This window comes from Dryobates pubescens, chromosome Z (genome assembly GCF_014839835.1).
Source record: "Dryobates pubescens isolate bDryPub1 chromosome Z, bDryPub1.pri, whole genome shotgun sequence".
Taxonomy (NCBI): domain Eukaryota; kingdom Metazoa; phylum Chordata; class Aves; order Piciformes; family Picidae; genus Dryobates; species Dryobates pubescens.
Genome location: NC_071657.1, coordinates 133,464,702 through 133,608,880, shown reverse-complemented (window position 1 = coordinate 133,608,880; position 144,179 = coordinate 133,464,702). Strand labels below are relative to the sequence as shown.

The window sequence follows — 144,179 nt, the reverse complement described above, 5'->3', positions numbered from 1 at the left end:
AAGAAGGCCAATGGCATCACAAATAGTGTGGCCAGCAGGAGCAGGGAGGTCATTCTGCCCCTGTACTCAGCACTGGTTAGGCCACAACTTGAGTACTGTGTTCAGATCTGCATCCCTCAATTTAAGAAGGACATTGAGACTCTTGAATTGCCCCAGAGAAGGCAATGAGGCTGGGGAGAGGTCTAGAGCACAGCCCTGTGAGGAGAGGCTGAGGAAGCTGGGGTTGCTTAGCCTAGAGAAGAGGAGGCTCAGGGGAGATCTTATTGTTCTCTACAACTACCTGAAGGGAGGTTGTACCCAGGTGGGGGTTGGTCTCTTCTCCCAGGCAACCAACACCAGAACAAGAGGACACAGTCTCAAGCTGCACCAGGGGAGGTTGAAGCTGGATGTTAGGAAGAAGTTCTTCACAGAAAGAAAGATTGGCCTTTGGAATGTGCTGCCCAGGGAGGTGGTGGAGTCACCATCACTGGAAGTGTTTAGGAAGAGACTGGATGGGGCACTTAGTGCCTTGGTTTAGTTGATTAGATTGTGTTGGGTGATAGGTTGGACTTGATGATCTCAGAGGTCTCTTCCAACCTATTCTATTCTATTCCATTCTATTCTATTCTATTCTATTCTAAGCCTCCTCTTCTCCAGGCTAAGCAACCCCAGCTCCCTCAGCCTCTCCTCACAGGGCTGTGCTCCAAACCCCACCCCAGCTTTGTTGCCCTTCTCTGGACACCTTCCAGCAACTCAACATCTTTCGTAAACTGAAGGGCCCAGAACTGGACACAGGACTCAAGGTGTGGCCTGACCAGTGCTGAGTCCAGGGGCAGAATGACCTCCATGCTCCTGCTGGCCACAATATTCCTGATCCAGGCCATAATGCCATTGGCCTTCTTTGCCACCTGGGCACACTGCTGGCTCACGTTCACCCTATTATCAACCAGTACCCCCAGGCTGACAGCTTTATAAACTCAGTTGACTTAAATCAGCACAGCCTTACTGAACTCCAAACAACAAAGCTGATTTATATGAACCTAGGTGCCTGCCTAGAAGAATTTTTAACTGTGTTCACATAACTTCACTCCTTCCCATCTCCAGTTTTTGACTGCCTGTACATGTTAGGTGCACAACAGCTTTGCAGCCCCCCTGCCCCTCCAAATAAAAGTTTACTGAGAGTACCACAGGAAGGTTTATTACCTTGGAGCTTACATTTGAAAATGCTAACCACAGGCTACCCAAACAAAATCAGGGGGAACTCCATCAATTTAGTGCAGTAAAAACATCTGATAAGCACTGACCTTCTAATATATATATAGTTAATTTTGTTTTGGCCATTCAGAGGTCTCTTTGGTTTCTCTTTCTATTTCTTCCATGAAATACACATTCTCTGAGGATTTCACAGAAGAGAGTTCTGTTCCATTCCAGAGGCTGACTCTCTTTTTTCTTCTCCCCCTTTCTAGTGTGGTTTTTATTTTGCTGTAATTCAAACTACAAAGCCCGAAGTGCTAAACTTTATGAGGTCTATAACAGGTCCTTGGCCTGAAAAGTAATAAGGAATAAAAATAATTAATAATCATCCAATGCCCAGCACTTATGCCGTGCCTTTCATCTGAGGAAGTCAAACCACTTTATAAACAGCAATGAATTAATAGAGGAATGTTGTGCCACAGGCAAAAAAAGAGAGAGAGAGAGAGAGAAACAAGAAACCATCTCTCTCTCGCCTGCCGTCTCCTGAACTCCACAAAGCAATAATTCTCTGACTGAAAATTATACCTCTTTTTAGTGCTTGTTTCTTAGCTCTTCTGGAAACTTGGATTGTGCCATTCCTCCACACAAAGTCTCTCAGTATGCAAGGGGCCACGTGGCAGGACCAGTTCAAGCGAATGCCAGGCCTCTGTTTTCCTGGTTTGCCCGCTGTGATGCTGAATACCAGGGGAGGAGACACCAAGCACTGATGCATGGGTTTGTGTGGCAGTTTTAGGCTGTGCCTTTAAAATTTTGCTACAGATTTCAAGCAGAAAAAAGTTGGAAAATGTGAATAAATCACCACTGGTTGTGAAAGAGAAAATAGAGGCAATTCTAAACAATTTCGTTGGAGAGATATCTACCATGGGACTGCTTGCACCAAAATATTCTGGTGGTGTCCCTTCCCTTCCCTTCCCTTCCCTTCCCTTCCCTTCCCTTCCCTTCCCTTCCCTTCCCTTCCCTTCCCTTCCCTTCCCTTCCCTTCCCTTCCCTTCCCTTCCCTTCCCTTCCCTTCCCTTCCCTTCCCTTCCCTTCCCTTCCCTTCCCTTCCCTTCCCTTCCCTTCCCTTCCCTTCCCTTCCCTTCCCTTCCCTTCCCTTCCCTTCCCTTCCCTTCCCTTCCCTTCCCTTCCCTTCCCTTCCCTTCCCTTCCCTTCCCTTCCCGGGGTAAACCACAGAATCAATAAGTTTGGAAAAGACCTCAAACATCATCAAGTCCAACCTGTCACCCAAGACCTCATGACTACTAAACCATGGCTTCAATGGCCACATCCAATCCCTTTTTGAACACCTCCAGGGATGGTGACTCCACCACCTCCCTGGGCAGCACATTCCAATGGCTAACAACTCTCTCTGTGAAGAACTTTCCCCTCACCTCAAGGCCAGACTTCTGTCTGTACAGATTGAGACTGTGTCCTCTTGTTCTGGTGCTGGTTGCCTGGGAGAAGAGACCAACCCCCACCTGGCTACAACCTCCCTTCAGGGAGTTGTAGACAGCAATAAGGTCTTCCCTGAGCCTCCTCTTCTCCAGGCTAAACGCTCGCAGCTTCCGCAGCCTCGCCTTATAGGGCTAACTGAGGACAGACTGAGGGAGTTGGGGCTGTTCAGTCTGGAGAAGAGAAGGCTCCAAGGTGACCTAATTGTCACCTTCCAGTATCTGAAGGGGGCCTACAAGAAGGCTGGGGAGGGACTTCTCAAGATCTCAGGTAGTGATAGGACTAGGCAGAATGGAATGAAGCTGGAGGTGGGGAGATTCAGGCTGGATGTGAGGAGGAAGTTCTTCACAGTAAGAGTGGTGAAGCCCTGGAATGGGTTGTACAGGGAGGTGGTTGAGGCCCCATCCCTGGAGGTGTATAAGCCCAGGCTGGATGAGGCTCTGGCCAGCCTGATCTAGTGTGGGGTGTCCCTGCCCATGGCAGGGGGTTTGGAACTAGATGATCCTTGTGGTCCCTTCCAATCCTGACTGAGTCTATGATTCTATGACTCTATTCTAAAAGAAAAGGATCACAGAATGCTAGGGGCTGGAAGGAACCTCTGGAGATCATTGAGTCCACCCCCTCTGTCAGAGCAGGACCATAAAAGCTGCAACACTCTCACTGGATTCATTACTTTTAAAGCTACCTTGGCTCTTGCAGAAGAAAGTGATGCTGAGCATCACCCACGTCACTTATCAAAGTCCAGGAATGCAGAATACAGAATTCCTATTCAATCTAAACCACAGTTACTGGGAGGTGGTTTTTCAGTGATAATACTATGCCATTTCTTCTGAACTGCCCTCAGGTCATTCTGTTTAAGGCTTAATAATATTTGAAGCAGAATTTAATGATTTTATCAGTGTTATAGGCAGTGAGATCGAGTGCATCAGCAGCAGGTTTGCAGATGACACCAAGTGAGTGGTGCAGTCAAGATGCCAGAGGGATAGAATGTTAGCCAGAAGGGCCCAGACAAGCTGGAGAGGTGAACACAGTGAACCTCGTGAGGTTCAACACCTGAAGGCTTAGGCCCCAACCTATGGAGGCAGGCCAGGACCACGTGGCAGGCCCAAACACATGGTCAGCAGCTTGGTGCCATGGTTTAGTTGATTAGATGGTGTTGGGTGATATGTTGGACTTGATGATCTCTAAGGTCTTTTCCAACCTGGTTGATTCTATTCTATTCTATTCTATTCTATTCTATTCTATTCTATTCTATTCTATTCTATTCTATTCTATTCTATGGCAGGGAGATGAAGGGAAAGACAGAATCACAGAATCACACAGAATCACAGAATGTTAGAGGCTGGAAGGGACCTTGAAAGATCATCCAGTCTGTCCCCCATGCCAGAGCAGGATCACCTAGAGCAGTTCCAGTATCTCCGGAGAGGGAGGCTCCACAACCCCAGTGGGCAGCATTCCTCCCCCTTTTACAGAGGCTAGGCAGGAAATCAGGAGGGAATAGTATAACCCAGAGACCCCTCCCCTGGAGGATCAGGTTTCCCATTCACCTAGGGGTCAGTTTCCCACCCACCTAGGGGGTTCAGGTTTCCACCTGCCCACCTGGTAGCTCTGAAACCACAACAAGTGATTTTAGGGAAGAGGGAGAAAACTTTGTGTAACCATTTGAAGTCCTCTCCTTGCACAGGACCGTTTATAGAGCATGAAACGTAACTTGGAGAAATCACTCAAGGACACCATGACTTGGTTAGGAAGGTTTGTACTTTAGCTATCATGGAAAAGCTGGCATTTGTACACTTGATTCCCTGCAAGTACAGAACACAACTTTGTGAGTTCATGAAATGCCTAAGAGGAACTTAGTGTCAATCCAGCAACAGCACCCACCACGTGAATAGGGTTAAGCACCTGAATAATCCCAGTGAAGGCAGCAGGATCAAGTGAAACCCTGAGTGTGCTGTCATGCTTCAGTTGTTTGCTGAGTAAGACCCTTCAAGAAGATTTGGAGAGATGGTAAAATGTCTTTTTATCTATAGCCAGTTAGAGATCCTGGCTGCCAGGGTGATGTTAAAGCTGTCTTCCTGTGACAGTTTGAGGCAGATCCTCCCTTGCCTCCCACCGGGGCAGAAAAATGAGACTCAGACAAACAGATTGCGGAAGTGATGGAAAGTTTGGATGGGAGAGCAGTGAGTGTTGTACAGAGAGCTACAAGCACAGTGACAAAAGAGATCCCAAAGCATACAGAGTCCCTTATAGCATACCCAGAAGCCTCCCAGAATTTCCCTTCTCCCTACCTGAGGGTACACCCAAAACCCCCAGGGCTCTTTCTTCCCCCCCCTCCACTGTTAGGCTAATCTCAGCTGGCCAGATCTGAGATTGCCCTTCCCCCTTCTACTCTTGGCATTGGCCTTGAGATAACTCCCCTGCCATTACCAGATGGGGAGCATCTGCCATGGGAGCAGCAAGGGAAGAAAGGGGAAGTGTGAGACCTTGCAGATGGATTTATAGGGAGCAGGACATTATGGGTATGAAATACACAGCTTCCTGTGTCCACCCACTGGGCTGGACACCCGGGGCACCAGAAGTGCACCCAGAATGGCAGGAGCAGGAGGCACAAACTGCCACACTTTCAAAGACAGATATCTTGTACTTGGGGGCTCTCAGGGTTTACCACTCTCTCTCTCTCTCTCCTTGAGTCCTGTGTCCAGTTCTGGGTCCCTCAGTTTAGGAAAGATGTTCAGGTGCTGGAGCATGTCCAGAGAAGGGCAACAAAGCTGGGGAGGGCTCTGGAGCACAGCCCTGTGAGGAGAGGCTGAGGGAGCTGGGGTTGCTTAGCTTGGAGAAGAGGAGGCTCAGGGGAGACCTTCTTGCTGTCTACAACTCCCTGAAGGGAGGTTGTAGATAGCTGGGGGTTGGTCTCTTCTCTCAGGCAACCAGCAGCTGAACAAGAGGACACAGTCTCAAGCTGCACCAGGGGAGGTTTAGGCTGGATGTTAGGAAGAAGTTCTTCACAGAAAGAGAGATTGGCCATTAGAATGTGCTGCCCAGGGAGGTGGTGGAGTCACCATCAGTGGAGGTGTTTAGGAAGAGCCTGGATGGGGTGCTTGGTGCCATGGTTGAGTTGATTAGATGGTGTTGGATAATAGGTTGGACTTCTATCCTAAAAAGAAACTTACACATGACACAAGAACCCCAAACCAAGCCAAGCCAAAACAGATTTGGATTTCAAGCTAAACCATGCCCCTTTGTAACATGCTTAACATGTTATTGGAAGTCACTGGAAAATAAAATGATTTTAATATATCTGGTGTTATAAACTCTTTCCCAGGCTCTTGGAATGCCACCTCCATTAACATTTATTCCTTCAGTTTATGGAAGCCACATAAAAACCCACTATGCCAAACAGAGCAGATATGTCCATTTGACACATGCCAAGCCACAGTGATTTATCTTTCCTCATTCATGTAATCCTCAGGAGTCTGAGGGAATTACTTTAAGGAGTGAAGTTAAGCCCTGGGTGTTTGGATGGGAGAGGTAAGATACCATTCCTTAGAGCAGTCCTTGCAAATCTCCTTTCAGTCTTTTTTCTCTTGAAGTATTCCAGCTGTGCAGGGTTGAGATGTAGCCACAGTTAGGTTCCTTTGTTGGTTGCTGGAAACTCAGTACACAGGAAGGTGGTAGTGCCCAGGGAGGTGGTAGAAGCCTCATCCCTGGAAGTTTTTAAGACCAGGCTGGATGTGGCTCTGAGCAACCTGATATAGCGTGAGGTGTCCGTGCCCATGGCAGGGGGATTGGAACTGGATGATCCTTGAGGTCCTTTCCAAGGCATTGCATTCAGAGTGTGTCTGATGTTTATATCTGACTTGGATTATGCAGCCCAGTGCTGTATTTGCTCCTGACCATCAGCAGGAGATGCAACACCAGCAAGTGACCCAATCTGTCAATAGGAGTCCATGATGGAGTCACCGTCCCATGAGGTGCTCAAAAAGGGATTGGACATGTCACTTGAAGCCATGCTTTAGTTGTCATGAGGTATTAGGTATTAGGTAACAGGTTGGACTTGATGATCTCTGAGGTCTTTTCCAACCTTATTGATTCTATGATTCTATGATTTGGTTCTGATACAAGGTACAAGTCTATGAGATCAGTTCACACTCTTCAATAGCTTTGAAAACAGTTTGTTCCTTGAAAGGCACATGGTCAAGCCAGAACTCAGACAACATCACACACCACAAAATTAAAAGCAGGAAAAGATAAATTAGGCCTAAAACCCCCAAAATGCCTTAGCAAAGGTGTCTGGTTTATGCTTAGAATGGCAGTTTTCAAAGTGATTTTACTGTTTGGAAGCATGTAAAATCTCTTCTTTAAAATGCAATTCATGGGGAGTAACCCAAAGCATCTCCAGTGCAGTAGCATAGAATGGAATGGAATGGAATGGAATGGAATGGAATGGAATGGAATAGAATAGAATAGAATAGAATAGAATAGAATAGAATAGAATAGAATAGAATAGAATAGAATAGAATTAACCAGGTTGGAAGAGACCTTTGAGATCATCGAGTTCAACCTATCAGCCAACACCATCTAATCAACTAAACCATGGCACCAAGCACCCCATCCAGTCTCTTCCTAAACACCCCTAGTGACGGTGACTCCACCACTTCCCTGGGCAGCACATTCCAATGGCAAATCTCTCTCTCTAAGAAGAATTTCTTCCTAACATCCAGCCTAAACTTCCCCTGGCACAGCTTGAGACTGTGTCACCTTGTTCTGGTGCTGGTTGGCTGGGAGAAGAGACCAACCCCCACCTGTCTACAACCTCCCTTCAGGTAGTTGTAGACAGCTTGAAGGTCTCCCCTGAGCCTCCTCTTCTCCAGGCTAAGCAACCCCAGCTCCCTCAGCCTCTCTTCATAGGGCTTGTATTCTCAGCCTCTCCCCCCACCCCCAGGGCTAATTGTGTCTTTACAGCTGTTGAGGAACTTTTATTGTTGTGTAGTAGGTGGGAAGGTTAATGGAAAAATCAAGTCCTGATACGTGCCCAGAGGGTGCAAGAGCGATGCTGGCCAAGAAGTTCCTCCAGCTGCAGACAAGCAATCCAAGCCAGCAGGGATTCCTCTCTGTGGCTGAGTGTCAGGATTGTAGCCTTCCACAGGTAGCACCTCCCACAAGGCACCAGCTCCTTGCTACAGCAGTTCCATTATAGCTTTGCAGCATTTCCAGAGCATTTAATTGCTTTCCTGTGCCCTGTTTCTGTTCTGATGTTTGTTTAACCGTTTCTGTTTCTCTCTCTAATGGGGATTTCGGTTTCAAAATGGGCTGGAAGCCAGAGATGCAAATGGAAGGCACAACATATTGCTTCCTGCAAGGTGACATGGTGTAGGGGGAGGAGGAGAACACAGAAGGAGAAGGGAGGAGGACAACACAGAAGGAGAGAGGAGGAGGGGTAACGTGTGGGGGAAAAAAATGTGTCCTTAGGAATCAGGCTAATTGAACACATGAACAGAAAGAAGATAGATGATCCTCCTGGGCAATTAACACACTAAGCAATATTAATAAAGAGAGTCTCTTAGAGGAGACCTTCAACAGAGGTAAAATAGCTCAGATGGAGGAGCTGAAAAGAAGGGCTGTGGAGAGCGATGTGGGAGGGAAGTGAGATGCACAGAGCAGCCATTAAATCAAAAGTGCCTGTATTTGCAGCATTAGAGCTAAGTAAAGGGAAAGGGGATGTTTGACAGACAGAGTGGCCCTTCTGAGCACTAAATGGATGCAGCCCAGGAGGGTTTAGCCTTCCTAGAGATGAGCAGTGGCCAACACTCTGGGCCAAGATGCAATGATAATGGTAAGTTCAGCTAGGATTGTGTCCTTTAACTAAGCTGCTCTTCTGCACCATACATGCCTGCCTGCAGCCTGCTGGCTGATGCACAAATGACCTGATTGTGGCTTTGCAGTATCTGAAAGGGGCTACAAGAAAGCTGGGGAGGGACTTTTTAGGGTGTCAGGGAGTGATAGGGCTAGGAGGAATGGAACAAAATTAGAAATGGGTAGATTGAGATTGGATGTTAGGAAGAAGTTCTTCCCCATGAGGGTGGAGAGACACTGGCACAGGTTGCCCAGGGAGGTGGTAGAAGCCTCATCCCTGGAGGATTTTATGGCCAAATTGGATGTGGCTCTGAGCAACCTGATGTAGTGTGAGGTGTCCCTGCCCATGGCACGGGGTTTGGAACTGGCTGATCCTTGAGCTCCCTTCCAAATCTGACAGTTCTATGATTCTATACTAAAAACTAAATAAATACATGAAAAAGGTCAGAGACTGACAGCTATCTTGTGGGCCAGTTTTTGTCTGGGGGTTGTTGGGTGGTTGTTTTTCTGGTAAGGTTGTTTTGTTTTGCTTTATTTTGGTTTGGTTTGGTTTGGTTTGCTTTGGTTTGCTTTGGTTTGCTTTGCTTTGTTTTGATTTGGTTTGGTTTGGTTTGGTTTGGTTTGGTTTGGTTTGGTTTGGTTTGGTTTGGTTTGGTTTGGTCTGTCTTGTTTTCCTTTGCTTTGGTTTGGTTTGGTTAGGTTTGGTTTGGTTTGGTTTGGTTTGGTTTGGTTTGGTTTGGTCTGTCTTGTTTTGGTTTGTTTTGCTTTGCTTTGTTTTGTTTTGTTTTGGTTTGGTTTGGTTTGGTTTGGTCTGTCTTGTTTTGGTTTGTTTTGCTTTGCTTTGTTTTGCTTTGTTTTGTTTTGTTTTGGTCTGTCTTGTTTTGGTTTGTTTTGCTTTGGTTTGTTTTGTTTTGTTTAACTCTGAATTCCCTTGCCATAGGAAAGTGAATAGAAAGGCACTTTCCAGGGTAATTGAGACCCTTCTGCAGTCTCAGTAACAAAGTCAAGGAAGCTTACCTTCAAAACCAGCTTGGATTGTTGCCTCACTTCCCCTTTGCTCCTGCTGAGCAGCTGTTGCAAGAACCTGTGTCCTTGAAAACTTAGAACTGCTTATCAAGTTTCCAGCTTAGATGTATTCCTGTCTAGGTTATCCTCATTTGTTCTTGTGCCAATGTTTTCCTTCAGTTTAATCACACTTCTTCCTCCCTGGTGTTTACTTAATTGCTTTTATCTGCTTGATTTAAGAGCATGTTACGAAGTAGTTTTAACTAGCTTTTAGTTTGTTTCCAACTTGACTGTACAATGCCTCAAGGGGTTTGGCAGGGGCTTTCTGTTGTCATAATTCTGATTGTTCTTAATGCCACGAGCCATTCCTCTATCTGGAAGGGTTCTGAGGTAATTAGTAACAGCACTGTCATGGTGTCTCTGCTTGGACCAGGCTGCTAAGCCAAGAGTATTCTGTTAACCAAACTCCAGTATGGTTTCCAGCTGTGAAAACACAGAATACAGAATAAACCAGGTTGGAAAAGGCCTTTGAGATCATCGAGTCCAACCTATCACCCAGCACCATCTAATCAACTAAACCATGGCACTAAGGGCCTCATCCAGCCTCTTTTTCAACACTTCCAGTGGTGGTGACTCCACCACCTCCCTGGGCAGCACATTCCAATGGCCAATGCAGAATGCAGACTCACTGAGGTCTACAGGGTGCCACCAAAATCATGCCAAGGCATATTTTTTTTGCAACTTAGAGCAACTAAACTGTTTTTTGTTCCGAGGAATAAGTAGACACTGTTCAGATGGCTAGGGGTATACAATCATAGAATCAGCCTGGTTGGAAGAAACCTCAGGGATCATCAAGTCCAACCTAATACCTAACACCTCAGGACAACTAAACCATGACTCAAAGTGCCACATCCAATCCCTTTTTGAAAACCTCCAGGGATGGTGACTCCACCACCTTCCTGGGCAGCATATTCCATTCCATTCCATTCCATTCCATTCCATTCCATTCCATTCCATTCTATTCATATTCTATTTCTATTCTATTCTACTCCATTGCATTCCATTGCATTGCATTGCATTGCATTCTATTCTATTCTATTCTATTCTATTCTATTCTATTCTATTCTATTCTATTCTATTCTATTCTATTCTATTCTATTCTATTCTATTCTATTCCTATTCTATTTCTATTCTATTCTACTCCATTGCATTCCATTGCATTCCATTCCATTGCATTCCATTCCATTCCAATGGCAAATTACTCTTTATGTGAAGAACTTACCATAGCTCAATATGTACAAGGACCCCCTGCTCTTTACCCTCTCCCATATATTATCATTCCTTTACCATGCAGGTTTTGTACCAGAAAATACTGCCCCTCCTTCTCACCAGTGTTTTCAGATGCAATTCCTACAGCCAGACAGTGATAATTATGTCTTTTATAGTGTGGGTGGCTAAACCAATAGCAGTTCAGTGAAAGTGTTTCACATGTAGAAAGCACCACACCAGTGACATGCCTGTAAGACTGGTATTTTGCATTGAATGTTCCCCACACAGTAAGTCCCTGGTTGCCTTTTGCTTTGCTGCAGCTTAACTGAGCTTGGCTAGAAAGCAAGAGCAAGTGAGAGATCACAGGCGCACAGGAAGTTAAGGGTTGGAAGGGACCTCTGGAGATCTTCAAATCCAATCCCCCTGCCAGAGCAGGACCATAGAATCTAGCATAGGTTGCACAGGAACACATCCAGACAGGGCTGGAAGGTCTTCAGAGAAGGAGACTCCACAACCCCTTTGGGGAACCTCTTCCAGGGCTCTGTCACCCTCACAGTCAAGAAGTTCTTCCTCATGTTGAGGTGGAACCTCCTGTGCTGTAGTTTCCATCCATTGTCCCTTGTCCTATCATGGAGCACAAGTGAGCAGAGGCTGTCCCTTCCTTCCTGACCCCCAGCCCTCATCTGTTTATAGATGTTGATTAGATTCCCTCTCAGTCTTCTCTCCAGAGTGAGCAGCCTCAGGGCGCTCAGCTTCTCCTCATCAGGCATTGCTCCAGTCCCTTCATCACCCTTGTAGACCCCTGTTGGATACCCTCAAGTAGATCCCTGTCCCTCTTGAACTGGGGAGCCCAGAACTGGATGCAATATTCCATGTGTGGTCTCACCAGGGGAGAGTAGATGGGGAGGAGAACCTCCCTGGATCTGCTGGACACACTCTTCTTAATGCATCCCAGGATACCATTGGCCTTCTTGGCTACCAGGGCACATTACTCTCCCATGGATCACTTGTTATCCACCAGGACTCCCAGGTCCTTGTCCACAGGGCTGCTCTCTAGCAGATCACCTCCTAACCTGTACTGGTGCAGTTTATTATTCCTCCCCAGGTGCAGGACTCTGCCCTTATCCCATCTATTAGCTTCCCATGTATCCATTTTGCTACTTCCAAGCCAGCAAATAGCATATGTATTTCATTAATTAAATGAACAGAAGCTTAATGATAAAGCAGAAGAAATTACCAGAGAATGATTTTTATGGGGCACCTGAGATCACCTCACATGGTGACAGGAATTAGTGGTGGGAGTTAATGTTGTGTACTTGCAGGCTTCCCACGACTCCTGGGTAGAGAGGGAACAGGACTGAGGTTGTGCCAGCAACAGAAGAAGCTCAGCTGGCAATGGCTTGCAAGCATCTCCTTGAGTCCAGGATGTTATGACAAGTGAAATATGGAGGCTTGGGTAAAAAGTCCAGCATGTTCTGACAGCAGCTTGTCCCACTGTTTGGATATAACATGAACAATTGAGTCATGAGGACCAAAGCTCCACAGTGCATTTTCGTGCCCATTTTTGGCTATATCTTGAATTACCAAAACTACAATGGCCTTCTTACAAAGGAAGCCCTTGCCTTTTGACCAGTATGCTTTCACAGCCCTGGAAGGGAGCCAATGTGTCAGCTTGAGTACCCTCTCAAAGTGCGAGGGACTGTGATGGTTCCAAGCCACGATGTCAGCTCAAGCCTGTCAGGAATGTGTGCAAACAAAGAATCACAGAATCACCAAGGTTGGAAGAGACCTCAAAGATCATCAAGTCCAACCTGTCACCACAGACCTCATGACTAAACCATGGCACCAAGTGCCACATCCAATCTCCTCTTGAGCACCTCCAGGGACGGTGACTCCACCACCTCCCTGGGCAGCACATTCCAATTGCTAACAACTCTCTCTGGGAAGAACTTTCTCCTCACCTCGAGCCTAAACCTCCCCTGGCACAGCTTGAGACTGTGTTCCCTTGTTCTGGTGCTGGTTGCATGGGAGAAGAGACCAACCCCTTCCTGGCCACAACCACCTTTCAGGTAGTTGTAGAGAGCAATAAGGTCTCCCCTGAGCCTCCTCTTCTCTAGGCTAAACAACCCCAGCTCCCTCAGCCTCTCCTCACAGGGCTGTGCTCAAGGCCTCTCCCCAGCCTTGTTGCCCTTCTCTGGACACGTTCAGGTGTCTCAATGTCCTTCTCAAACTAAGGGGCCCAGAACTGGACACAGGACTCAAGGTGTGGCCTAACCAGTGCAGTGTACAGGGGCACAATGACCTGATGCAGGGGACCTATTCCTGATGCAGGCCAGGATGCCATTGGCCTTCTTGGCCACCTGGGTACACTGCAGGCTCATGTTCAGCCGGCTGTCAATCATTACCCCCAGGTCCCTTTCTGCCTGGCCGCTCTCCAGCCACTCTGACCCCAGCCTGTAGCACTGCATGGGGTTGCTGTGGCCAAAGCGCAGCACCCGGCACTTGGACTTGTTAAATGTTACCTTGTTGGACTCTGACCATCTGTCCTCCCTGGGCTGGCCCTCAACTCCTTCCCCTGCCTAGGAGTCTCAGCTCTAATCATTCTTTCCTGTATTCCATTGCTCAGCCTCATGGAGAAAAAAATAATGCCATAGAAACATCCTCTACCCTCCTTGAAGACATTAATGTGAAGGAAAAACTCTCATGGCTGGAGGGTGACCAAGAAGGCAGCGAGCTCAGAATCACACAGGGTAACAAAATGTTACGTCTTAGAGGGGACCTCAAAAGTTCATCCAGCCCAACCCCCCTGCCAGGGCAGGATCACCTAGAGTAGGACACGCAGGAACACATCCACTTGGGTTTGGAATGACTGCACAGAGAGAGACTCCACAGCTTCTCTGGGCAGCCTGCTCCAGGGTTCTGGCACACTTACAGGGAAAAAGTTTTCCCTTCTGTTCCCATGGCACTTCCTCTGTCCCAGCTTGCCCCCATTGCCCCTTGTCCTATCATTGGACATCCCTGAGCAGAGCCTGACTCTGGCCTCCTAACACTGCCCTGCACATCTTTATCAACAGGAATGAGGTCACCCCTCAGGCTCCTCTGCTCCAAGCTAAAGAGCCCCAGCTCCCTCGGCCTGTCCTCCGCAGGGAGATGTTCCACTGCCTTCAGCAGCTTTGTGGCTCTGCTCTGGACTCTTTCAAGCAGTTTCCCCAGGTCCTTCTTGAACCAAGGAGGCCAAAAGTGCCATGAGCTAGTTGATTGCATAGGGTTGGTTGATGGGTTGGACTTGATGATCTTGAAATCTCTTCCAACCTGGTTGATTCTGTGAACACTGGACACATCCTGTGTGGGGAAATTCAATGTCACTTCTTTTGTTTTCATAACCTGGATGCTGCTAGATGTAAGCAGACTCTGCTTGCAAATGCAGCTGAATTTTTAAGTGTCTAAGGACCCATCCCTGCTGAGGCATTCACAACGATGGATGTTGACTTGCTGGAACGAGTCCAGAGAAGAGCAACAAAGTTGGTGAGGGGTTTGGAACACTAGCCCTACGAGGAGAGGCTGAGGGAGCTGGGGTTGCTTAGCCTGGAGAAGAGGAGACTCAGGGGTGACCTTATTACTCTCTACAACTACCTGAAGGGAGGTTGTAGACAGACAGATGTTAGTCTCTTCTCCCAGGCAGCCAGTACCAGAACAAGAGGACACAGTCTCAGGCTGCACCAGGGGAGGTTCAGGCTGGATGTTAGGAAAAAGTTCTATACAGAGAGAGTGATTGCACATTGGGATGGGCTGCCTGGGGAGGTGGTGGAGTCGCCATCACTGGAGGTGTTCAGGAGAAGACTTGATGGGATGCTTGGTGCCATGGGTTAGTTGTTTAGGTGGTGTTGGATTGGTTGATGGGTTGGACGCGATGATCTTGAAGGTCTCTTCCAACCTGGTTTATTCTATGTATATTCTATGCTCTGATGGAAAGCAGCAGAAGTTTGGTCTGGCCACAACTTGTTGCAGAAAGACTTTCTGAGACAAGATGTCTCTGTCCACAGCAGCAGCTCCAGGCTTGTGGCTTGTGTTTCTTCCATTGCTACACCCGGTATTGAGAAATCCAGCTAACCATCATGCACTTGTGCTTTAATATAAGCAAAAGGACAGTCTAATTTAAGGCCTAAATGACTGAAAACCAAGCTCTTAGAAGAATGCAATTAGATATATTTAAGGGCAATGAGGCTGATGAGGTCTGGAGCATAAGCCCTATGAGGAGAGGCTGAGGGAGCTGGGGTTGTTTAGCCTGGAGAAGAGGAGGCTCAGGGGAGACCTTCTTGCTCTCTACAACTACCTGAAGGGAGGTTGTAGACAAGTGGGGGTTGGTCTCTTCTCCCAGGCAAGCAGCATCAGAACAAGAGGACACAGTCTCAAGCTGTGCCAGGGGAGGTTTAGGCTGGATGTTAGGATGAAGTTACTCATAGAAAGAGAGATTGGCCATTGGAATGTGCTGCCAAAGAGAGAGCTCTTTGCAAGTACACAGCAAGGAGATGTTGGACTTACTCTGTAAAAGGCTGTGTGTGTTTTCATTGTATTCTTATTAGAGCCTTAAAGATGGCCACCAGGAAAATGCTTTTTTCACCCTAAAATTATGCATTATCAATAAATGATGTGGATAATTCAGGCTGCCATGACCATTCCTCACTTTTATGGTTGGAGAAGAACCATTGATCACTTCTCTTAATCTTGGCTTGCCTGGCATTATTTTTTTCCCCTTTTTGCAGGGTTTGTTGAAAAATCTAGTGGCATAATTCTACTGGTCCAAGTTCCCCTTTATCCCAGAGTGAAGATTCACTTTACTCTGCTCTGGTGAGATCTCACCTGGAGTACTGCATCCTTGCATATCTCCAGGGATGGAGCCTCAACTGCCTCCCTGGGAAACCTATTGCAGTGTTCCACCACCCTCATGCTAAAGAACTTGTTCCTAACATCCAATCTAAATCTGCTCTTCTCTCATTTCAAACCACTACCTCTCGTCCTGTCACTGCAGGGCTTTGCAAACAGTCCCTCTGCAGCCTTCTTGGAGCCCCCTTCAGGTGCTGTAAGGCCACTATTAGGTTTCCTCGGAGCCTTCTCTTCTCCAGGCTGAACAGTGCCAGCTCCCTCAGCCTGCCCTCCTAGCAGAGCTGTTCCAGCCTCTTAATATCTGTTTGGTTTTGGCTACACTGGGACCTGATCCCTTAAGATGCTGAGTCCTGTTATCCAAATGAAGGAATTAAGGACTTTAACTGTGTTTTTACACATGCCACTTTTCCACTGCCACAAACCAGCTGCTTAAATTTGGCTTGTTGCTGATTTTCAGCCGCAAAGGACTTCTACACAGCCAGAGCGGCAGTTGAATGAGGTGACCTCCACTGAGGACTGGGCCTGTGGTTTGTTTATTAGAAACTGATACAGGGCTGAAAAGCTGGAGTGGAGATTATACAAACCACTCACCAGCTTCAGCTCCATCTCTTGTGCCAACAACAACAGTGTAACACACGGGCTGGAATCAAAAGTGCTCATGAATGCTGGGGATGAAGGGAGGCAGCAGTCAATGAGCAGGACTCCTGCCAGCTCCCAGCCAGCATGGGTATTCTATTCCTTCTTAATTCACTCAGGATCCACATTACACTTGTCTCTGCTACTGACTGCAATTCAAGGTGTTGTTGCAAACCAACAGGAATGTTTTTGAGAGCTTTGGCGCTGTCCTTACTGACAGCGGAAATCATCCACTTGGTCCTCCACTCCGCTCTGGTGAGACCCCACCTGGAGTACTACGTCCAGTTCTGGAGCCCTTGTTACAGGAAGGATCTGGAGGTGCTGGAGCATGTCCAGAGAAGGGCCACAAGGGTGATCAGAGTGCTGGAGCTCCTCTCCTATGAGGACAGCCTGAGGGAGTTGGGGTTGTTCAGTCTGGAGAAGAGAATGGTCTGGGGTGACCTTTGTGTGGCCTTCCAGTATCTGAAGGGGGCTACAAGAAAGCTGGGGAGGGACTTTTTGGGTGTAAGGGAGAGATAGGACTGGGGGGGTGGAACAAAATAGAAATCAGTAGATTGAAATTGGATGTCAGGAAGAAGTTCTTCCCCATGAGGGTGGTGAGACACTGGCACAGGTTGCCCAGGGAGGTGGTGGAAGCCCCATCCCTGGGTGTTTTTAAGGCCAGGCTGGATGTGGCTCTGAGCAACCTGCTGTAGTGTGAGGTGTCCCTGCCCATGGCAGGGGGTTGGAACTGGATGATCCTTGAGGTCCCTTCCAACCCTAACAATTCTATGATTCTATGATTCTATATCTCCTTCCTTTGTTCATCTCCATGACTTTTCCCATCTCCTCCCACATCCTAGTTTAGTTTTGTCACTGAGGAACATGCTGCAGCTCACTCAGCCATGTCTCTTAAAATCTTGTCTGCTTTCATTTCCTTACCTATATTGATGAATGAATTTGAGACACAGTTGGTGTTGGGGGAAGATTCACGAATACAGCAAGTATAGATAATACAGATAGATACAGTTGGACACATCTCAAGCTGCACCAGGGGAGGTTTAGGCTGGATGATAGGAAGAACTTCCCAGAAAGGAAGGTTGGCCATTGGAATGTGCTGCCAGGGGAGGTGGTGGAGTCACCATCACAGGAGGTGTTTAGGAAGAGACTGGATGGAGTGCTTGGTGCCATGGTTTAGTTGATTAGATGGTGTTGGGTGATAGGTTGGACTCGATGATCTCAAAGGTCTTTTCCAACCTGGTTAATTCTATTCTATTCTATTCTATTCTATTCTATTCTATTCTATTCTATTCTATTCTATTCTATTCTATTCTATTCTATTCCATTCCATTCCATTCCATTCCATTCCATTCCATTCTATTCCTATTCCATTCTATTCCTATTCCATTCTATTCCATTCTATTCTATTCTATTCTATTCTATTCTATTCTATTCTATTCTATTCCATTCCATTCCATTCCATTCCATTCCATTCTATTCCTATTCTATTCCATTCCATTCCATTCCATTCCATTCCATTCCATTCCATTCCATTCCATTCTGTAGCTGCCTTTAATATTATATATATGTAATATATATATCAGCCTTAATACTGACAAAGATTAGCTGCCTGTAAGTACTGCCCTGAGAGCTGAATGGTTTAAAAGACACAAATGCTTGTCGAGTATCCATAATACCATGGGTACCATGTACCATCTTCATCACTGAGAGCTGTGCTAAAACTGGAAATGAGCATTTGAAAACCACTGGGTAATTTATATGCTATCCTGCTCCCCACTAAAAGAAGACAGAGCTCATTACACTAACAATGAAGAGGAGTTCAGAGGTCAGCATGTTGGAAAAGCAAAGGCGTTAAAAGCCGGATTTTCACCTGCCATAAATCAATAGCGCCCTAGGGCTGAGTCAACAGAGCTGCTTTAATTCCATGCTCTTCCCACAAAGTAATTAGCTGCTTCTTCCCAGTTGTGTTTAGGGAGGGGAAAGGGTAGACAGTTTTAAGGTTAGAAAGTGCAAACAAACAAAAAGAAGTGTGAATTTGGATGCTAGAAATTCCACTAGCTGCACTGAAGTGAAAGAAACAGCTGCTTACACCTTGTGCTGCTCTCACACATCTTAGCACCTTTCTAAGACATCTTCTATTGTCTCCAAGCACTCACTTGAGGTTTTATCTTTTTTGGTTTAATTAGATAAGGAATAAAAATCAACTCAACCCTACCTTTACAATGATGAAAGGAAAGGCTTAAATGGAATGGAATGGAATGGAATGGAATGGAATGGAATGGAATGGAATGGAATGGAATGGAATGGAATGGAATGGAAAGGAGTAGAATAGAATAGAATAGAATAGAATAGAATAGAATAGAATAGAATAGACCAGGTTGGAAGAGACCTTCAAGATCATCGAGTCCAACCCATCATCCAACACCATCTAATCAACTAAACCATGGCACCAAGCACCCCATCAAGTCTCCTTCTAAACACCCCCAGTGATGGTGACTCCATCACTGCCCTGGGCAGCACATCCCAATGGCCAACCGCTCTTTCTATGAAGAATTTCTTCCTAACATCCAGCCTAAACCTCCCCTGGTGCAGCTTGAGACTGTGTCCTCTTGTTCTGGTGCTGGTTGGCTGGGAGAAGGGACCAACCCCCACCTGGCTACAACCTCCCTTCAGGTAGTTGCAGAGAGCAAGAAGATCTCCCCTGAGCCTCCTCTTCTCCAGGCTAAGCAACCCCAGCTCCCTCAGCCTCTCCTCACAGGGCTGTGCTCCAAACCCCTCCCCACCTTTGTTACCCTTCTCTGGACACATTGCAATGTCTCAATACCCTTCTTAAATTGAAGTGGCCAGAACTGGACACAGGACTCAAGGTGTGGCCTAACCAGTGCTGAGTACAGGGCAGAATGACCTCCCTGCTGCTGCTGGCCACACTGTTCCTGATCCAGACCATTGGCCTTCTTGGCCACCTGGGCACACTGCTGACTCATGTTCAGCCTACTATCAACCAGTACCCCTAGGTCCCTTTCTGCCTGGCTGTTCTCCAGCCACTCTGACCCCAGCCTGTAGCTCTGCATGGGGTTGTTGTGGCCAATGTGCAGAACCCGGCACTTGGATGTGTTCAATCTCATGCCCTTGGAGTCTGCCCATCTGTCCAGGCTGTCGAGGTCCCTCTGCAGAGCTCTCTCACCCTCTAACAGATCAACTCCTGCCCCCAGCTCGGTGCCATCTGCAAATTTACTGATGACTGACTCAATCCCCTTGTCCAGATCATCAGTAAAGATATTGAACAGGATGGGGCCCAGCACTGATCCTTGGAGGACACCACTGCTGACTGGCCACCAGCTGGATGTGGCACCATTCACCACCACTCTCTGGGCTCAGCCCTCCAGCCAGTTCCTAACCCAGCACAGGGTGCTGCTGTCCAAGTTTCTGAGCTGCCTAAAACCTGACCGTTTTACCTCTCTTCTGGTCACAAAGCAGTTAGAGGATAAGCGTAGATACAATGATCACTAAGCTGACAGGCTTTGGTAATGATAACTAGCGGAAAAGAAGGCCTTTTCCTTCATGTCTTTCATCCAACAACCCAGACTAAGAGCAAGGACCATTTCTCAGCAGAACAGGCACCTCCCAGCAAGAGATCACAGTGTTTATCCACGGCCCTGAGGGCTGAAGTGTACTTTTCCACTCTTGTTATGTTAACCCCTCATAGCGAACGTTACTCTAGCCTGCCTTGAGTACGACATTGCCAGGCACAGGGGAGTTAAAAAACAAGACAAATATTATTTTGCCTTTTCACATCAAAACAACAAAGACAACCCATTTGTGCATATTTTCAGGAGCTGTGATGTAAGCACTAAATATTTTCTGGCTGTGCTGTCTCATTCTTGTGCTTCCACAGCACAGGGGGTCCAGTACGCAATCAGTTTGCAAAGACGTGGGCATTAACATTTGAGTGTTAGACACTGGGTGCCCAGGAGCAGAATTGCCACTTCCATTCTGCTCTCTTACAAGGAAGCAAGGTCAGGAAAAAATCATTGTGTAAGTCAGCAAATTGCAGGCTCACAGGATGTTAGGGGTTGGAAAGGACCTCAGGAGAAGAGAGCAATGAGGTATCCCCTGAGAGCAAGAAGGTCTCCCCTGAGCCTCCTCTTCTCCAGGCTAAACAACCCCAGCTCCCTCAGCCTCTCCTCACAGGGCTGTGCTCGAGGCCTCTCCCCAGCCTTGTTGCCCTTCTCTGGACACCTTCAAGTGTCTCAATAGCCTTCTTAAACTGAGGGGCCCAGAACTGGACACAGTACTCAAGGTGTGGCCTAACCAGTGCTGAGTCCAGGGGCACAATGACGTCCCTGCTCCTGCTGGCCACATTATGCTTAATGCAGGCCAGGATACCATTGGCTTTCTTGGCCACCTGGGCACCCTGCTGGCTCATGTTTAGGTGGCCGTCAATCAGCACCCCCAGGTCCTTCTGCACAGCACTCTGAGCTATGTTGTAGACAGCAATAAGGTCTCCTCTGAGCCTCCTCTTCTCCAGGCTCAGCAACCCCAAGAACGATGTTTTCCTCATAGAGCTAGAATCTGGCTACATTTTTTGAGTATAAAGGATGACTGTTCAGTTGTAGCTTTTAATAACTGGCCTGAGTAGGTTGTAGTGTGAAATAGTTGCAAAAGTGTTTGTGCCTCAGGCCACTGTGGAAGAAGCAAAGTCATGTCTTATCACCTTCCCCTGCCTGTTAACGTGATTTTGTAGACTCAGTGTGCACAAAGTGTTATCTTTGTTTCAGTACTATTTACTTCTCCAACAAGCAAATCCATTCATTTGTTTGCCTCCCACTTCCTACACAATATCTCTGCACTTCACTCTTTTTCTCCACAGGAAGCCAGAATCGGTCTCATGAAAGGGTAGGTGACATGTTAAGTGCTTGGCCAGGACCACACCATGTGTGTTATGCACACAATCCTACACAGAGAGTCACAGAACCAGAGAACCATAGAAACTGTTTCCTTTGGAAGTGACCTCTAAGGTCATCAAGTCAACTGTCAACCTAACACCACCCTGGCCATCAAACCACGTCCTGAAGTGCCATTTCACCATGCTTTGTTGACTCCACCACCACCCTGGGCAGCCTATTGCAATGCCTGGCCACTCTTTCAGTAAGGACCTTTTCTGTAATGTGAAATCTAAACCTCCTCTGGTGCAATCTGAGGCCACTTCAGACAGCAGGGAGGTCTCCTCTCAGTCCCCTCTCAGTGTCCTCAGTCCCTTCTCAGTTCCCTCTCTATCCCCTCTCAGTCTCCTCTCAACTCTCCTCTCAGTCCCCTCTCAGATTCCTCTCAGTTCCCTCTCAGTCTCCTCTCAGTCTCCTCTTCTCCAGACCAAAGTTCCCTCAGCCACTCCTCGTGAGACTTGTCCTCCAGACCCTTCACCATCTTTGCTGCTCTTCTCTGGACACACTCCAGCACCTCAACACCTTTCTTGTGGCAAGGAGCCCAAAAGTGAACCCAGTACTTAAGGTGTTGTCTCACTTCCCTACTCCTGCTGGCCACACTCTTCCTGATACAGGCCAGGATGCTCTTGGCCTTCTTGGCCACCTGAGCACACTGCTGGCTCATGTTCAGATATCTGTCAACCAGCACTCCCAGGTCCTTTTCTGATGAGCAGCTTTCCTGCTCTGGAAAGTATATGCAGAGCACAAGGAGGTGACATTGTCTATACATAGGAGTCAGTGGTAACAGCCTGCACACTGATGGCATGTACCATACAGGCACCCTAAAAAGACAGGCCATTCCATCCCACCAGGCATCTGGGCAGCGAGGAACTCTCTGTTGGCATGCAGTAATACAACTTCTTAACCAATTCACACATAAATGCAAAGCCCAGCCTTTGAACAGATCTTTTTTCCTGTTCCCTCCCTCCCCCACCCCCCACCCCATAAATCTCTGCATCCCTCACAACAACACACGAGACTGTGATCCAAACATGAATTGCTAACCAAGCAAGCTCCACCACAGTAGGAGGCATTTTAACAGCAGAAGGCATTTATGTGTGAGCAGGGACATGACTGCTCCCTTTTAACAAGTAACCCAGGGATAATTCCATAGAAGTTTTGCAAGTTCTTCACTTTATTAAGCTCTTTCAGAAGATTATCTCAGGGAAAAAAACACAGTGAAGCATGGAAATTGCCTGAAAGAACTTGAGATGTGTCTACCAGAGAAGTGACATGTGGCTTTTCTCACACTGTAGAGTGAGGAACGTTGCATGGTTATTCTTTTTGCCCTTCCAAGGGAAGCAATTACAACTTGCTGCAGGCATCACATCACAGGATGAAAGGCTGTGTGTGAAGGTGGTGGTTAGAAGGGTATTGCATAATAGGAAATGTGCTCATTCCAGCTGGGCATTTGAAGGAGGATTTTCTGAAATGGAATTGGTTCAGGCAGAACCCAGAGCTGTTACTTTCCTAGACACACAACAGCATCCGTTCCCTTTCCTGATCCATTTCAGCGAAGAGAAGTCTTGCCCAGAAGAAAGGAGAAGGATGCAGAAAGTTAAGGCAAGACACAGGGACATTAGGAAGATATGATGAAGAAAGTGAGCTGAGGAGGCTCAGGGGAGACCTTCTTGCTCTCTACAACTACCTGAAGGGAGGTTGTAGCCAGGTGGGGGTTGGTCTGTTCTCCCAGGCAACCAGCACCAGAACAAGAGGACACAGTCTCAAGCTGCACCAGGGGAGGTTTGGGCTGGATGTTAGGAAGAAATTCTTTACAGAAAGAGATTGCCCATTGGAATGTGCTGCCCAGGGAGGTGGTGGAGTCACCATCACTGGAGGTGTTTAGGGAGAGACTGGATGGGGTGCTTGGTGCCATGGTTTAGTTGGTTAGATGCTGTTGGGTGATAGGTTGGACTCGATAATCTCTGAGGTATTTTCCAACCTGGTCAATTCAATTCAATTCAATTCATTTCTATTCTATCCTATTCAGTTCTGTTCTGTTCTGTTCTGTTCTAATCCCTGAGGGTGTGGAGTTTGATATAGACACATTTAAACGTGGTTATTTGTTTAACATTCTGGGCCTAGCACAGTACAGGCATGTTTCCATCAAGAAATCAGGAATTCTGTAGTTGATAAGAACCAAAAATCAGCTGCATTCTGACTGCAGCATTGGCTAGTGACTTGCTGCAAGAAGCTTCTCTAATTTCACAGAATCACAGAACTATCAGGGTTAGATGGGACCTCATTTACATGAGGCATGCTGTGTGCACTAATCTCTCTAATCACAGAATCAGGGAATCACAGAATTGTTAGGGTTGGAAGGGACCTCAAGGATCATCTAGTTCCAGCCCCACTGCCATGGGCAGGGACACCTCACACTAGAGCAGGTTGCTCACAGCCACATCCAGCCTGGCCTTAAAAACCTCCAGGGATGAGGCTTCCACCACCTCCCTGGGCAACCTGTGCCAGTGTCTCATCACCCTCATGGGGAAGAACTTCTTCCTAACATCCATTTGAAATCTCCCCTCCTCCAGCTTGGATCCATTCCTCCTAGTCTTACCACTGCCTGACACCCTAAAAAGTCCCTTCCCAACTTTCTTGTAGGCCCCCTTCAGATACTGGAAGGCCACAAGAAGGTCATTTGTGCCATCAGCCATCAGCCTGCAGGCAGGCATGTATGGTACAGAAGCACAAGCATGTGTTTTTAAAGAGAATGTCCATGCAATATACATGCAACAGTTGTAAAGCTCCATAAATGTTCCTCTTGTTGCTTGTGTGGCCCAGCTGCCATGACTCATGCGTTAGACTTTGACAGTCATGGACAATCTCGTGACCATGCCCAACTTGCTATAGTAAACACTCTCTATTGTCCTCTACTTAACATGTGATTTCTTCATTTTTCTTCCTTGCAGGGCATTGACCTCACTTGCTGTTTTGGTCCTCATGGTGCTCAGCTGCAGAGCTGGAATGAGACAAGTGTCAGACACCAAATGTGGAGATGAGCAGAGTCCAGGGGCATAAGATTTAACAAGTCTAAGTGCTGGGTTCTACACATTGACCACAACTACCCCATGAAGTGCTACAAGCTGGAGACAGTGGCTGGAGAGCAGCCAGGCAGAAAAGAACCTGGGGGTGATGGGTGATAGGAGGCTGAACATGAGCAAGCAGGGTGCCCAGGTGGCCAAGAAGGCCAATGGCATCCTGGCCTGCATCAGGAACAGTGTGGCCAGCAGGAGCAGGGACGTCATTGTGCCCTGTACTCAGCACTGGTTAGACCACACCTTGAGTCCTGTGTCCAGTTCTGGGATCCTCAATTCAAGAAAGATGTTGACAACAAAGCTGGGGAGGGGTCTGGAGCACAGCCCTGTGAGGAGAGGCTGAGGGAGCTGGGGTTGCTTAGCCTGCAGAAGAGGAGGCTCAGGGGAGACCTTCTTGCTCTCTACAATTATCTGAAGGGAGGTTGTAGCCAGGTGGGGATTAGTCTCTTCTCCTAGGCAACCAGCAGCAGAACAAGAGGACACAGTCTCAAGCCGTGCCAGGGGAGGTTTAGGCTGGATGTTATGAAGAAATTCTTCTTAGATGGTGTTGGGTGATAGGTTGGACTTGATTATCTCATGGTTAATTCTGTGCTTCTGTGCAGTGCAGTGCTAGACATTGCACCATATGTGTGGGGTTTAGCTGAGGCTGTATTTGCACATGAGTATTAACCCTGGTAATTGATAAAACCTGTCTATCCATACATCTTGTTCATTCCCATGTGCAGTGGTATCCTTCATCAGCCATCTTCATGCTGTATGCAGACCACTAGCATATACTTGCCTGAGTTCTAAGATGCTTCATGACTCCAGGCTCTGTGCTTGCACCCCTCCTAGAGCATGTCCTAGGAGGCAATCTGTGGCTCTACTAGAAGCTGCCTTTGCAAGCTTGCTTTCCACACAGATATTCAATCTGAGCTTGAGAGCAGGCTCTGTACTTGAGTGTTTCCACTTAAGCCCATGCCACATGCTCAACAGGGACCCTTCCAGCAATGCACCTTTAGGAATTCACAACGGGCTGATGCTTCTGTTGTGCATGGAAGGCTATTTAAATCACTGCTTACTTGGAATGGAATGGAATGGAATGGAATGGAATGGAATGGAATGGAATGGAATGGAATGGAATGGAATGGAATGCAGTAGAATAGAATAGAATAGAATAGAATAGAATAGAATAGAATAGAATAGAATAGAATAGAATAGAATAGAATAGAATAGAATAGAATAGAATAGAATAGAATAGAATAGAATAGAATTAACCAGGTTGGAAAAGACCTTTGAGATCATCGAGTCCAACCTATTGCCCAACACCTTCTGATCAACTAAACCAAGGCACCAAATGCCTCATCCAGACTCTTCTTAAACACTTCCAGGGATGGTGGCTCCACCACCTCCCTGGGCAGCACATTCCAATGGCCAATCTCTCTTTCTATGAAGAACTTCTTCCTAACATCCAGCTTGAGACTGTGTCCTCTTGTTCTGGTGCTGGTTGCCTGGGAGAAGAGACCAACCCCCACCTGGCTACAACCTCCCTTCAGGTAGTTGTAGAGAGCAAAAGGTCTCCCCTGAGCCTCCTCTTCTCCAGGCTAAGCAACCCCAGCTCCCTCAGCCCATGAGCATATGCCATAAGTTTGGGAAACAGCCTATTTTTTCAAACCAGATAGACCAGGACTGACAGAGAGCATAGTTTAGCCCAGAATTGTTGCAAGCCCCTTGCCTGTACATCTGCATTAGCTCAAACAGGACCTTCAGTTTGAGGCTGCCTGAAAGCTGATCCACGCCACGCTGGCTGCCCTGCCCCTCCTCCAGCAGATGTGATTTCACACTAAGCCTCTAGAGAATTAAAGTGTACAGGCTCAGCCAAATGGGCATCAGCATCCATTAGATAAAAAAACAACAACAAAAAAGTTTGAATAAAAATGGTTTGAATGGAATCAGAAGTGCCTTGTGAGGTCAGAGCATATAAATACTAACCAGCATCCAAGCTTATGCTGAGAAATGTCTCCCTGACTTCACAAACCCATTTTATCCTCTGAAACACATCTTGTACTCTGAACCAAGACTTTTTTTTTCCTTTCTGTCCTAGCAAACCTAATATCAGAATAAAAAGAAGGATCTTAACTAAATTAATTCAGGGACAGCGTCACTGCCCAGTTTCATTCCTGCTGATTGACACCCCAGTTGAATGGACAACAGTCAGCTCCTCCTGTAAGGAAGCCTCTTAGTGACCCAAACCAAGGCACACAAGATAATCTAAACCAAATTTACTGTGGGCTGCCAGTGGGGAGTTGTCTTCAAAAGCCAGGTCAGAGCACTAAGTATGTGATGCTCCAGAGAATATTTGGTTTTAAAGATGATGTAAGCCATGCAGTCACGGCAGAGAAGGGCTGAGAGAGAGACAAGATAGATCTTCCCTTGCCCCAGCATAGGATCAGCCACAGCCTTGTGGGTCCTGACAGGTTCATTTACCCAGTTTTGGTGGACTAGATGGATCTTCCCTTGCCCCAGCATAGGATCAGTCACAGCCTTGTGGGTCCTGACAGGTTTCTTTACCCTGTTTGCATGGACTAGACAGATCTTCCCTTGCCCCAGCACAGGATCAATCACAGCCTTGGGGGCCTGACAGGTTTCTTTACCCTGTTGATAAGGACATTCAGTGAGGCAGATATCAGATGTTAGAGCTTGAGCTCTTCACTTTTCTGCCTGTCTACCTCGCACCTGTCTGGCTGCAGCTTATCTGTTCTTCTCCCAACCATTCAGGATGTGAGCTGCTCTTTCCTATACAGAAATTTTGTTCATGGCTTGAAGTATTCAGTCATAACATCTCCCAGGTTCTCTCTTCTTTGGGAAATATTCTTTTCTTCATCTGTTATGTTTAAACAATACCACACAGCTATTATTCCTTCTGTCCTTTTCCATGTCTTCTCTGACTTAAAGAAGTCCAGTTGGTCAGAAGTGGATCCTACATTCCAGATGACATCTTACCAGAGTACTTTCTGTACCTTACAGGCTAGGCACCTCTTATATGTGCCAGTATGGAAGTTAAATTCCTTGCAAATGGACAGTGCTCTGACTCCAAGTGTCTTCTGGGCAGTGACTGGCTTGAGAGCAGCCCTGAAGAAAAGGACCTGGGGGTGCTGGTGGATGAGAAGCTCAACATGAGCCAGTAGTGTGCACTTGCAGGCCAGAAAGCCAATCCCATCCTGGGATGCATCAAGAGAAGCAGAGCCAGGAGGTGATTCTCCCTCTACTCTGCTGAGACCCCACCTGGAGTACTCTGTCCAGTTCTGGAGCCACTATTACAAGAAAGGTCTGGAGGTGCTGGAACATGACCAGATAAGGGCCATGAGGATGGTCAGAGGGCTGGAGCTCCTCTCCTATGGAGACAGGCTGAGAGAGCTGGGGGTCTTCAGTCTGGAGAAGAGAAGGCTCTGAGGAGACCTCATTGTGGCCTTCCAGTATCTGAAGGGGGCTACAAGAAAGCTGGGGAGGGACTTTTTAGGATGTCAAGCAATAGGGTGGACTCCATGACACAAGTCATAGGTTGGACTCCATGATCTCAAAGGTCTCTTCCAACCTGGTTAATTCTGTTCCATTCTATTCTATTCTATTCTATTCTATTCTATTCTATTCTATTCTATTCTATTCCATTCCATTCCATTCCATTCCATTCCATTCCATTCCATTCCATTCCATTCCATGGTAGGGATAGGACTGGGAGAAATGGAACAAAATAAAAATGGGTAGATTCAGATTGGATGTTAGGAAGAAGTTCTTCCCCATGAGGGTGGTGAGACCCTGGAACAGGTTGCCCAGGGAGGTGGTGGAAGCCTCATCCCTGGAGGATTTTAAGGCCAGGCTGGATGTGGCTGTGAGCAACCTGCTCTAGTGTGAAGTGTCCCTGCCCATGGCAGGGAGGTTGGAACTGGATGATCCTTGAGGTCCTTTCCAACCATAGCAATTCTATAATTGTATGATTCTTCCTTATCTAGGCTCATTAAAAACTGAAGGCACCTCTCCCCAGGTTCCAGCATAAGTACTGATGTCAAACTTCCTCCTGTAGTTTAAATACAACTCTTTTATTTGCCTTGATATTTATGTGAGTAAGAAAAGACTTTTGGGGGTATTTTTGTGTTGTTTTCACAGGCAGCTTCTGAGTTCTCTACAACCATCATTGGAGGTGTTCAGGAGGAGACTTGATGGGGTGCTTGGTGCCATGGGTTAGTTGTTTCGGTGGGTTGGATTGGTTGAGGGGTTGGACACGATAATCTTGAAGGTCTCTTCCAACCTGGTCTATTCTATTCTATTCTATTCTATTCTATTCTATTCTATTCTATTCTATTCTATTCTATTCTATTCTATATGAAACTCCTTGGCTAAATCAAAAGAGTGATGGCTAAAAATAATCCTAGTCTTAGAATGAAGATTGGGTATTCTTTGCTTTCCTGAAGTGTTGCCTGTCATCCACCAACCTCTCTGTGCTGCAACAGTCACCAATAGTTTGTGCAATTAAAAGTGTCTCTGGCAAAATGTAGATAGCATCAGAAAAAAAGAGGCAAACATTACCTAAGCCCCAAATATGTGCTAAAAGGAGAAGTGATGCAACACATCAGGAGAGGAGAGAGGCTTGTAATGATCCACAACTCTATTGCCAAAGCAAAACCATACACTGGCAAGTCCCCTCTTACTTAATATTACTTAATATATTACTTAATATATTGCTTTATTTAGATGCAGGAGTACAGGTCTATTAAAGAAAAGAAAAAAAGAAAAGGAAGGGGGGGAAAAAAAGAGAAACCTTAAAATGAAAAATCATTGTGAAACACTTAAAAGCCTTGGCTGGGTGCTGCTGTATTGTGTGTTCCATATTTCACACCAGCAAATGGCAGGAGTTAGAATTAGCAGGTACCAAAAAGTCTGTTGCTTATTGGTTTTATTAGTACTACATTTGTAATCTCATTTAATCTCATGTGGCTGATTCTGTCAGGGAAAAAAATGACTCTGCAAAGTGTATTGTGTCCAGTTCTGGGCCCCTCAATTTAAGAAGGACATTGAGACACTGGAATGTCCAGAGAAGGGCAATGAGGCTGGGGAGAGTCCTCAAGCACTGCCCTGTGAGGAGAGACTGAGGGAGCTGGGGTTGTTTAGTCTGGAGAAGAGGAGGCTCAGAGGAGACCTTCTTGCTGTCTACAACTACCTGAAGGGAGGTTGTAGCCAGGTGGGGGTTAGTCTCTTCTCCCAGGCAACCAGCACCAGAACAAGAGGACACAGTCTCAAACTGCACCAGGGGAGGTTTAGGCTGGATGTTAGGAAGAAGCTCTCCATAGAAAGAGAGATTGGCCATTGGCATGTGCTGCCCAGGGAGGTGGTGGAGTCACCGTCACTGGTGATGCTTAGGAAGAGACTGGATGAGGCACTTGGTGCCATGGTTTAGTTGATTAGATGGTGTTTGGATGATAGGTTGGACTTGATGATCTCTGAGGTCTTTTCCAACCTGGTTAATTCTATTCTAGTCTAGTCTATTCTATTCTAGTCTAGTCTAATCTAGTCTAGTCTATTCTCCCACATAACTAACAACAGCATGAGAGGAAACAGCTTCAAGGTGCTCCAGGGGCGATTCAGCTTGGATAGCAGGAAAAATTCCTTTGCTGAAAGAGTGGTTAGGGATTGGACTAAGCTGCTCAGGGAAGTGGTAGAGTCATCATCCCTGGAGGTGTTAAAAAACCATGTAGACATGGCACTTCAGCACATGCTTTAGCAGGCATGGTGGTGGTGGGTTGATGGTTGGACTTAATGATCTTGGAGGTCTTTTCCAACCCTAACAACTCTGTGATTCTATTCTCTGATGGCTCAAGTTCAGGGTGTATGAAAGTGCATGGAATGGCAACATCAATGAAGGTTCAGCAGCTGAAATGGTGCCATTGGTGTTCTTAAACTGATATTTAAAGGAATAATTTCTAAATCATGGCCAGAAGATTGAATGAGACAATTCTGCCACTTTACTCTGCTCTGGTGAGACCTCACCTGGAGAACTGCATCCAGGTCTAGAGTCCTCAACACAGGAAGGACATGGACCTGATGGAGCAGGTCGAGAGGAGGGCCACGAAAATGGTCAGGGGACTGGAGCACCTCTGCTATGAGGACAGGCTGAGGGAGCTGGGGGTGTTCAGTCTGGAGAAGGCTCCAGGAAGACCTAATAGCAACCTTGCAATACCTGAAGGGGGCTACAAGAAGGATGGAGAGAGACTGTTTGCAAAGGCCTGCAGTGATAGGATGGGGGGCAATGGCTTCAAACTGGAGAAGAGTACATTTAGATTGGATGTTAGCAGCAGGTTCTTTACCATGAGGGTAGTGGAACACTGGAACAGGTTGCACAAAGAGGTGATTGGGGCCTGTCACTAGAGATATTCAAAGTGAAGCTTGACAGGGCTCTGGTCAACCTGATCTAGTTGAGGATGCCCCTGCTGACTGCAGAGGGGGTTGGACTGGATGACCTTAGAAGGTCCCTTCCAAAGCAGACCATTCTATGATGCCATGATTCTACAATTCTATGATTCTATTCTTTCCTGCACCTTTAGAGAAAACCATGCCTGGAGTAATTTTTACTTTAAACAAAACACAACACATGCCAAGGGGGCAAAAAAAAACCCCAAAAGAAACCAAACCTCTTCTCTAGAGATGACAGACCCTGTATAAAATTCTGGGAACTCAAACAAAAGTGATTCTGTTGTCTGAAAGGCAATCAGCCTCCTATATTGAACATCTTAATAAGACAAAACGTTCAGAGCTAATCTGCTTCCACTTCTTCTTCTTCTTTGCCTTTCCTTCAAAACTGCTATCTCATAAATGGAAGACTTCATGGCTGGACCATAACCTGATCTAGTTAAAGATGCCCAGGGAGGTGGTGGAGTCACCATCCCTGGAGGTGTTCAAGAGGGGGATTGGATGTGGCACTTGGTGCCATGGTTTAGTAGTCATGAGGTGTTGGGTGACAGGTTGGACTTGATGATCTTTGAGGTCTCTTCCAACCTTGGTGATTCTGTGATATTTCCATTGCAGGTAAGTTCTGCTGGTCAAAACAGGTCAAAGCCACTATGGGAACAGCACAAAGTTGATTGATCACATGTGGCAGCCCTACAGCCATTCCTCCTTTCCCTCTCTGTTCGGGACTTCAACCACAAAGTGGTGCTGTTGCAAAAGCTAACGGGGAGCACAAGCTCCCTGCTTTGCTTAAATGCCTCAAGGCATGCATTAAGCCCCATAAAAATGTCCTCAATTTCCATACTTCCATGCAGATCTTCTCCATAAATATTCAGGGTGGGTTTTTCCTTAACATCAAAAGAAGTTACAGTGGTAACTGTTAATATGGAGAGAGAGAGAGAAAATGCACATCTTCAAAGTGTATCAAAACGGTGCACAGTTTGAAGTCTGATCAAGTGCCTAATTAATCAGATCAATGCCTAGTAATTATTCCAATTAAATTAAGACAAAATAATGAGGACTTCTACAGCGCTCTGGGAATAATATTTCAGGTTCCTCAAGGCAGAACAGAGGCTTGTTCAAAGTGAGAGGCTTGTAGAGCCACGTCAGGACCTCAGATCCAGCGACACGGATAATAAGGTGACCGTTTGGCAGCTTTATTGTTTCTCATTTAAAACATAATAATCCAGAAACATCTTTTAAGTGTTAAAAAATATATATATAAATCCACTTGTGCTCAGGGTTAGCATTCAAAAAAACCACACCTCCCAAACCAGCCCCCCCAAAATAATAGAGGAAGAGGGGGAAAAAAAGGCCAAGAAAGAAAAGCGGCTTGAGAACGACAGAACTGTCTTGGGGTGAGGGGGGAAGGATTGAGAAACTGCAAGGACCAAACCTGCCTCCATTTTCTATAGCTGTGAAAAAAAAAAAACCAACCCCACACCACCACCCTGACTACAATGCTTTTTGCAGTGCACACATATTTGGCAAGATTAAGGTGTCACATCTCAGATTTCAAGGCGTCTGATTGCCCACAGACCCAGACGCAAGGCTTAGGGCAAACCCCTCGACTTGTGCGAACTGCCCGGCTCTGGGAGGTTTGCCTCCCGTCAGAAGCAGGCAAGCCCTCTGCCTAGGACATTTACTTGTAGCCTACTTTTTTTCTTCCCCCCCTACACTTCTTCTTCTTCTTTTTTTTTTTTTTTTCCTTTCTTTCCTTTTCTTTTCTTTTTTTTTTTTTTTTTCCCTGGGTTAACAACAAATGTGAAATTCCCGGGTTAGGGCTGCCTTCAAGATGCTTAACCCTTTGCCTGCCTCTGCAGGAACATTCAGTGAACTACAGAATTGTCAGGGTTGGAAAAGACCTCGAAGATCCTCCAGTTCCAAGCCCCCCTGCCATGGGCAGGGACACCTCACACACACAGAATCACAGGATTGATCAGCAACATCTATTCCTAGCCCTGTTTATCTACTTCAGGAGATTCGAAGCTGTGTGACATTGTGAGCATTTCTCGGGTCTGACTAGAGCGCTGGGGCTTGGGGGAGACTCAGAGGATTTCATTCAGATTCTTTCTTCTTAGTTGTAAAAGATCTCAAAAGGCTGGAAACAGCACTCAGCCAAATGGGGGAGATAAAAAAGGCTCTAGATTTATCCAAGGTTTGAGCAGGTTTTTTGATTGGCAGAGCAGCAAGTTTTAGTAAGGCATTCTTAGGAGGCAATGATGGAAGACAACTCCTCCGTTGGAGAAGTTAGAGGGAGTACAAAGCTCAGGCAGAATTTGTGAGACAGATAGAATTTGTAGAGTTCAGAGTTCCCTAAATAGAATTATTTTATGGTGGAATAAAAAAGAAGAAGGAAAAAAATCAGCTAAAGAGCCACCACAACAAACAACACCAACCCTGTTTCGATCCGGAGTGGGAAATGCTGTGCCAACAATCTAGGCAGAGTAAAATGTCACGGAGTTGAGGGCACAAGGTTTTCATCCTTAAACAGGGAGGGGGAAAGAAGGGGGTGGGGGTGGGGGAAATAAATAACAAAAGGGGGGGAAAAGAAAACCACCACCTTCGTGAGCTAGCAAAGGAAGTATTCTTTAAGGAACAATCTGGTGACTCTTAAGGTCTGGAGTGCTGTATCCTGTGTCACCCGACCAGCGCTCCCGTGGTTCCGACCTGCTCGATTATGCGTGAATCAAGCAGAAAAGAAAGATGACTTAAGCATGTAAATTTAGAGGGAGACTTGGAGGCATGCAGCTAAATTTATCAGCCCTCTCTGTGAGCCATCCCTCTAAATAAAAAAAGTTTGGAAACCAGTCGCTGCTGGTCGCTGATGAACTTTCCATGTTTTTGGCGCTCGCCATCCCCCTCCACTTTAATGGACTAATCTGCAAATCAAAACAGGAGGAATAAGCTGGACACGAACCCATCCTGAGGTCTGTTCTGATTTCTCTCAGCACTCCTTGGTGGGTTGTTTTTTGGTTATAGAGGGTGATTTGGTTGGCACAAATGTTCAACGAAACAAGCAGAAAAAAAAATGGTCTAAGGTTTGGAAGTAATTAGGGAGAAAGAAGAGGAAAAAGCTATTCAAAAAGAGGAGCCAGAGGGAGAGAGCAGAGGTTGAAGGCTTCCTGGTTCTCTGCCTCTATTTCACCTGTTTTACATGTCCTGAAGACGGGTAAGCATAGCAGCACAATGCTGGGGGCTTGACCGCAGGGTGTGCGTGTACATGTGTGTGAGCATGCATGTGGGAGACAGAGGGAGTAGGAGGGAAAGGGGAGGGGGGGGTTGGGGGGTTGGGGAGGGGGTAGTGGATGAACCATTAGAGTGCACACACAGAGGCATGCCTGCAAGAAAGGACTTTTGCCTTCTGAGAACTGCAGCCCCGAAGAGATGGCTAGGATTTAACAAAAGAATTCTCTGAAACGTTCCCTGGTGCTAAGACTCTTCTGAAGGATATGAAAAGATTTTGCCAGGAAGAGGAATAAATCCCTCAATAGAATTAAAAGGAGGGGGGGGGGGGGGGGTGGAAGAAGAAGAAGAAAATAGGCACATGGTGGTTTGTTTGGGGGTGTTTAGTTTGGGGTTGTATTTTTTTAGAGCACACAGCTGGGGGTAGGGGGGGTAGGGGGGGGAATGTAACTTTTATGACAGCTTTTGTCATTTAAAAAAGAAACAAACCACCAAAAAAAACCCCCAAAACCCAACCCAAACCAACCACCCCCAAAAATTTCTTCATTCTTGGAAATTCCCCAACCAGGCAAGGTTATTCTAAATGGTAGGTAGGGGAAAGGAGAGCGTGGCAATAAAGGGGTTAATCCGCAGAGCACAGAGCCATCTGGCTGAGCTGGTTTGTTATAATCGAGCAGATTATGTTCACGGGACTCAGAGTTTAAGGCTCCTCTCCCATAGAGCAACTCTGCACAGCCCAAGCAGACCAACTTTGGGACTTTGAATGACCAGATTTATATCCACCTTTCTCTTCATGTCGACTTTTCTGGAAACATTCACACGGATGCCATGGTTACTCCTACCACGGTAAGGGAAATTCGACGTTTTCTAATAGGGTCCTAAGAGGGCGGGGAGGGAAGGGGGGGGTGGGGGGGGAGAGGGGTCCTTTAAAGAAGTATAATGGGGAGTGGATGGGGTGTGTGTTTGGGGGGTGGGGAGGGTGGGGGGGTTGTCGGTATTGTAAGCAGTAGATCTGTCCCAAATGTTGCCTTTCCCGTTGTGCCTCCTCCTTCCCCCACTCCTACTTGCCCTCTAGATTCAGTCCTGAGGTTGCTCTCTCCTCTTGCTCCGCGTGCTGCTGTTCAGGTTCCCTGGCAGGAAAACAACCCGGGAGAAATACGAGGTGGTAAAGGAACTGGATTTGAGGGGCAAACAATCAATAATAAATCAAAGGAAACCCTCGGGTTTGTTTTGAGAGGGGAAACCAGCCACTTCAGGTATAACAAAAGGGGTTGCAAATCTTGAGGGAGGATTGCAAGAAGCAGCCTCAGCACACGTAGCATTCTTGCCCTCAGGGGAAGTTAGAGCCCATGACAAGCAAAGTCAAAATTCCCAATTCCTGGACCTTGCCTGTCTCAGGTAACTAACTTCATTGAAGCTTTCTTTTCTTTTCTCCTCTTCTTCTATTTTGTGTGTGCGTGTGTGTACACCAGACACTGGAAACCCTGCTCCTGACCTTTGAATCAATCCCTATTCTCCTCAAATCCAAACACTAAATTCTCTGGAAGGAACTGGAGATCAAAGGTTTTCCTTGCACATCTGTGTCTAGGTGAAAAAGATACACTCTCTGTGTGCTGGGGACGGCAGGAGAACTATTCTCACACTGCAGCTCCCAATGTTTGCCTTCTAGGAACGCAGCACACCACTAATCAACGCGGGCTCGCATATAAGAGAGCAAAATAGAAAGCTGTTTCTCATCTAAACAGCTGAAATGCAGCTTAAAGCGCCAGTTACTGGCGAGTCCTTATGGAGACACGAAACTGCTACTAGCCAAGAGGGGGAAAAGTCCTTGAATGGTTCAGATAGTTCCTCTGATCAGTTCTTAATCCTTCATTAAAATAAACGGGAAAGCTCTGCCTTGGTCCTATCTCTTGAACTATAAATATGCAGGATCTGGAGAGATGGATATTTTGGATTGAATGGGGCTGCTATGCGCGCATTCTCTGGTTCCCATCTTGCAAAACCAGTTATTTAGAGATGACTCTGTGAGTATGAGGGGGGGTTTGCTTCCCCCTGCCTCTCCCCTTTCCCCCCCCCCCTTTTAAACAGACAGGGATGTGTGCCCCGTGGTCCAGTCAATTCTTATGAGCTACAGCCTTTCAGAGAGCACTCCTTGCTCTCAGGCTCCTGTGATTTGTTGCATGAGAAGTGCAAATGGTATGCAAAGTTTGCCTTTACGTTGTGCCTTCAGGAAAATACTCAGACAAATAGGAGAGACATTCTCAGGCACAGAAATACCTGAGCTGTGCAAGCCTGCAAGTGGTGGAGGGGTGGTGCAAGAAACATCCATTAGTAAGGTATAAGAGGAAGGGAAGAATAAAAAACAACAGCAACAACAAGAAAAGGAAAACAAAACACCTCAATTTGTGGCAAGGCAGACAAAAGCAGTAAAGAATGGGAGAGTTCAGTGTGGTTCCAAGCTGCTGGCAGGAAAAAGCCTGGTCTGAGACACACATGCAAATCCCAGGAGCTCTGTGTGTGAGCATGACAGGGGGAGGAAAACTGGACAGCATTGCAGGTGGTGTCCCCAAAAGGAGGGGAGGAGAGGGTGTATGAGCAGAGCCAGGAGGGGAGTGCTTTGTGTGGAAGGGTGTCATGTGGTGAGTTATGCAATACATGTAGGTTTAGGACTATTATTAATAGTAGTAGTATTACTATTATTACTATTAGGGTTGGACTAGATGACCTTTGGAGGTCCCTTCAAACTGTTCTATGATTCTGTTTTCTCTTCCAGGAAAGTAGAACTAGGTGGTATATAGGAAGAGACAAGGAATTGGGAGGCAAAGTGTTACATATCAGAGTTAGAATTAGAATTAGAATTAGAATTGGAATTAGAATTAGAATTAACCAGGTTGGAAGAGACCTTTGAGATCATCAAGTCCAACCTATCATCCAACACCATCTAATCAAAATTAAACTCCTATGTGTTAAAGTGTCTTGTGTTGGGGTAAGAAGGGCAGGTGAGCAGAGCAAAGGTGGTCAGCTTAAAAGAGAGAACTGCTCCAGGTCAGTTGGGAAAAGGAGGATCTTTGTGGGTGGGAAAAAAGTTTAGAAGCTCAAAAGGGGAAGCTACATTTGAGAGGCATGGCAAAAGGTGCAGGGTGGAGGCCGGGTGAGGATATGAAAGGGACATACGAGGATGCTCGGATCTGCAAGGGGGAGGTTGGGTATGGAGTGGGAGTGCAGGGAGAAAGGTGAAAGCACAGGGCACAAAGGATGTTTGGAGGAGGAAGGAAAATGTGAACTATTGTCTATTTGGAGAAAGGTATGGAAAATAATCACCTACATGGTGTTTGTGGGGGGTGTCTACAGGAGACACCTTCAATTCTGTCAGGAAATAGATACAAAGATGTATGTGAGAGGAAGGTGTCAGAGTATGAAAGGGAAGGCTTGCATGATGATGGAAACACATGCCAAGATGAGGAATGCAGAGGAAAAAGTGAGCTGGAGCTAGGGTGTGGTGATGGAGATAGGGTGTAGGTACCCATTAAGGTTTGTGAGGGGGTAATAGTTGCTTAAGGAAGTCCCAAAAGAGGTTGGAAACCTGCTGGATTTTGCTGCCTGGTAGCAAATGAGAGAGAGAGAGAACCGGGGAAAAGCTGTGTGGAGGTGCTGTGAGAAAATGCAAGAGAGTGGAAATCATGAGGGAAGGGTGAACTGTCAGAGGGATATAAAGATGTGGCAGTTCTTGAAAAGCATGAGAATGGGGGGAAACTGAGGAAGGTAGGAGGCATAAGGGTGACATGAAGAGCTCGGTTTTCTGAAAAGATGCCTGGGCAAAAGGGGGCTTAGAGAGGGCAGAGAGCAAGAGAGCACAGGGTGAAAAGAAATCTGTAGTTGTATTTCTTCATAGGCAAGCAGAGGAAGCAGAGCAAAAGTGCAGGAGTGGCTTGGTGAGCAGGAGCAGACGATGCCTCCTTCCTGGGGAGTTGGGATAACATAAGGGAAGAACAGGTAATATATTATAGTGGAAACAATGGAGGAAAACAATGGCAAGTAAGGAATAATGTGAGGAGTGAGTGTGGGAGGGGAAGAATACATACATAAACAGAAAGGACTGGTTTTCTGGTAAGAGAAATGTTACAAATGTGCTTCTAGCTCTGTGGTAGGTACTAGCTAAGTGTGTGGTAGGTGCTAGCTAAGTGAAGGAGCAAGGGGGAATGGAACAAATGTGCTAGCAGAGAAACAACTAAAGATATAAAGGGTGGGAGGAGAAGGAATGGGAGGGATAACTACCTGGAGGGCTGTATAAGCCATGTGGCTGTGCTAAGGTCAAATATAAAGTGTGAAGTGTGTGGGGAGGCGAGCGAAGTTAAGAGCTGTAGGGCATGAAGTGGAAGTGAATGGGGATGACAGTTCGTGTTACCGGGGTGAGAAACTTAACGTGGGTTGACACACAATGGTGTGTAAGCAAGAAAGGTACCTGCCAGTGTGTGCCTGCCTGTAAGGGCTGTGAAAGGGAAGGGGAAGCATAGCCAGCAGGTCAAGGGAGGTGATTCTCCCCCTCTACTCCACTCATGTGAGACCCCACTTGGAGTACTGTGTCCAGTTCTGGAGCCCCTGTTGCAAGGATGTGCTGGAACATGTCCAGAGAAGGGCCACGAGGATGATCAGAGGGCTGGAGCTCCTCTCCTATGGAGACAGGCTGAGAGAGCTGGGGCTGTTCAGTCTGGAGAAGAGAAGGCTCCAAGGAGACCTTATTGTGGCCTTCCAGTATCTGAAGGGGGCTACAGGAAAGCTGGGGAGGGACTTTTTAGGGTGTCAGGTAGGGACAGGACTAGGGGAGATGGAGCAAAACTGGAAATGGGTAGATTTAGATTGGATGTTAGGAAGAAGTTCTTCCCCATGAGGGTGGTGAGAGACTGGCACAGGTTGCCCAGGGAGGTGGTGGGAGCCTCATCCCTGGAGGTTTTTGCAGCCAGGCTGGATGTGGCTGTGAGCAACCTTACGTAGTGTGAGGTGTCCCTGCCATTGGCAGGGGGTTGGAACTGCCTGATCCTTGAGATTCCTTCCAACCCTAACAATTCTATGATTCTATGAGAAAGAGATTTGTGCACACAATATGCTTTAAGTAAATGAGGGAAATACAGGTAAGTATTGCAGACCAGGGTGTGGGGCCTGAGAGAAGAAAAACAGCTTATGGGGGAGGGATGAGTGATGAGGAGTGAGAAAAAGTTTATGACGGCTTAAGCCAGCTGTAGTTATCTGCCTTTTAGTTTGAGGGAGGCTTTCTAAGCATGCAAGGGGTTGTGCATGCATGAATAGAAGCCTGAAAGCAGGTTGGGAGTTAAGTGGAAGGGAAGGGCAAGTAGGAGGCACAGGTAAATGCACATAGCTGCGTGGCTCTGTGAGGTGCTGGCGTTGTGTGCGGATCAGGGAGAAATGGCTTCAGCGTTGCGCAGAGTGAGGCGTGTGATGAGAACGATCCAGCTGGTCTATGGTGAGAAGCTGAAATCCTTGAGGGGCATGCAAGAGTCCTGGGTTGCTGTAAGGGCCATATGTCTGCGTGGGAGCTCCAAACACCCCCCAGGAACGCTGGGCTGATGTGTGAGATGGCTAGGGGAGGCCGGCCGGAGGCTCACGTGTCCACCTCAATTGTGGCACAACTCTCCATGTCGAAATGAGTTATGTAAGGCAGGCAGCAGAGGTGAGTTTCGTGAGTGCTAAGAGGCAATGTTTACATTGAGAAGGAGGGGAGGGAAAGATGACTAACTGAGAAAATGGCTTGCTGCGTGGGTAGCTGTAGGGCCAAGCGTGCGCTGGATGTGCTTGCCTCCTGCGTGATGTGCACAGCAGGCAGACTTCCCTTTAGTGGTTCTTTTGCAGGCTTTCCCTAAAGAGGTACTGGATAATCCTGAGACCATCCCAGGATGTCTAGCTAAAATATTTACACCAGCTGTATTTGGGCAAATGGCATTCTACCTTAGTGTCATGCCTTAAAGCTTCAGTGTGCTAGGCTAGCCACAAAGCAGCAGAGCACCACAGAAATGATGAATGGGGTGGAACATCTTCCTTACGGGGAGAGACTGAGGGAGCTGAGGCTCTGTAGCTTGGAGAGGAGGAGGCCAAGGGGTGACCTGAAGAGGAGACTCAGGGGTGACCTTACTCATGTTTATAAAGATGTAAAGGCTGAGTGCCAAGAGGATGGAGTCAGGCCCTTCTTGGTGATGCCCAGTGACAGGACAAGGGGCAATGGGTGGAAGTGGAGTCATAGGAACTTCCACAGAAACAGGAAAAAAATTTCTTGCTGTGAGAGTGACAGAACACTGGATAGGCTGCCCCGGGGGGTTGTTGAGATTCTCTCTCTGGAGACATTCAAAACCCACCTGGATGTGTTCCTGTGTGATCTGGCATAGGTCATCCTGCTCTGGCAGGGGGGTTGGACTGGATGATCTTTTGAGGTCCCTTCCAGCCCTTAACACTCTGTCATTCTGCAGTTTTTCTAGGATCTCTTGGCAGGGCTGCTTAGGTAGTTAACAGGGCTGTTGGAAGAACAACCATTAGGTTGAAATACACATAAGGAGTACAGATGTCAATCAAACAAAACAAGAAAATACTAGCTTTCTTCATGGCTTGAAGCAGAAGTGTGCAGCTGGCTGAAGGCTGAAAACGTAGGATAGATCTTGGGTGTAAGAGGGAAACATTAAGAGCAGCTTTCACAGTATCACAGTATCACAGTAACTAAGGTTGGAAGAGACCCCAAGGATCATCAAGTCCAACCTGTTCAAAGCAATCACATACATTGAGAGCACCTCTTCTTCAAATCTCTTCCACAAGCATTTTCAAGTTGTCCAGCTTGCCTTAGGCCTTGGTGTCTTAAGCACTGTCCTGCACTGCATAGTGCTTATTTCCATCCAGAGCTGATCAGAAGACTGAGAGTAATCCAGGGAAACTTGCACTGGGGGGAAGACAGTCTGACCACACTAAATCACAGAAGTTAGAGGTTGGAAGGGACCCCCAGAGATCATTGAGTCCAAAAAGCACCCTGCCAAAAGCAGGATCACATAGGTTAGTCTGCACAGGAACGCATCCAGGTGGGTTTGGAAAGTGACCAGAGAAGGACACTCTACAACCTCTCTGGGCAGCCAGTTGCAGTGCTACATCACCCTGAACTGGTAGGCTTGAAGGCTGAAGCTTCTGGGCCCAGACCTTACATAGCATCAGTCACGTGAAATTCATGGTTCCCTTTCTGGTGTATTCCAGGGATCAAATCCTTCAAAAAATGTAAAAAAAGGAGAAAAAAAGAAGGAGTCTCTAAACCATTTATCTAAGAGGCTTGAGCAGCCATAGGCTGTTTTGGGAACCTGCTGTCTTGTTTGTGACCTGTGCGGCATCCCGTTCGAGCTCTCCAGGTGGATAATGTTTCCTGACGGTGCTTGGAGCTGGCTGTAGTCTATGGAAAGCCCCTTTCTTGTCTGGTGGAGGTGAACCGTGGTAGGCTGTGGGCAGTGAGGACAGTGAAGCTGTTGTCCATGAGGGGGAGACGCATGACTGCAGCCGGCGGTCCCGGTCCCTGGGCTGAAACCACAGCCCACAGCCTGCTCTACCCACTGCCCACCCGCGCTGCCCACCGCAATGCCCAAGCCTCTGAGTGCTCCACATCCTCCCTGCCTAACCACTGAGGAAATAAAAAGGAAACTGTGGTATCACCCTGCCACCCGGCTAGGAAAAGAGAGAGGGCAAAATCGGTGCTTGACGACTGCGGGAATGGGATCAAAGCGTGAGTGCCCAGTCTGTGCTTGAGTGCAAAGAGCGTGGGGTATTTGTGCCTGCCTCGGTTCCTCCACAGTCGTGACACAGCCAGAGAAATGTGTTTGCAAGGGCTGGAACATCTGGGTGTCCCTGCTTGCTGGTGAGGCACCATGTGTGATCGTCTCCTGGTGGTGACTGGGAGTGGGTAGTGGAAAGAAGCGGCATGTGGGCAGAGATGACAGAGGTGGCTGGCAGCTGTTTCTCTGTGGGAAGCAGCCACCCCTGTCCTTACATCTGTCGCTGGGGGTGCGGGGAGAAGTTGCTTTCCTGAGTGGACAGATGGGATGTGCGTGTGAAGAGAGCAGTGGTAAGGGTGGATACGGAGTAGATTCAAGGCTGTGAAATGAATGCTGGAAGGAATATAGAAAGCTACACCCCAGCTTGTATGCCCTGAAGGGGGCTTGCCCATAGAAAGCCTCAAGGAAGATTATACTTCCCACAGAAGCATCCAGTTCAGTTACAACTCTCCTTTCTCTCCTTGATATGGTACAAGTGCTGCAGAAGCAAGGAAAGTGACTGTTTCCTTCAGGGCAGCAAGCATTTGGAAAGTTCAGAACAAGACCACATTCTCATCCCTCCTTTATCTTTCTCTGCCTCTCTCTTCTCTTCTCTCCTCTCCACCTCCTCACACATCTGCAAAAGGGCCTTCCCCGAACTTTCCCAATATAATTTAAGTCTGTGTTTGAATTTTCCCCATGTGGAAATATGCAAATAAATAGATAAATCAGTGTGCTGGTGTCACAGTGTCACAGTATCACACGGTATCACAGTACATTAGAGGTTGGAATGGACCTCCAAAGATCATCCAGTCCAACCCCCCTGCCAAAGCAGGATCACCCAGGGTAGTCCACACAGGAATGCATCCAGGTGGGTTTGGAAAGTCTGCAGAGAAGGAGACTCCACAGCCTCTCTGGGCAGCCTGTTCCAGTGCTCTGTCACCCTCACCGGAAAGAAGTTTCTCCTCATGTTGAGCTGAAACCTTCTGTGTTCAAGCTTGAACCTGTTGTTCCTTGTCTTATTACTGTACACCACTGAAAAGAGCTTGGCCCCCTCCACTGGACACCCACCCCTCAGATATTGATAGATATCAATCAGATCCCCTCTCAGTCATCTCTTCTCCAGACTCAACAGCCCCAGGGCTCTCAGTCTCTCTTCACAGGGGAGATGCTCAAGTCCCCTAATCATCCTCGTGGCTCTCTGTTGGACTCTCTCCAGCAGGTCTCTGTCTCTCTTGAACTGAGGAGCCCAAAACTGGACAGAGTATTGCAGGTGTGGTCTCAGCAGGGCAGAGTAGTGGGGGAGAAGAACTTCCCTAGCCCTGCTGGTGTGCAGGAGAAGGTAGTGTATCTGTCTAGGCTGAAACAAATTTCATTGGTAGTCATCTTCAGCAAAAGAGAGTAAGTGCTGGTGCTGGTTGCATTTCAGTGCAGCTGGAAAGGACAGCAGGTAATCCCATGTTACCAGCAGGCAGTGCCAGAAAACCACCATGGCTCATTGCCACTCTGAATCACTGCTGCCTAGCTATGGCAGAAAATATACAGAGTCCATAGAACTGGCTCCCCAGGGAGGTTGTGGAGCCTCCTTCTCTGGAGACATTCAAGACCCATCTGGGTGTGTTCCTGTGAGACCTGTGCTAGATTCCATGGTCCTGATCTGTCAGGGGGGTTGGACTCTATGATCTTTGGAGGTCCCTTTCAACCCCTAATATCCTGTGAGCCTGTGGACAAGCTCCTTTTGGGTTATGTGTTAGAGACCTTGACCAGAGGTAAAACACAAAATGCCTGAGGGTAAGATTTGCAGCACACCTCCAACATGTTCTGTGCTTCACTTACATGAGTTACACATTATGTTACACAGCAAGAAATGTTCTTCTTCTCAATTGCTCTTTCCTACCTTTCAGCAATTAGTTCCTTTATTTGGGGTTGGGGGTTAGAATCACAGAATTGTCAGGGTTGGAAGGGACCTCCAGGATCAGCCAGGTCCAACCCCCCTGCCGTGGGCAGGGACACCTCACACTACATCAGGTTGCTCACAGCCACATCCAGCCTGGCCTTCAAAACCTCCAGGGATGAGGCTGCCACCACCTCCCTGGGCAACCTGTGCCAGTGTCTCACCACCCTCATGGGGAAGAACATCCAATCTGAATCTATCCATTTCTATTTTTGTTCTATTCCCCCTAGTCCTGTCCCTACCTGACACCCTAAAGAGTCCCTCCCCAGCTTTCTTGTAGCCCCCTTCAGCTACTGGAAGGCCACAATAAGGTCTCCTCAGAGCCTTTGACATGTTGTAGCTTACATTAGCTGAGCTAGCACATAAGGAAGTTAATATGTTAATAGAGTTAACTCAGAAATATATATAAATACATATATCTATCTCAAATAAAGAAAAAAACATATATAACAGAAAGTTACCCACATTTATCAGAAGTCTAAATTGGTACATCAGAGGTAACTGCCTCGACTGGAGGATTACAGAAGGAGAAAGGACAATATATTCTGTGTGGAAGTTTAAAAGCTCCTGTCCACTCAGCAGTGAATTCAGGTTGTGAGTGAAATTTCAGTCCAACAGCTGCTTCTGAATAGCTCTGTGATTAGGCAAGTTCCAAGATAGCATCCTCTCCTGTGGCTTCTGCCTCAGTCAGGAGGTGCACAAGCACAGCCCCGGGACAAAAGCAGCTTTTGTCCCCTCGAGAGATGGGATTTGCGCAGTTTTTGGTTTCTGTTCCGAGCCAAGATCAGATGTTAGGGGCTTTTAGCTATCAAATAGAGCTGTCATAAATCTGATGGGGGCATTTAACCCGTTTTCCCAGGGTGCTGGATGTGAGATAAGTCTCTTGTACCGCTGGCTGCTGAGATCTGTGCTGAGCTTGGGTTCCGCAATACTGAATGATAACGAATAAAACCGATCCCTGAGGGGAATAAAACAGACAGTGTGCAGCCAGATGAGGGAAAATAAACATACAAATAATTGCTCCTTAGATGCAGAGACAGTGGAAATATTGAGGCAGTGCTTTGGAAGAATGTGGGAACACGTGTGGTAGTTTTACACCGATCCAAGGAAAATTTCCACAGGTTGAGCAGGAAGTGGTAGAATGTAAATAAATTACTATTGGGTGTAAAGGGAAGATTTATCATAAGGTCTAAATAATCCCTTTGGTCTGATAGCTGACATAAAGGCAGTTCTATAAAGGACAGAACAAGAGGACACAGTCTCAAGCTATGCCAGGGGAGGTTTAGGCTGGATGTTAGGAAGAAGTTCTTCCCAGAAAGAGAAATTGGCCATTGGAATGTGCTGCCCAGGGAGGTGGTGGAGTCACCATCACTGGAGGTGTTTAGGAAGAGACTGCATGGGGCACTTGGTGCCATGGTTTAGTTGATTAGATGGTGTTGGGTGATAGGTTGGACTCGATCTCAAAGGTCTTTTCCAACCTGGTTAATTCTATTCTATTCTATTCTATTCTATTCTATTCTATTCTATTCTATTCTATTCCATTCTATTCCATTCCATTCCATTCCATTCCATTCCATTCCATTCCATTCCATTCCATTCCATTCCATTCCATTCCACTCTAATCAGTATGCACAAAACCAAACTGCCAGGTAGCAATGAAAATAAAGTCCACTGACACCATCTTAGAAAAACAAAAAAAAGAAGAGAAACTTTACCATGCTCTGGATGAGGAAACTAAACAGTGGTCATTAAGAAGGCCATGCAGTTTCATGTGCTGGGAGTTTTTCCCAGTTTTGGACATTTCAAAGCTAGAAAAGCTTTATTCAGTTCATGGTTCTCAGCTCCTGTGCTAAGTACAACACTATTCTCTCCTCTCATTACTCAAAACGACTTCCCCACAATCTTCTGGACACAGTCTCAAGCTGCACCAGGGGAGGTTTAGGCTGGATGTTAGGAAGAAGTTCTTCCCAGAAAGAGAGATTGGCCATTGGAATGTGCTGCCCAGGGAGGTGGTGGTCACCATCCCTGGAGGTGTTTAGGAAGAGACTGGATGGGGTGCTTGGTGCCATGGTTTAGTTGATTATGTAGTGAATGATAGGTTGGACTCGATGATCTGAAAGGTCTCTTCCAACCTGGTTAATTCTATTCTATTCTATTCTATTCTATTCTATTCTATTCTATTCTATTCTATTCTATTCTATTCTATTCTATTCTATTCCATCCCATCCCATCCCATCCCATCCTATCCTATCCTATCCTATCCTATCCTATCCTATCCTATCCTATCCTATCCTATCCTATCCTATCCTATCCTATCCTTTCATCTGACCAAACTTCCAAATGAATGATGCAGATAACTTCATGACATACAAATAAAAGCCCCAAAATGTTGCTGACAGGATAGGTTTTCTTTGCTATTTATTGATACTCCCATGTTTTCCCACTTAGATCCCCCAACATCCTGAGCAACTTTCCTACCTTGCTGTTTGCCAAATGCAGCCCTCAGAGATCTGCTGTGAGCTATCCTTTGGTTATTCCCAGTTCTGTGTTTTACAGAGTGCATATGATTTATTTTTCTTTTTCATATCTTCTTAAGGCTTTTTCTTCTATTTTTTATTATGACTTCATTAAGTTTTCTGACTTCTCTGAGCTTCATCCACACCTTGGGGTCTCTAGAAAGCCCAGCAATAAAGGTGCTGTTGTAAACCTAGAAGACCTCTTTTCTCTCTCTGTCTGCCTCCTGTAGTTACACTGATTTTTTTTTGTGCTCTCTAATTGTCTCTTCTCTTTCTCTCTTCCACTATAAAAGAACTTCCTCCCTGACATCTAATCTGGGTATTTTGAACTGATTTTTCCTAGACCTATTAACCTTAGGCTTTCCCACTCCAATTCTTTCCCTTTCTTCACTTTTTTTTAGCCACTCTGTGTCTTTGTCTATAACAATTTCTTTTCTACCCTTTTCATCCTTTCTGTCTATTTGCAGCCCAGTCCTTCTCTATTGTTCTATGTTTTCCACAGTTTTAGCCCTTAATGCTTTCAGACAGCTCAAATGACACAACTGAAAGGAGTGTGAGGTCACTGGACACTACCCCCAGTCTTGGTAGTAATTATTTTACCAGCACTCTGGTTTATGGGCTGTATCTAGTGTTCATGGCAGGTTTGTTTTGTAGAGTGGGCAGAATCATAGCATCATAGAATTGTTAAGGTTGGAAGGGACCTCAAGGATTGTCTAGTTCCAACCCCCTGCCATGGGCAGGGACACCTCATACTAGAGCAGATTGCTCACAGCCACATCCAGCCTGGCCTTCAAAGCCTCCAGGGATGAGGCTTCCACCACCTCCCTGGGCAACCCGTGCCAGTGTCTCACCACCCTCATGCTGAAGAACTTCTTCCTAACATCCAATCTGAATCTACCCATTTCTAGTTTTGTTCCATTCCCCCTAGCCCTATCACTACCTGACCAAAAAGTCCCTCCCCAGCTTTCTTGTAGGCCCCTTCAGCGCTGGAAGGCCACATTAAGGTCTCCTTGGAGAAATCTATAAACCAAATGTCCATATGAACCGTGATGCTGCATGCAGACATGGGTGAGAATTGTAGACAAGGGGTCTGTATGTGACTGCTCTGCAGGAACACTGCCTCTTAAATCTTTGCCTTCCTCTTTCTGGCCTTCCTAGGATTGCACTTGCCCTCCCTTTGGAATAGAACATAATAGCATAGACTAGCATAGAATTGAATGGAATGGAATGGAGTGGAGTGGAGTGGAGTGGAGTGGAGTGGAGTGGAGTGGAGTGGAGTAGAGTAGAGTAGAGTAGAGTAGAGTAGAGTAGAATAGAATAGAACAGAATTAACCAGGTTGGAAAATGCCTTTGAGATCATTGAATCCACCTATCACCCAACACCACCTAATCAGCTAAACCATGGCACCAAGTGCCTCATCTAGTCTCCTCCCTGGGCAGCCCAAGTCATGTAAGACTGTCTATCATTGTATTTTGTTGTACTGAACAACTCATTACCCTTCCTGGAATTTTTCTACAAACTTGTGCTCCTTTTCCTGTCAGGGAGTCAGGCCTGTTGTAGTCTTTGCTATACTGAATAACTCCTTCTCTACTCCAGCCCTAAAAGTGTCTGTTCACACCATCACAGTGCTCCCACCCCATCCTTCCTGGGGACCCCCCACACTTGCCCTTTACTATCACAGTATCACACAGTATCACCAAGGTTAGAAGAGACCTCAAAGATCATCGAGTCCAACCTGTCACCACAGACCTCACGACTAGACCATGGCACCAAGTGCCACGTCCAGTCCCCTCTTGAACACCTCCAGAGACGGTGACTCCACCACCTCCCTGGGCAGCACATTCCAATGACGAATTATCACAGATTTGTTTTGCAACACAGGGAAAATAGCTGCCTTAGGCTGGAAGAAGTGAGATCTCTCAAGATATTGGACAAAATAAACTTATTAAAAGAAAAACATTTTAATTTGATGAGCAATGTGTCTTATTTAGGGCCACAAAGATGATCCAGGGACAGGAACCCTCTGCTATGAGGGAGCTGGGGTGGTTCAGCCTAGAGAAGACCCTCTGGGAACCTTAGAGCTGCCTTCCAGTACCTGAAGGGATCCTACAGGAAGGCTGCAGAGGGACTTTTCATCAGGGTGTCTAGGATTGAACAAGGGAAATGGTTTGAAGTTGAGGGAGAGTAGGTTTAGACTGGATCTTAAGAAGAAGTTCTTCAGTATAAGGGTGGTGAGACTCTGGAATAGGATGCTCAGGGAGGTTGTGGCTTCCTCCTCCTTGGGGGTGTTTAAGGCCAGTTTGGATGAGGCCTTCAGTTGAGAGTCTAGTCGAGAGGTGTCCCTGCCCATAGCAAGGAGATTAGAATAGATGATCTCTAAGGTCCCTTCCATCATAAGCCATTCTATGATTCTATGACTAAAACATCTCCTGCTCATAGGTACTAGCTTGTAACTTCTTCAGACATATAGGAAGTTGAAAGCAGCTGTAGTTAAAAAGTCCTTGATGTTAGTGAGGGCCATTCAATTTTATAACCTGCTGACCCCAAGGCTCAAAAAGCAGGATTTTCACACTGAGAGGTGGCCCTTCAGACACTGATGGGAGTTTTAGCGTCGATAATAATAGAAGCCAAATTAATCTGATGCTGTGAGGACATGAAAGTCCTACACATTGGAACCTGAAAAAGACCACATATTTTTGGCCTTGTAAACAGGGAGAGGAATGCTTTATAAGCCCATGTGTACAACAAGAGTCACACATTCTGCTTGGGCACTTCCTTCTGCCAAACATATCCCTCAGTTCTTTGGTGTAACACTTACACATGAATTACCAAATAGGTTTTAGAATCATAGCATCATAGCATCATGGCATCATAGCATCATGGCATCATAGAATCATGGCATCATAGAATCATAGCATCATGGCATCATAGACTCATAGAATCATAGAATCATAGAATCATAGCATCATGGCATCATAGAGTTATAGAATGGTCCAGGCCAGAAGAGACCTCTAAAGGTCATTCAGCCTGACCTCCCTGCAGTCAGCAGGGACATCCCCAACTAGATCAGGTTGCCCAGGGCCTCGTTGAGCCTCACCTTGAATATCTCCAGGGAAGGAGCCTCAACCACCTCCCTGAGCAACCTGTTCCAGTGTTCTAGGTAACTGGATAATATGATGTGCTGGAAAAAAGCACCTTAGTGTGCCTTTGTAAGGAAAACATAAGATGAGATGAGACATCAGAATGGAATGGAATGGAATGGAATGGAATAGAATAGAATAGAATAGAATAGAATAGAATAGAATAGAATAGAATAGAATAGAATAGAATAGAATAGACCAGGTTGGAAAAGAGCTTTGAGATCCTCAAGTCCAACCTATCACCCAACACCATCTAATCAACTAAACCATGGCACCAAGGGCCCCATCCATTCTCTTCTTCAACACTTCTAGTGATGGTGACTCCACCACCTCCCTGGGCAGCACATTCCAATGGCAAATCTTTCTTTCTGGGAAGAATTTCTTCCTAACATCCAGCCTAAACCTCCCCCGGTGTAGCTTGAAACTGTGTCCTCTTGTTCTGGTGCTGGCTGCCTGGGAGAAGAAACCAACCCTCACCTGGCTACAACCTCACTTCAGGTAGTTGTAGACAGCAAGAAGGTCTCCCCTGAGCCTCCTCTTCTCCAGGCTAAGCAACCCCAGCTCCCTCAGCCTCTCCTCACAGGGCTGTGCTCCAACCTCCTCCCCAGCTTTGTTGCCCTTCTCTGGACATGTTCCAGCAACTGAACATCTTTCCCAAACTGAGGGGCCCAGAACCACCCTCCATAGTGAAGAACAACTTCATGATATCCAATCTAAATCAGCTCTTCTCTAGTGTGAAGCCATTGCCCCTTGTCCTGTCATTACAGGCCCTTTGGAGTGCCAATTCTTGACACCATATCCTGGCTCTGCTTTCTTTGTTAACCTAGGTGCAACCTGAGCTTCAGCTCTGGAGAGGCTGCATCCTGGTGATATAGAGTGGCTGCTTCTCTTACCAGGCATGGTTTGCAATAGAACATTTGATGTAATAAAACTCTTTCTAAAACATGTGGCAAACATCTCACCACATTGCAATAACATTAGAAAGTTTTTCCTCTGGGATTGTCTTTGTATATATGCAAGGGGAAAAAAACCAAGTCTGAATCAATTTCTTAGCACAAAAGCTGTTTGGGAAGTTAAATTTGGGCAGAGGCTTCATTCTCTTGCATCCCCCACTTGCATTTCCTAGATTCAAAGTACATTTGGGCTTCATTTTCTTGCACCCCCCACTTGCATCTCCTAGATTCAAAGTATATTTGAGCAGAGGCTTCAATCTCTTGCATCCCCCACTTGCATCTCCTAGATTCAAAGTACATTTGAGCAGAGGCTTCATTCTCTTGCATCCCCCACTTGCATTTCCTAGATTCAAAGTACATTTGAGCAGAGGCTTCATTCTCTTGCACCCCCCACTTGCATTTCCTAGATTCAAAGTACATTTGGGCTTCATTTTCTTGCACCCCCCACTTGCATCTCCTAGATTCAAAGTATATTTGAGCAGAGGCTTCAATCTCTTGCATCCCCCACTTGCATCTCCTAGATTCAAAGTACATTTGAGCAGAGGCTTCATTCTCTTGCATCCCCCACTTGCATTTCCTAGATTCAAAGTACATTTGAGCAGAGGCTTCATTCTCTTGCACCCCCCACTTGCATTTCCTAGATTCAAAGTACATTTGGGCTTCATTTTCTTGCACCCCCCACTTGCATTTCCTAGATTCAAAGTATATTTGAGCAGAGGCTTCATTTTCTTGCACCCCCCACTTGCATTTCCTAGATTCAAAGTACATTTGGGCTTCATTTTCTTGCACCCCCCACTTGCATTTCCTAGATTCAAAGTATATTTGAGCAGAGGCTTCATTCTCTTGCATCCCCCACTTGCATCTCCTAGATTCAAAGTACATTTGAGCAGAGGCTTCATTCTCTTGCATCCCCCACTTGCATTTCCTAGATTCAAAGTACATTTGAGCAGAGGCTTCAATCTCTTGCATCCCCCACTTGCATTTCCTAGATTCAAAGTACATTTGGGCTTCATTTTCTTGCACCTCCCACTTGCATTTCCTAGATTCAAAGTATATTTGAGCAGAGGCTTCATTCTCTTGCATCCCCCACTTGCATCTCCTAGATTCAAAGTACATTTGAGCAGAGGCTTCATTCTCTTGCATCCCCCACTTGCATCTCCTAGATTCAAAGTATATTTGAGCAGAGGCTTCATTCTCTTGCATCCCCCACTTGCATCTCCTAGATTCAAAGTATATTTGAGCAGAGGCTTCATTCTCTTGCATCCCCCACTTGCATCTCCTAGATTCAAAGTACATCTGAGCAGAGGCTTCATTTTCTTGCACCTCCCACTTGCATTTCCTAGATTCAAATTGCCTTTGTAAGCTTGGAACACTCAAGAGCAACGCTTGGCCTTTGTCTTGGAAGAATAACAACTGCAGGCTCTGTGAGAAGCAAAACAGTCTAAATATTATGAAAAGATGAATTTTTGGGGGGTTATTTTGCTCTGATTTGGTTATGGTTTCAGTTGTTGCAGTGTTGTTTTTTTTTGTTTTCAACTAAACAAAGCAAAAACAAACAAAAGCTTTGTGGAATGAAACCTTGCCCTGGGAAATTAAAGCTGCTTTCCACATCTGCTAGGCTAGGGAGTGGTCTCCCTTGGAAGAGTTTGCATTTGGGGGGAAAACAGATTTGTTTTTCTAGTGCAGTGAAATATTCTGGGGTTTCCTCATTTCTTCTGTTCTCTCTTCTAGGAAATCTTCCCATTTATTTTTCTTCTTTTATTTTCTTCTCCTCATAGTCTTTTGGTTTTGTTTTGGAGGGTGGTTTCTTTTTTTTTTTTGTTATTTCTTTTTAATTTCCCCATAGTTTCCTCATTTGCCTTATTTACCTGATAAATAAATAAATAAACAAAAAGCTGGGGACTTGTCAGGGTTTGCTGTCTTTTGAGCCACCATTAAGCAAATCTGATTGGTTTAGTTGCTTTTTGGTGAGTTCATTTGTCTGGAATGGAATGGAATGGTCTAGGATAGGATAGGATAGGATAGGATAGAATGGAATGGAATGGAATAGACCAGAGCAGGTTGGAAGAGACCTTCAATATAATCACTCCAACCTATCACCCAACACCACCTAATCAACTAAACCATGGCACCAAGCACCCCATCCAGTCTCTTCCTAAACACCTTCAGTGATGGTGACTCCACCACCTCCTTGGGCAGCACATTCCAATGGTGAACCCCTCTTTCTATAAATAACTTCTTCCTAACATCCAGCCTAAACCTCCCCTGGCACAGCTTGAGACTGTGTCCTCTTGTTCTGGTGCTGGTTGCCTGGGAGAAGAGACCAACCCCCAGCTGGCTACAACCTCCCTTCAGGTAGCTGTAGAGAGCAATAAGGTCTCCCCTGAGACTCCTCTTCTGCAGGCTAAGCAACCCCAGCTCCCTCAGCCTCTCCTCACAGGGCTGTGTTCCAAACCCCTCCCCAGCCTTTTTGCCCTTCTACTCTTATTCTAAACTTAATCTTCTCTGCTGCAGATTGTGCCTTTACAGGCAGTTCTGATGACAGGTTTGACAGCAGCACCTCCACTGACCTCAATGCATTCATATCTGATTTAAAGAATCCCAGAATTGTCAGAGTTGGAAGGGAAATCAAGGATCATCCAGTTGCAATACCCCTGTCAGAGGAAGGGACACTTTCCACTAGATCAGGTTGACCAGAGTCAGATTCAACCTGGCCTTTAAAACTTCCTGGGATGGGGCTGCTATTACCTCTTTGGCATTCTGTTCCAGTGTCTCACCACCCTCATGGGGAAGAACTACTTCCTAACATACAACCTGAATCTACCCATTTGTAATTTTGTGCCATTCCCCCCAGTCCTATCACTCCCTGACACCCTCAAAAGTCCCTCCCCAGCTTTTTTGTAGCCCCCTTCAGATACTGGAAGGCCACAATTAGGTCTCCTCAGAGCCTTCTCTTCTTCAGACTGAACAGCCCCAACTCTCTCAGTCTGTCCTCACAGGAGAGGAGCTCCAGCCCTCTGATCATCCTCATGGCCTTCCTCTGGACACATTCCAGCACCTCCAGATCTTTCTTGTAATAGGGGCTCCTGAACTGGACACAGTACTCCAGGTGAGGGTCTCGCAAGTGCAGTATAGATTGGGAGAATCACCTCTCTCGACCTGCTAGCCACAGAAGTACGAGTCTCCATCTGAGAAAACATGGAAATCAACCTGATTACAGGCCAAATCCTAACCTCAGCTGCACCCAGGAATCATACTATAATTAGTGAGACTGTAACCAAGCCTTAAATTGGAGTCTTGGTGTTTGTTGGGTTTTTTTTTAGACCATCAATGCATATCCAAAGCATTTTATTATGCTGAAACACAGAAATCAGGGAGAGTAAGAGAATAGCCCTATATTAGATCCTTGGTTGGGGAAATGGTAGAAAACCTTTCTTTGCAGGATTTTGGCAGCTCCTCAGACACAAACCATTCCCCTGTTTGTTCTACTAAACCTCAACAATTCTTCACAGAGGGTGATTGCCCATTGGAATGTGCTGCCTGGGGAGGTGGTGGAGTCACCATCATTGGAGGTGTTTAGGAGGAGACTTGATAGGGTGCTTGTTGCCATGGGTTAGTTGATTAGGTGGTGTTGGATGATGGGTTGGACATGATGATCTTGAAGGTCTCTTCCAACCTGGTTTATTCTATCCGATTCTAACAAAGTTCCCTTGGCCACCAAAGTTTTAAAGCCTGCCAGGCTTTTCCCTTGTTCACAACCCTGTCCCCTTGTTCATACATCTGTTGGCTGCTAGAGGCAAGAGCTCTGCATGTACCAGGTACTTCACATCTGCAGGAACAAAGCCAGCCAAGTCCGTTGGCCTGGAGCAACCCAGGGCATGGTACTGCCCCCTCACAGGGGACTCTGAAAGCTGCTGGGCTTGTGGGGTCAAGTGAAATTCGTCAGAACAGAAGAATTAAACCCAACCAAATCAAGCTCCTGGTACAGTCTAATATCTCCTAATATGGTCTGTGGCCCTGAGAACCCAGCAAGAGAGACCTCATACCCTTCAGAGCTTGACCATGTCTAATTTTACATTCATCAAGTGGCCAGGCTTCCATCATTCCACTTAAACCCTTCTTACCATCCAACTCGAGTGCCAGCCATTATTTGAGCTTTGAGTATTTTTCCACATAAAAGTCCTTAGGAGCAGCAGAGTCCTGGGATGGCAGTGGGACAGCTAGCAGGAGATGTTTATAGAGCAGAGATTTGGGTTGCCTTTTGTTTTTTTTCCCCTTTAGCTAACTTCTAGAGGGATTTTTTTATTGTCTCTAATGTTTTATGATGGTATTCTTTAAGGAAGAAGGGAAAATATGGATACCATGGCCGAAAATAACAGAAACGTTTTAACACATAGTCCTTGCAGATCTTTTCTTTTTTAACCCTAAAGTTTAGGAACATTTCCTAAAGGTAACTGCTGTATGTTTAGCAGCCTGACAGCAAAGTGGACACTGATCCTGCAAGTGACTTTTTGCAAATGCATGCACTTGCAAACATGGACACTCCCAGCCCCAAAAGAGAAATAGATCCTGGGCTGCATCAAGAGAAGCAGAGCCAGCAGGGAAAGGGAGGTGATTCTGCCCCTCTCCTCTGGTGAGTACTGTGTCCAGTTCTGGAGCCCCTAGTACAGGAAGGATCTAGAGGTGCTGGAGCATGTCCAGAGAAGGGCCATGAGGATGAGCAGAGGGCTGGAGATCCTCTCTTGTGAAGACAGATTAAGGGAGTTGGGGTTGTTCAGTCTGGAGAAGAGAAGGCTCCAAGGAGACCTAGTTGTGGCCTTCCAGTATCTGAAGGGGGCTACAAGAAAGCTGGGGAGGGAATTTTTAGGGTGTCAGGGAGTGATAGGACTGGGGGGAATGGATCTAATCTAGAGGAGGGAAGATTTAAGTTGGACATTAGGAGGAAGTTCTACCCCATGAGGGTGGTGAGACACTGGCACAGGTTGCCCAGGGAGATAGTGGAAGCCTCATCCTTGGAGGTTTTGAAGGCCAGGCTGGATGTGGCTGTGAGCAACCTGCTCTAGTGTGAGGTGTCCCTGCCCATGGCAGGGGGGTTGCAACTGAATGATCCTTGAGGTCCCTTCCAAGGCTGATAAATCTGTGATGCCATGAAATTGTCATGCCTACCCAGCACTGCATCCTGCTGCAGAGGAATCTCCTCTTTCTCCAAACAATTAGCAGAACTGCTCCAGGATAAGTAGCTTTAGTTTGCAAAGTTCTCCACAAACAAATTACCCAAAGACACTCTGTAGCCTGGGGGGGGGGGGGGGAGTCAAGACATCCCCACCTGTAAAAAGGCTCAGATGGAGTGGAAAGAGCCAGTCCTTCCTAAGCCAATACCCTGCATGTGCCCTCAGCCAGGTTCACAAGCTTGGTCATTTTAATGTTTGTCTGTAAGCATCCCTGGAGCCTTGTTTATTCTAATTGCTTTCTGAATCTTCTCCAGTTTAGCTGATATTTTATTCTATTTTTTGGTAACACATGGAAACTTAAAGAGTACAAAGCAGTATCCAAAGTGATTTCCTGGTTACCTGGCAGATTTCCATTAATGGATTCCACTTTGGGTTTTATTCTCTTTTCCCATCCATCAGCTTCCATCATCCTCCTGCTGAATTTTCTTGAGTAGTCTGTTACTAGCTCTGGAGATAAGTGGCCTGATTCTGACCCCACTTACATGGAAGAAGCCTAATGGAGCCCCAGGGAATAAGTTCATCTTAAGGCAATGAAAATTTAGCCCAGAGTCAAGACCAGAGAACTCAACAGCGAAACTATTGCAAATAGCCAGGGGAAGAAGAGTGATTGTTTCTGCATAAAAGCTTTTCCTAATGCAGTACCAGTTCCCCAAATCTAAACTAGCAAAATTTCAGATGAAATTCTACTCTAGTCACTGAATCCACTCTTGGTTGTTTGCCTGCTGGCCTATTTGTTATTTTGTTTACTCTTTTTGCACGTGTGTGCTGATGTGATGACTTAGCCTGGAGAAGAGAAGGCTCAGGGGAGACCTTATTGCTGTCTACAACTACCTGAAGGGAGGTTGTAGCCAGGTGGGGGTTGGTCTCTTCTCTCAGGCAACCAGCACCAGAACAAGAGGACACAGTCTCAAGCTGCACCAGGGGAGGTTTAGGCTGGATGTTAGGAAGAAGTTCTTCCCAGAAAGAGAGATTGGCCATTGGGATGTGCTGCCCAGGGAGGTGGTGGAGTCACCATCACTGGAGGTGTTTAAAAAGAGACTGGATGGGGTGCTTGGTGCCATGGTTTAGTTGATCAGATGGTGTTGGGTGATAGGTTGGACTGTGATCTCAAAGGACTTTTCCAACCCAGTTAATTCTCTTCTCTTCTCTTCCCTTCCCTTCTCTTCCCTTCCCTTCTCTTCCCTTCCCTTCTCTTCTCTTCTCTTCTCTTCTCTTCTCTTCTCTTCTCTTCTCTTCTCTTCTCTTCTCTTCTCTTCTCTTCTCTTCTCTTCTCTTCTCTTCTCTTCTCTTCTCTTCTCTTCTCTTCTCTTCTCTTCTCTTCTCTTCTCTTCCTAGTACTACTACTACTATTATTATTATTACCTCCATCCATGAATTTCATCCAGATGAATTATCTCAGGGGAAGAAAAAAAAAGGCCCAAACCAAAACACCCAAAGAATCAAACCTGAAAACTGAAAGCTGGCATCTTACCATTGAGCTGAGACAAATAATCACCCTGGCCATCACCAGCCTTCCACAGGAATGTGCACCAGAAGAAAGGGCTTGAAAAGAATCTCAAAGATCCTTCCAAAAGCCATGAAATGTTTTAGTGGGTTTAGTTATTTTTTTTTCCCCTTCCTTTTTTTTTTTTTCCCCCTTACTGAAAAGGAACAGATGGGAACAGAAGTAAACTCTGCCATCTGGAATGGCTGGAAGAAAAAAATCAGTGTGAAAAGGGACAGGTGTCAAGTTTGTTCAGCACCAGCCTATCATTGCCAATTATCAACATCAAACCCTAGTCTCAACAAGGGCTAAATTGCATTAGAGGTAAATCACTTTGCAAAGCCATTCCTTTTTCTCCCAGTATTTTTCCTTTTTACCTTCCAATTGTTTCACTGCATTGGAAACTACACAGTCATGCACAAACCCAGAAGAGATTAATGTGAAGCTTCACCTCTTCCATTACAGCAAGTGCTCTGCCTTGTTCTTTTCCTCTACCATGTTTAACAGCCTGGATTCCAGCTGAAGTCCATTAGCTGGATCATAATCTTGCAGTGTTATGCTAATTACAATCTATTAAGGGGCAGTTTGGACCTAGATCTTACAGCAGCCTCAAATGAAATTCTAGCACCTGTAAATCTTCTCTGAATGGGAAATCAAAAGCCTAAAATCAATCAAGGCTCTGCTCAATCTCTGTATAGTGTCTGAGCCACTGACTTTTCTGCTTTAGATATTGGAAACTATATTTAGATATTGGAAATCATAGAATCATAGAATGGTTTTGGTTGGAAGGGAGCTCCAGAGGTCATCACCAGAACAAGAGGACACAGTCTCGAGCTGTGCCAGGGGAGGTTTAGTCTGGATGTTAAGAGAAAATCTTCCTAGAGAGAGTGATTGGCCATTGGAATGTGCTGCCCAGGGAGGTGGTGGAGTCACCATCACTGGAGGTGTATAGAAGGAGACTGGCTGGGGTGCTTGGTGCCATGGTTTAGTTGATTAGATGGTGTTGGGTGATGGGTTGGAGTTGATTAGATGGTGTTGGATGATGGGTTGGATCTCGAAGGCCTCTTCCAACCTGGTCTGGTCTATTCTATTCTATTCTATTCTATGAAATTCCTTCTTTGACTCAGATGTGTAAATAACTTTTAATTTCCACCCCCTTTTCTTTATATTCTTATACTTTTCAAGACTTCTTTATTCCAGGCTGGTAACTGCCTTACTCTTCTTAATGAGCTCTGTAATGATGGAGGGAGTGGAGCATCTTCCTCACAAGGAGAGACTGAGGGAGCTGGGGTTCTTTAGCTTGGGGAAGGAGAGACTGAGGGGTGTCCTCATTGATTCTTTTATAAATACATAAAGGGTGAGTACCAAGAGGATGGAGCCAGGCTCTTCTTGGTGATGTCCAATGACAGGAGAAGGGGCAAGGGGTGGAAGATGAGGCATAGGAAGTTCCATGGAAACAGGAGGAAAAATTTTTTCCCCATGAGGGTGACAGAGCACTGGAACAGGCTGCCCAGGGGGGTTGTGGAGTCTCCTTCACTGGAGATATTTGAACCCCATGTGGATGTGTTCCTGTGTCATCTGCCCTAGATGACCCTGCTCTGCAGGGGGGTTGGACTGGATGATCTTTTGAGGTCCCTTCCAACATTGTGGGATTCTGTAAGGCCAAGGTATGAAGAAAATCTAGGATATCCCATCAAGCCCCAAAGACACAGCAGCCACAATTGTTGTTGTTCATGTTCTTATTCAATAGTTTTCCATATGTTAGTGAGAAAGCAAATTCTTGTTTTAATCTCTTCTGTTTGACTTGAACATTTAGGCTCTTTGAGTACCATTGGCATCTCTATTTTGTCTTAGTCTTTTGACTCCTGATACTCTACCAGCACTCTACTTTTTCTCCTATAAAGCACTGTACCTTGATGGTGGTTACAGAATCACAGAGTCACAGCAACATTCAGGTTGGAAAAGACCCTCAGGATCACTAAGTCCAACCAATAACCCTACCTTACAAGGTTGACCCCTAAAGCATAGCCCCAAGACCACATCCAACCCACCTTTAAACACAGCCAGGCTTGGGGACTCAGCTACCTCCCTGGGCAGCACATTCCAATGCCTGACCACTCTTGCCATGAAAAAATGTTTCCTAATGTCCAGTATAAACCTCCCCAGTGGCAGCTTGAGGCCATTCCCTCTTGTTCTATCACTAATTACCTGTGAGAAGAGACCAGCACCAGCCTCTCTACAATGCCCTTTCAGGTAGTTGTAGACAGCAATGAGGTCTCCTCTCAGCCTTCTCCTTTTCAAGCTAAACTGCCTCAGCTCCTTCAGTTGCTCTTCATCAGATTTATTCTCCAGGCTTCCTTGCCCTCCTCTGCACTGGCTCCAGCACCTCCACATCTCTCTTGTACTGAGGTGCTCCAAACTGGACACAATACCAGAGCTGAGTACTCCTGAGAGAGAACTCCTGCAGAAAAAAGGGGAAAAAAGAATTAAGGGAAGAGGCATCCCTGCAGCCATCTCTCAGAAAATGAAACTCTCTTTAAATGGTTAAACTGCCCAACCAGAGCATGGCTGTGACATGCTTCCACACTACATGTCCAGTAATGCACCACATAAGCCTACATCCGTGATTCACCACAGCCGTTTGATCTGAGAGTTGTTAATAAATCAGCTGCTGGAGATGTTGTCCTTATGTGGCTCAGCACAGAAGGAAGAGCCATGCCTCTGCATGAAATCACAACAGAACATCATACACAGAGACTTTCTCTAGTCATTTGTTATTACAGCATCACAGGGGATTAGGGGCTGGAAGGGACCTTCGAAGATCATCAAGTCCAACCCCTCCCGCCAGAGCAGGACCATGGAATCCAGCACAAGGCACACAGCAATGCATCTAGACAGGTCTTCAACACCTCCAGAGAAGGAGACTCCACCACCTCTCTGGGGAGCCTGTTTCAGTGCTCTGTGACCCTTACAGTAGAGAAGTTCTTCCCCACGTTCAGCTGGAACCTCCTGTGCTGTAGTTTCCATCCATTGCCCCTTGTCCTATCCCAAGGCACAAGTGAGAAGAGAAGCAAAATGTCTGTTAAGGAAATACAAAGGAAGCATCTCATTTGATGCAAATCACATGGAGTGAAACCTTTGCTGTTAGCACTTAAGGGCTTAATGGTGAATATGAGAAAAATATTGCCAAATCATCAATGTCTGAGAACATAAATTGCCCAGAAAATGTGGTTTGCATGAGCACAAGGAGAAATTTTCAGCCAGTTCCAGTTAGAGTATTGCTGACTGCTCCTGGCTACCAGCACCAGAACAAGAGGACACAGTCTCAAGCTGCACCAGGGGAGGTTTAGGCTGGAGGTGAGGAGGAAGTTCTTCCCAGAAAGAGAGATTGGCCATTGGAATGTGCTGCCCAGGGAGGTGGTGGAGTCACCATCACTGGAGATGTTTAGGAGGAGACTAGATGGGGTGCTTGGTGCCATGGTTTAGTTGATTAGATGGTGTTGGGTGATAGGTTGGACTTGATGATCTCAAAGGTCTCTTCCAACCTGGTCTATTCTATTCTATTCTATTCTATTCTATTCTATTCTATTCTATTCTATTCTATTCTATTCTATTCTATTCTATTCTATTCTATTCTATTCTACCAAGCCTTAAACCTTAGTGCATAGTTTTCAGTATGCATTGATCCACCATTTGATTTGAGAGAAAAAAGGCAAAGCCACACCACATCAGCCCCTGTGCATACTGCTGGTTAGGCCACACCTTGAGTCCTGTGTCTAGCTCTGGGACTCTCAGTTTAGGAACGATGTTGAGTTGCTTGAATCTGTCCAGAGGAGGACAATAAAGCTGGCGAGGGGTCTGGAGCCCTATGAGGAGAGGCTGAGAAGGCCTGGAGAAGGCTCAGGGGTGACCTTCTTGCTGTCTACAGCTCCCTGAAGGGAGGTTGTAGCCATGTGGGGGTTGGTCTCTTCTCCCAGGCAACCAGCACCAGAACAAGAGGACACAGTCTCAAGCTGTGCAGGGTGAAGTTTAGGCGTGATCTTAGAAAGAAGTTCTTCACAGAAAGAGAGGTTGGCCATTGGAATCTGATGCCCAGGGAAGTGGTGGGTAGATATCCCTAGGGGTGTTTAAGAAAGGCCTGGATGAAGCACTTAGTTCCATAGTCTAGTTGATTAGTTAGGGTTAGGTGATCTGTTGGACTTGATGATCTTGGAGGTCTCTTCCAGCCTGGCTGATTCTGTGATCGTTGTCATGCAGTGTGGTTGTGTCTTTGCTCTTGCTGGGCAGGGGAGTCAAGGAGCCTCTCAAAGTCAGGCATAAACTCATCTCCTGTGAATGTCACCTGTGCCAATTTCTTTGATGATGAGTGACAGAAAATAGAAGGGCTGGAAAATTCTCCCCTCTCATTGCTCTTGCATTAAAGAACACTTTAGCTGATGGTGGCATCAGACATATCAGAACTTATCTCGCTGTATTTCTAACACATGGAGACAATCTGGTGGTGAAAACAGCAGTGACTGGTCTCCATTAGTGTTTCACTCGTTGTTGGCACTGCTAGAATCACTTGTCCTCTCCCCTATTAGAAGCCTTTTGTGCCTTTCAAGCATATCAGCTTCTTTCTGAATGATTTAAATGTCTCTGGAATCACTGATGCCACTTCAATGCGAAGGGAGAAGAGCAAAGCCAGAGGAAACGCCTTCCAGTTTTGACTCCGAAGAGCAGCCTCCAGTTAAAAATACCTCAGTGAGCAGGAAGCTTCTCTTCATTGTCTCCTTCTTTTTGAAATAAAGCCTGTGAACACTGCAATGAAATGAATGGTTCAGAGCAACAGCACACTCAGGCAACATCATCATTTTTATCAGAAACCCCACAAGTTCTAACCAGGAAGATAAAAAATGCCTCTTGAAAACGCAATGCCTCTTCCCTAATGCCTCTCCAACTCAATGGATGTTCCCTATTATGATTCTTTCTTTATCTCATTTACAACTTCCTGGACTTCTTGGCAGAACCAAATTTTAAAGGAACTATCCCCCCACCCCCTCCCCTTTTCTAAGGGTGATTGCAATCAGGTTTTGATGGCAGATGCATTTTCTGATGGCACTCCCAACTTTGTCTGCTTCTCAGCCACTCCCATGTTTCATTTAGGTCCCACATTTCTCATTTCATACAATCATAGAATCAACCAGGTTGGAAAAGACCTCAGAGATCATCAAGTCCAACCTATTACTTAACACCTCGTGACAACTAAACCATGGCTTCAGGTGCCACATCCAGTCCTTTCTTGAACGTCTCCAGGGTGTTTTTGAACACCTCCCTGGGCAGCATATTCCAAAGGCCAATCTCTCTTTCTGTGAAGAACTTCTTCCTAACATCCAGCCTAAACCTGCCCTGGCACAGCTTGAGACTGTGTCCTCTTGTTCTGGTGTTGGTTGCCTGGGAGAAGAGACCTGTTGGATGATAGGTTGGACACAATGATCTTGAAGGTCTCTTCCAACCTGGGTCTATTCTATTCTATCCTATCCTATCCTATCCTATTCTATTCTAATCTATCCTATTCTATTCTATTCTAATCTATCCTATCCTATCCTATTCTATTCTCCAGCATCCAGGTCTGGAGCCCTCAACATAGGAAGTACATGAGCCTGATGGAGAGGGTCCAGAGGAGGGCTACACAAATGCTCAGGGGGATGGAACACCTCTGCTATGAGGACAGGCTGTGGGAGCTGGGATTGTTTAGCCTGGAGAAGGCTCCAGGGACACTGAAGGGCAGCTTTTCAGTACCTGAAGGGGGCCTACAGGAAGGATGGAGACTGTTTACAAAGGCCTGCAGTGACAGGACAAGGAGCAAAGGCTTCAAACTAGAGAAGAACAGATTAAGCTTGGATGTTAGGAGCAGGTCCTTTGCTATGAGTGTGGTGGAACACTGGAAGAGGTTGCCCAGGGAGGCGATTGGGTCCCCATTCCTGGAGATATTCAAAGTGGAGCTTGACAGAGCATCCTGGTCTAGTTGGAGATGCCCTGCTTGCTGCAGAGGAGTTGGATCAGATGACCTTCAGAGGTCCTTTCCAACCCAGACTGCTCTATGATTCTATGAAATCCACACAGAAGTAAATGATCTGCTTCCTGTGTTTGCACAACAAAGTTCATTTTCACATGTCCTGACTCCTTGCCAACTCATAGCACCAAGGTGGTCCTTTATGTCCATATGAGATGTCCTCCTAGAGATGTGGGATTTAGTATTTAATTAGCTAAGGTAACTTGAATTTATATCTTATAGAATCATAGAATTAACAAGATCATCAAGTTTAATCTGTCACCCAAGACCTCATGACTACTAAACCATGGCACCAAGTGCCATGTCCAATCCCCTCTTGAACACCTCCAGGGATGGTGACTCCACCACCTCCCTGGGCAGCACATTCCAATGGCTAACAACTCTCTCTGGGAAGAACTTTCTCCTCACCTCCAGCCTAAACCTCCCCTGGCACAGCTTGAGACTGTGTTCTCTTGTTCTGGTGTCGGTTGCCTGGAAGAAGAGACCAACCCCTACCTGGCTACAACCTCCTTTCAGGTAGTTGTTGAGAGCAAGAAGGTCTCCCCTGAGCCTCCTCTTCTCCAGGCTAAGCAACCCCAGCTCCCTCAGCCTCTCCTCACAGGGCTGTGCTCGAGGCCTCTCCCCAGCCTCATTGTGCTTCTCTGGACACATTCAAGAGTCTCAATGTCCTTCTTAAACTGAGGGGCCCAGAACTGGACACAGGACTCAAGGTGTGGCTTAACTAGTGCTGAGTCCAGGGGCACAATGACTTCCCTGCTCCTGCTGGCTTTCATCCTATCAGCTACCACCCACATTTTTGGTTAAATTTATGTCCAGTTAAAATTCTTGTTTGATTCTCTTGCCAACATCTGCTTGGCCACACAATGGATGCTACAAGATTCTGTTCTTTGGGGTGTTCCAGTCCTGTTATTATGGTCTTGAGACAGTCCTGTCATGGTTGATTAATTGTCATAGATCCATAGAATGGTTTAGGTTGGAAGGGTCCTTGAAGGTCATCTAGTTCCAACTCCCCTGTCATGTATGCAGCTAAAGCAAGGGATAGGGTGAGTAGGAGCTGTCACTTCAGAGAGGCACCAGAATAGAAGAATAGAGTCATAGAATCAATAAGATTGCAAAAGACCTCAAAGATCATCAAGTCCAACCTGTCACCCAGGACCACATGACTACTAAACCATGGCAGAATAGAATAAAATAGACTGGAATGGAATGGACCAGGTTGGAAAAAACCTTTGAGATCATCAAGTTAGAGCTGTTGCCCTTTTCCAAAAGCAGGACCCCATGTCCCCTGGGGATGCAGAATCTCTGCTGCCAGCAGCTGGAAGGAGCTGAAAATTCAGGGAACGCAGGGCAAAGGGTTGCCAGAACAGGCTCCAAAGTGTCTTGCTGTGACTCTGCCCAAGTGCTTACAACAAACTGTCCAGGAATGAGTTCCAGCTTGAAAAACCCTGTCCCTTAGTGGAGGTTATTTGGCATGCCTGCCTGAATAACAAACACACTGGGGTGGGAGCAGGGATGTTTGACTTCAAAACAGTTTTCAAGAGCTGAAGCTCATCCTTCACAGAGAGCCACAGACACTTCTACCACATTCATTGCACTTAGTCTGAGAGAGAAGAGAAGAGAAGAGAAGAGAAGAGAAGAGAAGAGAAGAGAAGAGAAGAGAAGAGAAGAGAAGAGAAGAGAAGAGAAGAGAAGAGAAGAGAAGAGAAGAGAAGAGAGAAGAGAGAAGAGAGAAGAGAGAAGAGAGAAGAGAGAAGAGAAGAGAAGAGAAGAGAAGAGAAGAGAAGAGAAGAGAAGAGAAATTAACCAGGTTGTAAGAGACCTTTGAGATCATCGAGTCCAAGCCATCACCAACACCATCTAATCAGCTAAACCATGGCACCAAGCACCCCATCCAGTCTCTTTTTAAACACCTCCAGTGATGGTGACTCCACCACCTCCCTGGGCAGCACATTCCCTGTTGTTACAAGAGCTTAGCCTGAGCCCAGATTCCTTACTAGTACCCTAATTAAGTTTCAGACAGAGGAGGAAGGGAAATTTGTTGATTGTTGAATATATTACTTTTTCAGACATATTCATTCATTCCTCCACACCTTAACCTTCCTCACTTGATGCAGTGATATCTGGGACATGTGTGGTGGTGTCAGCAGTGTCTGAATTTGTGCAAGCACCCATGAAACATGGCTTCTTATGCATAGTTTTGCAACTGATGTAGGTAGTCTGCCAAAAGGAGACAGGAGCCTTATCAGAAGGAGACAGGAAATTCTCAAGCAAATTTGGGAGTTGACTTTTGAGTAAGGAGTGTTGACAGGCATAGATACCTCTGTCTGGCAATTATCAATTCTTCCCCTTATAGCTGCAGCACAAATCCAAGTCTCTTCAGATTTTGGCTGGGTAGGATTACGTTCCACACTTGGTTCTTCAGAGCCATTCCAGTCCAACAGTTCTGGTTCTGACTTTGGGTCACATTCCCATGCTCCAGGAATCTCAGAGCAGCATCTGTTGCTCAGAAAAGACTTTGACCCAGCACAGTAGAGATTTCATAGAATCACAGAATGTTAGGGGTTAGAAGGAACCTCAAAAGATCACCCAGTCCAACCAGAGCAGGATCACCTAGAGCAGATCACACACGAACACATCCAGGCAGGTCTTGAATATCTCCAGAGAAGAAGATTCCACAGTCCCCCTGGGCAGCCTCTTCCAGTGCTCTGTCACTCTCACAGGGCAAAAAAAATTCCTCCTGTCTCCATGGAACTTCCTATGCCTCAGCTTCCACCACTGCCCCTTGTGCTGTCATTGGGCATCACCCAGCAGAGCCTGGCTCTTGGCACTCACCCTGCACATCTTTATAAACATGAATGAGGTCACCTCTCAGTCTCCTTCTCTCCAAGCTACAGAGCCCTCAGCTCCCTCAGTCTCTCCTCATAAGGAAGATGTTCCACTCTCTTCATCATTTTTGTGGCTCCATGCTGGGCTCTTTCAAGCAGTTCCCTGAGGTCCTTCTTGAACTGAGGGGCCCAGAACTGGAGACAATATTCCAGATGCAGTCTCAGCAGGGCAGAGTAGAGAGGGAGGAGAACCTCTCTCGACCTACTAAGCACAGCCCTTGTAATCCACCCCAGGATGCCATTGGCCTTCTTGGCCACCAGAGCACATTGCTGGCTCATGGTCTATTAAATAGCTGTAATCAGTTCTAGTCATGAGGACACTCATGTCTTTGTATGATTGCTTCAGCACCAGACTACACATCCAGATGCTAGCAGGAGTATGATTGGATGCAAGGTGAATGACAGTTTGGTTTGGCTTTTTTTCTTGAAGTGGAAAACTTGCTCAATTTTCTGCTAAATTATTCTGTCCCTATAGGCAGTTTGCTATTTCCACAGACTTGGCTCATAAATATTGGATGCCTGCCTAGCTGGGAAATTGCATTTCCATTTTCAACACCTGCTATGTGCTAGACTTCTATGGGAGGGCTAGCTAGTCTTCTGCAAGGATGGGATACTTACAATTAGTTTTGCTACCCATGTTAAAAAGTTACTAGCACCTTTCCTGCAAGCTAATTCAGTGTGCTATTGATTTGGAGCTATGTTTGGGGTTCTTACTTGATTTCTGGTTCTTTTGATGTAGCCATATCCCATGCAGCCACAAAAGATTCTGTGTTCTTCCCTATGAACCCAAATTCTGCTTTTCTTAACCCAGATCTCCTTCCACACCCAGTTTTCCACAGTGTGTTTGCTAGCTGCTGCTTAGCAAGGCACGAGCATTTCCATTTCATGTTGCTGTATGTAGGGAGGCTGCAGGGAACTCAGCAGATCTGCTGAGGTGTTATGTAAACAGAAGGCATTTTTTAGAGCCATAATTACACTCTATTTGACATAGTTATTCATGAAAGCTCTAAAACTATCGTTGTATGCTTTGTTGACTAGATCTTAAGACTGATTCAGGGCTGAAGCTATTCTCTGTCAGGCTGCCCACAGACAGCCTGAGTATAGCTTCAGGACAATCTCTTCTGCTTTTCTTACACAATGATGCATAAACCACAGTCATAGAATCATTAAAGTTGGAAAAGACTTCTAAGATCATCCAGCTCAACCATCTACCCAAAACTACCATGACCACTAAACTATGACCACTGAACCATGTCTACACGTTATTTGAACACCTGAAGGGATGGTTTCAGCCTGTTCCAATGCTTGACCACTCTCAGAATCACAGAATCACCAAGGTTGGAAGAGACCTCAAAGATCATCAAGTCCAACCTGTCACCCAACACCTCATGACTACTAAACCATGGCACTAAGTGCCACATCCAATCCCCTCTTGAATGCCTCCAGGGATGGTGACTCCACCACCTCCCTGGGCAGCACATTCCAATGGCCAACAACTCTGTGAAGAACTTTCTCCTCACCTTGAGCCTAAACCTCCCCTGGCACAGCTTGAGACTGTGTCCTCTTGTTCTGTGTCCTCTCAGCAAAGAAAGTTTCCCTGCTATCCAATCTAAACCTCCCCTGAAGCAATCAGAGGTCATTTCCTCTTGGCCTGTTGTTAGTGACTTGAGAGACCAACACCCACATCACCACAACCTCTTTTCAGGTAGTGGCAGAGAACAATGAATTCTCCTCTCAGCCTCCTCTTCTCTAGACTGAACAATCTGAGTTCCCTCAGCAGATCATCATAAGGCTTGTTCTCCAGATTCCTCGCCAGCTTTGTTGCCCTTCTCTGGACATGCTCCAGTGCCTCTACATCTCTTATACTGCAGTGCCCAAATCTGGTCCCTCCCCAGCTTTCTTGTAGGCCCCCTTCAGATACTGGAAGGCCACAATAAGGTCTCCTCAGAGCCTTCTCTTCTCCAGACTGAATAGCCCCAACTCTTTCCACCAAGCAAAATGGCAATTCTGGAAGGATTTCATTGTGTCAGGCGCTGCTGTGCTTGATTTGATGAAGCATTGATGGGTTTGTTCTTGCTGCATGGAGGCAAACCATGAACTGCGGCTGTGCATTGTGAAAGGTTCATGGAAAATAAAAGTTATTTTAATCCCCTTCTTTTATCACCCCCTCCCCTTTCCCACCATATCTGACCATTTTCCACCCCACCCACCCCATTTTCCCCCTTTTCCCCTCAAATCCCAAGCACCTGGGCTCTGTTGGAGTCTTCTCCCACACCAGGTGAGACTGCTTTGCCCTCCCCACCCATTCCCCTATTTAATCCCCACCAGGAGGGGCATTAGCCCTAAGCTGAGCCCATTTGGGCTGAGGATCCTCCTCTCATCTCTGGTGAGTGCCCCTGGTGCACACTGGGTGATGGTGGTGGTGACAACAAAGGCCGGGGGGCCTGGTGGCCCCCCGGTCAGGTAGGGATATTGATGATGACCTCTCCAATATCATTGTTGGGGCTGCACTGCTTTCCTTACTGGGGCTGAGCTCCTCTGTGTGGTGTCTGCAAAAATGGTGGTGGTGGAGCAGGGGCTGTTTAGGCAGGGGGGAGGATGGGGTTGGAGGGAGCAGGGGCTGTTTAGGCAGGGGGGAGGATGGGGTTGGAGGGAGCAGGGGCTGTTTAGGCAGGGGGGAGGATGGGGTTGGAGGGAGCAGAAGCTGTTTAGGCAGGGGGGAGGATGGGGTTGGAGGGAGCAGGGGCTGTTTAGGCAGGGGGTAGGATGGGGTTGGAGGGAGCAGGGGCTGTTTAGGCAGGGGGGAGGATGGGGTTGGAGGGAGCAGGGGCTGTTTAGGCAGGGGGGAGGATGGGGTTGGAGGGAGCAGGGGCTGTTTAGGCAGGGGGGAGGATGGGGTTGGAGGGAGCAGGGGCTGTTTAGGCAGGGGGGAGGATGGGGTTGGAGGGAGCAGGGGCTGTTTAGGCAGGGGGGAGGATGGGGTTGGAGGGAGCAGGGGCTGCTTTGGGAAGATGAAGGGGGCAGGGGGGTGGAATACAGGGGGATTAAACTAGATGACCTTTAGACATCACTTCCAACTCTGGTGATTCTATGACTCTATGATCTAGTTTCAACCACTGGAAGCCCACAACAAGGTCTTCTTGGAGCTTTCTCTTCTCCAGACTTAACAGCACCAGCTCCCTCAGTCTGTCCTCATGGGAGAGGAACTCCAGCCCTCTGCTCATCCTCGTGGTCCTCCTCTGGACATGTTCCAGCATGTCCATATCCTCATTAAACCTCATATGCCTGACATCAGCCTGTCCAGGTCTCTCTGCAGAGCCTTCCTACCTTTGAGCAGGTCAACACTGCAGCTCAATTTAATGTCCTCTGCAAACTTACTGAGTGCATTTGATTCCCCTCATCCAGATCATTGATAGATATATTAAGCAAGCCTGGCCCCAAAACTGAACCCTGAGTAGCACCAGGGTTATAAGTATCATAGAATCAATAAGGTTGGAAGAGACCTCAAAGATCATCAAGTCCAACCTGTCACCCGACACCTCATGACTGCTAAACCATGGCACCAAGTGCCATGTCCAATCCCCTCTTGAACACCTCCAGGGGTGGTGACTCCAGTAAAGTGTAAGTGCTGAACTGTTTATCCCAGCCTTACCAGAGCACACTGAAGTGCAGCATCCCCTTAGTGCTCTGCACCATGGACATTAAACTTCCTGCTTCCTACTTAGCTTCAGCCTGAGGGTAACAGGCATTTCTTCACAGGCTCAGTACCCTCACCTCAATAAAGAGATGCACACAGGTTTGTGTTATATACTTAACATGGCAGAGCAATGCAGACCTTGGAAGCTAATACACCCTTAAGATGCTCTTTGCATCCCCTGTAGTTTAGGAAGCCCAGGAAACTTTGTTTTTTCTGGGGTTTAAGGTGTTGGGGTTTTTATTTAAGGATCTGTTATCAGATCCTTAAAGACAATGAATTCACAGTATATTAGAGGTTGGAAGGGACCTCAAGAGCTCTTTGGGTCCAACCCCCCTGCCAAAGCAGGATCACCCAGGGTAGTCTGCACAGGATTGCATCCAGGTGGGTTTGGAAAGTCTCCAGAGAAGGAGACTCCACAACCTCTCTGGGCAGCCTGCTCCAGGGCTCTGTCACCCTCACTGGAAAGAACTTTCTCCTCATGGTGAAGTGAAATCTTCTCTGTTCAAGTTAGAACCCCTTATTCCTTGTCTCATTACTGGGCACCACCAAAAAGATCTTGCCCAGCTCAGAAAGAGACGCTTCTGCATAACTGGAAATAAGATATTGCAGCCTCTCATCTATTAGCTGTAAATCTGCAGGCAGATCCCCACATGTGAGACATGATTTCTGTCTCCTCTTAAAGCAGTCCCAGGGTTCTCAGAAGAAGATCCAGTCAAGAAAATCACAGACTCATACATGGCCATGAAGAGATCACCATTCTCTTGCTCACACTCTTCCCAGTAAATAAATGTCTCTATCTATATTCAGTGGCCTCCAGTGATGAACACTGGACATGTTTTCTAAGCACTCTGTTGCTGTGTTTTAGCATCCATAGCTTTTTGAAGGACATCTTGTGCCTGCCTGATCCTTCAGCCAAGCTACTGCTTGATCTTGCTTCACTATCACATCAGAGAGTTAAAAAACTCTTCTGTTGATTTGAGCTCTTTGCCATTAGGGGGAAAATTCCATGGCAAGGGCTGCAAAACATGAACTTGACTCATGTAAAACACCTTATTAATACCATATACCTATGCCACTGAACTATACACCAAACTCTAGAGTCAGGTTATATTAGTATAGAATAGAATAAACCAGGTTGGAAGAGACTTTCATACACCAAACTCTAGAGTCAGGTTATATTAGTATAGAATAGAATAAACCAGGTTGGAAGAGACTTTCAAGATCATTGTGTCCAACCTATCATCCAACACCACCTAATCAACTAAACCATGGCACCAAGCACCCTATCAAGTCTCCTCCTGAACATCTCCAATGATGGTGACTCCACCACCTCCCCAGGCTGCCTGTTCCAATGGGCAATCACTCGCTTTGTGTAGAACTTCTTCCTAACCTCCAGCCTAAACCTCCCCTGGCACAGCTTGAGACTGTGTTCTCTTGTTCTGGTGCTGGTTGCCTGGGAGAAGAGACCAACCTCTGCCCTTCAGGTAGTTGTAAAGAGCAAGAAGGTCTCCGCTGAGCCTCTTCTTCTCCAGGCTAAGCAACCCCAGCTCCCTCAGCCTCTCCTCATATGACTGTGCTCCAAACCCCTCCCCAGCTTTGTTGCCCTTCTCTGGACACCTTCCAGCAACTCAACATCTTTCCTAAACTGAGGGGCCCAGAACTGGACACAGGACTCAAGGTGTGGCCTAACCAGTGCTGAGTACAGGACAGAATGATCTCCCTGCTCCTGCTGGACACACTGTTCCTGATCCTGGCCAAGATGCCATTGGGCTTCTTGGCTGCCTGGGCACACTGCAGGCTCATGTTCAGCCTAATATCAACCAGTACCCCCAGGTCCCTTTCTGCCTGGCCACTCTCCAGCCACTCTGACCCTAGTCTGTAGCACTGCCTGGGGTTGTTGTGGCCAATGTGCAGAACCTGGCACTTGGATGGGTTAAATCTCATGCCCTTGGACTCTGCCTATCTGTCCTGCCTGTCAGTAACAGGATTTGGCTGGAAAAAGCTCACAAATTTGCTGCACAGGTCTTTAATATGTTTTTTGTCTCTTGCACCAGGGGAAGTTTAGGTTGGATGTTAGGAAGCACTTCCTGATGGAAAGGGGAATTAGACACTGGAATGGACTGCCCAGGGAGGTGGTGCAGTCGCTGCCCCTGCAAGTGTTGAAGGCAAGATTGGACCATGGTCTGGTCAGTGTGGGGGTGTTGGGTCATAGGCTGGACTTGATGATCTCAGAGGTCTATTCCAGGCTCAGTAATTGTGATTCTGCAAATTGTGAGTTCTTATTCTCAATTGCAGTGTTCAGCTTCAACCTTGGGTAGACACTTGAGCTGGTTCTGCATTTCATAATGCTTTCAGTAACTGCTTTGGCAGTTGTAGAATCAAAAGCCTTGTGCAAAACCTCACCTGCTTGACTCTCCCAGCTGCATCATCGAGGCAAGGCTCCCCATCCATATGGTACAACTGTGGAGAACAGAGGCACAGAGTTACAAATGATTGATGGGGCAGGAGATACCAGTACTTAATAGATTTGTTGCTACAGCCTTCAAGTATGGATTTAGCTTACGGCTGGCAGTAGAATAAAGATGAAAATGTAATTTCCTGCCTCTCAGACTGAACAAAGCACACCTGGGAATGAGCAGGACTAAGGAACACAAGTGTCTGTACTCCTTCAAAAGGAGGGTGGCTGGCATCTGAGAGTTTACCCCTCCTGGGGCACTTTCCGTAGGCGCAGGTTATCTGCTGCCTCCGTTCTTCCGCACCGTGCTGCAGGTTATCACCCTCCCAGCTTTCAAACATTGGCACCTCAATCAGCAGAGATATGGCACTAACTCCTCCTTGGAAGCTGTGCATATTTACTGTCTTGCATGACATATGTGTATATCATTACTGGATGTTGATAAGAGCAGCCGAGAAGGAAATATTTAACAGACGCAAACAAGCACTATACTTAGCAATATGATTTATAAGTTTGACATGGAGTCCAAGTGCTAGTGGTGGGAGCCCTGTAAACTCCATATGCAGTATTATGCCCTGCATCACCCCTTAAAAATGACCAAATCAAGCAGTACTTCCATTTTAAGTGGGCTACAAGGGATGCCTTTGGTGCTCTGTGAGTTACCGAGATGTGCTTTTTGTGCCAATACTAAGAGCACAGATCAAAAATAATGGAAGCACCCCAAACACCTACAAGAAAGCTCAATTCTCACTTCTTTGCAAGGTTTTTTTGGGAGTGTTTTTTTGAGTCAGAGACCAGCATGTGCTTATGCCATCAAAGCCTAGCCTGGCCCAAGAAAAGACAGAACAAATCGTGGCAGAGCGCGTGAAGCAAACTCATTCACGGGGAAATTCCTTTGAAGGTCACATGTGGAAGGCAAAGAAAGTGATCTCCACTTTTAAGCAGCTCCAAAGTAATCACTTAGCAGCATTTCAGAAGATCAAGTGATCCCAGGAAGAGATGGAGCCCATGGAAACGCTTCCCAGGGTCAGACTGCCTTCAACAACAGCTTAAAAAGGGGGTTTGAGGCAGAATAAGAGGGAAGGGAAAGGGAAGAAGGAATGGGGAAGGGAAAGGGAAGAAGGAATGGGGAAGGGAAAGGGAAGAAGGAATGGGGAAGGGAAAGGGAAGAAGGAATGGGGAAGGGAAAGGGAAGAAGGAATGGGGAAGGGAAAGGGAAGAAGGAATGGGGAAGGGAAAGGGAAGAAGGAATGGGGAAGGGAAAGGGAAGAAGGAATGGGGAAGGGAAAGGGAAGAAGGAATGGGGAAGGGAAAGGGAAGAAGGAATGAGGAAGGGAAAGGGAGCTTTCATACAAAAGGAAAACATAAACAGAGAGAATACCCCTTCAAAGAAATCAGAGTAAATTAATCCTTCTTTTTTTTTCATGCTCCTAAGTTGAAAATATTAGAACCCCCACAGACCAATCCAAATGAAGTTAATGGAAAGAGTCTTAAGGACTATGGTGGAGTTCGGAGTTACAGTGGTGTTTCATGGGCAGGCTGCTGTCATGTGGACTGCAAGGATCCAGTCCTGTCCATCTTATGCCAGAAGTAAGGCAGTAGCTGATCACACACCTATGAACTCATAAGCAGATTGTCCCCATGGAAGAACTGAATCGGGCTTTTGTGGGGGGGACAGTTGGATTCCTCTTTCCCCTTCACAAGGAGTGTGAACTGAGAAGTAGGCATGCAAAAAAAGACAGCAGAGAATCAGAGAATCACAGAATGTTAGGGGTTGGAAGGGACCAGGAAAGATTATCCAGTCCTGCCAGAGCAGGATCACCTAGGGCAGATCACATAGGAACACATCCAAGCAGGATTGGAATACCTCCAGAGAGGGAGACTCCACAACCCCCCTGGGCAGCCTGTTCCAGGGTTCTGTCACCCTCACAGGGAAAAACGTTTTTTCCTCTTGCTTCCATGGAACTTCCTATGCCTCAACTTCCACCCATTGCCCCTTGTCCTGCCACTGGGCATCACCCAGCAGAGCCTGCCTCCATCCTCTTGGCACTCACCCTTTATGTATTTATAAAGATGAATGAGTGCACCCCTCAGTCTCCTCCTCTCCAAGCTGAGGAGCCCCTGCTCCCTCAGTCCCTCCTCATAAGGAAGATGCTCCACTCCCTTCATCACCAACCACTGTTGAGGCAGAATAGAAATCAAGAGGTAGAAAAAAAAGCTGCACTAGCTGGTGAAGTTGTGGTGCTTGGGGAGACATGAAGCATTGCTGAGATGGAGTGTTTACAGAAAAAAACTCCCAGAGCTCATATTTGTATTATGCATTTAGAAATTCCTGGAACTCAATTTTATAGGATATTTGATTAATGGCTGCACTGCAGTTCAGCTCCAAGCCCTATTGAACTTACTGTACTGGAACTGAGAAAGGCATACACCAGCCAAATAGGAACACTACTACTGGGCTGTGATTTAAAGGTGGTTCGTTGCTCAAAGGCATTGCTGGGGAGGCTCTGCTTATTGTACACGTAGAGATCAAAGCTTAAAGGAGTGCTTGCTTAAAACAAGAGTCAGACAGGCTGAGGGAGCTGGGGTTGTTCAGCCTGGAGAAGGGAAAGCTCCAGGCAGACCTAAGAGCAGCCTTCCAGTACCTGAAGGGGGCCTCCAAGAAGGCGTCAGAGGGACTGTTTGCAAAAGCCTGCAGCGAGAGGATGAGGTGCAATGGTTTGAAATGAGGGAAGAGCAGATTTAGACTGGGTGTTAGGAACAAGTTCTTTAGCATGAGGGTGGTGGAACACTGCAACAGGTTGCCCAGGGAGGTGGTTGAGGCCCTCCCGCCCCTGAAGATATTCAAGAGGAGGCTCAACAGAGCTCTGGGCAAACTGGTCTAGTTGAGGATGTCCCTGCTTACTGCAGAGGGGGTTGAGGTAGCTGACCTTCGGAGGTCCATTCTAACCCAAACCATTCTATGAGTCTGTAATTCTGTGAATGTTTGCCCTGGATTCTTAAAGGCAAAAGAGGAGAGGAACAACAGAAAGTGCTGTGGTTTCCCCACCTTTTCTCAGTAAAGCTCTTGCTGATGTACAGATTCTCCTAATCATGTATTAGTGTCCCTTCAGTCACAGTCTCTTCCAGGAGCATGGCCAAATGCTCAATTTTCCTCTGCTGGTGGTGCATGCCAAGTGTTCCCTCGCTGTGGTATTTGACATCAGTACTGTTTCTCCCACGCTTCGAAGCAGACATCTGTGGTTATGGCTGGCAAATGCCAATTTGAGTTTTGGTTCTCACAATACTAAAAGCAAAAGCAGTCTCATTCTGCTGGGGTGAGAGTCACTTCACTAAATGCAGTTCTTATGGCTCTTCTGGCTTCTGAGGTGAAACCTGGTGCTGTCATTTCTAGGTGTGCCAACTGGAGTCAGATAAAGGCAACAAAAGAAACCCCAAAAAACAAACAACCCTTCCCATCCCCCAGAAAAACCCCACCAAACAAAAGAACCCCAAAACCCTTTCTGTGCTTGGGTTGCTCCAGCTTCCTTCAGAGAATAGAATAGAATTAACCAGGTTGGAAAACACCTATCACCCAACACCCTCTAATCAACTAAACCACGGCACCAAGCACCCCATCCAGGCTCTTCCTAAACACCTCCAGGGATGGTGACTCCACCACCTCCCTGGGCAGCACATTCCAAGGGCCAATCTCTCTCTGTGTGAAGAACTTCTTCCTAACATCCAGCCTAAACCTCCCCTGGTGCAGCTTGAGACTGTGTCCTCTTGTTCTGCTGCTGGTTGCCTGGGAGAAGAGACCAACCCCCACCTGTCTACAACCTCCCTTCAGGTAGTTGTAGAGAGCAAGAAGGTCTCCCCTGAGCCTCCTCTTCTCCAGGCTAAGCAACCCCAGCTCCCTCAGCCTCTCCTCACAGGGCTGTGCTCCAGACCCCTCCCCAGCTTTGTTGCCCTTCTCTGGACACCTTCCAGCAACTCAACATCTTTCCTAAACTGAGGGGCCCAGAACTGGACACAGGACTCAAGGTGTGGCCTAACCAGTGCTGAGTACAGGACAGAATGACCTCCCTGCTCCTGCTGGCCACACTGTTCCTGATCCTGGCCAGGATGCCATTGGCCTTCTTGGCCCCCTGGGCACACTGCTCGCTCCTGTTCAGCCTCCTATCAACCAGTACCCCCAGGTCCCTTTCTGCCTGGCTGCTCTCCAGCCACTCTCACCCCAGTCTATAGTACTGCATGGGGTTGTTGTGGCCAATGCATAGAACTTGGCCAATCACTCTTTCTATGAAGAATTTCTTCCTAACATCCAGCCTAAACCTCTTCTGGCACAGCTTGAGACTGTGTCCTCTTGTTCTGGTGCTGGTTGCCTGGGAGAAGAGACCAACCCCCACCTGGCTACAACCCAAACAAGAAAACAACCAAAGAAACAAAAAAACACCACCAATGAAACCCAACAATATCCCCAAATCAACCAATCAGCAAAAAAATCCCCCAAACCAGGCAGAGAATCAAATAAACAAACCAAACAGCACACAGAAGAAGAAATGGGTGGTAAACATGAAGGTTTGCCAACACTGAGTGGAATTTCTACAGTCCCTTTGGTTGTGGTCTTCACTTTGCAAGGTGTGAATCCTGTTTGATCCCAGAGCTGGTATGCAAGACCAGGATCACAGAATCATTTCACCCACCCTCTTAAACTAATTTCTCATCAAACCCACTAATTTTTAGAAAACACAATTCACAGAATCACAGAAAGTTAAGGGTAGGAAGGGACCTCAAAAGATCATCCAGTCCAACCCCACTGCCAGAGCAGGATCACCTAGAGCAGATCACACAGGAACACAGCTTTGGAATATCTCTGGAGAAGGAGACTCCACAGCCCGCCCTGGGCAGCCTGTTTCAGTGTTCTGCCACGCTCACAGAGAAAAGATCTTCCTATGCCTCATCTTCCACCCACTGCCTCTTGTCCTGTCATTGGGTATCACCCAGCTGCCCCTGACTCCATCCTCTTGACACTCAACCTTCACGCATTTATAAACATGCCTGAGGTCAACCTTGGTCTCCTCCTCTCCAAGCTAAAGAGCCTCAGCTCCCTCAGTCTCTCCTCATAAGGAAGATGTTCCACTCCCTTCAGCATCTTCATGGCTCTGTGTTGGACTCTTTCAGGCAGTTTCCTGAGATCCTTCTTGAACTGGGCCCAGAACTGGACACAAGATTCCAGACATGTCCTCCGCTGGGCAGAGTAGAACTGGGTAGAGTGTCCAGAGAAGGGCAATGAGGCTGGGGAGAGGCCTTGAGCAGAAGCCCTGTGAGGAGAGGCTGAGGGAGCTGGGGTTGTTTAGCCTGGAGAAGAGGAGGCTCAAGGGAGACCTTCTTGCTCTCTACAACTCCATGAAGGGAGGTTGTAGCCAGGTGGGGGTTGGTCTCGTCTCTCAGGCAACCAGCACCAGAACAAGAGGACACAGTCTCAAGCTGTGCCAGGGGAGGTTTAGACTGAAGGTGAGGAGAAAGTTCTTCCCAGAGAAAGTTGTTAGCCATTGGAATGTGCTGCCCAGGGAGGTGGTGGAATCGTTGTCCTTGGACATGTTCAAGAGGGGATTGGATGTGGCACTTGGTGCCATGGTTTTGTAGTCATGAGGTGTTGGGTGACAGGTTGGACTTGATGATCTGTGGTGGTTTGAAAGGAAAGGCTCTGCTTTCCCTCCCCCACTGAGAAAGAGACCACGGCTAAACCCAGTCGGAGAAATGAGAGTATATTTTACAAGGAAACAGATTCTATGTAACACAACAAACACAGGTATTTTACAATATATACAGGAATATACAGCAAATGAACTCAACCAGAAACCAGACCCCCCACAGAGGGGGCTTCCCCCTGTGCCCCCCTTCACCCCCTACCTCCCTTCTCCCTCAAAGAGGTAGAAGAAGAGACGAGGATGGTTAGCAGGACAGGGGAAGAAGCGGACAGGCCTGTTACAGGGAGGGAGTTAGTTCTTATCTCTTGGCAAGAAGCCCAGAAGCAGATCCAGCCGAAAGGGACAGCGAAGGAAGGAAGACTGAGAGAAAGTTCCCAGCTCCCCTGGGTCCAATCTCACCTCCCACCTCCTTGGCCAATGAAATTCATTTAGACTACCAAAATATTTTATAAACATTTAGCCAGTGTGCCCCTTCCTTAAAGGCACAGCGTCAAACAGCCACATGATCCTTGAGGTCTTTTCCAAACTTATTGATTCTATGATTCTATGAAATATGGAGATGCTCACACTCTCTCTGTTAGGAGATCAGTTCCTTCTTCCCTGTATTGTTTAACAACAATAGCAAAAAAACCCAACCCAGCCCTTTACACACAGAGTAAATCCTGGGAAAATGAATCTGCTAGAGAAATTAATATTGAAGAATGGTTTCTCAGAAAGGTTTTCTCCTTCAGTACTTTAGCTTTGTGTGTTTGAAATAATAATAATAATAATAATAATAATAATAATAATAATAATAATAATAATAATAATAATAATAATAATAATAATAAACAACCAGGTTGGAAGAGACCTTCAAGATCATCGCATCCAACCCCTCAACCAATCCAACCCACCTAAACAACTAACCCATGACACCAAGCACCCCATCAAGTCTCCTCCTGAACACCTTCAAGGATGGTGACTCCACCACCTCCCCGTGCAGCCCATTCCAATGGGCAATCACTCTCTCTGTATAGAACTTCTTCCTCTTGTTCTGGTGCTGGCTGCCTGGGAGAAGAGACCAACATCCGTCTGTCTACAGCCTCCCTTCAGGTAGTTGTAGAGAGCAATGAGGTCACCCCTGAGCCTCCTCTTCTCCAGGCTAAGCAACCCCAGCTCCCTCAGCCTCTCCTCATAGGGCTTGTGTTCCAAGCCCCTCACCAACTTCATTGCTCTTCTCTGGACTCACTCCAGCAACTCAACATCATGAGGGGCCCATGTGTGTTTGAAAGAGGTTGCAGTGATGCTGCCTTATTAAATAGCTCCAGTTAAAAGCAAACAACAGCAACAACAAAACTGAAGAGGTATAGGGTTGCAGAAATCCATTTAATTACACTTGTGCAGCATAAAGGGCTTGACATGAAGACAAGGCTTGGTCTGGTTTTAATGAAAATGTTACTAGCTGTTATAAATGGCTGTGTTAGGATGCATGTCCTTTATTAAGTCTACACTCAAAAAATTGCCAGGGTTGGCAAGGACATCAAGAATCATCCAGTTCCAACTCCCCTGTCATGGGCAGGAACACCTCACACTAGAGCAGGTTGCCCAGAGCCACATCCAGCCTGGCCTTCAAAACCTCCAGGGATGAGGCTGCCACCACCTCCCTGGGCAACCTGTGCCAGTGTCTCACCAACCTTAGTGTAAAGAATTTCTTCCTGACATCCAAACTGAATCTACCCCCTTCTAGTTTTGCTCCATTCCCCCCCAGTCCTATCACTCCCTGACATCCTAAAAAGTCCCTCCCCAGCTTTTCTGTAGCCCCCTTCAGATACTGGAAGGCCACAATTAGGTCTCCTCAGAGCCTTCTCTTCTCCAGACTGAACAACCCCAACTCCCTCAGTCTGTCCTCACGGAAGAGGTGCTCCAGCCTTCTGCTCATCCTCGTGGCCCTTCTCTGGACACCTTCCAGCATCTCCAGATCCCTCTTGTACTAGGGGCTCCAGACCTGGACACAGTACTCCAGGTAGGGTCTCACCAGAGCAGTGTAGAGGGGGAGAATCACCTCCCTCAACCATTACATAGGTAAAGAACAGAACTGCATCTTTCTGTTTTGCTGTGTTTTGGTTTGTGTCTACTGTGTGGGTTTGTGTTATTTTATTCACTATTCACCTTTGATTAACTTCATTTGTGCTTCACTCTTCTTAGCTCCTTTGAGCTTTGCAAGGCACAGTGGCTGCCTTTGCTTACTCAGGGTGCTATATTTTGAAAGGTATCTGCTTGCAGTGACTTGCATGTTGCTTTTTAAAGACAACTTTCATCTGTGCCTGCAAAAGTCTTCAGCTTCCAGATGGTTCAAATATGAAGCAGCATTTTTCCTTGCCGTGCCACACCGCCTCTTGCGCTGCTGCGATGCTTTAGTCACAGCTAATGGCTGTCAAACAAATGAGGCTCTGATTTGTTATTTCAGAAGTCTCTGCTGCATGATTTAAGGGTGTGAAGTGGGTCAGCCACCAGTCAGACATTGTAGCAGACAGTCAAGCTCCAACGGGAGTGACAGACAGTCAGAGAGTTGCCATTTTAATGGGAGAATACTGGGGGGGGGGGGGGGGGGGTATTACAGTTGGAGCATGTTAACTCTGGAGGAAAAAAAGTTGTGTTTTAAAGACATCAAGAGTGCCTTCATGTAAAGTCATTGTGCCCCTGCACTCAGCACTGGTTAGGCCACACCTTGAGTCCTGTGTCTGGTTCTGGGCCCCTCAGTTTAGGAAAGATGTTGAGTCGCTGGAAGGTGTCCAGAGAAGGGCAACAAAGCTGGGGAGGGGTTTGGGGCACAGCCCTCTGAGGAGAGGCTGAGGGAGCTGGGGTTGCTTAGCCTGGAGAAGAGGAGGCTCAGGGCAGACATTATTCCTGTCTACAACTGCCAGGAGGGGGTTGGTCTCTTCTCCCAGGCACCCAGCACCAGAACAAGAGGACACAGTCTCAAGCTGAGCCAGGGGAGGTTTAGCCTGGATGTTAGGAAGAAATTCTTCACAGAGAGAGACTGGCCATTGGAATGTGCTCTCCAGGGAGGTGGTGGAGTCACCATCACTGGAGGTGTTTAAAAAGAGACTGGATGGGGCACTTGGTGCCATGGTTTAGTTGATTAGATGATGTTGGATGATAGGTTGGTCTCGATGATCTCAAAGCTCTTTTCCAACCTGGTTAATCCTTTCCCTTTCCCTTTCCCTTTCCCTTTCCCTTTCCCTTTCCCTTTCCCTTTCCCTTTCCCTTTCCCTTTCCCTTTCCCTTTCCCTTTCCCTTTCCCTTTCCCTTTCCCTTTCCCTTTCCCTTTCCCTTTCCCTTTCCCTTTCCTTTTCCCTTTCCCTTTCCCTTTCCCTTTCCCTTTCCCTTTCCCTTTCCCTTTCCTTTCATTTCTAACTGAGTCTATAGATTCACATACGTTCTCAGGCTTCCCATGCTTCAAAGTAGGGATGATGTGTCAGGAGGACAGATCAATGGTTTCTTTCAGTGATGTCCAATGATAGGACAAAGGGCAAGGGGTGCAAGCTGGGACAAAGGAGGTTCCACATGAACATGAGGAGAAACTTTTTCACTGTGAAGGTGAGAAAACACTGGAACAGGCTGCACAGAGGTCATGGAGTCTCCTTCTCTGGAGGCATTCCAAATCTGCCTGCATGTGTTCCTCTAGATGATCCTGCTCTGGCATGGGAGTTGGACTGGATGATCTTTTCAGGTCCCTTCAAAGCCCTAGCATTCTGTGATGCTGTGATTCTGTGTAATGTGAGTGCATTTGAAAGTACCAGGAGTTAGAACTGAGCCTAAGAATTTGGATGAAACTAGTATGTGGAAGACCATTCACAGTTGATATTTAAGTTGCTCACAAATGAGTGATCTGTGCCACCTTGGATGCAATCATGTTTGAGAGTACCAGGGACCAAGTAGGTGGAGGAGCCATGAGCAACCTCACTCTTCAGCTCCCAGAACTAACATCTCCTCAACAGAGTGCTTAGAGGATAACAGGGCTGGAGCCCATAGGTGAATAAATCCAGGGAGCCTTGGGTACAAGAGTTATCTTCATCTCCCACAGCAGCTCCCACAACAAATACAGTCCCTCAAATTTATTTATATTTTTGGCAGTGCATTCAATGTTATCATTGAGACAAAATTAATTAGTGCTATCAGTCCCATTTCACAGCCAGGAAAGGAGCTTCAGAAATCTTCATTCTTCTTTCACTAAAGAATGAGCCTGGAGCACCTCTCCCATGAGGACAGTCTGAGAGAGTTGGGGGTGTTCAGCCTGGAGAAGAGAAGGCTCTGAAGAGACCTAATTGTGGCCTTCCAGTATGTGAAGGGGGCTACAAGAAAGCTGAGGAGGGACTTTTTAGGGTGTCAGGGAGTGATAGGAGTAGGGGGGATGGAACAAAAGTAGAAATGGGTAGATTCAGCTTGGATCTCAGGAAGAAGTTCCTCCCCATGAGGGTGGTGAGACACTGGCACAGGCTGCCCAGGGAGGTGGTGGGAGCCTCATCCCTGCAAATTTTTCAGGCCAGACTGGATGTGGCTCTGGACAATCAAATCAAGACTGAGGTGTCCCTGCTCATGCTAGAGGGGTTGGAACTGGCTGATCCTTGAGGTCCCTTCCAACCCTGACAATTTTGTGATTCTGTGAATGCTGTAAAGAGATGACAGCCCCCAGTGTTTGGGATAGCTGTGGCTAGAGTGGATCTGGAGGATAAACTCTGATCTTCACTATCCTGACATACTCTGTGACTGAAAACACAAATGATTAGGGAATACCAGAGGGATCATCTGTTTTCATCCTGGATCATTTAGCAATTTTGAGTAAGTATTCCCAAATGTTTCCCCAGTGTTTCTCACAGCTTTATCAGCATGATTCTGTCTCTCCAAAAGGAGACAGACTGACTCCCACTGACTTCTTTTGGAGATGGTTAGCTCCAAAAATGTGCTACATGCACACAGCTATTTGCTTAGAATCTCAAAGCCAGCACATGAGCAAAGTGCCTGGATGCTCCTTGATTGGAATCCTTTTGCATATATCCATTTTATGGTTCATGTTCCTGATTCTTGGACCACAATCCAAATCAAACTATCCACAAGAACTTAAACAAGCACAGGATAACAGTCCCTGATAATGTCATGTATCCTGCATGGAAGGCAAGCAAGGACACTGCCTTTGAAACCAGGGAACTAGACCACTTAAGACTACTATTAATTGCAATGCTCTTCTCTATGTCCATTTTTAAGGGTGATATGTTGTGTTTGGTTTTGTTCTTTTCCACTGAGACATTTCACTTCTAGCCAATAGAAGCCACTTTAATGAATTTAGTATGAAAATTGGAGCAGTCAGCATGGTTTTACCAGGGGGAAGTCATGTTTGACCAAAGTTATAGCCTTTCATGAGGACATAACCTGGTTGGTGAATGATGGGAGAGCAGTAGGAATGGAGTGGAATGGAATGGAATGGAATGGAATGGAATGGAATGGGATGGGATGGGATGGAATAGGATAGGATAGGATAGGATAGGATAGGATAGGATAGGATAGGATAGGATAGGATAGGATAGGATAAGATGGGATTGGATTAACCCAGCTGAAAAAGTTGAAATAACTTTTGGGTTGGTTTAGAAACTGAAAATTTCCTCTTCCATTTGTTTTAATGCCTCCCATTTCTGTGTTTCTTTTGTGAGGAATGGGAAGCAGTGAAATCAAGCAAGCAAACAGAAGAAAGGGCAACCCCATGGACCAGTAGAGGCTGGGAAGTAACTTGTTGGAATGCAGCACAGAGGAGAGGGACCTGTTGGATAGAAGGATGACCATGAGCCAGCAATGTGCCCTTGTGACCAGGAAGGCCAATGACATCCTGGGGTGTATTAGAAGGGCTGTGGTTAGTAGGTTGAGAGAGGTTTTCTTCCCCCTCTACTGCACCCTGCTGAGGCGACATCTGGAATATTGTGTCCAGATCTGAGCCCCTCAGTTCAAGCAGGATCTCAGGGAACTGCTTGAAAGAGTCCAGGACAGAGCCACAAAGCTGCTGAAGGCAGTGGAACACCTCCCTGCTGAGGACAGGCTGAGGGAGCTGGGGCTCTACAGCTTGGAGCAGAAGAGCCTGAGGGGTGACCTCGTTCCTGTTGATAAAGATGTGCAGGGCAGTGTTGGGAGAACAGAGCCAGGCTCTGCTCAGGGATGTCCAATGATAGGACAAGGGGCAATGGGGGCAAGCTGGGGCAGAGAAGGTGCCATGGGAACAGAAGGAAAAACTTTTCCCCTGTGAGGGTGCCAGAGCCCTGGAGCAGGCTGCCCAGAGAGGTTTTGGAAGCTCCTTCTCTGGAGACATTCAAAACCCACCTGGATGTGTTCCTGTGTGACCTGCTCTAGGTGATCTGCTCTGGCAGGGGGGTTGGACTGGATGATCTTTTGAGGTCTCTTCCAACCCCTAAGATTCTGTGACTCTGTATGATTCTGTGAAAGGACTTTTCTGAGGCATTGCTGTGATTCTGCAGACTATCTGAAAAGCATTTGTTAGTTGCAGAGCCAAACTGTCAGCGGAAGGCAGTCCTACACAATCTTCATGTGCTAAATCCCATGCTGCTGTGGTTTATCGGTGTGGGGAATAGCACACTGCATTCCAGGTGACATCATTTCCGGATTCCAGGCAAATTGCATCTTTGTCAGTACCAGGATCCTGTTCAGATGGTAGTTCCAGACCCTAAAAGCAGAGTACTCATTAATCATACGGTTGTTAGGGTTGGAAGGGACCTCAAGGATCATCTAGCTCCAATTAATGTTCCTCGAATGGAATGGAATGGAATGGAATGGAATGGAATGGAATGGAATGGAATGGAATAGAATAGAATAGAATAGAATAGAATAGAATAGAATAGAATAGAATAGAATAGAATAGAATAGAATAGAATGGAGTGGAGTGGAATAGAATGGAGTGGAGTGGAATGGAATGGAATGGAATGGAATAGAATAGAATAGAATAGAATAGAATAGAATAGAATAGAATAGAATAGAATAGAATAGAATAGAATAGAATAGAATAGACCAGGTTGGAAAACACCTTTGAGATCAGCTCCAGACTGAACAACCTCAATTTTCCCCGTTTCACAGAAGAGGTGTTCCAACCTCTCTCTGATCATCTTTGTGGCTTTCCTCTGTACTTGTTCCAACAGCTCTGTGTCCTTCTCATCACAGAATCACATGGAATTAACCAGGTTGGAAAAGACCTTCAAGATCATCAGGTCCAACCTATCACTCAGCACCATCTAAGCAACTAAAACATGACACCAAGCACCCCATCCAGTCTCTTTCTAAACACTTCCAGTGATGGTGACTCCACTGCCTCCCTGGGCAGCACATTCCAATGGCCAATATCTCTTTGTGGGAAGAACTTCCTAACACACTGCCTAAACCTCCCCTAGTGCAGCTTGAGACTGTGTCCTCTTGTTCTGGTGCTGGTTGCCTGGGAGAAGAGACCAACCCCCACCTGGCTACAACCTCCCTTGTAGGTGGTAATAAGGTCTCCCCTGAGCCTCCTCTTCTTCAGGCTAAACACCCCCAGCTCATTCAGCTTCCCCTTATAGGGCTTGTGCTCCAGAGCCCTCCCCAGCCTTGTTGCCCTTCTCTGGACACATCTGAGCAACTCCACATCCTTCTTGATTTGTGCTGGGGACACCAGAATTGGATACAGTATTCAAGGTGGGGTCTCAGCAGAATACAGTCAAGGGGCTTAATCCCCTCTCTTGCCCTGCTGGCCACACTCCTCTGGTTGCAGCCCAGCACACAGCTGCCTTTTGGGCTGTAGGATGCCACTGCCAGCTCATGGTGAACTTCTCTTCAATCAATACACTCAAATCTCTTCCCTCTTTATTTAGCTGAAGTTGAATGTAGAGAGAGCCATACATAAACCCAAATAAGGATCTGTGATCTAAAAGTAGAGTCAGGATGACTTCTATTAGCAAAATCAGTATCACAGCCCACATTAACAAGCCACATACCTGATCTACCATACCATCAGCAAAATAACTCTCTTGGTATGCCTTTGGAGGTAAGGGTTGAGTGGGTTCACACCTTTCCCAGGAACTGCTCAGGCTATCCACAGACCTCTTGATCATTGTCTGCATCCATCATGAGCCTAGCAGGCCTGTGCCTTGCAATATAATTTACAGCTCTATTTATGCAAACCTTCATTACAGATATTCTGCTGCTAGGAAAACAGTGACAAGAAAAAGGAAAACAAAACCCCCCAACAACTAGCTTTCCCTAGGTTTTATTTTTAGGTTTTGTGACACAGATGAGGGAAATGTGGGTTGAGACCAAATGTCTAAATATATTTTTGCCCATACATGAATAAATCCAGGGAGCCTTGGGTACAAGAGTTATCTTCATCTCCCACAGCAGCTCCCACAACAAATACAGTCCCTCAATTTTTCTTTTGGCAGTGCATTCAATGTTATCATTGAGACAAAATTAATTAGTGCTATCAGTCCCATTTCACAGGCAGGAAAGGAGCTTGAGATATGTTCATTCTTCTTTTACTAGAGAATGAGCCTGGAGCACCTCTCCCATGAGGACAGGCAGAGGGAGCTGGGGCTGTTCAACCTGGAGAAGAAAAGGCTCCAGGCAGACCTAAGAGCAGCCTTCCAGTACCTGAAGGGCATCGTAAGAAGGCTGCAGGGGGACTGGTTCCAAAGGCCTGCAGTCATAGGATGAGGGACAATGGTTTGAAATGAGAGAAGAGCAAATTTAGGTTGAATGTGAGGAACAAGTTCTTTAGAATGAGGGTAGTGAAACACTGCAACAGGTTGCCCAGGGAGGTAGTTGATGCCCCATCTCTGGAGAGACACAAGATCAGCTTGGAGAAGGCTCTGAGCAACCTGATTTAGAGGAGGATGTCCCTGCTGACTGCAGGGCAGTTGCAATAGATAACCTTTGGAGGTCCCTTCCAATGCAAACCTTTCTATGATTCTGTGATACCCAAGGTCAAAATTACAATGACAGTGGCTCAGGGGAGACCTTATTGCTCTCTACAAATACCTGGAGGGAGGTTGTAGCCAGGTGGGGGCTGGTCTCTTCTCCCAGGCAACCAGCACCAGAACAAGAGGACACAGGTTCAAGCTGCACCAGGGGAAGTTTAGACTGGGTGTTAGGAAGAAATTCTTCACAGAAGGAGAGATTGGCCATTGGAATGTGCTGCCCAGGGAGGTGGTGGAGTCACCATCATTGGAGGTGTTTAGGAAGAGACTGTATAGGGCACTTGGTGCCATGGTTTAGTTGATTAGATGGTGTTGGATGGTGGGTTGGACGTGATGATCTTGAAGGTCTCTTCCAACATGGTTTATGCTATTCTATTCTATTCTATTCTATTCTATTCTATTCTATTTGCTCCTAAGTGTCAGCTTCAACAAATACATTTCAGACTAAAACCTGCATGGTTTAGTTGTCAGGAGGTGTTAGGTATTAGGTAATAGCTTGGACTTGATGATCTTTGAGGTCTTTTCCAACCTGGTTGATTCTATGATTCTATGTGTTGCCTTTGTTGGTGTAACATCATGGCAGTTCCATGTTCATCAGTAATGCTACAATAAAATTCAAAAACAGTGAAAAAAAGAAGAAGAAAAGTTAATTTTGGCAACGTCAACAAGTCCTTAATGCCTTTCCCAACAGTTTACAGGCAGATCCTGAGGGAATTAGGAAGCTAAACACAGGTTAGTGACCTTAACCACTGGATGCTCCTTTATGACCAGTTGGACACTTAACAAGAAATCCTGCAAAACTTCTGGGAAGTGTCAGCTTTCAGCTGGCCTCATTAGGACTTGAAGTCCTGAGCCTTTGGAAAGCCACAAGCACGATGTGCATGATACATAGAAAGGCAAAGTAATAGGCCTCTGATGCTGAAGCCTAGTTCTGATAAGGGGCACACAAGTTTGTGCCCCTGTACTCTGCACTAGCCAGGACACACCTTGAGTCCTGTGTCCAGTTCTGGGCCCCTCAGTTTAAGAAGGACATTGAGACACTTGAATATGTCCAGAGAAGGGCAGTGAGGCTGAGGAGAGGTCTGGAGCACAAGCCCTACGAGAAGAGACTGAGGGAGCTGGGATTTCTTAGCCTGGACAGGAGGAGGCTCATGGGAGACCTTCTTGCTGTCTACAACTACCTGAAGGGAGGTTGTAGCCAGGAGGGGGTTGGTCTCTTCTCTCAAGCAACCAGCACCAGAACAAGAGGACACAGTCTCAAGCTGCACCAGGGGAATTAAGGCTGGATGTGAGGAGAAAGTTCTTCCCAGAGAGAGTTGTTAGCCATTGGAATGTGCTGCCCAGGGAGGTGGTGGAGTCACCGTCCCTGGAGGCATTCAAGAGGGGATTGGACATGGCACTTGGTGCCATGGCTTAGTCATGAGGTCTGTGGTGACAGGTTGGACTCAATGATCTTTGAGGTCTCTTCCAACCTTGGTGATTCTGTGATTCTGTGATTAAAACAAACCAAACCAAACAAGCAAACAAAAAGAACTGCTTGAAAAGCCCTGGTTTCAATTTCTTGTGCATTATTCAGTTAGTTATGGTAGATTTCTAATTGTTGCTGCTATTGCAATAACATCTGGAGGCCTTCCTCAAGATCTGGCCTTGCTGCCCCGAGACTCTGCAAGACGCAACTTCTCTGAGTTGCAGGGAATGAGACCCTGCAGACTTCATCATGTAAGGGGAGAGGAAGTGGGGACATGCTTCTGGCATCTGGGGCTGGCAGGCAACCAATCCGCTCTGGGATTGACCGATGGGCACATGTCCAGTCAGGAGAAGGGCCACGGCACAAGGCTGCAGCTGAAAACAAAACCTTCTCGCAAGGCTGCTTTCACACGCGAGCCCAGGAGGTGAAACACTCAGCTGCAGCACAGGCACATGACGTTTGTCATGCTCTGTGACCTCAGTTAATCCAGCCTGTAGGTTTGCAGAGCAGGAAAGGGGCCACAACAGCGCTTGGTTAAAAGCAGGAGGTTTGGCCTCCCCTGCTCAGGAGCGAGAGGAGCCTCCTGCTTAGCGCTCAAGGTCTGACAGAGCGCACGCAGAGGCACGACGATGTCAGTCCTCACCTCACAGAGCTCAGGATGAGACAGGAAGGATTTAAAATGTGGCTGGAGAACACAAGGGAGGAGAGGGGGAAGGCTGACACGAGAAAGGCGGGTGGGGGGGGTTGTATTTGTGTGCGTAGCTGGGTGCTCAATTCACCGACATGCCCTCAGGCAGTCTATACCAGGAAACAAAGCAGTGAGCAGTACTTGTAAACATATATTTTTTGCTAACTTAAACTGTAAACAGTGCTGACAGCTGGGAGAAGAGCAAAGATGATGGGGGAGGGGGGGGGAAAGAGGAGGGAGATTTATTTATTTATTTAAATGTCTCATGAAGAAACCAATTTGTCACTCTCAGAACCGGCGAAAAAATGCGCTGGCATCAGGCCACCAAACAGTTTCTGCATGACACATGCTGACAATCAAGGTTTGTTGTTTGGGTTTGTTCTTTTTTGGGGTTTTTTTTTTTTTGGTTGGTTGGTGGTTTTTTTCTGTGTGTGTCACTGAATTGATGCCATTTGACAAAGCACTGAAAGATTTTCAGTTAAGGGGAAGATCCTCGCGGTGGTTCAAACCAGAGTAATGACAGCAGTCAGTGATGCAGTGATGGAATCATAGAACTGTTAGGGTTGGAAGGCACCTCCAGGATCAGCCAGGTCCAACCCCCCTGCCATGGGCAGGGACACCTCACACTAGAGCAGGTTGCTCACAGCCACATCCAGCCTGGCCTTCAAAACCTCCAGGGATGAGGCTTCCACCACCTCCCTGGGCAACCTGTGCCAGTGTCTCACCACCCTCATGGGGAAGAACTTCTTCCTAACATCCAATCTGAATCTACCCATTTGTAATTTTGTTCCATTCCCCCTAGCCCTATCACTCCCTGACACCCTCAAAAGTCCCTCCCCAGCTTTCTTGTAGCCCCCATCAGATACTGGAAGGCCACAATAAGGTCTCCTCAGAGCCTTCTCCTCTCCAGACAGAACAGCCCCAATAAGATAGAATGATAGAAGCATAAAAGCATAGAATCATAGAATAGTTTGTTTGGAAGGGACCTCTAAAGGTCATCTTGTCCAACACCTTCTGCAGTAAGCAGGCACATCCTCAAACAGATCAGGTTGACCAGAGTCCTGTCAAGCCTCTTCTGTACTATAGAAGATTTTCCCATCTAGGCAGCCTTTATTGTCAGACACACAAAAAATTCATCCAAGACTTTTAAATATTGATCCCTTACATCCTTTGGAAAATACTGTTCATTCCTGGCACAGCCTGAGACTGCGTCCTCTTGTTCTGGTGCTGGTTGCCTGGGAGAAGAGACCAGCCTCTGCCTGTCTACAACCTCCCTTCAAGTAGTTGTAGAGAGCAAGAAGGTCACCCCTGAGCCTCCTCTTCTCCAGGCTAAGCAACCCCAGCTCCCTCAGCCTCTCCTCACAGGGCTGTGCTCCAAACCCCTCACCAGCTTGGTTGCCCTTCTCTGGACACGCCCCAGCAAGTCAACCTCCTTCCTAAACTGAGTGACCCAGAACTGAAGGTTAGGAGGAAGTTCTACACAGAGAGAGTGATTGCCCATTGGAATGGGCTGCTCGAGGAGGTGGTGGAGTCACCATCACTGGAGGTGTTCAGGAGGAGACTTGGTAGGGTGCTTGGTTGCATGGTTTAGTTGATTAGGTGGTGTTGGATGGTAGGTTGGACTCGATGATCTTGAAGGTCTCTTCCAGCCTGATCTATTCTATTCTATTCTATTCTATTCTATTCTATTCTATTCTATTCTATTCTATTCTATTCTATTCTATTCTATTCTATTCTATTCTATTCTATTCTATTCTATTCTATTCTATTCTTATGATTCCACTGCAAGGATAATATCCTTTAGGTCGTTGGCTTTCTACTACCAATAACCAGATAAGACTCTTGCATTGTGACAACCACACGGTCCCAAATCACTCAAAAAAGGTTTTGAATCAGAAAAGTCTGGTGAAAAGTCTGGATGAGGCTCTGGCCAGCCTGATGTAGTGTGAGGTGTCCCTGCCCATGGCAGGGGGGTTGGAACTAGATGATCCTTGTGGTCCCTTCCAACCCTGACTGCTACTACGATACTGTGAATCAGATTTGATCTGTGTGGAAGGCAAGCCTAGTCACTTCAAGCAATTAAACAGTTTGTGCTTCTAAACATCTTTTTCTGTTTGTTTATTTCTTATAAAGTTCAAGTCAAGCAAGCTGTTTTGATCTGTTGAACCCAGAATATTTTCAGATGGTCAAACTGTAAACTTTTTGACATTGACTCATGGGGGCTTTTTTCTTTCCCCCCCCAAATTCATGGCTTTTAACTCTTTGTGACTCCCTCATCATTTGGGATTCCTCTTCTCAGTTTTTAAAGAGGACTTCCTGTTATAGGTTAAGTACTAAATGTCTCATCATAGAGAAAAAGACCTCCAAAAGGACCAGAGAGTACAAGGGGGTGGAGACAGGGTAATCTTTGCTGTTTCATTCCCAGCATGCTGCATCTCCCTGTGTAAAGGGTGTTTACAGTCTCTTCTTTCTCTTTTCCTCTCTTCCTACTCTGCTGTGATGAGGCCACTTCTGGAATATTGTGTCCCATTCTGGGCCCCTTGATTCAAGAAGGACCTCAGGGAACTGCTTGAGTCAATCCAGTGCAAAGCCACAAAGATGCTGAAGGGAGTGGAACATCTTGATGATCTCTGAGGTGTTTTCCAACCCTATTGATTCTATGATTCTATGATTTTATCTTCCTTATGAGGAGAGAGTGAGGGAGCTGGAGCTCTTTAGCTTGGAAAGGAGGAGACTAAGGGGTGAACTCATGCATCTTTATACAGATGTAAAGGGTGATTGCCAAGAGGATGGAGCCAGGCTCTGCTGGGTGATGCCCAGTGCCAACACAAGGAGCAATGGGTGGAAGCTGAGCCAGAGGAAGTTCAATGGAAACAGGATGAAGAATTATTTCACTGTGAGGGTGACAGAACACTGGAACAGGCTGCCCAGGGGGGTTGTGGAGTCTCCTTCTCTGGAGATATTCAAGACCTGCCTGGATGTGTTCCTGTGTGACAGGCTCTGGATGATCCAGCTCTGGCAGGGGGGTTGGACTGGATGATCTTTTGAGGTCCCTTCCAACCCCTAACATTCTGTGATTCTATGACTCTCTCTGCTCTAGCAGTGGTGACTTCTGTTATGTCTGTGGTAACATGGGGGGGTCCAACCAACACCAGAACAAGAGGACACAGTCTCAAGCTGCACCAGGGGAGGTTTAGGCTGGAGGTTAGGAAGAAATTCTTCCCAGAAGGAGAGATTGGCCATTGGAATGTGCTGCCCAGGGAGGTGGTGGAGTCACCATCCCTGGAGGTGTTTAGGAAGAGACTGGATGGGACACTTGGTGCCATGGTTTAGTTGATTAGATGGTGTTGGGTGATAGGTTGGACTTGATGATCTCAAAGGTCTTTTCCAACCTGGTTAATTCTATTCTATTCCTATATCTTCCTTCTCTGTGCACAGTTCTGTTCAATATAGGTTCCCTCACTCTTTGAACAGAATATTTGACTGCACTTTAATTTGGTGTTTAAAATGCATATTCTGTTCTTCTTTACTTTAAAGACCAGCCAGTGAAGTAAGCTTTTTTTCTGGGCTCAAACAGGCTGACAGGGTCTTGAAGTCTACACAGAGAAGTTAATCATTGCAACAGACATTTCTGTTGAGTGGAAGGAGAGAAGGTGACCTATTTGTGGCCTTTCAGTATCTGAAGGGGGCCTACAAGAAGGCTGGGGAGGGACTTCTCAGGATGTCAGGTAGTGATAGGACTAGGGGGAATGGAATGAAGCTGGAGGTGGGGAGATTCAGACTGGATGTGAGGAGGAAGTTCTTCACCGTGAGAGTGGTGAAGCCCTGGAATGGGTTGACCAGGGAGGTGGTTGGGGCCCTGTCCCTGGAGGTGTTTAAGCCCAGGTTGGCTGAGGCTCTGGCCAGGCTGATCTAGTGTGACAGACAGAATCACCAAGGTTGGAAGAGACCTCAAAGATCATCAAGTCCAACCTGTCAACACAGACCCCTTATGAGGTGTCCCTGCCCATGGCAGGGGGGTTGGAACTAGATGATCCTTGTGGTCCCTTCCAACCCTGACTGATACTATGATACTATGATTCTATGAATCCAACTTCATGTTTGAAGGGATGTCAGACTGCTGTTACCTCATAGCCATAAAATTTCCAATACAATAATATCCTAAACACTAATTTCTTCTATACAGCTTAAATAACATCATCTCAGCTTTACAGAGCCCCGAGGAACTACCCATCAGCTCCAGAACTGGAGTAGAGGCATAAACCTCTCCTAATCTGCATAATTTTCTGCATTCAAAGCCTGGCCTCTTTTGTCCACCTGGGTTAAAGTTTTCTTTGGAGCTTTTTGGAGTCAGGAAGCACCTGCTTGACAACATGAGAAGAGAGCTCCATGGTTCCCAGCTCCTGTCACTTCCTCTGGAAGCTGTTCTGCAGAGACTGCAGAGGGGAACATTTCATACCTAGTGGTGGAGTAGACATCAGGAGGAACTGGGTCTGGGAGAGAGAGAATGAAATAATGGTTGTGTCCTACAGAGACCCAGAGGCTACAAGAGTGATGGTGGGGCAAAATCCAGAAGTTTTTCTCCATGTCCCATAATACATATATCAACACAGTTATATATGATGTAAATAATAACACATAGCTCATCTTGCCCAGTTGCTGGCAAGCTTAGTAACACATGAGGCTTCTGTAGTGATGAAAATCTGTTTATCTGCTCATAAGAACCTCCCAACAAGTTTTGCATTTGGCCAATGTTGAGAGAGGATATTAAGGAGTTTGGCTTTTACAAAGGTAGTGGAAACAGATGGTCAAAGAGACAAAAGATGGGTGTGCTGTGTTTGTGCTCCCACTGAGGGAAGTCCAGCCAAGAGAGAGAAACTTGGAGACTCCAATACCAGAAGATCCACATCTAAACTACCTCAGGAGCTTCAGATGCAGTTTGACTGTTTAGGAGACCAAAGAAATTAACCACAAATCAACAAGCCACAGTAAAAGCAACTTCATTATTGGTGCTACTCAAGGAAACACACCATGAAGTTCTGTGGAAAAACAGAACAGGTTGCCCAGGGAGGTAGTTGAGGCCCCATCTCTGAGGAGCTTCAGGGTGAGGCTCAACAGGGCTCTGGGCAGCCTGATCTAGTGGAGGATGTCCCTGCTGACTACAGAAGACTGAATGACCTTTGGAGGTCCTTTCCAATTGAAACCATTCTCTGATTCTATGATACTACTGCAGACTGGTTTTTGCCATTGAGAGTTCAATGTGCAACGTCTCAAGAGATCCAAACCCAGGACCTGCTATGGCTGCTGCTTCCAGCTCTCTGTCAGGGAATCAAAGAATCAGTTAGGGTTGGAAGGTACCACAAGGATCATCTAGTTCCAACCCCCTTGCCATGGGCAGGGACACCTCACACTAGATCAGGCTGGCCAGAGCCTCATCTAGCCTGGGCTTAAACACCTCCAGGGACAGGGCCCCAACCACCTCCCTGGACAACCCATTCCAGGGCTTCACCACTCTCGTGGGGAAGAACTTCCTCTTCACAACCAGCCTGAATCTCAGCACAAGTTGATCTAGAGGTGGAACTTCTTCACTATGAATAGAATAGAATAGAATAGAATAGAATAGAATAGAATAGAATAGAATAGAATAGAATAGAATAGAATAGAATAGACCAGGTTAGAAGAGACCTTCAAGATCATTGAGTCCAATGTATCACCCAACACCATCTAATCAACTAAACCATGGCACCAAGTGCCTCATCAAGTCTCTTTTTAAACACCTCCAGGGATGGTGACTCCACCACCTCCCTGGGCAGCACATTCCAATGGCCAATCTCTCTTTCTGGAAAATCTTCTTCCTAACCTCCAGCCTAAACTTCCCCTGGTGCAGCTTGAGACTGTGTCCTCTTGTTCTGGTGCTGGTTGCCTGGGAGAAGAGACCAACCCCCACCTGGCTACAACCTTCCTTCAGGTAGTTGTAGAGAGCAAGAAGGTCTCCCCTGAGCCTCCTCTTCTCCAGGCTAAGCAACCCCAGCTCCCTCAGCCTCTCCTCACAGGGCTGTGCTCCAAACCCCTCCCCAGCTTTGTTGCCCTTCACAGAGCGCTAGAAGAGTCTTCCTTGAGAGGTTGTGGAGTCTCCTTCTTTGGAGACTTTAAAGACCTGTGCTAGATTCTATGATCCTGCTCTGGCAGGGGGGTTGGATTTGATCATCTCCAGAGGTCCCTTCCAGCCTCTGACATCCTGTGATCCTGTGATCTCCCACGACAAGCATATGAACCCACTGAAAAGACAGTGCATCAGGATTATAGACCTGACTATTTGAAGAATGTGAATATTGGCAGGAGAGCATCAACAGGAGAAAGAAAGGAAGCCCCTGCTTTTGTCACTCATGCTTGGTTTGCTGACGTTTAACTGTATCAGCTGCAGTGGAGTTTCCTCCAGTCTAAAATAGCCTTTGAGAAAGAAGCAAAAGAGAGGGAACCTCAAGAGCCCACAGTAAGGATTTTTTGAATTAGCTACTGGGCTGAAAGTATCAAAGGAAGCATTTGCCCAGGAAGTAATTTATCCTTGAGAAATTTATCCTTGAGAAGCCACTGTGAACTGAAAAATACAATCCTCTTTGGCAACTGTTCCAGAGAATAGCAACCAAGGAAAAAAGAATCTCCTGTGTTGAATTACTTTTAAAATTCCCTTGAATGAAAGCAAATAGTAAAACTATGAACTGAGCCAGAGACCACTGCTCAGTTAGGTATAGCATTTAAGGGAGTTTGTAGCAGGTTCAACAAGACCAAGTGCAAGGTCCTGCATCTGGGTCGGGGCAATCCCAAGCACTGATACAGGCTGAGTAGGGACTGGCTTGAGAGCAGCCCTGAAGAAAAGGACCTGGGGGTGCTGGTGGATGGGAAGCTCAACATGAGACACCAGTGTAACGTTGCAGCCCAGAAAGGCAATACCATCCTGGGCTGCACCAAGAGAAGCAGAGCCAGCAGGTCGAGGGACATGATTCTCCCCCTCGACTCTGCTCTGGTGAGACCCCACCTGGAGTACTGCATCCAGTTCTGGAGCCTCTATTACAGGAAGGATCTGGAGGTGCTGGAACATGTTCAGGGAAGGACCACAAGGATGATCAGAAGGCTGGAGCTCCTCTCCTATGAGGACAGACTGAGGGAGTTGGGGCTGTTCAGTCTGGAGAAGAAAAGAGTCTGAGGAGACCTTATTGTGGCCATCCAGTATCTGAAGGGGGCTACAAGAATGCTGGGGAGGGACTTTTTAGGGTGTCAGGGCGTGATAGGACTGGGGGGAATGGTAAAAAACTAGAAATGGGTAGATTCAGATTGGATGTTAGGAAGAAATTCTTTGCCATAATGGTGGTGAGAGACTGGCACAGGTTGCCCAGGGAGGTGGTGGAAGCCTCATCTCTGGAGGTTTTGAAGGCCAGGCTGGATGTGGCTCTGAGCAGCCTGATGTAGTGTGAGGTGTCCCTGCCCATGGCAGGGGGCTTGGAACTGGATGATCCTTGAGGTCTCTTCCAACCCTATCAATTCTATGATTCTATGATTCCTGTAGTGATGTTATTTTCTCCCTTTCACATATATTTATACCATCTGAACCAGCCATACAGATCATAGAATCATGGCATGGTCTGGCTTGGAAGGGACCTCCAAAGTCCTCATCCAGTCCAACCCCCTCTGCAGTAAGCAGGGGCATCTTCAACTAGATCAGGCTGCTCAGAACCTTGTCAAGCCTGACCTTGAATATGTCCAGGGATGGGGCCCAAATCCCCTGGGCAATCTGTTTCAGTGTTCCACTACCCTTATGGCACAGAACTTGTTCCTAATATCCAATCTAAATTTGCCCTCCTCTGCTCTACTGATAATTTGGGATCAAAATGGGAAAGGATGATGCCAGCTGTTATGTTATGACTGCTGTCTTCATTGTCTTAGGAAATCATGCCTCAAGAGTTTTCTGCCTCATCCTGTACACACAGATAACTCCTTCAAGAAGGGTAAAAGTTCACTCACTAGAAAGAACTTGAGTCCAAGTTTCACAGCAGAGATTCACATTTCCCTCAAATTTAAGAGAAAGACTGTTGAGAAATGAAGATCTTAGTTTCAGCTTCTTCACACAACACACAGACAAGAGGGCCAGAAGATAGTTTGGGTTTACCTCCTTTTTTTGTTCAGTAATGTCCATATTCTCCCTTCATTTTTCTCCTGTTTCTTTCCATCTGAGATGGAAAGATCTTCTAAACACTGAGTCATTTTTTATTCTAACTTGTACCAAGGAAAATCTGAAGTAGCTCCACTCAAGTCAATAGAAACTATTTTAAGGCTAAACAAGCAACTTAATCAGAAGACACAGCATTGTTTCTTAAATCCCCCCCCCCCCCCCCTTTGGAATCCTGTTGATTGTGAGCATTAGCACCTGACTCATTCCCTAGTGGACTCCCTCATAACAACTTACCAGGACTGACATGAGCTTAACAGAAAACTCAGCCAGCTCAGACTCCATGCCAGATTATGACCTCAGTTAGATGCAACTCAGGTCCACAGTTGCCTGCTTTCTGCATGACCAAAAGCAGAATTTGGCCCTGGGCTTTCATTTTTGAGCTCCATATTAGCAAATTGTTTCCAAACATGATACCATTCAATAAATTTAGGAGGGAATAAATGTTCTTTGCAATCTTCCTTCGTTTCTAGCAGTCCCAAAATATGTGTTTGATCTTTTCTAAACAAGTCTGGCACAGTACTCTGCTTGTAAATCCAACCTTGACACATGCATTTGAATCCAACAGTTTGATGATCAGAATCACTGCCTTGACCTCCATCAGGAATAGTGTGGCCAGCAGGAGCAGGGAAGTCATTGTGCCCCTGCACTCAGGACTGGTTAGGCCACACCTTGAGTCCTGTGTCCAGCTCTGGTCCCCTCAATTTAAGAAGGACATTGAGACACTTGAATGTGTCCAGAGAAGGGCAATGAGGCTGGGGAGAGATCTGGAGCACAGCCATATGAGGAGAGGCTGAGGGAGCTGGGGGTGTTTAGCTTAGAGAAGAGGAGGTTCAGGGGAGACCTTGCTGTCTACAGCTACCTGAAAGGTGGGGGTTTGTCTCTTCTCCCAGGCAACCAGCACCAGAACAGGAGGACACAGTCTCAAGCTGTGCCAGGGGAAGTTTAGGCTTGAGGTGAGAAGAAAGTTCTTCCCAGAGAGAGTAGTTTGCCATTGGGATGTGCTGCCCAGGGAGGTGGTGGAGTCACCATCCCTGGAGGTGTTCAAGAGGGGATTGGACGTGGCACTTCAAGCCATAGTTTAGTAGTCCTGAGGTGTTGGGTGACAGGTTGGACTTGATGATCTCTGAGGTCTTTTCCAACCTGGTTGATTCTATGACCTGCCAAGTTCTCTTCTGCTTTCCATTCACCTGTATCTTAACTGAAGCAACACTGTGAGCTTGAAATCACACACTGCGCCTCTGCGTGTATGCAGACAGGAAAGTGGCCTTCATGACATGGTCAGAGAAGTCAGTTCTGAGGTTTGACATGCTTTCATCCCAGAGATGTAGGTTTAGGGTTAGGTGAAGGGAGCATGGAACAGAGAAGAGGTATGTGTGTGACTTTGCCTTTTTCTAGGAGAGCATCTAATGATGTGCAGGCTTCCCATCAGTGGCAGTGGTAGGAAAACTCACCTTCTACTGAGCAAGTGCTTTACTCCTGCTTGTAACTCAGCAAAGCTCTTTGTGTTCCCATTGTCAGAGAGGCCTGAGAGCTTGTTATCCCCACGTGTTCACCTCCCAAAAGCTCCTAAGGACGTGATTGTTTTCTTTGGTTTTGTTTTTGCAGTGGGCTGCCTTCCATGTTTTCTAGCAGCAGCTTGAGATCAGGTCAGGAAAACTCTGGTCTTTCACAGGTTAAAGTGAACGTGCTCCTCTATTTTGCTAGACCTGACAATATCCTGTGTGCAAATTTTGACACAAAACCTTCACTTGGAATCTGTCCAGAATCTGTACTTGCTAGCTTAAAGTCACCACAGATTGCCAGGGCCGGTACCTAGTCAGGCAAGAATATGAGAGGAAAGGAGGAGTGTCCCTCTCTCCCCTCGGCTTTGCTCCCACGACTCTCCAGGTTCAGCTCGTTCAGCACAGCTCTGCCTGCAGCAAGGGGAGCAGGGGCTGCTCACCCAATACTCCCTGCTGAGAGGAAGTGGGTGGAGAGCAAATATTAAGATGACAAAAGTGCAGAGAGCCCAAGCTTCACCCCACTCTGCTTCCTGGCGAGCCAAAGGAGCTGGCTGGGAGCATGGGAGAGTAAACTGCTCCACGAAGAAAAAAATACAAAAAGGATGAAATAATTGACTCTTGTAGCAGAGCAAAGGGAGTGCTTGTGATGGTGGAGGGAAAAGAGGGAGGAATTGTGACTCTTGACTCGCAATATATTCTCCACTCTGTTCCTGGGGAGATGCAGCTGTGCATCTCCCCTTGTATAGGCTGCGCTGTAAAGTTACACCGCCGTCCAAAGTAAGCATCCCTAATTCTCCCACTTCCTGAAGCACAAGAGCATTTGGTTCCTTGTTAATCAGGGATTTCTACTGTGCAAATTGAAATCTAGGACCAGGCTTTTCCTATGTGCAGAATTAGAAGCCTCTCCCTTGATTGTTTTGTTTGTTCCTGGGGAAAACTACTGAACTGTTGCAGCTGATTTGCATTGGCCTGTTCATCTTTTAAGGCCGATTCCAAGTTACTCTGAATTCCTCAAGGCACCTGAGATCTCCTACAACAGCCATCCATGGATACCTTTGGCAATGCTTTCCACATCCTTTTCCTTCCCTCTGCTTGCTTCTCAGTTCCTTCTGACTTCACTAGAGCAAGGACTCTTTCCCTGTCCTGCCACTTCAACAGGAATAAATGTGGCATGGAAGTACTTCTGATTTTGGCCAGATGACTCACTGGACTTTGGGCAGGGCCAGCAGAATGTTGGGAAGAACCTGAAGGAAGAAGTTGTTCCAGTGGGTGGAACTAACCACAGCCTAAACCTCATGAGAGGAAGGTCTAAACGTTCACTCTCCCCTTTCTCTACACATGACTTTGGGCTTTCATAACCTTGGAAAAATCATATCATCTGCCTAGGCTTTAGTTGCCAAACTCTTAGTAGGAGTCTTTCTTGAAATATAGAGGGTGCCTATGACAAGAGGTGAGCAAATGTCTGTTAAAACAAAGCCACTGTTTCTATCCCCACACCCTGACAGCTACATTAATCCAGCCCCTTTTAGAGGTAGAATCAGAATTTCTCCAGCAAGAGCTTTCCAGTTGCTGACTGAGTAAGGAGAAGAAAGGAGAGGCAAGGCCAGCTGTTGGACATCTCCTTGCCATGCCCACTTTAAAGCCTTGCTTTTCTCTCTCCAGTATCTGGGTATCATATACCTAGCGAGAGACAGCACGTGCTAAAGTACTCCCAGGCCTCAATGTTTTGCTTTAAAGTATGATTTGCTTTAAAGTCTATAGTAAGCTGAACATGAGCCAGCAGTGTGTCCAGGTGGCCAAGAAAGCCAATGGCATCCTGGCATGCATCAGGAACGGTGTGGCCAGCAGGAGCAGGGAGGTCATTCTGCCACTGTGCTCAGCACTGGCCAGGACACTCCTTGTGTCCAGTTCTGGGAGCCTCAATTTAAGAAGGACATTGAGACACTTGAACGTGTCCAGAGAAGGGCAACAAGGCTGGGGAGGGAGCTTGAGCATAGCCCTGTAAGGAGAGGCTGAGGAAGCTGGGGTTGCTTAGCCTGGAGAAGAGGAGGCTCAGGGGAGACCTTATTGCTCTCTACAACTACCTGAAGGGAGGTTGTAGCCAGGTGGGAGTTGGTCTCTTCTCCCACGCACCCAGCACCAGAACAAGAGGACACAGTCTCAAGCTGTGCCAGGGGAGGTTTAGGCTGGATGTTAGGAAGAAGTTCTTCCCAGAAAGAGAGACTGGCCATTGGAATGTGCTGCCCAGGGAGGTGGTGGAGTCACCATCACTGGAGGTGTTTAGGAAGAGACTGGATGAGGTGCTTGGTGCCATGGTTTAGGTGCTTAGATGGTGTTGGGTGATAGGTTGGACTCAATGATCTCAAAGGTCTCTTCTAACCTGTCTGTTCTACTTTATTCTATTCTATTCTATTCAAAGTTCCCCTTCAGGCAATCATTCCATGATTCTAGGAAGATGCAACCTTCACAGATGTCTTCTGTTTGCTTGCTCCATTTCACTGCTTTCCATTCCAAAAGAAACACACAAATTGGAAGCATTAAAACAAATAGGAAGAGGAAATTTTCAGTTTCTAAACCAACCCAACAGTTATTTCAATGTAAAATAGAGTACAATAATGATTTTGTTTATAATTGACAGCTTTTCTTCAGAGTTTCCTAACACCAGAAAACCTAAACCCCTATCATTATATATATGTTTATATATATATATATATAAAATAAACATATATATATTATATATATGTATATATTTTTTCCCCTGAAAGATGTATTTGGAATGTGAAGGTGAATACACACCAGACCATTCTACATCACAGGCTCTCCACAAGAGTGCACTTTCATAGCCCTTCTCCAAGCAGAGGGACCTAGGAGAGGGACAAAATTCTGATTATCTGAGAGGGGTTTCCCTTTCTCCTGCTGACAGCAGGTTAGACAAAATCCACCTCAGGCATTTAAAAACAGAACAAGAGTATCTATTATAAATCATAGAATCACAGAATTGTCAGGGTTGGAAGGGACCTCAAGGATCAGCCAGTTCCAACCCCCCTGCCATGGGCAGGGACACCTCACACTAGAGCAGGTTGTTCAGAGCCACATCCAGTCTGGCCTTCAAAACCTCCAGGGATGAGGCTTCCACCACCTCCCTGGGCAACCTGTGCCAGTCTCTCACCATCCTCATGGGCAAGAGCGTCTTCCTAACGTCTAATCTGAATCTACCCACTTGTTTTGCTCCCCCTAGTTCTATCACTACCTGACACCCTAAAAAGTCCTTCAGCAGCTTTCTTGTAGCCTCCTTCAGATACTGGAAGGCCACAACTAGGTCTCCTTGGAGCCTTCTCTTCTTCAAACTGAACAACCCCAGCTCTCTCCATCTGTCTCCATAGGAGAGGAGCTCCAGCCCTCTGTTCATCCTCATGGCCCTTCTCTGGGCATGTTCCAGCACTTCCAGTTCCTTCCTGTAATAGAGGTTCCAGAACTGGATGCAGTGCTCCAGGTGGGGTCTCTTCAGAGTGGAGTGGAGAGGGAGAATCACCTCCCTCGACCTGCTGGCTCTGCTTCTCCTGATGCAGCCCAGGATACAACTGGCCTTTTGGGCTCCAAGTGCACACTGCTGGCTCCTGTTGAGCTTCTCATCCACCAGCACCCCCAAGTCCTCTTCTTCAGGGCTGCACTCAAGCTAATCACTGCTCAGGCTATGTCAATGTTTGGGATTGCCCTGACCCAGATGTAGAATCCTGCACTTCACCTTAACACATTCCATGGCCTCGCTTGCTCTTTCCTTAAGGATACACCAAATACAGTCGTGCCTTTGATGTGTCCAAAGGCCAGGTTTGAACCCACACAGAACTGTGAGGAGGTGAAAGAAGTGAGTTTCATCTGGAAAGCTGCTCTTAACTTTAATTATGGAGAGCTTAAGCCCTCAAAGCATCTCTCTGACGAAAGCAAGAGGAACCGCGACTATTGCCTGATTTTCATACCAAACAATTAATCAGCCCTGCTTGAGCCAAAGTAGGTCCAGGTTGACTTGAAAGGTTAATGGATCTTCAAACTGTTTAAAAGAAATATAAAGACTCAGATGTTCTTTCAGGACTGGCAGGAAACATGAAACCAGGCCTCTTTGGTGTGGCTTGGGCTCATTACAAACATCTTGCAGGCTTTGAAAACTGCTTTTGATGATCAGCCTAACTTCCCTTCCCTTCCTTTAAGCCCATTTCTCCTGATTGCTCTCCTTCACCCCACCCTAGAGTGAATGCTCTCTTTCACCAGTGCTTATGCTTTCAAGGTCTTTGCACTAGGTTTTCTGTCATGCCCCTTCTGTCAGCACATAGCAAAGCCTTCATGTTCGAGGCAGTTAAACAAGCCTTCTAGTCATTTTTGCTGCTCCTTCATAACTTCATTTTCCTTTGACAATGCCTTCCAGCTTTCAAGCACCTTTCCCAGCTTTTCTGCTGTGTTCCCAGTTTTTTCTGCCCTGTTATAAAGATTGCTTCCTCCCTCTGCAATGAAATTACTCGGTACTTGCATTGATTATCTGGCCAACATCTTCATCAATGACACTGATGAGGGGACAAAGTGTCTGCTTAGCAAGTTTGCTGATGATACCAAGCTGGGAGGTTTGGCTGATACACCTGAAGGCTGTGCAGCCATTCAGTGAGACCTGGACATACTGAGAGCTGGGCAGAGAGGGACCTGATGAGGTTCAACAAGGACAAGTGCAGAGTCCTGCAGCTGGGAAGGAATGATAAACTGCACTAGAACAGGTTAGGAGGTGATCTCCTGGAGGGCAGCCCTGTGGAGAAGGACCTGGGAGTCCTGGTGGATAACAAGTGATCCATGGGAGAGTAATGTGCCCTAGTAGCCAAGAAGGCCAATGGTATCCTAGGATGCATTAAGAAGAGTGTGTCCAGCAGATCCAGGGAGGTTCTCCTCCCCCTCTACTCTGCCCTGGGGAGGCTGCACCTGGAATATTGTATCCAGTTCTGGGCTCCCCAGTTCAAGAGGGACAGGAATCTACTCAAGAGAGTCTAATGGAGGGCTGCAAGGATGCTGAAGGGACTGGACCACTGCCACGTGAGGAGAGCCTTGAGAGACCTGGGGCTGTTTAGGCTGAAGAAGAGAAGACTGAGAGGGGCTTTAATAAGTGTTTATAAATATCTGAGGGCTGGGTGTTAAGAGGGAGGGGACAGACTCTGCTCAGTTACACCCTGTGATAGGACAAGAGATAATGGATATAAACTACAGCACAGGAGGTTCCACCTCAACATGAGGAGGAACTTCTTTACTGTAAGAGTCACAGAGCACTGGAACAGGCTGCCCAGAGAGGTTGTGGAGTCTCCTTCTCTGGAGACTTTCAAGCCCTGTCTGGATGTGTTTCTGTGTGACCTGTGCTGGATTCCATGGTCCTGCTCTGGCGGGGGGGGTTGGACTTGATGATCTCAGGTGGTCCATTGCAACCCTTAACATCCTGTGATCCCGTGGTTAAATACTGTTCCTTTCCAAGATCTTAGATCATTCCTGGGTCTGATCAGGTGTTTCTCCTTTGTACATTTCTTTTCCCCTCTATAACATTGCTCAATGTCAATACTCCCCCAGCACACTATCTTTTAATTTCCACTTTGACTCGTGTTTTGCAATTTTCTGCCAACATTTTATGCCTCCATCTCCCCAGCAGTGCCTGTATTCCTCTCTGCTCACTGCTCTTTGCATCCCTCCCAAATTCAGCTGCAAAGTTAATTTGTTTGCTGCTTGCCCTTCCTGCTATTAGCAGGCAGTAATGGAAAGATTAACTAACACACAAACAGTTTATCAGTTTCAATCAGCCACTGCCATGATTTAATTCTGGTCTTTTCCATTCTTCTGTTTGCAAATGACTAGCACACAGGTCTGGTCAAGTCATTGGAATTTATTGATTCAGCTAAGGATATGTCCTTCAGAATTACTGTTGCTTTGGACAGTGTGCAGGGCCACACAGCAAATAATATGTTGAAATGCTTCAGCTTTTGTGGAAATTGTTTACCCAGTTGTGGCTGAAATTCTGTGTCATGACTCAGATGTGGCTGAGTGCTCATCTCAGATGGCAAGGCTTTCATTTCCTTGCATTTCATGCTTGTCATTGATCAATCAAACTTCCATACAGCATTACAGAAGGTCTTTCCTGACACATCCAGTGCAACACAAAACCCCCAGCTGGCAGCAGGATACCTGCATGAGCTTGCAAACATCATCACTGCAAACCATGCAAACCATCCCTGGAGGTGTTTAGGAAGAGATTGGATGGGGTGCTTGGTGCCATGGTTTAGTTGATTAGAAGGTGTTGGATGATAGGTTGGACTTGATGATCTCAAAGGTCTCTTCCATCCTGTCTCATCCAGTACTGTTTACGAAGGTTTGCAGTGACAGGACAAGGGGCAATGGCTTCAAACTAGAGAAGGGCAGATTTAGACTGGGTATCAGGAAGAAGTTCTTTGCTATGAGGGTGGTGGAACACTGGAACAGGTTGCCCAGGGAGGTGGTTGAGGCCCCATTCCTGGATGTAAGGGATCAAAGGTCTCTTCCAACCTGGCTAATTCTTTTCTTTTCTTTTCTTTTCTTTTCTTTTCTTTTCTTTTCTTTTCTTTTCTTTTCTTTTCTTTTCTTTTCTTTTCTTTTCTTTTCTTTTCTTTTCTTTTCTTTTCTTTTCTCTTTTCTTTTCTTTTCTTTTCTTTTCTTTTCTTTTCTTTTCTTTTCTTTTCTTTTCTTTTCTTTTCTTTTCTTTTCTTTTCTCTTTTCTTGTCTTTTCTTTTCTTTTCTTTTCTTTTTTCTTTTCTTTTCTTTTCTTTTCTTGTCTTTTCTTGTCTTTTCTTGTCTTTTTTTCTTTTCTTTCCCTTCCCTTCCCTTCCCTTCCCTTCCCTTCCCTTCCCTTCCCTTCCCTTCCCTTCCCTTCCCTTCCCTTCCCTTCCCTTCCCTTCCCTTCCCTTCCCTTCCCTTCCCTTCCCTTCCCTTCCCTTCCCTTCCCTTCCCTTCCCTTCCCTTCCCTTCCCTTCCCTTCCCTTCCCTTCCCTTCCCTTCCCTTCCCTTCCCTTCCCTTCCCTTCCCTTCCCTTCCCTTCCCTTCCCTTCCCTTCCCTTCCCTTCCCTTCCCTTCCCTTCCCTTCCCTTCCCTGATTTTTTTTTGTCTGACAATAGAGGCTGTCTAGATGGGCAAATCTTCTATAGAATAGAAGAGCCTTGACAGGGCTCTGGGCAACCTGATCTGTTTGAGGATGTCCCCGCTTACTGCAAAGGGGTTGAACTAGGTGACCTTACGAGGTCCATTCCAGGCTGGACCATTCTATGATTCCATGATTCTAATAGTTGGGTCTCTCAGTGGGATTGCTGGAGGATCCTGGGGACAGTCAACTGCCTCTAGGGGGGCTGTCAAGTGCCCTGAGCTCCAGACAAAATGGGTGGCAGGGGAAGAAAGTGCAGGGCCAGAACCTAACAGAATTCACTTTGCACAAGGTGTGAGAAGCAGCTCCTTTTCCAAGAGTGAGGTAAGCACCAAGGAACTGCACCTGACCTTTCTCTTGGAAACAGGCGGGGGTGTGTAAGGTGATCACATTTTGACCTCTGAGAAGGGAAAGACCAAACGTAGACACACATGCGGTTGCCATCAGCTGCCTCCAAAATGAAGCCATGGCTCTGCAAAAAAGGTTTAACTCTTCAGAAAACAGATTGCTCCTCATGCCAGGTGTGTTAGCACAGAATTGTCCTTCAGAAAGGGGTCACTGGTCAGGACAGCTTGTCCTCAGTGACTTAGTAGGGTCACAGACACAAAGGTAGTCATGACTAGTGCTGTAGATTGGTTGGGAATGGAATACTGTGTCTAGTACTAGGCTCATCAATTTAAGAAGGACATTGAGATGTTTGAATGGGCCCAGAGAAAGGCAATGATGCTGGGGAGGGGTCTGGAACACAGCCCTATGAGGAAAGGCTGAGGGAGCTGGGGGGTGTTTAGCCTGGAGAAGAGGAGGCTCAGGGGACACCATATTGTTCTCTACAGCTACCTGAAGGGAGGTTGTAGCCAGGTGGGGGTTGGTCTACTTCTCCCAGGCAACCACTAACAGAACAAGAGGACACAGTCTTATGCTGTGCCAGGGGCAGTTTAGGCTTGAGGTGAGAAGAAAGTTATTCACAGAAAGAGAGATTGACTATTGGAATGTGCTGCCCAGGGAGGTGGTGAAGTCACTATTCCTGGAGGTGTTCAAAAAAGGCTTGGATGTGGCACTTGGAGCCATGGTTGAGTTGTCCTGAGGTGTTAGGTAATAGGTTGGACTTGATGATCTCTGAGGTCTTTTCCAACCTTACTGATTCTATGATTCTGTGATTCTATGAAATGTAGATGCATTTTTCATACTGGAGTGAGCAGCTGTCTTTCTGTGCTTTGTTCAGCCAGTCCATTTAGAAGCAAAAGGAAATGTCAGTGGCTCAGTAGGCTGAGCTCCATCTCCATAAGAGATTATCTAGATACCATTCACTGGGGCTCAGGTGGGTCATTTCTTCTAGAAATGATTAAAAGCAGCTGACCTGCTGCAAGGATTCTGAAGCTCTTGGTGGCCTTCTCCTCAGATATGATTGTAGCTGCAGTCCCCAGCCCATCTGCAAGAAGAATGCTTTCGTTTCAAATTCCTTCACTCTTACAGTCCGGTTGGCCCTGAGGATGGGAGGGTTAACACTTAAAGCTGCCATAACTCGGTCCCACTTGATTTTGTCTCTGAATTCTTCAGCTTCCTAGTGGATCTGGCTCTCGTGAAAGCTTTAGCTTCAATCCATATGTGTTCAAATTTCCGTATCTTGAGAAGTGGAAATGTTCAGGAGGTCACAAAGTCTCTGGGGGCATTCAGCACTCCGCAACGATCTACCTTCATAACTTCCTCCACAGGCACACATTGCACAAATAATCAATTGCTTTCCTGAAACACAGTGCAAATTTTCAGACATAAAATTCTCATACCTCCATCTTTCAGGATGCAGGGATTTTTTGTTTGTTTGTTTGTTTGTTTTCTTGGTCTGTACTCCCTGGAGGGCAATGAAGGTGCGGAAGGGCCTGAAGAATAAATCAGGTGAAGACCAGTGCAGTGCTACAGGCTGGGGTCAGAGTGGCTGGAGAGCAGCCAGACAGAAAGGGACCTGGGGGTACTGGTTGATAGTAGGCTGAACATGAGCCTGCAGTGTGCCCAGGTGGCCAAGAAGGCCAATGGCATCCTGGCCTGGATCAGGAACAGTGTGGCCAGCAGGAGCAGGGAAGTCATTGTGCCCCTGTGCTCTGCACTGGTTAGGCCACACCTTGAGTCCTGTGTCCAGTTCTGGGCCCCTCAGTTTAGGAAAGACGTTGAGTTGCTGGAAGGTGTCCAGAGAAGGGCAACAAAGGTGGGGAGGGGTTTGGAGCACAGCCCTGTGAGGAGAGGCTGAGGGAGCTGGGGTTGCTTAGCCTGCAGAAGAGGAGGCTCAGCGGAGACTTTCTTGCTGTCTACAGCTACCTGAAGGGAGGTTGTAGCCAGGTGGGGGTTGGTTTCTTCTCCCAGGCACCCAGCACTAGAACAAGAGGACACAATCTCAAGCTGTGCCAGGGGAGGTTTAGGATGGATGTTAGGAGGAAATTCTCCCCAGAAAGAGATTGGCCATTGGTATGTGCTGCCCAGCGAGGTGGTGGAGTCACCATCACTGGAGGTGTTTAGGAAGAGACTGGATGGGGTGCTTGGTGCCATGGTTTAGTTGATTAGATGGTGTTGGGTGATAGGTTGGACTCAATGATCTCAAAGGTCTTTTCCAACCTGGTCTGGTCTGGTCTGGTCTGGTCTATTCTGTTCTGTTCTGTTCTGTTCCGTTCCGTTCCGTTCCATTCCATTCTATTCTAACTGGAGGAGCTGGGGGTGCTTAGTTTGGAAAAAGGAGGTTGAGGGGAGACCTCATTGCTCTCTACACCTACCTGAAAGGACATTGTAGAAAGACTAGTGCTGGTCTCTTCTCACAGGTGATTAGTGATAGAACAAGAGGGAATGGCCTCAAGCTTTGACTGGGTAGGTTTAGATTGGACAGTAGGAAACATTTTTTCATGGCAAGAGTGGTCAGGCATTGGAATGTGCTGCCCAGGGAGGTGGTTGAGTCCCCAAGCCTGGATGTGTGTAAAGGTGTGTTGGATGTGGTGCTTGGGGCTATGGTTTAGGGGTGAGCCTTGCAGAGTAGGGTTCTGGGTTGGACTTGGTGATCCTGAGGGTCTTTTCCAACCTGAATGTTTCTGTGATTTCTGTGGGGTTTTGCTGTCCCCCTGAGCACAGAAGGGCTGCATTGCTTCTCAGCTTAGCAGGATGAGGGAATCAACAGGGCATTCTGCTACTAGTTGCTCTCTGTGAGTTTGTGAAAGCAGTACTTAACAAGCAAGGAGGGTAACTGCTTTGTAGTCTTTGGCAAAAGCCTGAAGAAGCTGTCAGCCACCACAAACAACCAGGAGTTGCTCAAGCTGAGAAACGAAAGCTGCTTTTAAATAGTTCAGCAAGCATCGAACGCTTCAAGCTGATTTCCATAAATCATGTCGGCTATTACAAAGCCGAATGCAGAACTCATGACTCACTTTTCCTTCCATTCCAGTTCCTCTTAGCAATGAGGGGAAATGTAAATACTTAGGCAGCATCTCACAGTCCTGGGGTTTAATTATTTCCACCAAACATATTAAATGACACTTTGCTCTTCAGCTGTGTAGACTGCTCAGCGACTGATCAAAAGCAAGCAGCTCAGATTTAGATCTGAATCACCACAATCAAAGCCAAGCAAAGCTTTCCAGCACTGCATAAAGTGTTGAGTCTGAAAAGAGCAGAAAGTGGTTTGCCAGAATCTTCTGGGGATTTACTTTATTGATGGAAGCAGTAGGTAAGCTTGCTTAATTCCCCTAAAATTAGGTCATCCCTGAGACCTCTAGGTTGGACTGCACAGTGATAAGCAGGAATAGAAACCATTACATTGAGTAAAACTTAACTACAGCTGGAAGATCAAACAACTCTGCAATGCAGGAGCTTCTCTTTTCCATGGTGTTTGTTTTTCCCCACTGTGGCACAGATGTCAGCAATCCTGGAGTCAAACTTCCTTACTGCAAACTAGCAGCCAACTATATTACCAAGACAGACTGTTGTTCCTGCCGTGCCGTGCTATGTTCTCCCACAAATTCTCTGGACCATTTACAAAGCCCCATAGTCACTTACTTCTACTCCTTGCTCCTGGATCTTCTTTCCTCTTGTTGCCATGTTTGCAATCACAGAATCACAGAATCAGTCAGGTTGGAAGAGACCTCCAAGATCATCAAGTCCAACAGATCACTCAGCCCTTACTAATCAACCAGACCATGGCACTAAGTTCCTCAACACCTTCAGGGACGTCAACCCCACCACCTCCCTGGGCAGCTCATTCCTGTGGCCAATCACTCTTTCTGTGAAGATTTTTGTCAAATCAAGCCTAAACTTCCCCTGGCACAGCTTGAGACTGTGTCCTCTTGTTCTGGTGCTGGTTGCCTGGGAGAAGAGACCAACCCCCACCTGGCTACAACCTCCCTTCAGGTAGTTGTAGACAGCAAGAAGGTCTCCCCTGAGCCTCCTTTTCTCCAGGCTTCTCCCAGCTCCCTCAGCCTCTCCTCATAGAGCTGTGCTCCAAACCCCTCCCCACCTTTGTTTCCCTTCTCTGGACATGTTCCAGCAACTCAATATCTTTCTTGAACTGAGTAAGAAGGCACTGCAACCATCCAGAGGGACCAACTCAAAGAAATTAATATCTTCCTGCCTTAATTAATATGTCTTCCTACCTTAATACGTCTTCCAGTGCTTTTCCACACAACAGAGTGCTTTTTAAGCTGATCTGAGAGCTCTGTGCCCTCTGCCCAATATTAAATTACCTCTAGCAAGAGCTCAAATCATCAAAGTGCATCCCAACATCTGTAATGGCACACAGAATAGCATAATACAATAGCAGAGCTGGTCCAAATCTTCTTAGTGTCTCAGGAAATAAACAGGTATCTGGCATACATCCCAAGATGTGGAATGGCAAAAGAATTGGGTGATAGAGGAGGAGAGAAACAGAAAACACAGTGGGTATCCCAGAAGCCTGACCAAGTCAGGGTGCTAATACCCACCCTAGGTAGCTGTCTACTCTCTTTGTGGCACAGGCTCTAAATGTGATGAGTAGCCTACATTTACATCCAACCACTCTTTGAGTTCTGAGTCAAATGATGAGCCTTCTATAAGCTGATAGGTCAACAAGGGATACATTTTGGTGTGAATCCAGAGAAGGTGGCGGATAGTATTTTCTGGTTTCACTCTGTCTGAACTCTTCCAAAGCTCCATGGCTTCTAGGATAGGTATGTAGTAGGTCCTGCACAGTAAGATAATTATATTGTTCAGATGGATGTGTCATTATATCTAATATATCACAGAATCACAGAGTGGTTTGGGTTGAAAGGAATCTGTTGAAATCTTGCCTTGGAATGCAAGTCTCCTCTAGTAGAGGTAACTTACTCACTGGGCTGTATTGAGTAAGCACATTTTCCTGCTTTGTGAATTACCCTGTGAATTACACTGTGCAACTTTTGAAACATGTCCAGAAACATCAGGATGATTTGCTTGGAAAACATTGAGACATAAACATTTGAAAGCTTTACATTTTCCTCTCCTTTTTTATCAATTTAACAACACACACACACACACACACACAGAGTGCAAATAGCAAATTCTCTTCAATTTAGATGGGCAAGAAATTCCATGTGGGGCAAGGAGGTATTTATCAAAAGCATTATGACCCAACCCTACGCAGGAGGTTCCACCTCAACATGACCAGACACTTCTTTATCGTGAGGGTGATGGAGCCCTGGAGCAGGCTGCCCAGAGAGGTTGTGGAGTCTCCTTCTCTGGTGACTTTCAAAACTCACTTGGATGTCTTCCTGTGTGGTCTGCTACATGTGATCCTGCTTTGGCAGGGGGGTTGGACTGCATGATCTCTGGAGGTCCTTTCCAACCCCTAACGCTCTGTGATTCTGCAGTTCTGTGATTCTGAGATGCTATGTCTTGTACTCAAAACAGAGCCAAGGCCATAACCAACTGCAGGTTCTAGGTAAGGTCCATTCCTCCTAGCTAAAATAGTGTCTTAGGTGCTTGACTTCATGAACAGCCTGACAATTTTGATTCATGTGCTGGAATTTCTGAAAACAAAAGCCAACAAGGCCGAGTTCCAGGTCCTGCACTTGGGTCGCGACAACAACCCCATGGCAAGCCATAGGTTTAGGGATGTGTGGTTGGAGAGGGACCAGTGGATGCTGGTTAATTATTGACTGAATATGAGTGATCAGAGTGCCCTGATAGCCAAGATAGCAAATGGCATCCTGGCTTGGATTAGGAACACTGTGGCCAGCAGGGACAGGGAGGTGATCATCCCCCTGTGCGCCGCTCTGGTGAGGTCATACCTCGAGTGTTGTGTTCAGTTCTGGGCCCCTCAATATAGAAAGAACATTGAGGGGCTGGAGCATGTCCAGAGAAGGGCAACAAGGCTGCAGAAGGACCTGGAGAACATGGCCAGCAAGGAGTGTCTGAGGGAGTTAGGGTTGTTCAGTCTGGAGAAGTGGAGGCTCAGGAGAGACATCATTGCTCTGTACAACTACCTGAGGGGAGGTTGGAGTGAGGAGGGGGCAGACTCTTCTCCTTAGTGGCAAACAACCAGACCAGAGGAAATGGTTCCAGGCTGCACCAGGGGAGCTTCAGGCTGGATGTTAGGAAATATTTCTTCACTGAAAGGGTTCTCAAACATTGGAATGATCTGCCCACGGCAGTGCTGGAGTCACCATCCCTGGGGGTGTTCAATCAGCCTGTGGACCTGGCAGTGGGACATGGTTTAGTGTTGACCCTTCAGTGCTGGATTGAGGGTTGGACTGGATGAGCTTGGACATCTCACCCAACCAGAGATATTCTGTGGTTCTGTGATTCCATGAACATGCTACTGGAGAGCCTACTAGGTTCTGCATCATTTTACATTTTGTACCAAATAATTTGCCCAGCACCAATCACATTGCAAAGTCGGATTTAGGAGCACTTTAACACCCTTCCCACTAAATCCACAAGATATTTTACTTCAGGTTCAGTGAAATATTTAACAACATCTTTGCCACTAATGAGATTCCTCCATGGACAGGAAAATTAGCTGCTCTGAATTGCTGGAATTCTGAGATCCCTAACCCTTAGGGAGACTTCTTTGTGTGTGTGTGTGCAGCATGACATTAAAGAGAGTCTGCAGGAACTCCAGCCTTACTTTTCCCACCTCATCACCTGCTTCAACTTGTGTATTTTGCCAGTGCCACTTAGTTTTGAAACTAAGCAGAGCAGGGATTACATGCAGCCGCATGTTGGCATGAATAATGCCTTCAGCTTTTGAGCTGAGCGTTGTCAGGGCTTTGCTCACCGCCGTCCCGCGGACTTGTGTGTGTCAGACCTCGTGTGGCTTAGCTCTTCTGAGCACTGTCAGAAATCTGCTGAATGGCATCTCTTTCATAATATATTATTGTTATTATTTTGGACTGGTTTTTAAAAGAAGAAAATCATTTATAGAGGGAAGACCAAACTGCACAGGAAGAGGTCTTTTTCCACAGCACAGTCTGGGCTGTGAAGTTACTGCACCAAGTAAGTTGCTGTTTGTTTAGCTATGAGAGCAACTGTATGGCAACTTGAAAATCATAGACAGTTCAAATTCATTTTATTGTCATTTTTCCTCTCCAAAGCAGAACATTGCTGCAAGCAACAGTCTAGATTTAGGTGAACTCATACTGTGACAAACTGAGAATGGAGAAAACACATTTCTTGTCCATAAAAGGACAGATCACACATCCACAGAGGGTAGCTCTGATTTTGCTGCAGTTCCAAGCCATGAAGTGGGGACTCACTGTTGCTAAAGAGAAATTTTGCTGAGGATGGAAGATCCTCCAGTAAATTTATTTTGTTTGAGTGTTTTGTTTTTTTATTGCCTTATTAAAAAGAAAAATTATTTCCCTATTTAAACAGAAAATAGTGATTTTTTTCATTGATTTTTTAAGCAGATTATTATTGTTTTTTCATTCAAGAGGTCTGATATTTCTGCAATTTATTCTGGGGAAAACACAGAGTACCCAGAGTCTCACAGCAAGCCACGGGCAGTAATCTTTGACCTCAGCTCAACACTGGTGAGGCCACATCTGGATTGCAGGATCACAGGATGTTTGGGGTTGGAAGGGACCTCTGGAGATCTTCGAGTCCATCCCTCCTGCCAGAGCAGGACCGTAGAATCTAGCACAGGTCACACAGGAATGCAGCCAGACAGGGCTGGAAAGTCTCCAGAAAAGGAGACTCCACAACCTCTTTGGGGAGCCTGTTCCATTTCTCCCTTACAAGAAAGAAGTTCTTCCTTGCGTTGAGGTGAAACTTCCAGTGCTGTAGTTTCCATCCATTGCCCCTTGTCCCTGTTGCAGGGTGGAAGTGAAAATTCTGAAAGGTGCTTGAAATATAGATGAAACACCAAGAATAAGAAGTCAGAAAGCAGGTGCACTGCTCATAAAGTGTGAAAAATTAGTAACTTCAAAGAAAAAAAAGCCTGTATATTCTTACCCTGCGAGGTAGGATTAGATGATCCTTGAAGTGGCTTCCAACCTGGCATTCCATGAGCCTACGAATCTGTCCCTATAAAGTGTAGAAGTTCCAAACCAGAATAGAATAGAATACAGTAGAATGGAATGGAATGGAATGGAATGGAATGGAATGGAATGGAATGGAATGGAATGGAATGGAATGGAATGGAATAGAATAGAATAGAATAGAATAGAATAGAATAGAATAGAATAGACCAGGTTGGAAAAGACCTTTGAGATCATCAAGTCCAACCTATCACCCAACACCATCTAATCAACTCAACCATGGCACCAAGCACCCCATCCAGTTTCTTCCTAAACACCTCCAGCGATGGTGACTCCACCACCTCCCTGGGCAGCACATTCCAATGGTCAATCTCTCTTTCTGGGAAGAACATCTTCCTAACATCCAGTCTAAACCTCCCCTGGTGCAGCTTAAGACTGTGTCCTCTTGTTCTGGTGCTGGTTGCCTGGGAGAAGACACCAACCCCCACCTGGCTACAACCTCCCTTCAGGTAGTTGTAGAGAGCAATAAGGTCTCCCCTGAGCCTCCTCTTCTCCAGGCTAAGCAACCCCAGCTCCCTCAGCCTCTCCTCATAGGGCTTGTGCTCCAAATCTTTGCAGCCTCTAACAAGCTTCTCTAGTTAACTGTTTTCCTCTTGACTCTCTCCTCCTTTGCAGATCTTACAGGTGAACAAGGTGATGTCCATCTTGTTTTATGTGATATTTCTCGCTTATCTTTGCGGCATCCAGTCTGCCAACATGGACCAGAGGAGCTTGCCAGAAGAGTCGCTCAATTCTCTTATCATTAAACTCATCCAGGCGGACATTTTGAAGAACAAGCTTTCCAAGCAGATGGTGGACATTAAGGAAAGCTACCCAACCGCGGCGCCCAGAGCGGACAGCCAGCAGGAGACGGATGGGGAGGAAAATGTGAAATCAGACTTCCAGCCAGTTATCTCAGTGGACACAGACCTCTTAAGGCAGCAGAGACGCTACAACTCGCCCCGTGTCCTCCTGAGCGGCAACACCCCCCTGGAACCCCCGCCGCTGTACCTCACCGAGGATTACATCGGGAACTCCGTGGTGGTGAACAGAACCTCCCGGCGGAAACGGTACGCGGAGCACAAGAGCCACCGAGGGGAATATTCCGTTTGTGACAGTGAGAGCTTGTGGGTGACGGACAAATCGTCTGCCATCGACATCAGAGGACACCAGGTGACTGTGCTGGGAGAGATTAAAACGGGCAGCTCGCCGGTGAAGCAGTACTTTTACGAGACGAGGTGCAAAGAGGCCAAGCCCGTGAAAAACGGCTGCCGGGGCATCGACGACAAGCACTGGAACTCCCAATGCAAGACCTCCCAGACTTACGTCCGAGCACTGACTTCTGAAAACAACAAACTGGTAGGCTGGCGATGGATAAGGATAGACACCTCCTGCGTCTGCGCCTTGTCCAGGAAAACAGGGAGAACATAGACCTGCATCTCTTTGACATATATAAGTTATTACTTTAAATTATATGATATGCATGTAGCATATAAAAATGTTTATATTGTTTTATATATTATAAGTTGACCTTATTTATTAAACTTCAGCAAATCTACAGTATATAAGCTTTCTCTCTCGGTAAACAAGAGCAAAGGGTGTGTGCCTCTGCTGGGGGGGGGTGCAACTCCAGGGTTTTTTTTTGGGGGGGGGGGTGGTTTATGTTGGGGTTGGGTTTTGTTTTTGTTGGTTTTTTTAATTGTTTTTATTTTATTTCCATTTTTTTTGGTTTTAATTTTAGACTATGTTTGTAACACTGCTTGTCGGCAGCATACAGGACCCTTACTGTAAAATTCTCTGTAAAATCAGTATTTTTCATTCAGTATTGTCAAGCCAGTGACTGTCATTTAGTAAACTTGTTAAAAATCAGATCAGTGGCAAGAGTTGTGTACATATTTATAAACTAACCCCACCCTCCCACCCCCCCCCCATACACACACACCGCTCCTCAGAGCTCTATACATTCAAGTTTAATGGGGTGCAGTGTTGGAGCCTTGTGGGAATGCCAGTTACAAGCGGTGTGAGCAATCTGGCAGTGCAGGCCTAAGAGCCTGACATGGTGCATAAGTGCAGAGCCAGCTACCAGTATGCCAAAACAGTGCTGTGCCTGCAGCACTGTAACTAAAACAAGACGCTGGTAGCTAGAAACATAGTGAGTTATCTCGGGACAACAGGACATGCACCTGCATCAACAAACCTCGTGTGTCATCCATAGCTGGACCAATAATCTACAACAGTGTGATGTGTGGTCACTCATAGGGGACCAATGAGTCCATGCCAACAAGGCATACCAAGGTTCTATAAATTGTAGCAGTTTCCTTGCTATGCACTTCTTCTTTTCCTTCCTGTCCTATCTCCTTTCCTTCCATGCTTTGCTGTGCCATGCTTTCACCATAGGCCTGAGCCATAGGCCGGCAATACTGGAACAATAAAGGATCAGTACCGATCATATTGGTCAGCCGTATTGATTCCAAGAACCTCTGTCGTTGCCATATCTGGCTAAAGAGCCTGGCCGCCAAAAAGGACCAAAATTCATGTCGTAGCCTCAAGGTTATGTTGATGTCACAGGCATCAAGCAGCCACAAAATACGATGTCTCTGTATTATGCCAGTTCTGCAGTGAAATGAGCACTTCCCCTGTGTTGGCTTTTCAAAGTGACTGCTAGTAATCCAGTAGCTTTCGTTGGTGCTTTTGAACCGCATTTTAACAGCTGCCTGTGCGATGTCATAAAACCGCGGTGCCGTTTTCTGTGTCACAGAGGAAGCAAAACCTCAAATCCCTGTAGCAGAAACTTCTTGAACCCAAGATGCAATCCGAATGGATCTTTGATGCAATGCATAAAAGGTGATTTCTTCGGGATTTAGCATTTATTGTGACCATCCTCTTCCTCTTCACATGAATCAGTTGTTTTCTGCTTGCATTGTTGGATCGTTCTCTCTGTCTGCCTTTTTGGATTATAAACAAAGCTGGTGGTGTCTTAGCCTTGGAAGAGCCCTTGGCTTGTAGATTCTAGTCAAGAAAGAGATGGAACGGTGGCATGGATACCAAAGCCACACACTCCCGTGAAGCTGTTCTGCTGTCCTCCTTAGCCATCCATTCTCCGTTTCGCATGGGGGTAATAAATGTGTAGAACTGCTCAGCAGCCCTGGTACCTTTTTGCAGGGACATGAAACAACAGGTCTGTTTTGCACAACATGGTGACTAAAATCCAGGTAGTCCATAGTTAAGAAGTCCTTCAGTTCCACAAGGTGAGTTGTTCCTTAGGACAGACACGTGTACTAGCATATATACCTCAAAGTCTTCGTTGTGGTGTTGTGTGGCTTCACTGGGGGCATTAATAGTTACACCACTTGAAAAGATGATCTATTATGCATTAGCTACAAAATGACCTGGATGAGATCCTGCTGCCACAGAAGTAAATGAGAGTCTTGTCATGGCTATCAACAGAAGGAAGATTGGCCCATGTGTATCAGATGGGTCTAGCTAGCAATTAACCCACAGCCAGGGCTGAAGAAAATCCAGCTAGCCAGAAAGCACTTCAACTGTAGTGCTCTTAGAATTTTACACTGTGGCTTTCTCTGTCGTGAAGTGTTCAGCTTCCCAAATGAAGAAGAGATCAGAGTACTCCAAACCAAGCCTACAGGATGCCTTTGTTCGCATGGATTTCATGCCTGGAGAACCAACTCCAACTTAGAGGACACAATCTCAAACTGTGGGGAAGTTTAAGCTCGAGGTAAGAAAAAAGCTCTTCACAGGGAGAGTTGTTGGCCATTGGAATGTGCTGCCCAGGGAGGTGGTGGTCACCATCCCTGGAGGTGTTCAAAAAGGGATTGGACCTGGCACTTGGTGCCATGGTTTAGTAGTCATGAGGTGCTGGGTGACAAGTTGGACTTGATGATCTTTGAGGTATTTTCCAACCTTATTGATTCTATGATTCTAAATCTGCAACAGGTCATCAATAGCAGCAAATTGTGTGGTCCCCCCAATCCCTTACAGAGAGCATTACACATCATAAAACCCACACAACAACTGGACAAGAAGCTCATGAGGCCAAGCACTGGAAAGGCAGTGCCTCTGAAAGTCAAGTTGGAGCATGCAGGTATAATTCTGCAGGAGAGTCCATAAACAAAGGTTTTGGGAACCATCTAAATGTTCAACATGAGGTCAGGGTATGTACCTCACAGGAAATGTCATCACCTCACAGTACCAAATCCTAACTTTGCTTCAAGCAATAATAACTTTGGGTTGAATGCTAAGGCAATTGTTAAAAGAGATGATGTAATGTAAGAAGGAACTCAGTATCTCACGGATCTGATTAGAATTTTTCCAGCATTCTTCTTCCTTAGCAAACATTTAAAAACAAAAACATCCTTAACAGATTTTTTTTTTCTTATTTTTATTCTTCTTTTTCTGGTTTTACTAGTATGAAAGTTTCAGTTTCAACTAAATTTTTCTGCTTTGGGGGGAGACACAAACAAATTTTTCAGAACCCTGTTCCTAACATTTTGGCAAGAATGGAATGGAATGGAATGGAATGGAATGGAATGGAATGGAATGGAATGGAATGGAATGGAATAGAATAGAATAGAATAGAATAGAATAGAATAGAATAGAATAGAATAGAATAGAATAGAATAGAATAGAATAGAATTAACCAGGTGGGAAAAGACCTCAGAGATCATCGAGTCCAACCTATCATCCAACACCATCTAATCAACTAAACCATGGCACCAAGCACCCCATCCAGTCTCTTCCTCCAGTGATGGTGACTCCACCACCTCCCTGGGCAGCACATTCCAATGGCCAATCTCTCTGGGAAGAACTTCTTAATATCCAGCCTAAACCTCCCCTGGCACAGCTTGAGACTGTGTCCTCTTGTTCTGGTGCTGGTTGCCTGAGAGAAGAGACCAACCCCCACCTGGCTACAACCTCCCTTCAGGTAGTTGTAGACAGCAATAAGGTCTCCTCTGAGCCTCCTCTTCTCCAGGCTAAGCAACCCCAGATCCCTCAACCTCTCCTCACAGGGCTGTGCTCCAAACCCCTCCCCAGCTTTGTTGCCCTTCTCTGGACACCTTCCAGCAACTCAGTATCTTTCCTAAACTGAGGTGCCCACAACTGGACGCAGGATTCAAGGTGTGGCCTGACTAGTGTTGAGTACAGTGCAGAATGACTTCCCTGCTCCTGCTGGCCACACTATTCCTGATGCAGGCCAGGATGCCATTGGTGTTCTTGGCCACCAGGGCACACTGCTGGCTCATGCTCATCTTGCTATCACCCTGAATTCACAAATAAAGATAATTTTCAGATGTTGTGAGTAACTGAGAGCAGATCTCATTATGAATCAATAACTGTAGAAATCTCCATGCTTCAGAATGGCAGATAGGTCTACCTTCATAGGAGAGGAAGAAGTAAGACTAAATTAGCTTGACTGCGGGAATGGATGTAAACTAGAGCACAGGAAGTTCCACCTCAACATGTGGAGGAACTTCTTCATCATGAGGGTCACAGAGCACTGGAACAGGCTCCCCAGAGAGGTTGCGGAGTCTCCTTCTTCAAGACCCATCCGGATGTGTTCCTGTGTGACCTGTACTAGATTCTATGGTCCTGCTCTGGAACCAGGGGTGGGACTTGATAATCTTCTGAGGTCCCTTCCAACCCCTAACATCCTGTGATCCTGTGATTAAATCTCACTAATCAGAAACTGCTTTGTTCCTGCAGCATGACTGCCACAATTGTGTACAGCACTGTAAATCCAGAGAAATAGGCTGGGTGTTAGGAAGAGGTTCTTCACAGAAAGAGAGACTGGCCATTGGAATGTGCTGCCCAGGGAGGTGGTGGAGTCACCATCACTGGAGGTGTTTAGGATGAGACTGGATGGGGTGCTTGGTGCCATGGTTTAGTTGATTAGATGGTGTTGGATGATAAGGTTGGAATCAATGATCTCAAAGGTCATTTCCAACCTGTTCAGTTCAATTCAATTCAATTCAATTCAATCCAATTCAATTCAATTCAGTTCAATTCAGTTCAATTCAATTCAATTCAATTCAAATAAGTTCAATTCAATTCGATTCAAATCAGTTTGATTTGATTCAATTCAATTCTAAATTCTATTGAAAGGTGGGTAAGAAAACATAGCTTTATAGCAACACAAACAAATAACAGGATTGCTCCCAATGCCTTTATTTCTTCTGTAAAACTAGCAACAGGAACTGGCCTTTGACTTTTAGCTTGACCAATGCACCGAGTACTTTCCAAGCGACTAACAAAACCGCAGCGGAGTAAATACCAGCACCTGTCATCTGAAACACATTAAACGAGAAGGAAGCATGGTGAGTAAGGTTATTAGATCACCTGCCTCTTTCCCACCCTGCTCTAACAATGAATGTAAGTGTTACCCTCTGGATCTGATCCAGTTTGCACTAAAGTCAATGGAAACAAAACCCACCCCAAACAACCCAACAAATCCTCACCTTCTCCAGTGGAAGCCTGATCAGGCGCCAAGCAAAGGCAAATCTGCAGATCTCGGCCCGAGAGCGGAGCGTTCGCGCGCATCAGTTATGCCTTCCTGTAAATCCTGTGTACACATAAGATGCTGTATAATTTTGTAATGAGTTTGTAAACAAAGCCTGCAATAATAAATTTGCTAAGGTCTAATTCTCCTTTTGCTGTAGTAGCTGGGGGTGGTTTGTTCGTCAGCTTCGGTCACGGCTCAACGAGTTCAAAGTTCCTATCCCATTTTCCCTTGCTTTTCCACTTTCTGTCCGTGTGTTGAGCAATCAAGTGAAATACCCAGCTCCTCAGCTCTAGTTTAATTTAAGCATTTCTAAGGCTCACTCCCATTAGGCAGCTCAGAGGCTCTGTCAGTGCTCTTTTGCCAGTAGATCATTATAAACACACATTTTACTTCGCTTTTCTCCCAAGCGGCTGGAGGCTGTTCTGAAATTGCCTGTCTGTGTCAAACTGTGTTTGCTCCGTTCTGTTCCCTAGGTTTTTTGGGTTGGGTTTTGGGTTTTGTTTTTTTCAGTCCATTTAGTAACACTAAAAAAAACCAAACCAAAAAACCCCAAAAAATAAAACCACCAAGCTCCACTGAGATTTTGGGAAACCATCTGCATTTATTTTATCACCTTTGAACATGTGTTCAGGAATGAAGTCTGTGCAGCGAGTTTACTGCTACCAAGAGATTTGTGCGGCTGCACCAGGAAGAAACTTTGACTGGACTTGTACAGAGCCTGTGTTCAAAACCACTCTGCTCCATACTCTGCTGTCCCAGTGCTTTAGCAGTCACAGTCCTCCACTCGGCTACACGTTGTGTGTATCTGCAGACGACCTCCAAACAGGAAACAAAGCCTGATTGGGAGTCCCCCAAAATGAAACATTTCGTGATAACGCTCTGCTGCTTTTTGAGCTTTCCAGCAAAGGCTTTTGTGCCCCAAAGTCAAGGCTCAGAATTGTTTGTGGCACTTAGCAGAAAGCTTGTGGCAAAAAAAAAAAGTCAGTGGGATTCTCTGTTCTCCACTCTTGGTAGGTGTATGTAATTCATCATGCGTGGGGGAGGAGGGTGAGGAAGGGAGAAGAGGAGGAAGAGGAGAAGGAGGAGAGGATAAGCTCTTACTTCGTGAGAAGTAAGAGGTTGTGCTCCGGGTTGGGAGCGTTTGAAAGTGTGGAGGGGTTGCTTTCTGAAATGCTTTCTCCTGTATTCTGTTACAGCAGATGGCAAAATGACGAAGCAAGCACAGATGTGGTGTAAAAAAAGTCAAGCAAGAGAAAGATAACAAAAGGTTTCCTGGGAAAGTCAGCCATTTACTGCTGCTGGAGGTCCGTGCAGCTCTGGGCAGGTTGTTGCAGAGCTCAGTGATGATGGTTCCCACTTAAATTACCTAACTAACACCTGTGATAAAAAAACATCTTATTTTTTTTTTCCTCAAACTCTTTGCATTTGCAAGCTGGATTGTTTTGTATAGAATTTTTTAAATCTTTAGTTGCTGTGGTACCTCTGATGAACAGCAAATGATACTCTTACTGTGGCCTTCCAGTATCTGAAGGGGGCCTACAAAAAGGCTAGGGAGGGACTGCTCAGGATCTCAGGTAGTGATAGGACTAGGGGGAACGGAATGAAGCTGGAGGTGGGGAGATTCAGGCTGGAGGTGAGGAGGAAGTTCTTCCCCATGAGAGTGGTGAAGGCCTAGAATGGGTTGTCCAGGGAGGTGGTTGAGGCCCCGTCCCTGGAGGTGTTTAAGACCAGGCTGGATGAGGCTCTGGCCAGGCTGATGTAGTCTGAGGTGTCCCTGCCCATGACAGGGGGATTGGAACTAGATGATCCTTGTGGTCCCTTCCAACCCTGACCGATACTATGATAAGGTCTCCAAACAAATATTTCTCCTTTACTGCTGAGCTTTGAAGCCAAAAGTACCTGAAAGAGATACTCTCACTACAGAGCTGACCTTTTGATGCCATGACCTTATGTTGCCAGACACTTTGAGCATAGGCTCCCAGTTTTACAGAATACAGAATTAACCAGGTTGGAAAAGACCTTTGAGATCATCAAATTCAACCTATCACCCAACACCATCTAAGCAATTAAACCATGGCACTAAGTGCTTCATCCAGTCTTCTTTTAAACACCTCCAGTGATGGTGACTCCACCACCTCCCTGGGCAGCACATTCCAATGGCCAATCTCTCTTTCTAGGAAGAACTTCTTAACATCCAGCCTAAACCTCCCCTGGTGCAGCTTGAGTCTGTGTCCTCTTGTTCTGGTGCTGGTTGCCTGGGAGAAGAGACCAAACCCCACCTAGCTACAACCTCCCTTCAGGTAGTTGTAGAGAGCAGCAAGTTCTCCCTTGAGCCTCCTCTTCTGAAGGCTAAGCAACCCCATCTCCCTCAACCTCTCCTCATAGGGCTTGTGTTCCAAACCCCTCCCCAGCTTTGTTGTCCTTCTCTGGACACCTTCCAGCAAGTCAACTTCTTTCTTAAACTGAGGGACCCAGAACTGGACATAGTACTCAAGGTGTGTCCTAACCAGTGCTGAGTACAGGGGCAGAATGACTTCCCTGCTCCCCTGCTTAGTTTGGAGCCCTCAGCTACACAATTAGGTGAGATCATGACCACGATGTTCTAAATCCTACTTGACATGTGTCTGTGTACACAGCAGTCAAGGAGCAAAGAGAGGGTGAGGCAGAGCTGTGCCACCTTGCCAAGACTCTTGCTCTGCTTTCAGTCTTGATCTGCAATTTATGTGATCAAGACCTCTGTCATCAAGGGCTGTTTCCTGCATGCCCAAGGGTTGAGATGACTTGTAAATCTTTGATAGGACATTTTCTCAGCTCACATTTTTTACCTGCCCAGGAATGTGTCTGGTCTGCCCAGAGGTGTTTAAGCAGCATGTGGACCTGGAGCTTATGGATGTGGTTTAGTGCTGACCCTTCAGTGCTGTGTCAAAGGTTGATCTTTGAGGTCTCTTCCGACCAGATATTTATCTGTGATTCTGTGGATGGATAGGATAGGATAGGATAGGATAGGATAGGATAGGATAGGATAGGATAGGATAGGATAGGATAGGATAGGATAGAATAGAATAGAATAGAATAGAATAGATTAGAATTAACCAGGTTGGAAGAGACCTTTGAGATCATTGAGTCCAACCTATCACCCAACACCATCTAATCAACTAAACCATGGCACCAAGCACCCCATCCAGTCTCTTCCTAAACATCTCCAGGGATGGTGACTCCACCACCTCCCTGGGCAGCACATTCCAATGGCCAATCACTCTTTCTGGGAAGAACTTCTTCCTAACAGCCAGCCTAAACCTCCCCTGGTGCAGCTTGAGGCTGTGTCCTCTTGTTCTGGTGCTGGTTGCCCTGGAGAAGAGACCAACCCCCACCTGTCTACAGCCTCCCTTCAGGTATTTGTAGATGGCAATAAAGTCTCCCCTGAGCCTCCTCTTCTCCAGGCTAAGCAACCCCAGCTCCCTCAGCCTCTGTATGGATCTTTTGCAAGAGGTTGCTGTGAATTCATCATGGCAGTTGTCCCCTCTTTAAAACACAGAATGTTGTTGCTGTGGAGCTGTGTTCCAGGGAGGAGAGTGCATCATTGATAGACCAGCTCCATTATTTGTAAATTACATTAGGACCCTTAAAAGACAGCACTAATGTGTCCAGGGCAGGCTGCCAAGGACGAAAGTAGGGCTCTCCTTTTTTTGCTAAGCAAAAATATTTCCATAGAGAATGGGAGAAAAGGAAAGTAAGTGCTGAAAAAGACAGAGAGTCTGAGCTGTTGAGTGGCAAATATCTTGTTGAGATTGCAAAGGAGAGGCATTGTTCAATTATGATCAGCTAAAAGACTCTTTCCTGCCATGGTAAGGGTTAAGGAATTGCCATTAGATCATCTGAAACATAAATTCAAAAGGAAAATGAACCTCCATTAATTGAGGCCCACCCCACCGCGTTGATTAGGAATGAACAACGCTCACAGAGCACAGATGATGAAGTCTTGCTCTGGGTTAGCCTTATGCAGCCCTTGTTGTCAGCACTTAGGGCTAGAGATCTCTTAAGTGGGGGCAGAATTCAGCTCAGAAGGTATTAAATCCAAATTGAACACATGAGGGGGAGCCTACACTGAAAGCATGATCCACAATACAAGCTGAGCCAAGGTTTTAACATTAGTGTCTTGAAAAAACCCAACCCTGTTCATTATTTCATCAGGTTCCAGAGATTACAGTTTCAGGATACATTTTATACTCTCTGATGTGACCAGTACAGTTGGCAGCAATTTATAGATGAAAAGGAAGGCCTGAAAATGGAAGTATGCAGTAAAATAGAAGAGAAGAAGGGGCTCAGGGGAGACTTTATTGCTCTCTACAACTACCTGAAGGGAGGTTGTAGCCAGGAGGGGGTTGGTCTCTTCTCCCAGGCAACCAGCACCAGAACAAGAGGACACAGTCTCAAGCTGTGCCAGGGGAGGTATAGGCTGGAGGTGAGGAGAAAGTTGTTCACAGAAAGAGTTGTTAGATGTTGGGATGGGCTGCCCAGGCAGGTGGTGGAGTCACCATCCCTGGAGATGTTCAAGAGGGGATTGGACGTGGCACTTTTTGCCATGGTTTAGTAGTCAGGAGGTCTTGGGTGACAGATTGGACTTGATGATCATTGAGGTCTTTTCCAACCTTATTGATTCTATGAATGCTGTCTGGCACTGTAAATAACTTATGTGGATTCCCATTTATACTCTCAGGGTTTGGGAAAGGAATCTGAATGCAAATCTTGGGTTTGTTTTGCACATAGTATTATATATTATATTAGAATATATATAATATCTAATAATATAATATATTAATACAATATATATTCTATATTATATGTATTATACATTATATACTAGACATAATACATTATACAGTCTATATAACAGACAAAATGATCTTGAAGGTCTCTTCCAACCTGGTCTATTCTATTCTATTCTATTCTATTCTATACTACACTATACTATGCTATATTATACTATTCTATATATAATATATAATGTATATATTATATGATATACTGTGCTATAGTGTATAACAAGCACCTCAAGTTACTGCTTGGAGATGTTTGTGGTGTGCTGTCCTTGTGGATGGTGGAGCCAAAAACCCGGCTCTGAAGTTGGCCGGGCAATGTAAGAGTTTTCAGTCCCACGTTTTTACAGTGGATAGTTCAACCAAACCTGTGAAAGAGACAACACCTGCTTCTCAGGCTCAGAGATTAGATATCTAGTTTCTGAAATATTGACTGCAATATTCAGCATCTTCATCTGTGGCATGGGAGTCCTGGTAGATAACAAGTTCTCTGCTGAAGTGCAATTTGCCCCAGTGGTCAAGAAGGCCAATGGGATTCTGGGGTGTATTAAGAAGAGTGTGTCCAGCAGATCCAGGGAGGTTCTTCTCCCCCTCTACTCTGCCCTGCTGAGACTTCATCTTGATTACTACATTCAGTTTGGGGTTCTCCTGTTCAAGAGGGACAGGGATCTGCTGGAGAGGGTCCAGCAGAGGGCTACCTGGATGATTGGGGGACTGGAGCACTGCCTGGTGAGGAGAGGCTGAGTGCCCTGGGGCTGTTTAGTCTGGAGAGGAGAAGGCTGAGAGGAGATCTAATAAATGTCTACAAATATCTGAGGGCTGGGGGTCAGAAGGGAGGGGACAGGCTCTGCTCACTTTCTCCCTGTGATAGGACAAGGAGCAATGGATGCAAGCTGCAGCAGAGGAGGTTCCACCTCAACACAAGGGGGGACTACGTTGCTTTAAGAGTGACAGAGCACTGGAACAGGCTGTCCAGAGAGGTTGTGGAGTCTCCTTCTCTGGAGCCTTTCAAGGCCCATCTGGATGTGTTCCTGTGTGACCTGAGCTAGATTGTATGGTCCTGCTCTGGCAGGGGGGAGTTGGACTCAATGATCTCCTTGGGTCCCTTCCAACCCCTGACATCCTGTGAGCCTGTGACTGGCAGCTTTTATCAAATGGTTACAAATACCATGGGCCAGGTTCAGATGTGACCCCAAAGCACTGCTCCTGGGGAGTTTAATCGTTAACTCTTTGGTACTGCACAAATCATCCAAATGTGATTCCCATTAAGTTCTGCAGGCAGAAATTGGCTCATTTCTGCACCGCTGACGGAGCGTGCACCGTAGGCCCAGTGTCTGAGCCAACTCACAGGTCAGACCATGACCCCTGAACTTATGTCCTGAGGGGAAAAAAGATAAAAAGAAAACTTCCAGGAAGGAAAATTTTCCATTCTGCAGAGGGTAAGAGCTCAGTGGCTACAGTTGTTGTGTCTGTGCCATGTTGTCACAAGGTTCTTGAGCAGGTAGAATCCAGCTGACTGGAGAGTTGAAGTGACTGGCCTATGAGCAGCCCTGAACAAAAGGACTTACAGAATTAACCAGGTTGGAAAAGACCTTTGAGATCATTGAGTCCAACCTATCACACAAGACTATGTAAGCAACTCAACCATGGCACCAAGTGCCTCATCCAGTATCTTCCTAAACCCCTCCAGTGATGGTGACTCCACCACCTCCCTGGGCAGCACATTCCAATGGCCAATCTCTCTTTTTGGGAAGAACTTCTTCCTAACATCCAGCCTAAACCTCCCCTGGCACAGCTTGAGACTGTGTCCTCTTATTCTGTTACAGGTTTCCTGGGAGAAGAGACCAACCCCCACCTGGCTACAACCTCCCTTCTGTAGTTAGGATGTCTGTAGTCTCTTCCCAACTCTGCTAGAAACTTTATGTCTGGATTACCTGTATGAATTTGTGCAGTAATGTAGCCCCCAAATGATTATGGTTTTAGTTTTAAGGTTTTAGTAAATCATTGCACTCCAGTGACTGTGAGGTAAGGTGGTAAGAAGTGTGACCAAAAACTCCTGCTTAACAAATCAGATATAAACTCTCACATTGCCTTTTTAAGCATTATACCAACAGACCTTGGGGCATTTTCTTTGGAGTTTGTTTTGGGGTTTTGCTTGGCTTTGTTTTTTAAGCAGGATCACAGGATGTTAGGAGTTGAAAGGACTTGGGGGTGCTGGTGGATGAGAAGCTCAACATGAGCGAGCAGTGTGCACTTGCAGCCCAGAAAGCCAATCCCATCCTGGGCTGCACCAAGAGAAGCAGAGCCAGGAGGTCGAGGGAGGAGGTTCTCCCCTTCTACTCTGCTCTGGTGAGATCCTACCTAGAGTACTGCATCCAGTTCTGGAGCTTCTATTAGAAGAAAGATCTGGATGTGCTGGAATGTGTCAAGAGAAGGGCCATGAGGATGATCAGAGGGCTGGAGCTCCTCTCCTATGAGGTCAGGCTGAAGGAGTTGGGGCTGTTCAGTCTGGAGAAGAGAAGGTTCCAAGAAGACCTTATTGTGGCCTTCCAGTATCTGAAGAGGGCTACAAGAAAGCTGAGGAGGGACTCTTTAGGGTGTCAGGTAGGGATAGGACTAGGGGGAATGGAAGATAAATAGAAATGGGTAGATTCAGCTTGGATGTTAAGAAGAAGTTCTTCCCCATGAGGGTGGTGAGACACTGGCACAGGTTGCCCAGGGAGGTGGTGGAAGACTCATCCCTGGAGGTTTTTGAGGCCAGGCTGGATGTGGCTCTGAGCAACCTGCTCTAGTGTGAGGTGTCCCTGCCCATGGCAGGGGGGTTGGAACTGGCTGATCCTTGAGGTCCCTTCCAACCCTAACAATTCTATGATTCTATGAAATAAAAGTAATCCTTTCATTTTGTTTTTCTGTGCTAAAAATATGAATAATCTCCCTCTCTTGGTTAGAAATCACAAACAAAACTGGGAACACATATGTTCTGTGTCCAGTTCTGGAGCTTCTATGAGAAGAAAGATCTGGAGGTGCTGGAACATGTCCAGAGAAGGGCCATGAGGATGATCTGAGGGGCTGGAGCTGCTCTTCTATGAGGACAGACTGAAAGAGTTAGGGTTGTTCAGTTTGGAGAACAGAAGTGTCCATGCCCATGGCAGGGAAGTTGGAACTAGATGATCCTCGAGGTCCCTTCCAGCCCTGACAGTTCTGTGATTGTGTCCTGTAAACAAAGCAGGATGGGTGGTTACAATAATTACTAGATTGTGGGAATCAAGGAACTCAGTTCCTTGAAAATTAGACCCCTCAGGCATGGTGATCCTCCTGGTCTCAGGAGGTAAGTCAGAGGCACAGATCCCCTAGGTCAAGAATCTTGGCTGCCTTGGATTCCTGAGCCTTGGCGTCAGGCATGGTACTTGTCCAAGGCAGGGGTAAAGGTGAAAAAAAGCCCTTCTCCCACCATCATCAGATAACAGGAATTATGTACAAGGCAGTTCTCATGGGAACAGTTTGGGCTCAGAATCCCATGGGGTTTTGTTGTTTTTTGCTTCTACAGAAATGGAAGGTAGGGGTTCCTGAGAACAGCCTGCTGCCTGTCCTTTTCTCAGAGGGATAGGAAGGCACTGGAGGGTAAAAGTTCAAGAGGAAAACTCTCCTTTAGTAAAGTCACTCAGATATCCATTTTCCCTTCAGGTTTCCACTTACTGTGTTGGTGCATCAGTACAAAAATCTATAGGAAAGTATTTTGACATAGATCCTGATGAAGAGGGCATTTATATGTCAGTGGAAAAGAACACCACAGGACCATGAGAGACCCCACTTGGAGTACTGTGTCCAGTTCTGGAGTCCCTGTTACAGGAAGGATCTGGCCATGTTAGAACGTGTCCAGAGAAGGGCCACAAGGATGATCAGAGGGCTGGAGCTCCTCTCCTATGGAGAGAGACTGAGAGAGGATTCCAGGTGTGGTCTCAGCAGGGGAGAGTAGAGGGTGAGAAAACCTCCCTAGACCTGCTGGCCACACTTTGCTTCACCTTTAATTCCTCTGTCAGGGAGATTTTTTTGTACTTAAAACATTTAGTGGGTCTCTGTTAATAACCTCTGTGGGAGATTATTGTGTGTCAGGATATAAAATAGAATAGAATAGAATGGAATGGAATGGAATGGAATGGAATGGAATGGAATGGAATGGAATAGAATAGAATAGAATAGAATAGAATAGAATAGAATAGAATAGAATAGAATAGAATAGAATAGAATAGAATAGAATAGAATAGAATAGAATAGGGAGGTGGTGGCAGCCTCATCCCTGGAGTCTTTTAAGGCCAGGCTGGATGTGGCTCTGAGCAATGTGATGTAGTGTGAGGTGCCCCTGCCTATGGGATGGGGGTTGGACCTGGCTGATCCTTGAGGTCCCTTCCAACCCTGACAATGTTATGACTCTAAATACTTCGTATTGGAGCACTTTAGAGATCTTCTTTTCATCCAGTGCAAAATACTCCAGCATAGGCATTACCTCATTGGCAGCAGATGAAAGAAAGAGGCAAAGAGACTTCAAACACTGAACACTGATTTTGGTTAGGACCATCACAACACATCCTAGGAGATTCATGATTCTTATCAGCAGAGCAGACTAGATCCTGTGAAAGATGAATGCAGGTTCACCCTCTCCTGTCTCTTGGCATCTGACTAGTACTCCAGATGTTTAAACTTCATGTGGGGTAATGCAAGTATTTGAACTATTTCCTCTCTGCATCCTCCTGTGTGGCTCCTTCCTGCACTGTTGACTTAAAGACTCTGTGGTGTCATGTCAGGATAGGTAATCATCCTTCACTGTGGGGATCCCGAGGTGGTAAAAGGAGAGGACTAATAGCTGTCACTGAAGCTGACAAACTGCTGTTAAAACAGCACTAGCAGTTGCTTTCACATCTCTCTTCCCTCTGCTGTTAATGCCTGGATCTGGATGAAAGTATCTGTGTTTGCTGGCAGCCTTGGAGGAGCTGGTAAGCTGTCAAAACTAACACAGATGATATGACATGTGCTTAAAGAAAACTTTACCATCCTGGACACAAGAAACAACTGATTCTCTCAAAAAAAGGTCCAGCAATTCTAAATGAAAGCTGAGCTAACCCTAAGCATGGCTCAGGGTTAACTAAAGTACCGTTCTCCACATTAGTCTCTCACCCATGTGTGAAGAGCTCTAAGGAAAGGTGACCAAAACCAAACTGTGGTCTTCTCCAGCCTAAATGATTCATAGAATCATAAAGGATTCTATGAATCATTTAGCCAGCTGGAAACAGCTGGTTAGTTGCAGCCTAAGCATCCATCTGATAGAATAGAATAGAATAGAATAGAATAGAATAGAATAGAATAGAATAGAATAGAATAGAATAGAATAGAATTAAGCAGGTTGGAAGAGACCTTTGATATCATCGAGTCCAACCTATCACCCAACACCATCTAATCAACTAAACCATGGCACCAAGCACCCCATCCAGTCTCCTCCTAAACACCTCCAGTGATGGTGACTCCACCACCTCCCTGGGCAGCCCATTCCAATGGCCAATCTCTCTTTCTGTAAAGACTTTCTTCCTAACATCCAGCCTAAACCTCCCCTGGCACAACTTGAGACTGTGTCCTCTTCTTCTGTTGCTGGTTGCCTGGCAGAAGTGACCAACCCCCACCTGTCTGCCACCTCCCTTCAGGTAGCTGTAGATGGATTCCATCAAAGAATGAAAAAGTGGAACAAAACTAAGATAAACTCCTTTACTGTCACCATCACAGCCTCAGGTGCAAACCACTTTGCTTGTCTGCTTTCCTGATATGCATTGCCAAACTAAAAGCAGTATTTGAAGAGAAAGACATCTGGGCTAGTTGAGAGAGATTTTTGGCATTGCCAGACTCAGCTGATCAGTAAAGATGTATTTAGCCTATCAAGAAATTAATTTTCCCTGAAAATAATGTAAGGTGTGATGTTTATTGCAGGTAAACACACATTTATATATTTATTGATTCCCTTCTGTCTTTGATGCTAGACAGTCTATAAGATGGCTGTGGGGTTTCATTTTGGCTTTTTTGCAGACCCATTCTATGCTCTGCAATTCCAGAAGCCTCTCATGGTCTGAAAGACTTGTCCTTAGTAAGTTTACCTACTAATTCCAGATAGGTAAAGGGAAGTGGCATGGACTGAATCACAGAATAGAATCATAGAATCAATAAGGTTGGAAGAGACCTCAAGGATCATCAAGTCCAACCTGCCACCCAAGACCTCATGACTACTAAACCATGGCACCAAGTGCCATGTCCAATCCCCTCTTGAACACCTCCAGGGACAGTGACTCCACCACCTCCCTGGGCAGCGCATTCCAATGGCCAGTAACTCTCTCTATGGAGAACTTTCTCCTCACCTCCAGCCTAAACTTCCCCTGGCACAGCTTGAGACTATGTCCTGTGAGAAACACAAGACCAGTATTTTGACTTATGATGTTCTCTAAAGAGGAAGCCCAAGGTGTTTTTAGCACAAGTGTGAGCTCTGAAAATGAAGTTAAAGCTTTCAACACCAGCTGAAAATGAAAGGGGTCGTGGCACAGCATCTATCTATTGGAGATGGAAGTCCCAGGGCAAATAGCTTCAAAGAATGTAAGAAGAGAGAGGGAGGGCAGGAGAGAACAAGGCAGGAAGAGACAACTTCTTCAGACATTTGGCAATGGGGAGCAAATGCCAGTCCTCAGATAAAAATGTAGTTTACAATAGAGATGACAAATTAGGTGCAAGAGAATCCAGGCTGGGCAGGGTACAGGATAAACCAGCAAGAAGATTGACTAAGGTTAAGGAATAGCCGAGGCCAAGAAGCTGAAGGCCACCCACAGAGATCAAATGGGAAAGCACTAATGGGAAAGACATTTTGCAAGTTAAAAATATAACTGGTTCCTTAATCTGGGGACACAGAGCTGTAAAATAACAGCTGGACAGTAAGGCAGAACAAAGTTTGCCTCGGCGGCTTGAGCGAAAGGTGGTTGAATGGAAAGGCATCATCTGCTTTATCAGAAATAGGTCCTGCCAGGCCCTCAGCCAGGCTGGCTTTGGGGTGGAGAAAGGCAGGGTCACATTCCTCTGGGATGGCAGCATGGCTCTGTCACACAGGCCAACGCAGCAGCCTTCAAAGTAACGATGAAATCTTAGACGTTTTAAAAGGATTTCCCACTATTATTGATGTTGTTCCCATAGCACAAGCCAAGGAGTAGGAAGGCAGCACATCAAAACATTTGCATGCACTTGAAAACAGGCATCTCTCTTCTGTACCAGATCATGCTTTCTGCTGACTATAAAGGCAACGTTTGAACTGTGATTCCATGGGGGAGAAAAAAGCCTAAATCCTCCTGCAGCACCTGTGCTGAAGGCAGGGTGCTGAAGAAAGCAGCCTCTAGTGCTGATGGTGTTTGAAGTAAGTAACAAAACCCAGAAGCAGGCTGAGCACTTTGATTCTGCCCCAGCCTGACCATCACAGGATGTTAGGGGTTGGAAGGGATCTCCGAAGGTCATCAAGTCAGAATTAACCAGGTTGGAAAAGACCTTCGAGATCAAGTCCAACCTATCACCCAACACCATCTAATCAACTAAACCATGGCACCAAGTGCCTCATCCAGTCTCTTCTTAAACATCTCCAGTGATGGTGACTTCACCACATCCTTAGGCAGCACATTCCAATGGCCAATCTCTCTTTCTGGGAAGAACTTCTTCCTCACCTCCAGCCCAAACCTCCCTTGGTGCAGCTTGAGACTGTGTCCTCTTGTTCTGGTGCTGGTTGAATGGGAGAAGAGACCAACCTCCACCTGGCTACAGCCTCCCTTCAGGTAGTTGTAAAGAGCAAGAAGGTCTCCCCTGAGCCTCCTCTTCTCCAGGCTAAGCAACCCCAGCTCCCTCAGCCTCTCCTCACAGGGCTGTGCTCAAGGCCTCTCCCCAGCCTTGTTGCCCTTCTCTGGACACATTCAAGTGTCTCAATGTCCTTCTTAAATAGAGGGGCCCAGAACTGGACACAGGACTCATGGTGTGGCCTAACCAGTGCTGAGTACCGGGGCACAAGGATTTCCCTGCTCCTGCTGGCCACACTACTCTTGATGCAGGCCAGGATGCCATTAGCCTTCTTGGTCACCTGGGCACACTGCAGGCTCATGTTCAGCCTACTATCACCCAGTACCCCCAGGTCTCTTTCTGCCTGGCTGCTCTCCAGCCACTCTGACCCCAGCCTGTAGCTCTGCATGGGGTTGTTGCGACCCAAGTGTTGCACCTGGCACTTGGACTTGTTGAATAATATATCTGGTATATACCACACCTCACACAGAACTCCCAAGCCACACATCTCTGAATGCCTGCAGGCATGAGAGACTATGACCTCCTCAAGCATCTCAGCACCAGAGGAACTGCTGTGCAAGTTTCACTTGTTGCAGTACATTTCTGGAAACATGGTGATTTTTTTTTCCCCCCACTAATGAAAATGCTGTGAGGCTCATTCTGCTCTTACTTACACCACTAATTTGTATCATTTCACAGCCCTCTCAGTGAGGGCCATATCAGACTCTGGTTGTCTGTGCTTAGTCCCAGCAGTTTCCATTTCAGCTTTTGTGAAGCTCTGTGGATTGTAGCATTTTTCACAGTGTGCCATTAGCATGATTGATTGCATTATAAACACGCAGGGAAAACTTGCCAGATGCAACTTAAAACTGGATTCTTGGTGAATATCTGAGCCTGAATCTGCTTTTTTCTTCTAGCTTGTGCAGTCTGGAGCAGCAGCTCTGAAGGCAACGTGTGTAGGAGGAAGATTAGAAGGGATCTGTGGGCTGAATCCTACACCCAAGAACAGCTCTGAGGATATTAGGCTGGGATGACAGACACTGAACACGTGGCAGTTGGACCCTTGCTTTTGCTTTTAATATTGCACACTGCAAACATTACTAACATAGGGTAAGACTTTGTGTACTCTGTAATCAGTTCATGGGGCTTAGCTTTATCATCTCAAGGTTTTGTTTAACAATGGAAATTCAAAGGCAGTCACTTAAAGGGACTTCTTGATACCCTGCCATGAAAACAAAGGATCCTTGTGAGGCATTAATACAGGTGGGAAGAATTTGCCATACAGGAATAAGAAGATTAGGCAGGAAATGTTCCAATGATTACTTTAAATGTCTCTGGGTGAGGTAGCAGATAAACAGGACTAAGGAACTTCAGAGAGATTGAAACCTTTTGCTTTCTGAGCCAGACTGCCCTTTTCCAGGGACATACTCCAAAATAAAATACAACAAAATAAATGAGGTACCAAATGATTTATAAGCTGGAGAGAGGGGCAAAAAAATGTTTGGAAGTATTTTTTCTTCATTGCTTTAACATGAAGCAACTCAGAGTGTGTGTGTGTGTGTGTGTGTGTGTCCCTAGACATGAGGGCAGAACAAGATTATTCCACAACACAACTATGCTTTGATACAAGAAGTCACTTTATAGCAAGCTACAAGGTTCTATTTAATTGTTTAAAAGCTGGATTTCTGCTCCTTTAAATATATGTTGGCATAAGAATTTGATTAAGTGCATATATATATATATATATGGATTGGGGCTTAAAACTTCATCTTGGGTATTGAGTCCATCACCTTTAAGTTTGCAGATGACACCAAGCTGGGGGCAGGAGTTGATCTGTTAGAGGATAGAAGAGCACTGCAGAGGGACCTTGACAGGCTGGACAGATGGGCAGAGTCCAAGGGCATGAGATTGAACACATCCAAGTGACAGGTTCTGCACATTGGCCACAGCAACCCCATGCAGTGCTACAGGCTGGGGTCAGAGTGGCTGAAGAGCAGCCAGAAAGAAAGGGACCTGGGGGTACTGGTTGTTAGTAGGCTGAACATGAGCCACCAGTATGCCCAGGTGGCCAAGAAGGCCAATGGTATCCTGGCCTGGATCAGGAACATGTGGCCAGCAGGAGCAGGGAAGTCATTGTGCCCTGTACTCAGCACTGTTGAGTCCTTGTGTCCAGTTCTTGGCTCCTCAGTTTAGGAAAGATGTTGAGTTGCTGGAAGGCGTCCAGAGAAGGGCAACAAAGCTGGGGAGGGGTTTGAGCACAGCCCTGTGAGGAGAGGCTGAGGGAGCTGGGGTTGCTTAGCCTGGAGAAGAGGAGGCTCAGGGGAGACCTTCTTGCTCTCTACAACTCCCTGAAGGGAGATTGTAGCCAGGTGGGGGTTGGTCTCTTCTCCCAGGCAACCAGCACCAGAATGTGCTGCCCAGGGAGGTGGTGGAGTCACCATCCCTGGAGGTGTTTAGGAAGAGACTGGATGAGGTAGTTGGTGCCATGGCTTAGCTGATTAGATGGTGTTGAATGATAGGTTGGACTTGATGATCTGTGAGGTCTTTTCCAACCTGGTTAATTTTATCCTCTCCTCTCCTCTCCTCTCCTCTCCTCTCCTCTCCTCTCCTCTCCTCTCCTCTCCTCTCCTCTCCTCTCCTCTCCTCTCCTCTCCTCTCCTCTCCTCTCCTCTCCTCTCCTCTCCTCTCCTCTCCTCTCCTCTCCTCTCCTCTCCTCTCCTCTCCTCTCCTCTCCTCTCCTCTCCTCTCCTCTCCTCTCCTCTCCTCTCCTCTCCTCTCCTCTCCTCTCCTCTCCTCTCCTCTCCTCTCCTCTCCTCTCCTCTCCTCTCCTCTCCTCTCCTCTCCTCTCCTCTCCTCTCCTCTCCTCTCCTCTCCTCTCCTCTCCTCTCCTCTCCTCTCCTCTCCCCTCCCCTCCCCTCCCCTCCCCTCCCCTCCGCTTCCCTCCCCTCCCCTCCGCTTCCCTCCGCTTCCCTTCGCCTTCGCTTCCCTTCGCTTCCCTTCGCCTTCGCTTCCCTTCGCTTCCCTTCTCCCTTTCCCCTCTGTCAAACGCTATCATATCCCACAACAGATGATTGTATCATGCACGCTGCTGCCTGGTGTACGATTTCCTGCAGCCAGGGATGTGTCAGGCAATGCTCTAGACGAAATGGAAATGCTATTTAGCATGCAATCCCCTGGTGGTTATGTTAGATTACGTGGAATTGCCTCTTCCTTGTTGATATTTCCAAAGGTTAATAAAAAAAAGGGGGGGGGGGGGGGGGGGGGGGAAGAAAAGGTTTGTGTAAGAGCTGTTAGTCCAAAAGTAAGGTGATAAGGAAGAAGATAAAGTAGTTGGCAGCAGAAAGCTGTAGTGTTTGCAAAAGGAAAAGCAAGGAGGCAAAAGCCTTGCAAAAGGCTGGATAGAGAAAGCCAGAAAGACTATAGAAGAGCTTTCCTGTCTCATGAAGACAATAGGCACTTGCTTGAGAAAGTAGGAGCAGAGCAGACAACAGCAGGAGAAATGTTTCCAGTGGTTCTCACAGCATTGGAACACAGAGTTTTCTTTGGCAAGTAAATTGGCTGCAAGTGCCAAATGTCTTCAGAAACAGCTTATCCTCTGGTAGCTGTCTTTTGCTTAAACTCGCTGAAAAAGGCATCTGTAAAGCACTGTGAAGCATGAAGCCATTCCAAATGCAATCAGTTAGATAAGGCAGCGTCCACTGCTGCTCAGCCACTTGTCGTAACAAACGCAGCAATTAAGAGCTCTGTGGAGGAGCAGCTTCAGGCTGCCTGCCGCAGGGCAGGACATCATGGATTAGCTTCCTACCTAGAGGCCAAGCGGTTTAACGAGACCTCAGCCAAGATACAAAGACCAAAGAGGGGGTGGGAAACATCTTGCCCTTAGATCTGCAGAGCTGATCTCAGACTCTTGCATCTCTGATATTAGAGCACAGGTCTGTGCTTTTCCTCCTGTCTGCATTCCTGGGAGAAAGCACCAAGTGGAGAAACAGCAACCGCTTGGAAGGGGTTTGAGCACTTGTTTTCTGTGTCTGCCATTTGATGGGAGGAGGGAAGAGGCTGAGGGACGAGGAACATTCGTCTTTAGCATTCCACAAGAAACAGCTTTTCTTTGAGGGCATACATCAAAGTTCCCAAATACATTTCAAATCCATTCCTTACAGGGCAATGATCTGATAGGACAGAAAAGCCTCCAGGGAGGCAGTGGCTCATGAGAGGAAATTAACGACTGGAGTGCGGCTTATACACTGCTGGTTATGTCCTTGTTTCTCAGCTACCAGCAACAGAGGCAATCAGGAAAATTCAAGTCCAGTTGGAGCCTGGATACCAGCTTGGCACCAGCCTTCCTGCTGTCAGGCCTTAGCTGACAAAATCACAGTATCACAGTATAACTAAGGTTGGAAGAGACCCCAAGGATCATCAAGTCCAATCTGTCTCGATAGACCTCATGACTAGACCATGGCACCAAGTGCCACGTCCAATCTCCTCTTGAGCACCTAAAATGTCCCAGTTGTCGAGTGATTCCGATGTTTTATGACTGATATGTTTCATATAAATGATGAAAGGTAGCTGAAACAAACATCACAGTCTCATGGTACACTAGAGGTTGGAAGGGACCTCTGAAGATTGAGTCCAACCCCTTTGCCAGAGCAGGATCACCCAGGGTGGGTAGTCTGCACAGGATTGCATCCAGGTGGGTTTGGAAAGCCTCCAGAGAAGGAGACTCCACGGCCTCTCTGGGCAGCCTGTTCCAGTGTTCCCTCACTGTAAAGAACTTTCTCTTCATGTTGGGGTGAAACCTTCTATGCTCAAGTTTGAACCTGTTGTTCCTTGTCTTATTCTTGTGCACTACCAAAAGGAGCTTGGCCCCCTCTGCTTGCCCCCCACCCCTCAGATGTTGATCAGATCCTATCTCAGTCTTCTCCAGACTAAACAGCCCCAGGGCTCTCAGTCTCTCTTCACAGGGGAGATGCTCAAGTCCCCCAAGCATCCTCGTGGCTCTCCCTTGGATTCTCTCCAGCAGGTCTGTGTCTCTCTTGAACTGGGGAGCCCCAAAACTGGACACAGGTTTGCAGGTGTGGTCTCAGCAGGGCAGAGCAGAGGGGGAGAAGAACCTCCCTAGCCCTGCTGGCCACACTTTTCTTGCTGCACCCCAGGATCCCATTGGCTCACTTGGCCAGAAGGGCACATTGCTGTCCCATGCAGAACTTGCTGTCCACCAGCACTCCAAGCTCATTCTCTGTGGAGTTGCTTTCCAAGAGGGCAAGCCCTAACCTGTACTGGTGCCTAGAATGTCTTCATTATTACCTCAGTGGATTGGGGCTCAGGGTCACGCGTTCTGTTTATTCCAGCACTGAAGTATAATTTCAAGAACATAAGTGGAAAAAGAGTCATGTGAACCAAGATCCTCAGGCTCCACTCATATGAAGACTTACACATGTGCTGGGTTTCATGCAGTGAAAAGCCAGTTAATGGTGACACTCTTCACAGGTTTAAGAGGATGTCTGGAGATTTTTGCAGGATTAGGTCCCTCATTTGCTGCTTGAAAAGGAACGTCTGTGAAAGTGCTTCATATGCTGAGGCATAAAAATGAAAGGCATTGATAAACCTGCAAGGAATCCTACACTTCCTTGAGGACTAGGAGTCTTTTCAGAGCAGGGAGGCAATCAAAAATAAGTCCCTTATTCACATGTAATATACCTTTCTCTGAAAGGGAGAGGTGTGAAATTAAATCTCCTTTTTTCATCTGTTTTATTTCCTTCCTTTCTTCTTCTTCTTCTCCTTGTCTTAGCCTTGTCCATCTGTGTGATAAGAATTTTTGCCCAGGGAGGTGGTGGAGTCACCGTCCCTGGAGGTGTTCAAGAGGGGATTGGATGGGGCACTTGGTGCCATGGTTTAGTCATGAGGTCTGTGGTGACAGGTTGGACTTGATGATCTCTGAGGTCTCTTCCAACCTTGGTGATACTGTGTGATACTCTGATACTGTGAAAATGAGCCACAAAGTTTTATGCCCCCTTTAAAAATGGAAATGCATGGAAGCTTGCTATTTATTTTCAAGGTGGCGAGGAATTCACCTGGATTTTATTGATATATTCACATTTAGGCATGCCTGGGATTTACTGGGAAGGAGACACTAGCATTAGAATGCAGACTACAGAGTTAACCAGGTTGGAATAGACCTCAGAGATCATTGAGTCCAACCTATCGCCCAACACCATCTAAGCAAGTAAAACATGGCACCAAGTGCCTCATCCAGTCTCTTCCTAAACACCTCCAGTGATGGTGACTCCATCACCTCCCTGGGCAGCACATTCCAATGGCCAATTTCTCTTTCTGGGAAGAACTTCTTCCTAACATCCAGCCTAAACCTCCCCTGGCACAGCTTGAGACTGTGTCCTCTTGTTCTGGTTGCTTGGGAAAAGAGACCAACCCCACAGCCTTCTCAGACAGGGCAGGGAACTAGCTCAGGATGCAAGGAATGCACCTCAGAGGACCACATTTCTGCCTCCTCAGCATGTGAACAGTTCTCAGAACAGAGGATTTGTTGTTGCTTTGCATAGTCAAACTTTCACCACTTCAGTTTCATTCCTTTCCCCCTTTCCTCAGGAGTCTTCTGAACCAATCACAACAAGAATCAGGCACAGCTATCGGGTTTGGACACCTCTATTTCCAAGTCATTTGGAAATCTACTATGTTTCTTGGTAGATATTATGGTGTAAATTAAAATGACTCCCCTGTGCCGTGGTTTAGTTGATTAGATGGTGTTGGGTGATAGGTTGGACTCAATAATCTCGAAGGTCTCTTCCAACCTGGTTAATTCTATTCTATACTATTAAGTTAGCTTATTCAGCACAGAGTAAGGGTTCAGTTCCTTCTTACCAAGCACAGAACTGCCAAAACCTTTCCAAAAATAATAGAGGCCACAAGTACCTCTACATCAGAGAATCATAGAATGGTCTGGATTGGAAGGGACCTCCAAAGCTTCTCCAGTCCAACCCACTCTGCAGTCATCAGGGGCATCCTCAACTAGAATAAGTTGCCCAGAGCCCTATTCAGCCTCAACTTGAATATCTCCAAGGATGGGGCCTCAACCACCTCCCTGGACAACTTGTTCCAGTGTTCCACTAACTTCATAGTAAAAAACTTGTTCCTAACATCCAGTCTAAACCTGCTCTTCTCTAGTTTGAAGCCATTGCCCCTCATGCTATTGCTGCAGGCCTTAGCAAACAGAGTCTGCCAGTCCTTCTTGGAGTGCTTCTTCGTGTACTCCAGGGTGGTTATTAGATCTCCCTGGAGACCTCTGCTTCAATGATATGGTAAAGATGGCTCTGGGCCCAGTTCTGGGTCCAGTTCTGGGCCCCTCAATTTAACAAGGACATTGAGACTCTTGAACATGTCCAGAGAAGGGCAATGAGGCTGGGAAGGGGTTTGGAGCACAACCCTGTGAGGAGAGGCTGAGGGAGCTGGGGTTGCTTAGCCTGGAGAAGAGGAGGCTCAGGGGAGACCTTCTTGCTCTCTACAACTACCTGAAGGAAGGTTGTAGCCAGGTGGGGGTTGGTCTCTTCTCCCAGGCAACCAGCACCAGAACAAGAGGACACAGTCTCAAGCTGCACTAGGGGAGGTTTAGGCTTGAGGTGAGGAGAAAGTTCTTCCCAGAGAGAGTTGTTAGCTGTTGGAATGTGCTGCCCAGGGAGGTGGTGGAGTCAAAATCCCTGGAGGTGTTCAAGAGGGCATTGGAAGTGGCACTTGATGCCATGGTTTAATAGTCATGAGGTGTTGGGTGACAGCTTGGACTTGATGATCTTTGAGGTCTTTTCCAACCTTGTTGATTCTGTGATTCTATGATACACTGTAAAGGCTTTCAGTCTGTGTCTTCCTGCATGTTCTGCTTCTTTCCTGTCAAAAGAAATATTTAGGCCTGAAAAGAACAACTTGGACATCTTGGACCAGTTCCAGGCAAATGAGAAGCCAATAGAAAGAAGTCTCCTTGGCTTCAGTAAGATATGGGTCAAGGTGTAAGCCAAGAAAAATTGCCCCAACTGTTCTCCTCGTGATAGCTACGCATCAGAGACGGTAAAGGGACTTCTGCAGGGCTTTTGGCTTTCCTACTCAATTAAAGAGCCTATATTTGGCAATGGAAAATAGCCCTATTTAGAGTAGTTTGCAAACAGTGTTTGTTAGAGGCAATGGATTTTTTCCACTGCCTATATATAGTTGTCTGAAGCACGGTTACTCTTCAGGTCAAGAGACAAAAAGTGATTGAACTTGACTTAGCTTTAATGCCACATGGACCTGCTTAGCTCACTGTTGAGAAGCAGTTGTACACCATGAGCAGTTTTGATGTGCATGTCCTTACAGTATGGTTCAGAGCACACATTGAGTTTACCAAGATTAAATTATCTATTAGTGGTTAGCAAACTGAAAAGTGAAGGTGCAGACCTGAAAAATCTGAAGTCCACCTTGGAAATGCAGGCAATCCCACAACCTAAATGAGGTGGAGACATCTCCCTAAGGATGTTGATTCAGTTAGGAAAAGCATCACAGGAACACAGAGGCAGGCTGTACATTTATAGAGCACCTGTGGTGCCACAGGGTTCATAGAATCATAGAATGGTTTGGATTGGAAGGGACCTCCAGAGGTCATCTAGTCCAACCCCCCTGCAGTCAGCAGGGACATCCTCCACTAGATCAAGCTGCTCAGAGCCTTCTCAAGCCTCATCTTGAATATCTCTGGGGATGGGGCCTCAATTATATCCTGGGCAACCTGTTGCAGTGTTCCACCATCCTCATGCTAAAGAACTTGTTCCTAACATCCAATCTGAAGCTGCTCTTCTCTCATTTCAAACCACTGCCTCTTGTCATGTCCCTGCAGACCTTTGCAAACAGTCCCTCTGCACCCTTCTTGTAGCCCCCTTCGGGTACTGGAAGGAAGCTCTTAGGCCCGCCTGAACAAGCCCAGCTCCCTAAGCCTATCCCCATAGCAGAGACGTTCCAGCCACCTGATCATCTCCATGGCCCTTGTCTGGACCTGTTTCATCAGATACATGTTCCTCCTGTGTTGAGGACTCCAGTGCTTGATGCAGTACTCCAGGTGAGGTCTCAGCAGAGTAGAGCAGAGGGGCAGAATCACTTCTCTCTCAGGCTGTCCATGCTGCTTTTGATGCAGCACAGGATGCCATTGACCTTTTCTGCAGGGCTCTCAATCTCCTCATCCCCCAAATGACATTGATTATCTAGGATTGCCCCAACCTAGCTGAAGGGCCTTTCACTTTGCCTTATTTTTTCATCTGAGATCTTATTTGCACACACAAAAGCCACTGGGAACATTGATACCTCTTTCGAGATGAGATATACCTTGATGTAAGGATCTTACACAAGAACTACCAGGCACTTTGCCATCACTAAGGGAACAAACCAGCACAGGGGACAACATTTCCTTTTGCCTTTCTTGAAATCATGGTGGAAAGATGATGGTGAGAGGTCTAGAGCACAAGCCCTGTGACGACAGGCTGAAGGAGCTGGGGGTGTTTAGCCTGGAGAAGAGGAGGCTCAGGGGAGACCTTCTTGCTCTCTACAACTACTTAAAGGGAGGTTGTAGGCAGGAGGGGGTTGGCCTCTTCTCCCAGACAATCAGCACCAGAACAAGAGGACACAGTCTCAAGCTGTGCCAGGGGAAGTTTAGGATGGAGGTGAGGAGAAAGTTCTTCTCAGAAAGAGTAATTGGCCATTGGAATGTGCTGCCCAGGGAGGTGGTGGAGTCACCATCCCTGGAGGTGTCCAAAAAAGGCTTGGATGTGGCACTTGGTGCCATGGTTTAGTTATCCTGAGGTATTAGGTACTAGGTAATAGGTTGGACTTGATGATCCCTGAGGTCTTTTCCAAGCTGGTTGATTCTGTGATTCTATGAAATTTAGAAAGTGGCTTGGAATTAATTAATCTTCTTAATGCCTTAGGGTTCACCTCATCCATTCCTAGCAATCAGTGGTGGATTCTGCAGGGTTTTTTTTAACCCTGAGCAATTCTTCTGCCCTCCTGCACTGCTGAAGCACTGCTGCCTTCTGATTCAGTCATCTTTTCTTCAGTCTCTTGTCAAAACTGCAAAGGAAAATGAAACAGATCATCTTATTTAGACTGATTTGCAGTTCCACCTGCACACACATCTTGCTGGGTTGTTTTGGTTTGCTTTCCCATCAGTCTTTCTTTTTCTTTCTGTTGTGACATTTGCTAGCAGATTTCTCTTAGCTCTGTCTTCAGTTCAGTTTTGTCCTAAGTCTTGCCTGATCACAGAATCCCAGGATTGTCAGGCTTGTGGACTCACCATCTCTGGAGGTGTTCAAGAAAGGATTGGATGTGGCACTTGGAGCCATGGTTTAGTTGTCAGGAGGTGTTAGGTATTAGGTAATAGGTTGGACTTGATGGTCTCTGAGGTCTTTTCCAACCTGGTTGATTCTATGATTCTAAGATGTCAAATTACCACTTTTTGCCCCTGCCTGCAATGGGTGAAAAGGAAGTGTCATGGGGGCAGCAACCTGGGAAATGGGGGACTGAATTTCTGATACAGCAGTGACAAGAAGAATGACCTTGGTCCAGCTGAATTTTACCCCACACCTCAGTTCCCCAC

The 144,179-nt window shown here is 46.5% G+C and overlaps 1 protein-coding gene across 1 annotated transcript; it reads left to right on the top strand.

The window, feature by feature from the left end:
- The first annotated feature begins 34,607 nt into the window (after positions 1–34,607).
- NTF3 (neurotrophin 3) lies at positions 34,608–115,982 on the top strand. The gene is made up of 2 exons (XM_009907258.2): positions 34,608–34,840; positions 115,028–115,982. The coding sequence occupies exons 1-2, from the start codon at positions 34,823–34,825 to the stop codon at positions 115,820–115,822; spliced, it is 813 nt and encodes a 270-aa protein (XP_009905560.2). The 5' UTR covers positions 34,608–34,822; the 3' UTR covers positions 115,823–115,982.
- Positions 115,983–144,179: the final 28,197 nt, after the last annotated feature.